The sequence below is a fragment of the Camarhynchus parvulus genome, chromosome 12, assembly GCF_901933205.1.
Source record: "Camarhynchus parvulus chromosome 12, STF_HiC, whole genome shotgun sequence".
NCBI lineage: Eukaryota > Metazoa > Chordata > Aves > Passeriformes > Thraupidae > Camarhynchus > Camarhynchus parvulus.
This window is the reverse complement of record NC_044582.1, coordinates 13,300,491-13,443,572: the sequence shown is the minus strand read 5'-3', so window position 1 is coordinate 13,443,572 and position 143,082 is coordinate 13,300,491. Positions and strand designations below refer to the sequence as shown.

Here is a 143,082-nt window from a genome sequence, read left to right as displayed (position 1 = left end):
TAGAAACATGCCAGCACCTAAGTCTGTCCCTCTGGTAAAGAATATTACAGAGAAATAAGAGTTTTGTACACAAGAGAAGCAATAGAAATGCATGGCAAAGGAATATATTCTAGATCAAATTACAGTAATACAATCTTGAAAATAAATTACTGCCCTGGAAAATCAAGTTGCCCTAGTGCAAGGTGGCAGCAAGAAAGTGACATCACCAGGCCAATCAAAGAAAAAAGTAACATCAGTTCATTGCGAACACAACCTCAGTGGAACACCCAAAATACTTGCTCCTATTTTTTCAGTATTTATACCTCTAACCTCTTGAACATTAGATTTGTACCAAAAAAAGAAAACCAAATGGAATTCATATACCAGGCAGTATTTAACCTGCCTTATAAGCAAGACTCCAGAAGTTTTTTGTGTCATTTTTGCAGGGCACACATGATGGTCACTGTTCCATCCCTGCCTAGAAAGCTCTGCTCTGTCATGCTGCTTACCTGCATCGACTCTAAATGTACCTGTATAAAAACCTATGTACAAAAATTCAGAATCTCAACAACCACACTATTTTAAAAAGCTGTTCCCTGGATTTATGATTTTCCTTGATTCTATCTAAGCTGAAAAAATATTATATGCCTAAGTGGTCCATCCCAGGGCCCTTGTCGTGTGGATACAAAAACAGAAGGAGAAAGAGAGTTGCTGAAGCGATAAACTGACATTTTCAGTGCCAGGACTTGTTTTTCTGTCCTGTCCAAAGGAGAGCAGCAGAGGGAGAGTGGAACATTGGACAGAATTGGCAGCTTGGGCAGGATTTGTTAAGACAGATTTAGCATGCTTCATGAAGGGATGGAAGAAGGAGGAGAAATAATGTCACCATGACACACTGTCAAATGATGGGATATCTCTGAAACCATGTTAATTTGAAGAAAGTTGCTGCCAGCAAAGAAAATTGCAAAAAAAAAAAAACCCAAAGATTTATGAGCTAGAAATTATGAGTTATTTGAGATACTTGTAAGTTTTTCAGACGTCACAGCTGGCTTGTACCATGCTTTCCCTCCTTCACTCAAGGCTCAGGTGGGTTTCCTTTTCACCTGAGTTTAAAAAACTAAGAAAAAAAATTCAGAAATGCAAGCAAGTACTGTTAGTTCTGCTCTGGCAACCTGTGTGGCTTTTTCTTTCTCGACTAGCTGCATTACGGACACATCCAGTGTATGAACCAGTTTATAGATCTATATGCAACTGACCCTGGCGAAAGCAAGTTAGCAACAGAGAAGTGCTCCACCTTTTGTGCTTCACCCCAATTGTCAAACGTGTTCTTGGGTTACCTCAGCCTCCACTTCCCAAGTCTGTTTTAATAGAGGTTGTTAGCACTGTTGCAGAATTCCCTCCACTCAGCCCAGGGCTACAAGACACAGGGCTGTGTGTTGCTGGGCATCGTGCAGATTGATGAAAGGCTGTTCCTGTGTGCTGGGCAGTGCCACAGCAGCCACGAGGCAAAGCCACGTTTGGCTTTGGCTTGTGTCCGCCCTGGCCTCGTGTGATTCACCTGCCTGCTGGCAGCAGGAAAGTATCCAGCAGGAGCTGGCATGGCACGGCATGGCAGTGTGAGCTGTTCAGTGATGTGCCAGAGGCACTTGGGGAATGAGACACCAGGACATTCCAGCCTGCTCAGCATCCTTGTCCCAAGGATATTCAAGAGTAATCCTAAAGCCAGGGATGCAGTGTGATGTGGGCTCTGCCTGGGCTAGCAGGGTCCTGAAGGGAAGGATGAGGGACTTACACCTCTGTGCCAGGTGAAACGATGGAGGGCTTGTTCAATGGAAAGAGCAGCTCGGGACCCGTCCTGGCCAGAGGCTGCGCTGGTTGTGTTGGGCAGCCATTGCTAGCTGAGTGGCAGGGGCTGGACTTAATCAAAGAACCCACGAGGCAGGAACTTGGGGACAGACTCGTTTTTCCGCACTTGTTACATTTGTGTCTGTGTGGCTTTTGTGAGGGCCACGAACCGCGCGGCTCGCGTGAACGGCTGGCGCCGGTGCCGAGGAGGCGCTGCGGGGCGGGGCCGGCAGGGGGCAGCAGAGGCCGGGCTGGCCGGGCACGGCGCCTCCCGGATCCGCACACCCATCCCTGCACCCATCCATCCGTGTATCTCACCTGCCCGCTCCCGGATCCGCACACCCATCCCTGCATCCATCCATCCGTGCATCTCACCTGCCCGCTCCCGGGATCCGCGCATCCATCCCTGCATCCATCCATCCGTGCATCTCACCGGCCCGCTCCCGGGATCCGCACACCCATCCCTGCATCCATCCATCCGTGCATCTCACCTGCCCGCTCCCAGGATCCGCACACCCATCCCTGCATCCATCCATCCGTGCATCTCACCTGCCCGCTCCCGGGATCCGCACACCCATCCCTGCATCCATCCATCCGTGCATCTCACCTGCCCTCCCGGGATCCGCACACCATCCCTGCATCCATCCATCCGTGCATCTCACCTGCCGGCCATTCACCCATCCTGCATCCCATCCGTGCATCTCACCGCCCGCTCCGGGATCCGCACACCACCACACTCACTACCGACGCACACATGCATAAAACTGAACCCCGCTCGGGATCACCCATCCCTGCATCCATCCATCCGTGCATCTCACCTGCCCGCTCCCGGGATCCGCACACCATCCCTGCATCCATCCATCCGTGCATCTCACCGCCGCTCGGGCGCACACCCCATACACTGCATCATACACTCACCACATCGTCATCTCACGCCCCCCGGATCCGCGCACACCATCCCTGCATCATCCATCCAAATCCCATCTGTGCATCCCATCCCACCGGCCCTCCCAGGATCCGCACACCCATCCCCATCCATCCATCCCTCTGTGCATCTCACCTGCCCGCTCCCGGGATCTGCGCATCCATCCGTCCATCCCATCCGCATCCCATCCCACCGGCCCGCTCCCGGGATTCGTGCATCCCATCCCATCCCACTGGTCCTTTCCCAGGATTTGCGCATCCCATCCCATCAGCGCATTCCTGGGATCCGCGCATCCATCCATGCATCCCACCCATGCATCCCATCAGCCCATTCCCAGGATCTGTGCATCCCACTGGCCCTGTTCCCAGTGCTTCCCAGCCTTGTGAGCCCTTTTCAGACATTTCCTTTTTCATTTTGCTACCGTTTCCCATGCACAGCCAGTCCTGTCACTGTCTGGAGGGGTTTAAACTCTGGAGAATCATGGAATATCCTGAGTTGGAGGGACCCACAATGTTCATGGAGCCCAAGTCCTGGGCCTGCACAGCCCCAAGAGGGTTTTCCCTGCTCATTCCCACACTTCATTTTCACTGTCTTGCCTGAACTACCCTGATTCTCAAAGCCTCTCTCTAAAGTGCCCGAGAACACATAAAACACTGCCAAGGAGCAGAAGGTGCAATCCCAAAACCTCTGCTCTTTGGGATGCCACATGATGCAACACAAGCGTACCCAATACTTCATTTTCCTGCTGATTATGACAGATCCCAAACCCTCCACGCTGCCTCCCCCATGCAAGGGCTGGAGAAGCAGTCTGACAGTGTTTGCAGCAGGAACAGAACACCCTTTGGCATGCAAGATTCTGCTGCCTCCAACACATCCAGCCCCATCATCCTGAAACCAGGGCAAGAGTTGTTTCAGGATCATTACATACTGGTTTGGTCTGAATTTGCATCATCATAGCGAGAAACTTGGCAAAAGTTTGCTAAAAGCATTATAGTGCATGAGAGTGCCTAAAATATTTAACAGCAAAGACATGTGTTTTTAAATTGCTTTCACAATAAAGGGAAAATAAAAGGTAAACTACCTAAACAACCTTTTTTTTTCATGTTTTGTCAGTTTGCTGACAATGAAAAGTCACCATCAAGAGAATTTAAAATTATTATTTATCTCCAAGGAGGAAAGAATTTGGTTCTTCTCAACACAAAAGTTTCATCAGAAGTGCATGCTGGAAATAACAGTGTGTGCTGCATGTAACAAATAGGCCCCACTAGGACCCCATTTGGAATAAAACCAAAATATATAATTTATGATATGGCAGGGCAAGCTGACTGTAGACACCTTCCTAAAGACTTACATAAAATATTACAATACTTAAATCTCATATGAGCCTAAATGAAATTCACATTTACATTTCCTGCACCAAAATCCTGTCCATGAGCTCCTATTTCAAACTATGTATCTTCCCAAAAGTGCTTTATTTTTGCTAAGATCTCCCAAACAACCCTAAGTTTCAAAGCTGAAAACAGAAGCCTCTGGTAGATTACCAAGCATAAGACACAAATTTAGACACAAGACATGGAAACAACCACCACTGCCCAGTGCAGCTTCTCCCAGTTACATTAAGCAAATGTAGAGGAAATTCAGAGGTGAGGATGTTTTAACTTATATAAGAGAAAATATGGGGGAAAAATATTGGTTTTTTTTCTTAGTGCCTACTGATATCAGTATCTTCTGGCTCACTCTGCACAAATTCACAGAGAGCTTTCAGATCAATTCTCTTTTGCTCTGTTATTGTGGCTGCAAGAGATGGGAAGGGTCATGGAGCACTGGGGCCACCACACCCTGTTATCAGTGTCCCCTGTGCCCAGCAAGGTGCAAAACTACAGTGGGGACATCTCCTGCAGTGGGAGCATCCAGTACCTGCCACATACCCACGAATGCCCTGGGGTCAGACACTGGTTATTCTGGGGCTTTTCCCTCGCTGGCTGACACGTGCTGGTTATTTTTCAAAGCTTGTGAGATTTAAGCCCTTCTGACATAGGGGCATGTCATGCTATTGAGGTGACTTGAGGAGTGATTGGAGGCAAACTGGTGGTTTTGATGACAGAAACCTTCCCTGGGAGACCTGTGCCTCAGTCAGATAAAATGTGAGCAGCAATACTATTTGCTGGTGTGTAACAGCAGCAGGATTCACCGGAGGAATGAGAGAACGTCTGCACCTTGGCACTCAGCTTGTCAGGGACACAAATCCATTCAATTTCTTATATAGAAAAACAGGTTCTTTGCAGCACTTCAGCCAGCCTTTCCCAGCCCACAGCACTCAGCAAAGTGAAGGAAAGCTTTTTCCTGTGTGGGCTCTGGCAATGCTCATGGGTGCCTTTGGTTGTGTGCATGGGCACAGGGAGGCAGTGAGGGGGCACAGGAACTGTGCTGCCCACATGGGCACTGCTCTGCAAGACCTGTCTGAGCAGAACAGCAGTGCTGAGGAGCTGGAGGAGCAGAGAGGCACATTTGGGATGTGTTTGAGTTTGACTTACCACTACTACACATTCAGGATGATGGTGTAAGAGTCAGCAAATCCCTCTCTGAATAGACAGCTTGTATTTGTATTTAGCTTGTGATGGTTTCTCTCCCTTTCTCTTCTTTACTGCCTAACCCACCAAACCCGCCAGCTGCTGCACTAAGCACACCAAGAGATGGCGAAGGATCTCAGGGCACGTGGGGAAAACCCTTGTGTAAACTTGTTCCAATAAAATAAATGTCCAGCATATTTACCGAATGTGGAGAGGTAAAAAGAAGATTTGTGCTCCACTGCATCATCCCTCAAAATGCAGGTAGAGACATTCCCTAAACTTGATAGGACTAAACCCAGACCCTAACCCTACAAGACCATCAGCTAACACTGTGCCATCCTACAGCAAATCAATGACAGAAAACTGTTCACCTCTATCTGAGGCCTCTCACATGATGCTAATTTGCTAGATATGATATAAGTGCTGCAGCCATCACCAAACAAGCAAGCTTTAGGGAGGAAATCACACAGCTCCTGCAGTCTTGGTAAGGGGCTGTGCAGAAAATGGTGCAAGGAAGTTGCAAAACTATTCAGATTAAAAAAAAAAAAGTAAGAAAGAACAAAAACATCACAACATAGTTAGAGACCAAAATCCCGAGGGAAGCAGCAGGGTTGTTTGTCAGGACAGTATTTCCCTGCAGTTTGGGAGCAAGGCTGCATTGTGCAAGCCCAGCCTTGGTGGCACAGCCAGCGACTGCAGGCTCTGCCCAGGGCTGCCTGCTCCCACAGGCCCAGGCCTTGCCAGTGTTTGCTTGGCCTGTGGATCCTTCTATATCCAATGTCACAGGCTTTTCAAGTGTGCCAGTTGCTGCTGCAGCCTGGTGCCAGCTGATAGGTGGTTTATGCCACTAACAGCGCCTGAGGAGGAGAATTGCTAAAAAGCAGTGGGAATATTTACTTTCTCCTGCTAATGCAAGTGGCAAGCAGAGGATTTCAGAACCCTTGTAACCTGCATGTAGTCAGCTGCAGACCAAGCCTGGCTGGGGGCAAGCAGAAACCACGGGATACAGCGCCATAGGGACAAGCAGCTAGAACACAACAAATGCTCAGGGCAGAGTGCTCAAAGACTGGCTGCAGCATCAAACCACCGTGCTGCCTGCAGGGAGTGACCATGGGAGGGATGTCAGCAGCAGGCTTATTGTCTTGGAAGAGCAGAAAGGAAGCAAAAAGAAAGGAAAAGTAAAGCCAATTAACTGTGAGCTGATTGTCCATTCCTTGTTCCCTCTCCAGGACAAGACCTGTAGCCTCTCTGTGTGCATACACGAGGGCATATGTGAACATTTCCAAACACACACATCCCCTGCCCCTGGAAACCTTGCAGATTGCTGGGTACACTGTGCAAAGCACATCTGAAAGCTTAAATTGATTAAATCAACACACATCTCAGTGACTCCCATTTTCTCTGACAGTAGCTCACAGCCTCACACCCATCACTACCACAACTTCTCAATCCAGCCAGCCCAGAGTCCCCTCTGCTGCCTCCACTCCCACGCTCCCACCAACAATAGAAACACAGAGCCACTGTGGAGGAGTAAATACTTGGTACTATTTGTCTTGACACTTGGGGAAGCACTGGAAAGTTCAGCTACCTTGCTATTTCACATTGCCCTGTTACCACCCATTGTCAAACTTCCTCCTCCTGTTTGCTTTGCAATTGCTCATCCCTTGGGGGAGCAGCAGGAAGGAGTCTGGGCACATGGAGCAGAGAGCTGCAATTTCACTGAGAAATAATAGCACCCGAGCAAAATGTACTGATTGCATGGATGCATCAGCGCAAATGAGACAAGAAACATTCCCAGTTGTGTTATTTCCAAATTGCTCCCTGCCAGTCTCGGTGCCTGTGATTAACCACGTCAGACTCAGCAGGCTGGGTTCAGCACCCCGTCCTTCTCCTGCTCATTAATTCCAGCAGCCGTCCCCAGGGCGTGAAATGGCAGCAGGTTTTGTTTGTTTGCTAAAAAGCTGTAAAGCTCCGTGGATGGTGTGCTCAAGCCAGCAAGACACTGAGTCACACTGAGCTGTCTGTTCCTGGGGCTCCACAGCAGCCCCTGGTGTGCTCTCCAGCTCCCACCCTCGCTGTGTGGATGCTGCACGTCCTCACATCCCCTCCTGCACCTGCTCCTCTTTGCCTTCCCTTAGCTCACATGGAAAAGTAAGGTACCTAAACTGGCCATATAGGATCATGCAATTATTTCAGCTGAAAAGACTTTTTGGAGGTCTCTAATCCCACCTCCTGCCCAGGGTAGAGCCAGCTTCATGTTTAGGTGAGGTTGCTCTAAGCCTGAACCTGGGTATTTGAGTGTCCCCAGGGATGAAGGTCCCACTGCCTCTATGGGTCCTGTTTCCAATATTCAACCATTGGGAAATTTTTTAACCCCAAAGTTAGAATACTTGTCTGCTACTGCTCATTTAGACAAAGCATTGAACAGGTTAAAAAAGGTCCCTATTGATTGTGCTCTGGTTTTCCTTGTGGCAAAATAGGAGATGAAGAGTTAGAGCTGCACATAAGACACGACCTGAGCTCTCAGGCAGTGTTATCATCTCCCTGCCATCGGTGCAGCCACCCCAGCTTTTCAGCAGCCACGGGGAGAGATCAATCACAGGATTTATCATGTCAGATTCTACCCTCAGATCAGACTGCATGGCTGAGAACCTCACCCTGATGCTTTTCCTTCTGGAAGCAGTTTTGCCGGCAGAGTCACCTGCTGAGCGCTCACACAGTGCACTGCACCAGCAAGGCACACTCCCCCCACTAGCAGAGACACAGAGGATGAATGTATCCTTTCCAACAATATTTTATTTGAAAATCTTGAAGAAAAATAATTACTTCCCATCAGAAAGGCAAAAAATTAGAGTGGTGAATGATATTGTAGCAGTGCCTGTAATTAAGGAACTGGCAGCATTTTAATTACAAACTAATATCTTCAGTGGCTGACAATCCAGCTGTTCAGCAGACCCAATAAAAGTGAGATTGCCAGTTCCAGAGTTACAGACCAGCAATTAAAGTTTTAGGGAGGTTTTCTGTACTTCTTGCTTATTAAGATGCATTTCTTGCTTGTTAAGTGCTTTGGGGAAATTTCAGTACAGTCCTTATGTGAATGAGTAGTGAGCTTTCCTTTCACTTTCAATAATTCCTCTGTCACAGCATTGGGTGGGGACATCCTGAGGCCAGCAAGTGTCTCACCAGGCTTTCCTCCATCACACTAAAGCCAGCTCAGTGCTGCTTTAACATTTTCCACCTTCAAATCATTGGTCCAGCTATTGCCCAGTATGACCAAGCAGCTTGGCTGAACCCTTTTTAGAGGGTACCTCAAGCACCAGTGGGGATTTATTTAGTTATTACATAAAATTTAGAACTACATTTTAAGTGCTGAAACATCATTAAGCAGAACAAGGCTAAGAACTCGGCAGTTTGCAATATTAAAAATACTAAAAACAGGATGAAGCTTCATCATTTCCCCAGCTTCTGCTTCTGACTCACTGCAGAATGAAACTGTGGTTCACTGTATGTTTTTCTTCATTCAGGAATTTAGAGAAAGTGTTTAGATGTGTGGACATGGAGTCCCTCTGGGCTGTCCCTACAAGGATTCCCACTCTCCAAGGAGCCACCAGCAATGGCCCAGAGGCCACCAGTGATGGGCCCTGAGTGTGCAGGTACCAGGCACCAGATGTGGCCGGCTGCTCTCAGGACACAGAGGTCACAGCAGGAACTGCTCATGGCAGCTGATTTACCTGCCTGCAATGCAGGAGTGTGCAGCCCCTCCATCTCCTGACACCCAGCACTGTGGGCTGTGCTGGGTGCCTTACACAGTCAGCCCTGCCCAGCCAGGGCATGCCTGCTCCTCATCTCCCTGCCTTTTCCAGCACAGGTCTCCAGTGAGGCTCAGCACACAGCTTTTCCCTCACCCCTTGCCTGGGGGCACCCAGGGATGCTCTCACTTCCCACAGGGATGTTCAGTGCATGGAAAATCCCCCGCTGGTGTGCACTTCTGAGAACACATTTCCACCCTGCAGGCCTGGCTCAAGGGAGGGGTCCCCACAGAGCTCAGCAGAGACAACCCCTGGGAATAAAAACCTGCTGAATGAGACCTGCTGTGTCTTAATTACACAGAATCAGTATTCCCAGCACCACCAACACGAGGATGGGAAAATAAAGATGTGAAGCCTGTCAGGCAGGGAGTTTATCACAATGCACCCAGTGCAGGGGTCCCTCAGATGGACGAGGCTCCTGCTGTCACCCACAGCCTCTGCTGTGGGGCATCACACCCCCAGGGACCCCCACATCTGGCAAGAGAAGAGCTGTGGTTAGCAGGCAGGGCCAAGGCATCAAGCTCAGCTACAAGAGCTGCTGGGCAGAAAGTTCATTGATCCAGCTCCTCCCCACTCCTCCAGACCCTGCAACTCTGCTTCCTCCAGAGCTGCTGCCTTCCTGCCTGGGTGTGCCTGCCCTCTCCAGGCACTGTACCCCCTTCCCCTCTGGCAGCTCCTTCAGAAAGCAGCAGGAACAATGCTCTGCTGTTGCAGCAGTGCCTCAGCCTTCACAGGCACACGAGAAGGTGTTTTCCACAGGTGTCTGTGGTTTCCAAAGGGAAATGTAACCAAGATTCCTTAAAGAGTGGTAACCACGTTGGTGGAACTACCTTTACAAAGAGAGGATAAAATACATACATTCTAGGCAAAAAGAAGATGCCACAGAAATTGTTCCTGTATCAACAGTAAATGCTTTGTTCCTGCATACAAACTCTAGGTAGCTCTGTCACATGCATGAAAAGAAGGATGCTGCAAGTTCTATGGACAGAATCCCCACATTTCTTAGTGTAGTACAGTCTGAAGACATTAAGCCCAAGCCCAAGACATTAAATAGCAATAAAATCCCAGCCTTCAGCCTTGGCTGTGAGTCTGTTCTCTACTAGCATTGGACATCTCTGCAGCAAAGCTTGAAGAAAGATCTACACTGTAAAACTTCATTATAAGGTCTCAATAATATGAAAACAAAAATCCATGGCAAATGTTAGGGCTGACTGGTGTTCTGAGATGTAGTTATGCAAAATCTGCTGCCAGTTCAAATTAACATATCTCCTAACTAGCCCTGGAAAAAGAAGTGATCAGCTGAGTGATGAACAAGTCCCAGTTTCTGTCCTTGCTCATGACCTGCCTCAAGGCTAATCCTCCCTCCTTCACCACAGCTCCAAAGCTTGTGAAAAGGTGTCAAATCATGGTTCAGAAGGTTTCAGCAGGAAACAAAAGTATTTTTTTTTATTATAGCTTAAATGTCACTAGTGCCTGCTAGAAGCTCACATTTGAAGCGCATTTGGTGCCTGCATTTTCTGTGGAAGGTGGGCAGACTCTGTCTCACCCAGAAGAGCCCAGCTCTGGGCCCTGGGTTATCTTTGTCTGAGCAGCAGGTAACCTCACCTGTCCCTGCTGTCCCTGTGCAGGGCTCAATGCTGACAGCACAGGCTCCTTTGTGTCTGGAGGATTTGGGAGGTGCTGGGTGGTATAACAGAGCCCTGCACATTTGGTGTTAGGGCTCTCCAGCATAGAAAATCAGGCTTTACAACCTGAGGTTTAGAAAAATACTTTGAAATACTTCAAAAACTGATACTTTTTCTTCTAACTGGATAAAACCTGTTGGACCCTAAAGTTGCATCTTAAAAAGACTGATGGCAAACCCTGAAACCCTTCATTTGTTCTGTACATACACCTCTTTAGGCATCACAAGGTTCTTACCTATTTACTTCCTCTCTTTGTTCAGGCTCCTTATCTCATATTTTTAAAATAAAAATAACCAAGAATGAACCCTGTGAAAGGACTTGTTTTCCTCTCTGCTTGTGCCTGTGCTGTCTGCACAGGGCTGCCCTGCAACTTGCCCTGCCCTTGGCCGCCTTCTCTCCACTCACATCTCAGCAGCACTGGGAGCAGAGCTCTTCTGGCACTGCTGCCCAGGAGCAGCAGAGATCCTCAGCTGCCAGGGATCCACCTGCTGCAGCCTGGCAGGTTCCTGCACTTGCTGAGTGATGCCTCACAGTCCTGAGTGTAAAAGAGCAGCAAAAACAGGAGAAAGATTGCTGCTCTTTGCTCATGCTGATTATAGATGGCACTTTCAAACACAGGCTCAGTGTTAATGAGAGGAAAGCACATTGCTGTCCTGTATCTTCCCTTACTTATTCAGCACTCTTCTTAGGGTATAGGAGAGAGCAACTCCTACATGCAATTTATATATATCTGTAGATATGTGTGAGAAATTTTTAATAAAAAGAGGATGACAGTTGCCACGGGAAATGAGGAATACATGAATATATACATTCACTCAAATATGCACCCTGAGCCTTTGAGACCTTTCAATCTCTTCAAGGAAATACTATTTAAAGAAGTGTGATGCCCTTCTGTTAGATCTCACTGCAACCAAGAGTTCAGCAGCAGAAAATGGGGTGAACCTGAGTCTTCCTCAAGAGTCCTGATATAAGAGAATATGTAGAAAAAAAAAACCATGTAAAGAGAACATTTATGTGAAAAAGTTGTCTCCAAGTCAGCCATAGCACAGCTGCTCTAATAAATATGCATTTACCCTCCAATCACTGCAAGGTGGGACACGTGGAGGGATAACTATTTCTGTGACAGCTGTGTGCATCAGCTGTCCTCTACAGGAAAGGAGAGTTGGTTTCACATCTTCCTCACTTTCAGTGCAGCTAACAAAGGTATGAGGCAGCTCCATCTGAGAAATTACATTGAAAACCTTGGGCTTTCATGTTCTTCTAAAACTCCTATAATTGCTACATTAAAAATCAGTTTGGTGTAGGATGGTTCAATCAATCTGGCCCTGGGAAAACACAAAACAATAACATGTAAAAGCTGCAGAGCAGAGTCCTTATTAAAAAACTACATCAAAACCTGTGTCCAGTCCAGTCTATTCACATCACTGCTCTTGTTTTAACCATGCTCATAGACCACAGAGTCCTGGTGGATTGGAGCTGCAGGAGGCAGAGCAGCAGATTGAAGAGGTTAGATGTATTTCTTTGTAAATGGGCCTGATGCTGTTCAAAGCCCCCATAAAAATTCAGCATGAAGATCTTCCTAAGCTCAGGGCCCTCATGAACATTCAGCCTTTAAGCAGATACAAAGAAAATTTTTCTCTGCCTCTCTCTGAATATATCCATCTCCTCAGAAGCAAGGGAAAGACTTTTATGGAGAACTTGATAAAATTCCTGAGACAGCTCATTAATTCCAGTCACTTCAGCAATGACTTCCCTGCCACTTGTGGCACTCAAAGAAGTTATAGATTGCCTTAGTAATAACAAATCCTATTCATTAGCCATGTCTCTGCACTTGCATATTAATATTGTCTGGCCTTGTTAAATATAGAAGCCTATTCTCTTCAATTTGTTTTTAACAGGCATTTTCCCCCTAAGGTTAGCCATGAAATAATTGATAATGATAGTCATCCCACCTCCAAAACTCTTGTGAAATTCCTTAAATGGCCTCTTATTGCTGCTGGGGAGCTGGGGCAGGCCAGCTACATCTGTAGGTTTTACATCTGCAATCCTACCCCTATTTTGATGGGAAATTTTTACACTGTACACTCTCTTCTCCACTCTACAGAGACACAATTTAATCAGCAGAACTTTTATCTCTATCAGATGTGTGCATCTAAACAGGATCCAGTGGCGAGAGCAGGAAATAATCACAAACAGTGCAAGCAGAGGGTGTGAAGGACTTTGCACAACTCCTCAACCTCTCAAGAGCTCCACTTCACACAGCACAACCTGAGCAAGCACCATTCATCAGACAATTACAGGATGGTCTGGGTGGAAAAGGATCCTAAAACTCACCCAGTTTCAACCTCCCTGCCTTAGGCAGGCACACCTTTTACTAAACCAGGCTGCTCAAAGTCCCATCCAGCCTGATCATGAACAATTCCAGGGATGAGGCAGCCACGAGTAACTCAAGATACCCTCAAGTAACTCAAAAGCAGAAAGGCCTGCCAGCAGTAGCAGGTAAGTTGAGATCAAAGTCTCTTCTACAGGGAAAAGAGAGTTGTGTTCACTTATTTGTCTAAAATGAGAGCTGGTTGAAACCTCTCAGCTGTGTTCTATTGAGCAAGGCTTTTCATGTAGAAGTTTCGAAGGACCTTGGAAAGAGGAGGTGTGTTGAAGGAAATATTGCTTTCTTAACAACAAAAGACTTAAAGCTTTGGAAGTCTCTGTGAAAATTATGCCTCTTGTGCTGTTAGTGTTAGATCATGAAATAGAAAATGGGATTTTTCATCTCTTTTATCAGTTTCCAAGATTAGTAGCTTTACAAGAATCTGGCAATTTCAGAAATCCATCAAAAATATTTCCCTCCTGCACCTTAGATTAGATATAAAGAGAAAAGTTTTTTTACTTTGAGGGTTGTGACACACTAGAACAGGTTACCCAGAGAAGCTGTGGATGCCAACATAGCAAAATTTTTAGGCAAAGGGGACACACAAAACCTTTGCCCTATTTTGAGTTAATGTGGCCATTCTGACAAGACTGCAGGAAAAGAACTGAAGACAGAAGTATTACAGGGGAGCTCTCAATTATCAGCTGGCAGCCAAATCCTCCCCGTTCCTGGCAGTGCACCATAAACCAGGAGCAGCTCAAACCCATGATTGTTGGTGTGGCAGTGCTTTCAATATTTATTATACTGAGGAGTTCCTGATGAACTCTTGCTGCTGTTTATAGCACAAGCCCAGGTATAGCTCATTTTCCAAGAATAACTTTGGCAAGATATCAGTATCTGTTGCAGCCTTTTGACAACTTATAAACATGGTTGAAAGTGCAGTCGAGCAGTTTCAGACAGCAGAGCAAGTAATTTCCCAGAGTTATCCGCTAGGGCAGAACCCTCCCCATCTGAGCACCCATGGAGAAGGGAGCATTCCCACTGCTCAAGTTCCTGCAGGGTATTTGCATGAGGAAAAAAACGCACTTTTTTCCCTTGAGAAAAAAAAATAAAATTCAGTTTTCTCTCCTCTACAGCCTTTAGTGATTTTCTGCATGCTAAAAATACACCAAAAATCCCAGTGCTCCTACACAGCACAATTGTGACTGTCAAGCTGAGTCCCCAGGAGCCCACAGCTGTGAGCTGGAGCACTGATGGTGAGCATTGCACTCCAGCCTCTAATTCTGTGTTAGTGACTCACCTTTTGTCATCTGACTCAACACAGCCATGACAAAAGTCCCTCTCCTGCTCTTTTGGGAGTCTGCCCACCCTCAGTACCTGTACCTGATGCTTGATTCACTCCATTCAGACTCTGTTAACAATTAATCAGGTCCTCTGTGTTTTCTGGAGCTGGCCCCTCGTGGGGCTGCACAGACAGCTCTGGGACAGCAGAGTGAGACACAGCATCATTTAAATAATTTTAATAATTTAAACCGTCTAAATCAGTGCTGACTTCAGTGCCAGAACAGCTGAACCTGCAGCCAGCAAATTTCACCACTAGGTTGATGCAAGACTGACATAAATGCAGTCACAAGTGTGATTCATCACTTTTAGAAGCCTCTTTGCTGTGTTTTTCAAGAATCATGACACTCAGACATATTTTACCAAGAAATCAATTACCTGCTAACTATTACAGGTATCAGAGCAGGTTTCCAGGGATGTAAATGAGCATCACCTTGCTGGAGCCATGGCAAGCACCAAGCCCACCCCCACTAGCCAGGCAGGCAGCCTGTCTCCTATGAGGATGGATGGCAAAATAAGAGCCTTGTACAGCTGACAGACATTTATGGAGGGTAATTATGGAGACTGCAAGTGTATCAGTTACTCTGACAGGTTAATGGTTTCTTTTTGATTACATGCACAGGCACAGGGGTGACTGCAGATAATTTGCTGGTGTCTTTACCAGGACAGGTCCCCAGATGTACCTCATTCTGTGCCAGAGAGCAGTCCATCAAGTATCTTAAGCAAAATAAAGGCTGGGAACACCATCTGTGAAGTAAAACTTAGCCCAAGTGCCTTGTTTGCAAAAAACTCCCTGGTTTATGGTGGAGTCCAGCCTGACCCAAGCCCACACATGGCTGGAAGCAAGGTGGATAATGTACAAAGCAGTTGGTGCTGCAGGGTTTGGGTACATGGCTGCAGCAGGGAAATGAGGAGAGATACCTGGGGAAGGGGGGTGGCTTTGAGCAGGAGATTGATTATTGCCCCGAATACACTATTTTCAGAGTTTAAAAAACCCCGAACATAAATGCTCTTTTGATTTTGACCTCAGATATGAATACCTCATAGAATTACCTTGTCATTATATGGAATATATTTTTGAGAAGCACCTAGAACTGGAGGTCTGGTTTGCTTTATCAAGCTTTCAAGGTCACTGAGGAGTGAATTTATGAGGATGCAACTGAAGCTGCAGGCGTCAATGTACATGAAATGATGGTATCTGTAATGAGACATGAGGTCTTTCCACACAGGAATATTTTTAATGTTAACTCCTTTTTTAAAAATCCCATTTTGCAGGCCCATCTGATTTTCCTATCCTTCACACCCATCAGCTGCATTTCACCAAAAATTCAATCAATTTCCAAGAAAGCTGGCCAAAGGAGCAGCTTCCACTCAGACACTACAGCTGTGTTCCTGTGACCAGTCATCATCCCCAAGCTCCACATCCCCAGGAATTTCTTCTTTGCTGTCTGCAATGAATGCTACTGAGGAAAAGACAGCAGTGAGTTTTTAATTGGTGTTTAATCCCTTGTTTCTAGGGGTAGGATGCAAAGCTGGCTGCATTTCCAGAATGGTTGCTGACTCAATGAGTTTTTCCAGTGTCCTGTAACAATCCCACTGGCAAACATCATTCCCTACACAGGCACCATGAGAGCCTGGACACGTGGGAGTGCAAAACCTACATGGCTTCAGCTTCTCTTTTTTAACCTAAATGAGGATAAGGAAGCATAGCATGGAGAATCCCAGTTTTGCTGGGATTTAAGGCAAGAAAATCCCCCTTCATCTCCTGTTGCCTCCAGCAGTCTCAACAAGAAATTGAGGTAATTTGTTTAGTGTCAGCTGTCCTCGCTCAGAAAGAAAATATTCTTTCAAGGCATACAATTACTACACATGGCACTCATAAACAATGCCATGTTTAGCAATTTGTAGCATTGAGCAGTGAAAGGAATTTTATCTGATGGAGTTTGACAATTTTGTCCAAAAAAAAAACCATTTCTGTAAGCTGCAAATAGTCTTTAATGGAAACAGATTTAAATACAAACTATAGTTCCTTCACACTGTGCTGTAAATCACAAGGGAGACATAATTCATTTGCAGCAGTTTTCAACAAGAAAACTTGGCAGTCTTTCAGCAAGTTTCATAATTGCTCTATTTTAAACTTCATCCTGAAAAGGCTCAAGATAGCTTTTAGTTTTATTGAAAGGTTAATTTCACACCTACAGAAAAATACCAGCTTTCCATTAGATCTAACAGAGTGTTAAATGCAAAAATTACAGTCCCTTCCCTATGAATGTACAAAGTTTGTTCAATTTTTTACCCACCCTGATCTTCCATTCTTTCCTGGGGGAGCCAAGGCACAAGAGGCACGGGGCTGCCTGGAGCACCAACACCAAGAGCACCCAATCCCAAATCAGCCCTGGGTCAGAGCTGCAGGAATTCGGGTGCCAGCTGTGCAGGGTGGGGGGCTGTGGTAGCCCACACCTGAAGAACACCCAGCACAGAAGGCAAAAGGGGACATTTCCCTGGGAGAAGGCTTGAACAACGCTAATCCCTCACAGATTTGTGCCTAGCTGTCTCAAAAAGCACCACAGCATCTCTGGGCTCACCTTATTGCTGGGAAAGTACACACAAGAAGAAAAGAAGAAATTTGCTCATTCCCCATCCCATCAGCTGTGTGTTCTGTTGGAATGAAACATGCCATTGGGAACCAGCCTGCTCCCATGCTCATCTCCCACTGAAGGGCTGAGATTAGGGCACAAACAATGAAATAATTCTGGTATCCTGTGCGCTTGGTGCAGCATCCCCTGCCACCAGGCACACCGAGGCCATCACTCATTCAGGGTGGGGCACTGTTCCCCTGGAGCCAATCCTGAAGAGCCAGAGGAGTCCCGAGAGGACACTGCTCAGCATTATACCTTGTTGTAATCATTTTGTGACCCAGCCTGAACTTCAGCCTCCCATGACCTGAGAAAGTCCCCGCAAATGCGATGCTTTTGTGGTTTTGTGTCTGCTAACCTGCACTTCCCCCAAACCAGCACTTCCCCCTCTGCTTCTCAGCAACTAAACACAGAGAGCACTTGTAGCAGTAGTTTCAGCTACCCCTGATGGAGACAGACACCTCCTGGCTCCCAGAACCATCATTCCTCCATGCAACAAGTGCATGTGTGAGCGTGAGCGAGCACAGTGCTGGAGGGGGCGGATGCAGGCAGAGAGGAGAGAGTTTGTGCAGCCCTGTGCACAAGGGAAGCCATTAGGGAAAATAATAGTTTTTGCCTCCAGGAAAACCATGATTCAGTCATTACCTTATGGGGGGGAAAAAGTCACACTGAATTTCATTTAGGTATTTTAAGTTCAGTCACACCAGAAACGACTTGTCAGGGGAAGAGGAAGAGGATTAATTTATCCCAATGAATCCTGGTACCATGGCTCTGTGCAAGGTGTGTTTGTCATTACACACTGCTCCCTGTCATTGCTAGGGGCTCCTCCTGAGGAACAAGGGGCAGAGGAACTGTTCCCAGGGCTCAGGGCACCTGCAGAGCTGACTGAGGTGCAGCACAGGGCCACTGACACACCCAGCTGGGATCAGTGCGTGGGCTGTTCCCTGGAGACAAAGGATTAATGCGACAGAAGAAACAGGTTTATTGGCTGTGAGTTACACCCTGCCTGCGCTTCTCTGTGGCAGGGCAGGGAGGTGCAGGGGAGGCAGTGTGGGGCACAGCTCAGGCACCAGCATTGGAGCACCTTCTCCTCCAAAGCACCTTCTCCAAGTCCAGCTTGTTCAGAAACAGCTCTTGGGTTTGTGGCAGTTTGGGGAAATTTCATTGCAAGCCTTAGATCCATAGGCCCAAAGAAACAACTGAGGGCATGCAATGCTCCTCCCTGCAACAGCAAAGCCAACCTCAGTGTGGCAGAGAAAGCCAGGCCTGCAAACAGCTCAGTCTGAATTCATCACCAGCAAGGGGATATAGAAAACAGCTTGGAGAAGCAGCCTTCAGCCAGGTGTGGAGGCTGGGAGCGGCCAGCTCTTCCCAAGCTGTGCTCTGGGAGAGCTGGGACCTTGCCTTTGTAAAGGCTGGGAAGTGAGGCACAGCACTGATAAGGAGCTGCCAGGCAAGAGAGTGATAACTGGATTTCTTTAGCTGCTTGCATTCTTTTTAAAAAAGGGCTATAATTTCTCTCCACAATTATGAGAATGAATAAATTCAATGTCTTGGATTCTGTTGTCTAGAAACAGCAAGAGAAATATAGCTTAAGGAAGAAGTACTTTCAAAAGTAAGGCTTCCTTTTAACATTTGCAAGTTATCAGCATTGCCAGGATCCTGGTAGCAGCAGGTGAGCCATCCTGCAGGAGATGGATGGGTAATTGCTGAACAAAGGCTCCTGCAGTTTGGCTGAGTTAGCGAAAAGTTGATGGAAAATAAAAGGTTCAGTCAATACTGAGAGCATCTCTGAAAGTCCCAGGTAAGCAGCATCCCTCATCCCAGAGGCAGATAACCTTTATATTCCTCTCTGGTATTCATTCTCCAGCCTTTAGAATTGCTGCTCTTCCAATCTTCCTCGTGTAAATCATCACACTTCCCCTTTTTATGATATTCTAATTAAGAAAACTGTGATAACAGTAACTAATTATGTCCATAACACATTTTGAAGTGCTCTCTCCGCCTGTCAACACTCAGAATGGGAGTCTAAACTTTGGCAAGTGTCCCAGAGCCAAAAAAGGGTCTCGAGCAAGATGCCACTAACCTCCTGTCATTAATCTCAGATAAAGAAGTTCCTATGAACAACCAGCAACTCCTTTGCCATCAGACTCGGGGATCCTTGTTCAGCTTTTCTGCTACAGCTCAGTTACCTTCTCCTAATCACTCACTCTGAGGCAGGCAGTCACATTTTTACTATCTGGTTTTCCTGAGCAAATGATAGCTGTGTGGAAGGATTGTGAATTAGGATGGACTGCAAAGCAGGATTTATTTTCTTTTGGGAGATTCTGAACTGTGCCAATCCTTTAAACAACAAACTACAGAGCAGGGGAATGGAAGAGCTTCCCCAAATATACACAAATGAGTCATGTTTTGTTACTTCAATGTTTTAGATGCAACATCTGTCTGAGAGCTGCTCAGGGCAGCACATCTGCACCAGAGGAAGCAGAGTCTGGGGAGCCCCTCTTGCTGTGGCCAGAAAGGAGAGCTTCCCAGAGCCCCAGGAGAAGTTAAGACAAGGATTTTCAGGGTTTAGGGAATACAACTTCATTTTAGGATCATGCAACAGCAAAGTTATTGAGCCCATTTAACAGCTTGAGAAAATGAACACACACACACGTCTAAATTTCAGAAGTTCCAGCAATGAGCAGGGACTCTCACGCCTGCTTTGCTGGCCTTTACCAGAGAGGTGATGGTTACAACACCTTGTGGGAGGCACCTCGAGGTGTTGCCATCATGGAGCAGCTCCTCTACCTGCAATTCCTCCACGTCTTCCTCCACCAGCAACATGCTGGAGCTGTGACTTCAGCCCCCCTGATCAGTCCAAACTGGGACATCAGTCCCTGCTCCCAGTGCCTCCCTACCCCACCACAAAGCACTGCTGGCAGCTGGAGCCCTGCAGCATCTCTGCCTCCACAGGGGACCTTTGTGTTTAAAACGATGGCAAACAGATTCCTGTGTGTCAAATAGGGGGTTCAAGTTCCCCTATTGCATCTCTGGCTAAAGATGTTTATACCATTTCCCCCCGTGGTTAAAGTCCTGAGAAAAATAATTTAACACACTGGATTTCATATTGCTAAAAGAGATGTTTGAACTATTTGAATGCCACAGCTCTGGGCTGTACCTGCAACATCAAAGAAAACCCATTTTGACAGCTAAAGGGTGGAATCTGCAGGTGTCTGGCTGTCTAGATGGTGGGCAGTGCCTCATGAGGGAGTTTTAATATTTTGGCCATGTCAGTCCTGCAAATTGCAGCTTTTTGCAGTGAGCAAATTGATTATGTGGATTCCTGTGGTCTATAGGAGCCATGATGTGCACAGAAGGTGACAAAAATACACATTGCAGTGCCAACAGCTTGTTTTATTTCAACGCCTGACAGGTTACAACTGACATTGAAGGGAACACTGATGAGCAGCCACTTTGTGAGCCCTCCCTGTAAAAGGCAATTGCATCCAACAGTGGGGCTGGTGGGACAGACCTCCAAAGGTCCCAGCTAATCTGCTGTGTGGGGGACTGGAGCAGCTCTGCACTATGGATTCAGAGGGTAGTTGGTAATATCCTTTGTACTCTCCTGTGCTCACTGCAATTAGGGATGAGTTATTGGTCATTTCTTTTGGATAAACTTGTCTGTGCACATGGCAGAGTCCTAATTCCCATTTAGAGAACACAATGTATTAAAAGGACCAGGACTGGATGATGAGCCTATCAACCATGGTAATTTCATTTGTGTTATCAGGGTTAAAACCCACACAGTTATTGCCAAGCCCATGAGTGCAATTCAGTGTCTGAGAAACAGCAAGTGTGAACTCAAAGAGCAGCCCTGGGGCTGATCAGGGCAGCCCAGCCAGGGGCTGCAGGTGCTCCCCACATCTTCCACAGCACTTGCAGAACAACCCCTGCCCTCCCATGACATACAAGGCACCATGAAAGCTGCAGCCTCAGAGCCCAGAACAGCCTGGTTGGCCACGCTTGGATGGGGCCAACCCAGACATCTCAACCATCCCACTACACTGAATTCTGTTCTGTGTCTGCACACTGGCACCCCTGCCCATGGGCTGCAGCATTTGTGTCTAAAATGAAGACAATACTGGGATGGAGACTGACCAACACAGGCTTGCAAAGCAACAGTGCAAATATACCAGCCATTGCAAAAACCATAGAGTAATTCAGGGTGAAAAAACCTCCTAAGATCATCAAGTCCAACTGTTAACTCAGCACTGCCGAGCTCACCACTGAACCATGTCCCTGAGTGCCATGTCTATGTGTCTTTTAGATTCCTCCAGGGATGGAAACTCCATCACTTCCCTGGGGAGCCTGTTCCCACACTCCAACCCTTTTGGTGAAGAAACATTTCCTAATACTCAACCTAAACCCCCCTGGTACAACTTGAGGCCATTTCCTCTTGACCAGTCACTTTTCACCCAAGACAAGAGGCTGACCCCCATCTGTCCACAACCTCCTTTCAGAGAGTTTTGGAGAGAATAAAGTTTCCCCTGAGCCTCCTTTTCTCCAGGCTGAACAAGGAACAGATATTTCCTGTTTGACTTCATACACACAATCATCCATCATGGGAGGTTTTTTATTCCTTTTATTCTATTCGATGGAGAAGCAAAAATAAAAATATTGCCAAGCTAGAACAGCAGCCCTGTGCCCCCTGTGAGCACAGCAGGTTACACCCTGCTCAAGGGGCTTACAGCAGCACTGGTGGAGCTGGGCTTCCCCTGGGAGGATGGCAGTTTTTGGGGGTTAAACCATGGCTGGGCTCACAGGGACAGCTTGGTACAGCCAGCACACTGCAAAGGTTGATTTGTTTCTACACAACACACCTGGAGGGGTTTCACCTTCTGATCCCAGCAACAAGAACAGGAAAGACTCTGCAGAGTCTCTCTTAGAGTAATTTTACACTAGAATGCAAGTATTTCCTAAAATAATGTTTTTGGGGGGTATAGTGGCCTGACTGGGAAAAGTGAAGGAAAAATTAAAAGAAAAAAAATCTAGGCTTCAAAAGAAATGTACTTAATGATTAAAAGAACCTAAAGTAAGAAAGAATTGTTTTCTCCTGCTGAAAAAAACAAACCAACTAACCAACCAAAACATGCTTCAGAACTTTTTCATTTCACTGACAGAAATTATTGTCTTACTTCTAGTGCTCTCTGCTTCTTCTCAGGAGCTGAAATTTTGCAGAATGAGACAACTCTGTGAATTCTCAGTTAATAGAAAAGCAAAATGTTTGGGGATAATTATTTTCTGGGAATTTTAACCATACAATGGGATGCAACACAGCATCTGCTCCTTTGGCAAACTATTTTCTCACATTTGTTTTGGTATATCAACAGCTTTATTCATTATTAAGGATTATTCACATGCCAAGGAGAGATTGGCATTTCTGAGAAATGCTCACAAAATTTCCATGAGTTTTAGCACATGCCACCTTATTCAGTTTACACCAGAAATATGGCACCCACCATCCTCTTGTCCTCAAAAATATTTCTCTCATTCATCAGCGCATGGTTTAGATCAAAACCAGAAGGCAGGAACAATTCCAGTCAATGATCTGTGAGCAGTCCCTTGTCTGAAGCAGACACATCCAGAAGTGATGAGTTGTTGATCACTTGGATAAAAAAAAAAACAACAACAAAACCAAACCAAACAACGCTGAAAACACTTTGTAAATTAACTGCTTATTGAGAAAGATCTAATTTGCAGCTCATCACCTGACTGGGTCAGCTCAGCACCGATTGCTGCTCCCACCTTGCTGGTGTTTGGCACTTCTCCCTGAGGCTGGTGTGATGTGATGATCCTGTGTCTGCACATCCCTGCCCAGGGTGTGCACACTGGAGGTGTTTCCCCCAGCTTTGTGCACAGAGAGTTACAGAACGGGCAGAAAGATGATCAAACCATGGATAAAACCAGCCCTGTCCCTACTTTGCAATGAACTGCCTTGAAATATGGCCTGGAACTTTCCTGTCACAGCCAGAGGACAGCCCAGCTCCTCTGTACACAAACCTCTGCCTGCTGGTCCTTCAGGGCTGGGCAGGGACAGAGAGGTTTTGCCCAACCACCATCCCTATGCTGGCCAAAAGACAAGACAACACCACTTTCTGTAGGAAAACCTGGCCAAAAACACAGAGCAGGGATAAGTGGCTGAGCTCCATAAAAGCCAGAACTGATTCAGAAAAGGCAATGAGAGCCCCTCCATGAGCAAAGCACAGGGCTGACCCCTTTCACACAAGGCCCCAGGAAGTGTTAACTGCCATAATCCTCTCCCAAGAATCCTTTTTAAGCCACAATTTCACAGATCTTTAAAAACCATATACCTGAATATTTTCATGCATATAAGTGTCTGCTTCACTACCCTTGTAGGATAAGCCCAGTAACCAATAATCCCCACATGAGAAGTGTATCTGCTGGCTGCAGCATTCCCATTCCCATGGATGCTGTGCTATCTCAGGCATCTATTGAGTGGCCACAGCTCCAAGCTCAGCAAATTGAGCCAAGCTGCATCAGCTGTGCAATAATGTGCTCATCTGCCCAGTGCAGCAGCCCAGCAGCTGCTGTGCAGCCAATTGAGATGTCTCTGCCTCTGGCAGAGGAAAAAAGAAACCCTACAAAGGCACTGCTTGTGAGTTACAGCCCAAGCACACAATTATGTCAGGCTCTAAGTTAAATCACTGCAGGCAAGGGTAATCTTCTCCCCCTGCACATACATTGCCATATCCTCTCCCTCTACTTGCAGGATGCTCTGTTTGCATCCCTCAGCCCCAGGATGCACCTTTTGCTGGGTGTCACCATTTAGCAAGCATAGCACACACACTCTCCCTTTCATTGGATCAAGCACAGGAATTAACATTTATAAGCTTTCTCAGCCCTGGACACCTGAAGTATCTCTCCATGACTGTATAGGAATCAAAGCCTTCTCCAATTTGGATCACAGCCAGCTGCAGCATGGTGTTTTTTTCATCAGACAGGCTTAAAGTCTGCAGTGAACCCTGCAGGCAGGGCTGCCTAGAGCTGATAGCCAGGGCAGAGCAGGAAAGATGCACATGCTGTTAGGGCTGTAGGGGAAATCCCCGTGTTGATGACCACTTTCACTGCTTTGCCTAGCAGTTGTTTACATAAAGGGACATTTACTCAGAGAGGGCTCCTTTTTGGAGCAATATTTGCTACAATATTTGCACACGTGCTTTATGTTATAAGCTGCTTTCAGCATTTTCTAGAAGACATTTTACCCGAGCTGCTTGAGGATACAATATAGCAAAGCCAAGGTTATTCATATTTATATCAGGAATCATTTGCCCTTCAGAGGAAAATGTGCCAAAGAGTCAAGGGAAAAAGTCATGTATAAGGTGGGGGCAGAATCTGCTGTGTATGAGACAGATTTCTGCAATGATTTGCCTGCAATGATTTAATTTACTGAAATATGTTGTACTCGAGTGTTTAAATTAGAAACCTGCTCTGAGCTGAGGAACTCTGATTAGACAAAGAGAACAGTAATCGCTTGGAACACTGCATGCAAGGGGCAAGCAGCCACTTAGAATCCCTAATTTGTAACTTATTTATGCACTGCAGAGCCCACACACCTTAATGGTTTAGATATTCTGCTTCATGCCAAATGACTAAACGCTCCTCATGTGAGCAGACTGCCACTCGCAGTCAGGTCATTTATCTTTCAAAAAAGCAACAGAGCAGTCTTGTCCTCTCTGCTTGGAGGTCTCTTGAGACACAGGCATTTCAAGGTGGCTCCATTTCAATATGAATCATTTGAGAACCTGCTGTGGGCAAGTTCAACCAGGCAGAAAGTTGTAAAGGTGTTTTTCCATATGCAAACCACGATTGTTATTTTATGCTGTGAAAGAACCAACACATCACTGAGCACAGTGACCATGTGAGAGCTGCTTCTGGAAACACTGTAGGAACCCAACAACAGACCCCTGTTTCTATCATAGAATGGCTTGGGTTGGAAAGGATACTAAAGATCATCTAGTTCCAGCCCTCCTGCCATGGGCAGGGACACTTTCCACTAAATCACATTGCTCCAAGCCCCATCCAACCTGGTCTTGAACATTTTCAGGAGTGGGGCATCCACATCTCTGGGCAGCCTGTGCCAGCCCCTCATCACCCTCACAGGAAAGAACTTCTTCCTAATATTCTAAACCTACTCTTTCAGTTTAAAGCCATTACCCCTTGTCCTATCACTACATGCCCTTTAAATAGGTTTTGTAAAATTATATAGGGTATGTGTGGAAAGCCTGAGCCAGTGAGCTGCCTGCTCAAATACATCAGGAACAAGGCAGTGTCTCCCCTTTGGACACTTTAACCTGGAGTTTCAGAATAACAGGAGCTAGACTTGTCTTCAGATCCAGATCTCTCTGGGGCTGAATTGCAGATGTTGCAGCTGAGAGCTTCTTTCCTCAGGCTCCAGCACTGGGCAATCAAAGCTGATGCTGGGAGGATGCACATGGGCAGCCAGTGTAGGAGAATCACAGCCTGCAGCAGGCTCCAGGATGGAGCTCATCCTCCACAGCTTTAAAAGAAACCCTCAGGAAGGGATGTGTGAGTGTCACCATTCACAGTGTGGGCACCTCTGTCCAGTGCACTCGAGAGCAGAGTCCCAGCATCCTGCACTTCCTTCTCAAAGATAACTGCCCAAGTCTCATCCAGGAGGGAGAGGAGAAGTGGAAAGCTACAAACACCTTCCTGTGAGGCTGCACACATCCTGCTGTTATCTTTATGGCAGTTTTTAGTGGCATCAGCACATACCATGCTCAGCAGCACAGCTGAAATCAGTCATGTCTGGGATCAGCAGACAGATCTTTGCCTGCTGTCTTTGCTGGTACATTAGCACTTCTCACATTAATTCATCAAATTAAGAGCCCTGCAGTAAAGCAAAGAAAACTTGCTGAGGAAAAAAAAAAAAGCTTGTTAAATATTCCCCACAATTTTGTTTTGGATACTTCAGCCAATAGCATCCCTACCCTGTGGTGCTGCAGTCACTCAACAGTCTCTGGGACAAAGTCTGTGTGTGGGGAGTTATGGAATATTTTAGGTTGGAAGAGATCTCTACCCTCATTGAATCCAACCTCTAACCCAACACTGCCATGTTCACCATAAAAATCATATCCCTAAGTGCCACATACACGTATATTTTGGACACTGTCAGGAGTGGAAACTCCACCACTGCCCTGGGCAGCCTGTTCCAATGCCTGACCATCCTTCTAGTGAGGAAACATTTCCCAATAATCAGCCTAAACTTCCTCTGGAGCAGCTTCAGGCTGTTTCCTCTTATTCTGTCCCTTGCTACCTGGGAGAAGGGACTGACCCCCACCTGTCTGAGCCTCCTTTCAGGGAGTTGTAGAGAGCCAAAAGATCCCCCCTGAGCCTCCTTTTGTCCAGCTGAGCCCCCCCAGCTTCTCCTCATCAAATTTATGCTCCAGACCCTTCCCCAGCTCCATCCCTTCTCTGGACATTCTCCAGCCCCACAATGTCCTTCTTGTAGTGAGGGGCCCAAAACTGAGCCAGGATTTGAGGTGTGCCCTCACCAGTGCCCAGGACAAGGGGACAACTCTCTAACTTTATAGATTCCTTCACCAGGTCACCTCATTGAAATCAGGGTCACATGACGCCTCTCCAGGACATCTGTTCTTGCCAAGATGAACCCTTTGTATCTTTGAACTCTATTTCCAGACAGACTCCTCACAGTCCCAGCCTTCCTTACCTCCCCAGGGCACCATGAGCTAATGAATAATTGAAACTCACGGGTTTGGAGCAGTGTCTCAGAGCTAACACCACGTGAGCTTTTGGCTGCTGCCTCCTGCAGCTGGGGAGGTGTGGGTGTGTGTCTGGAGAAGGAGCTGATGACTTTGCCACGGTAATTACCTTCAGCAAGAGGCAGGCAGAGCACAGCAGTGCATCCCAGGCAAAATGGCAAAGCAGCAAGGCTCTGCTATCATCATGGCCCCCCTCCCTCCAAACTAATGGGCTGGATTACAGTGGAGGAGCTTGTGATGGAGGAAAAAAAAAAAAAAGGAAAAAGGATATTAAAAAGAAAAAAAAAGAAAAAAAGTGGCATGTGCCAGGAAAGTCCCAAACCCTCATGAAATATTTGGCACCCATTGGGTTCTAACTAGCAGGAAAGGAGAGAATAGAAATATTAAGTTATGAATAAGACTGGCTTTGTACTCTTCACACTCTCCCTGGCAGTAAAGTAGTCCTCAGCTCACAGATCTTAAAAAAAGGAAAAAACCCTATTTTTCAAGGATCTTCCACTAGAGATCCCAGTCACAGCTGCCTGTGGTGGGTAACAACCCTGCTCTCATTAGCATCAATACCAGAGACAAGAGAAATGACAATTGTGAGATGAGGTTTAAGAGAGAGCTTACTAAAGGTTAGGAGACCAGTGCCTGCAAGCTGGGGAAAAGCTTTGTCAGGAGCAGCAGCAGCAGCAGGGAGGGCCCAGGATGTCTCCTGGCAGAGGAAGGCACTGTCACACCAGAAAATGATTGCCTACTCCATTTAGCAGCGTTTTAATGCCAAAGGGCTTTTAACAAAGCCCCTCTCCAAGGCACTTAAAGCTGCTAGGATGTCACAGGATGAGAAGGAGGATCTTTTAATGCATTAATAAATAGAGGGATAAAAAACCCAAACCCCACAAGGCTAGGAATAAGCCCCAGTTTTTCAACAGAAAAGGAACGTATCAAGTGATTTTTTCTTCTCACTGCAGTCATAAGTGGCCTAGAAAGTCATTCAGAAGCAAAATGAAGTTTTTAGGTGAGAGGAGTCAGAATAGTGAAAACTGGAAGAGATTTCATATGTTTATATGCACATAGAGATATTTTAAGAGGTTTCATACGTTTATATGCACAGAGAGATATTTTATGCACAGCATAGAATATTTTAGTGGTTATACTAAGTGTATAGTGTGTCTTAATGGTTATATATTCTACATAGTACATATATATTACAGCTTGTGTATAGATAAGTAAAAATGTATCATATATATTTTAAATCAATATATTTTATAGACATACACAGGTCTACATAAACTAATACCCCACCCCATTTTGTGCCACCTTTCCCTGGGCTCCGGGGCAGATGTGCAGGGAGGCAGCACAGCAGCTTGTGGGGCTCCGTAGGAGAACATCAGCAGGAGCATCTTAGCAACAAGTGAAATACATTCCTTCAGAGCAAACCAAGGGCCTGGGAAGCCAAACCCTCCTATTCTTCCCCGGGGCAGCACCAGCACGCAGGGACAGCCACCACAGCTCCCAGGGGGACCCCGAGGGCAGCATTCACTCTTGAGTGGTTACAGACACCCGGGGGGCTGCAGCAATCAGGACACAACTGTTTCAATACATTCTCTTATTAGCTACAGTTCAAGCTCTCCCCGTTACATTGACAAACTGACTGCGAGCTCCAATCGATGTCAGGGCACCTCTTGGCCCCTGTTAGCTCCTGGTACCCACCAGGATGCACACATCTGGCCAGGAATCTTGTTATGAAACAATTGTCAACAGCAAGATGCTCCCAGGTTGCAGCACAGCACACAGACAGATCAAGTGGTCTCCAGCTCAAGGAGACAGTCCTGCCTTTCCTAAGCTCTTACTGCTTTTTTCTTTTCTTTTTCCAAATTAAAAACATCTTACCAGATGTGGCTTTATCAAATGCTGTGATAGTACCAGGCAACATACACACCAAAAAAAACAAAAACCAAACCAAACCAAAACAAAACACCACAAACCAAAAAACCAAGATCTCCCTAGGCCTTTCCTAAGTCTAGCAGGATGAAGTTCTGTGCTCAAGACAGATACACAACTGCACTAGGTCATGGACACCAACAACCTCCCATGTCCACTTAATACCAGCATTTATTTTATGTTCCATTAACAGATGTCAAGCGCAAGGAGGTGTTTCACATACCTGTGAGGCAGGACAAAACAGCTCTCCATCTGCTCAGCCTGGGAAGGCCACCACCCTGGCCTCTCTCCCAAGAGCTCTGTAAAAAAAGGGTGTTTTCCTTTTATCAGAACTCCTGAATTGATTTGAAATATGTAGCAGCTGAGAGCTGCCAGTTAAACACCCGAGGGAGAGCTGCTAAACATTTCTCAGGGCTAAAATAAAAAAAGGTGAGAATCAGAGCCAACATGTTGTCCTGGGAAGGCTCTGGCTCTGACAGGTGGGGTGGGGGCAGCAGGTGTGTCCAGAGCGTGGCTGCCACCCATGAAAGCCACAAGCCAGTTTCCTCAGGAGTCCTTTGCCAATGTGTTAGATTTATGCATCCAACAACATAAGGAAAATGGTCAATTGAGATTTGAAAAGTCTCTGGTCCCTCGTAGCCTTTTTTCAAGTCCAGAGATCACTGTCCTGTCGCCTCAGTGTTCTCCTCACTCCCATCCCAGACCCTGCAACAGGCAGCACAAACCTGCCCCTCTGCTGCAACCCAGGGCACCAGCAGACCCCAAACGCCCACCCCAACACCCCCAGCCCCACTTTGCACCCACACACTGCCCAGGCTGGGGGGCAGCCCAGAGCACCACTGCTGCTCCAGCATCCTGGATGCAACACAAGCCTGGGAGCTTCCGGATGAATTCAGCTCCCTGAGGAAGAGCTTTCCTTTTGACCTTTGTTATCCTCTAACAGGGATAAGAAATCTGCAATTCTTCTGCAGTCTCAAGGGCTGGAATAGGCATTAGAGAAGAATTAAGCATTTCTCTTTAATTTGCTGTGCTTACCCACTCTTTCCTTCACATGTACTTGAGCACTCCCAGCATTGCTTGGCCTCAGGCTGCATTCAGCAGAAGGCTTTAGGTGCTCATTAATTAATGCTTAATTTGTGTGGGCCTCTGCTTACAATTCTTACGCAAATCCTTATCAAATTGTGTTCTGGTTTCAGCTGAGCTGGATCCAAGCCCTAAAGAGCTAAAAGAGGAACGACAAATTGAGGAGTAAATGTGCAGGTAATAAAGCCTTTCCTGCCCTCAGAGGCTTTGCAGTAACCTTGGGTCATGTGTACTACAAGTATAAAATTAGAGGAGAAATAAAGAGTGCCTTAATGTTTGAGTTTTGCAGAATGTGCAAGAGCTGTTGTTGAAAGCAACTACCAATAAACACTTACTGATGTGTTGATTATTAATGTGACATTTTTATAGAAATGCTTCTTCCCCTAGAAAGAGGATAGGTTTTTACCAGAAGAGAAAAAATGAGTTTTTCTGTATAATTTAATCATTGTGTATGTTGCCTGGTACTAACACAGCATTTGATAAAGACATCTAGTAAGATCTGGTTTTAATTTGTGTTCTTTATTACAGTTTGTTGTAGCTGCCTAATTAAAATTTGTCAGGGAAGTAATCAGCCTTATTTCTGCAGTGAGATCAGTTTAATAAGAAAGCAATTTTGCAATTTGGTTTCATTAATTAATTAGGCAAAACACTATACAATCCACATAGTGGTGTATAAACCCAGGGATGCTATGATACCAGCCCCAGTGTCCCAAGAAAAAAGGGAATTTACCTGTGGATATTCCATGCCCAGTGTGGTTTTTGCCCCTGCCAGCTTCAGAGAAAAAAGCTGTCATTTAATGCTTAACCTGAATGTGTCTGCTAGTGCAGGTTTTCTTCAAACAAACCTCAAAAGAGCATTATGTGGGGATGGTGGCAGAACAACTGGATCAAGAAAAATTCACCAGCAAATGGATCAGCATCAGTACACAGACTTCCTCCAACAGTCCCAGGTGCCAAAGTAAACAAATCTCATACTCCTGGGAAAACAAATCAAAGAAATAGTGGGAAGGCTGTCTGGGCAACCATTGGAAGAGGAGGAAGGGTCTCAGGGTTGGGTTGTAGGTCTTTCTGCTTGTCCCTGCTGTAAGAATACTTGGACTGCCCAGCTTCATTTTCCAAACTCAAGCAGAGACCTGGCATCCATCAGTTTGGATGCCAAATCCCAAGGGCACAAATCCCAACACAACCCCAAGCACACAGAGGTCAGGTCCTCACTGGCTGCTCTTCACGCCACTTTCACTTCTGGGGTATCAGACACTGCCATGATGCTCCCACTTGCTGAGGCGGAGGAACCTGCAGATCTCATCAGCTCAGCTGCTGCTCAGCTCCTTGGCCCTTGCTGGGCTCTGCTGTGAGAAATCACTGCTGAACTCTCTTTGCTCCCAACAGGAGTAAGCGAGGAACAAAATAAAGCACAACAGCAGCCTTTTGAGCAAGCCTACAGCCTGCTCCCTGAGGATGCAGCCAGACATGCTGCCTGCACCAGATCAGCTTCAAAGCCAGCAGCTGAGAGTGCTCAGGGCACAAACACTCTGAGTTAATAAAAGAGCATCTTCCACAGTCACGGTGCAGATTTCTGCCTGCTCGTAACTGGAGGAAGATGCTGAGGCTGCTCCAAGCATTTCCTTCTGCTTTTGAGCACCAGGTGGGACTTTCAAGGACTGATGCAGATTGAGCCCCATTCACCTTGTTCAGAAACTCTTTCAGAAACTGTCCCAGTGTCTCGGCCTCAGTGTGAGGAGCCCAGTGCAGGCTGGAATCCAGCCCTGCTACCTCTGCTCACTTGCTTTTCCTGTGCCTCTGATTCCTTCCCTACCATTTGAATATCTTTGCCAGTGAGTTGTTCAGGAATTGCTTCTTACTTTGAATTTTCGCTGTGCTTAGCACAAGGGGCTTTTGATCCTAGCCAGGGACTCAGGATGTTGCTCACAACACACCAAATTGGGATAAAAAGGGTTTGCACATGATGAGATGACAGAGAGAATAAGGCTGATAAAAGGCTCTTAAGTCATTAATTCAAGTTATGCAAGATCTAGAAACATTTCAGCAACAACAAAAACTCTGTTAGAGCCTTAGCAATTTCAAAGAACAAAGAACTTTTTCTTAATTGGCTTCACAATATCTTTTTTTTTTTTTTTTTTTTGTGGCAGAGGGATATTAGCAAATTTATGCTTCCAGCATCACCAGTGGCTCCCAAGCAATCTTTTCAGGGCTGTGCTGTGTATTCTTTGCCTGAGTAATGGGAAACCTGCCCAGAGACTCACATTCAGTCCAGCTTCCTACCCCAGAAAAGGAGTATCAGCTGATATTTTAGGCTTTCACAAATCTACCTGGCCAAAAAAACAAGGGGGCAGGGAAGGTGACTGAGCAACACCAGGGACGCAGAATCAGTGTTAAACTGGGATAGCAAGGTGGGTGATCCCACCCCTGGGAGGCTGGATGGGCACCCATGGGAGCAGTCACGCTCCCAGCACGGGGACAGCAGTCCCTCAGCACGGGGATGCTCCCTGAGCAGCCAGACAGACAGACAGAACAGACAGAAACACTGCACACTGGCTTTGTCACTTCTTGCCACAGGCTGGATGCTGCTTGTTCTTGCAGCCACCATCACAGCAGGGGCTTTGCTAATCAGAGGTTTTATCTGTAGTAGGACCAGTTGTGAATGTTTGGCCTCCAGACCAGGCCTGTCCTGGCTGAGGTCCAAACCAGCGCCTTACCTGCTGAGCTTCATTTCAAAACCCACCACATGCATTTGCATTTCTTCTTTCAGCTCCATCCCACACTGCACAGAGACATTCCTTCTCCAAACAATTGACTGCTGGTCTTTCATTCACTTCAAAATCCATCACAAAACATCATCTTAGCCCCTGAAAACACTAAGAGCCTTTTTATGTCAGAGTTAAATCTCATTACTCAGCAGGCATTAATTTCCCTCTTTTAACACTAGAGGGTTTGATCCCTTCCTGTTAAAAATTTACCCACCAAAGCCAAATCATTCTTGTCTTCCTCTTTCTAGCCAAGGAAGAAGAAAAAATTTAAAAGGCTCCAACATTTTGCGGGCTCATTCATCTTGGTAGATTCTTATTAAATCCTTACAGGGGCTGTTCTGTTCCTGGGGTATGAGACTGCTTTTTGTGTCCTAAAGGGATGTCACAGTGGGATAAATATTGGCTCTGAGCCAGGACTTTGTAGGTAGGAATCAAACCAAATATTAGGATGACGAGCATTTAATACTGAGGCTCTGGCCCTGACCAATATCACTCAGTTCCAAAACAAACAATTTATTGGCCACCCTTTTTTCTCACCATCCCTGGTCTGGATCACCTCTTATCTGGTTTCTGCTTTAACATTTTCATGGAACAGCAGACTCAGCTGGCTGGCATGTTTGGGTCACTCCCCTGGTCATCCAAGCACAGCACTGCCAGAGATGCCCTGCAAATGCTGGACTTGAAATTCCTCCCATTGTGATGTGCAAACCAAGAAAGCAGCCGGAGGAGGAAACGGAAGTAAACAAATGCTCCCTTCAGCAGGGTTAATGCTGGGGTGGAAACCACACAGGCTAAAATCAATCTTTACCTAATACAGGAACAGCTTTTGTGGTCATTGCCCATTGTGAAACCCATCACTGGTAACCCCTGCCCAGGGCTGGAGCCCCCTGGGCTGGCTGGGAGAGCCCAGGGAGCTGGGCAGCCCTGACTCCAGGGAACCTGGACATTTTGGCAGCTGTGTCTCCATCATGTCCCACACCACCATAGGGAGAGGATGGAGAGGTCTGAGAGAGCCTGGGCTGCCTTTCCCTGGCATTGAACTGGGCTGGGGGCTGCCCCCAGCTGTTACCTGCCCTTGCCCCCAGCAGGAGCCAGCCACTCACCCTGCCAAAGCACAAATGGAGAGGACACAAATCCCTGAGCACCAGCTCCATGGAGTGTTTCAGAGAGGAGTAAGTTCAGCCAGGTTTGGACACAACTTTATTCCATTGCAAAGGGACCAGCACAGGGTATCCAGGCACTCTGTGTGTACCTCACTCATGCTTTCCTCATATGGTGCCAGGCCATTTCTTCTTTAAAATCACAGATCATTTTGTGGTTTTCACATTTTTGATCTCCTGCAGCAGGTCAGACATTAGAGTGAGACTGACTAACAAGATCATGAAGTCTTCAAAATTAATTTTGTTCTCTGATTCCTCATCCAAGGAAGAAATTATTTCCTGGTATTTTGGTTTGTTTTCTTGGCCCTATGGAGGATTTTAAAAAAAAAAAGAAGCATGAAGTTCCTTTTTTATTGCTTCACTAGAAAAAAAGAAAGACATCTACTTATGTAAATATTAATGTATTTTTTATTTTCCCATTCAGTTGTTATGTCAACATTCATATTAGTTTTTCAAGAGGTATCCAAAGAAATTCAAACAGAAATATTATTGCAGTCAGAAAGGAGAACAACCAGTCCTCAAAGTTTCCATCAGAATCCAGAATATATCTTTATGTCTAAAAGACACCTAATTATGACTGAAAATCTGACAATGATGATACAGCTGGTAACTGTTAAATAAAAAAGGGAATCTTGTGTCCTGATAAAACTGGGAGGAAGAACCAACCAACCAATCCTCTTAAATTTAATATTCAAATATTTACAAATACATATTGTGAAGGTCTCAGAAACTGTTGATTTTACAGGCATAACTTTAATACTGCTACTCTTGGTCCTCTTGGGCATTCCTGTTGGAATGGATTATTAAAATTCCGTAACATATCTATTATTTATATTTCCTAACGAAAAAGCTTTGCTAGAGGTTAGTTTTTTAGCTTAATAATTTCCAAACCATCTCAGGATCCCAAGCTTAATTGCTTCCAGTAATATTTTCAATTCTTTTTCAATGAGGTGCCTAGTTTCTAATTTGGTGCCAATTTCCTCTCCCCAGCCAGTAATGTGAATTTGTTATTTTTGGAAGTAAAGGCATTACCTCTCTCATTTACTTACTTGAGCTCTTTTTTATTAGTCCTATATAGCTTTTCCTACCACTTGATAATTTTTTGTTCTTTTTTTTTTTTTGTTTTGTTTTTTTTTTTTTTACAGAGGGGAAATAAACCCCTGTGGTAAGTTGACAGCCACAAGTGCTGCTGTGATGGTTTTTCACCACACCTTCCTCCCCTTGTCTCCCAGGAACCCACCAGTGACAGCAGTGGACACTGCTCTGCAGCTCAGGGCTGGCCCCAGTGCTCTGGCAAACCACCAAACACCTCATCAAACACCATGAGTTTCTTCTCTTCATAAAACCAGCCTTTTGCTATCATCCAAGGGTTTTAATTTGGTTGGTTGGTTGGGGTTTCTTTTACAATTACCCAGTTTTCTTTAAACAAATTCAAGCAGGAATCAGCTGTGGTTTGTTGCTGTGCCCGTCCTTTGGCCCTGTGTTAGACACAGGCTCAACTTAAAGCAACTCAGTCACAGAATGTTGGTACCAAACCCCTCAAGCCTCACTTGGGATTACCCCATGGACTGACTGATGCTTGCCAAGCTGCAGGAGAGAGCCTGAGCTGCCATTCCTGCACCCAGAGTGCCCAGGACTGTCCAGGGCTGTCCCAGCGCCACCCACCCAGCAGACCCCCTCACCTGGATGAAATGCCAGAACTGGGATTGCAGTAAGCTCTTGGTTTCAGATTTGCTGAGCTTGCTCTCAGGGTCAGCATGGTTGTTATACACCAAAGCTGCTGTAGCAAAAGCCTTTTCAAGGTCTGAGCCTTTTCTTAGAGCTGGAGGGAGGAAAAGTTTATCCAAAAAAAAAAAAAAAAAACCAAACCCAAAAAACTTTTGAGATATAATTGAAAGGAATCTGTTAAAACCATCCTGGGTGGGTGGAAATCTGTGTAGTTTCATTAAAGTTAATGAGACCGAAACTGTTTATACCCACAGAGGATCTGGCCCAGATTTTATTTGGAATGGGCCAGCAACATGCCTCATATCCCATGCAATCACAGCCTGAAGGGAGCTTTCCCTCAGAGCCAGGGCTGTGACACAGCATGGGGCTTGAGACCCACCTGGCCTATGCTGACCCTGGGCATCCAGCAAGGACCTGCCACACCACGGGGACAGGCCACGGTGACCATCTCCTGGATGCATTTGGAGTCCCAGAGACCTGCACCAGGGCAAACATGGCCCCTTTGGAGGCATCTGTGTCTGAGCACCAGTTCTGCACTTCAGCATTATGGCAAACTTGGGATCTGGGCTGCATTCATCCCCCCGTGTGCACAACTCTGAAATACTGATGCTCACAAGCTCTGCTAGCAGGGGTTACACAGATGATTTATGCTGTGATTTTTAATGAAAAGGCAAGCACAGGAAATGTGACAACACAGGAGAACATGGCACAGGAACACGAGACCCTCCTGACTTGCACCAGCTGAGGATCTGCACGGCCTTTGCAAGCCCTGTGACATTGCCAGAACTTTCTGCATGTGGGCTGTGAAGGACCTGAACCCCAAAGGGGCAATGAAGGGCTCCCCTTACCTTTAATTGATGCCAGCTGCTTGGCAATGGGTACACTGGTGGTGAGAAAGCAGAGAGGCACAGTTATCACTTGGTAAATTGTGTTGGGTATTGAATTTCTCCATTAATGAGCTTGCTCATTTCTGTTTTATTTAATCACCCAGGAACTCAGGGCTTCCCAAGGGACAGTGTCTTTCCTTCACAGTGGAAAGGAAAATGGCCTCTACAAGAAGCACAAGGACATCACACAGCTTCTAATCCCTCACCTGAGTGAGTAGCCTGGAGTTGTTATTAAAGCTGATTATTAATTTTAAGTGAGGGACATTGCAACACACTTCATGTAATTTCTCCGTGAACATGAAAGAGGCCCCAGAGGTTTCTCAGTTTTATACCTATAACCAGGAAAGTGGAGAGGGGTCTGCCATCCCCTCCTCGCCAAAGCTCTCAGTTTGGAGCAGGCACATAGCTTTTATTTCCAGCAGGACTCGCATTTGTGAGAATCACCCCCCTGCTTTCAATCAAAACCTAAAGCCGGCTTACCTTGTGCTGAATTGCTAGAAACGAATTACAGAGCATGTGATGGAGACAAACACACCCAGGTAATGAGTTTCAACACAAATGGCAGATCACCCAGATGCCACGACAAAGAGATGACTTACCCCTTGGGCATGCCTGCAGCAGCTGGAGGGCCTTTTTTGGTGGAAGCAGGAGCTGGCTGACTGACTGAGTACTGCTTCATACTGGGAACACTTGTTCTGCAGCCACACATCTCCAGGCCAGGCTGTTTGTGATCTCCAAGCAACGGGGTAATAGCAAGCAGGTGGATGGAAGCTCTGCCCCGTGGAAGCAGCCTGCTTGTAGCCATGCCTATCAATAATGTAAACACTACCTGGGAATCCTGGAGCCAGTGAAATACACCGGTCTGCAGCAGGAAGGCACTGCTGGGCTGGTAAGCAGTGGGGTTTGAATTTTACAGGGGAATTTGACAGAAACAAACCCAACTCATAATGGAACCTGGATCCTCTCAGACCTGTGGGGATGTGACTTTGCATCGGGAATAACTTCGACACTGCATCCATTCATCTATACAAATTATAATTTTAATGAGAAACATTCCTGGTGTGGGATAACGTAACTTGCCCCAAGCTATAAATTGAGTTATTCCTGCAGCCAGAGCTGGAATCCAAGCATTTCCTACTTCCTGATCCAGCATTTTTCCTGGGTGAGCACACTCCTGCTCTAATATTTATCCTATTTCCCCGTCACAGTGCAAAGAGCCCTGCTCTGCCTCCAAACCACTTCCAAAGCAGCCCCCAGCAGGGAGCCTGGGCTGTGCTTCCCACCCGAGCAGGGAGTGCTGCTTCCCAAGCAGCTCGGAGCCATATGGCAGAGCAGGCGCACATTAGAGGAACTGGAAGGGCTCCAGTGAACTTTGTTATTTATTGGCATGGATATTGCTATTAGAAAACACAGCTTGTCACACTGCCTAGCTCCATGCACGGGCTCCTCTCTGCGGATCCCTTGCCTAGAGGTGTCTAGACAGGATAACTTCAAGTGAAAAGACAAAGCAGCCACTTTTATTCCAGGGTGGTCTGTTAATAGGTGGTGACTTCAACTACCTCATCCAGCTCATCGTTCCTGGTGAAAGGATACAATACTGATGTTAAAACTGTCCATGATGAGACTTTATGTAACGGGACACACAAAGGAGACTGCAACAGATGGCCTAGAGAATTAAAATGTTTTCCTCATTTAGTAGAAGCTAAATTACTGAGGGCTAATGAATAAGGATGTTCACCACCTTACCGTTCCTGGATTTTAATTATCTTAAAAAGCATGGGAAAAGAGAACCTTTAATTTTCCATCTAAGAGTGTCATTACTCAAACAATTCAGAGCCTTTTTCTGAGAGGTTTAAGCTGTCTTAGATCTCTAGTGCATTCTTTAGGACTGGCTCATGAATAAAACAGAGCCTGTAATTGCAATGACGAAGCCAAAACACATATAATCAATGCTCATTATTCCATCAATTAACACACTAAAATTAAACAAGAATTCAGGCTTAGTAATCTGCCATCAGCTTAAAAAAAAAAAAAAAAAAAGAGAGAGTCTTGATATCATGTTGAAGTGATAATTCCCTTTCACATCTGTTGAACCATACAAGGAGGCATGAAAAGCATTACATCCTGGTTAATATGTGGAATGGAGATGCTTGGTCTTAGCAAGGTAAAAAATGAGAGTGAGAAACAGACTCAGTTTCCTGTTTATCAGTGGCAGGCAGTACTGTGAGCGGGCTGGCAAACCCAGCCCTCTGTGTTTTGGGATCTTTCCACTGTAGATCAGATTTCAGCTCACAGTTGTTTTAATCTCACCGACTTTGAGAGCCTGAGCTCTAGAACAGGTGATTTGCTTTGCTGGGGTAGTAGCAAGTTCAGACAAACCCGGGTTCATTATCCCTCTAGGATACACTAATTAATGTGTGCAGGAGCGTTTGTGCCTGACAGATAAGGGGTAGCATGAGGATAACCCTTGCCTTTGCAGATGATCAGCTTTGAAGATTGAGATTTTGGCTGTGTGTGTTGCTCGAGTATTCTGGTCAGCAAGGTGTGTGTGGAGCCAGGCCATCTGCTCTGTAGCTATTTTGGTACTCACTATTTATGTTTGAAATATCCAGGTGCCTTTATTGGTCAATTTTTAGCATGTTTCACACGTTAACAATCCTGTCTGTGCAAAATACGCAACCTGCCACTTCAAACTGCAAAATCCTTACAGGCAGTTCACTTAAAATAATTGCCACTGCAAAAAGCCACAGCCTCTGCTTCACTTTTGGTATTTTCCTGAAGTCTTCCTCCTCCTTTTTTAAGGAAATGCTTTTTGCATTTCAGAAGGCTGATATTGTGAAACGTGTGTGTGACAGAGCCCTGACTCCCTTAGAGATGACCTGGGTGGGGCAGGATCCCAGGGACATAGGCAGGAGGGAATACCTGAAACAGGAGACACACTCACACCTCCCGGCCTCTCAGCTTTCATTTCACCAGCAAACCCTCCAGGAGCTGCAGGAGAAGAGCTGCTAACTTGCACCCAGGCAGGTAACAGCTTGAATTCTTCACCCAGAGCAGCTGTGACTGTCCCATCCCTGGCAGTGTCCAAGGCCAGGTTGGACAGGGCTTGGAGCAGCTTGGGATAGTGGAAGGTGTCCCTGCCCATGGCAGGGAGGATGGAACCAGATGATCTTTAATCCTGAAAATACTACTGCCAAGTAATTTTCCCTCTGAGAATGTTTTATTATAGGATATTTAGATTTCAGAAAGGCAGCTATATTCTTAAAAAAACTAAAATCTCATTAATGGGGGACACAACAATAAAAATGCAACAACAGGAACTAAATGCAACAAACAGGATGCCTCCCCACTGAACTATTAAAATTTCATGTCAAAGTGCTAAGGTCTTCATAATAAGGATAGATGTCATTGACAAATGAGGGGATAATCAGCACCAGATATATTAATAGCAAAATACAAATTATTGCTGATGTTAGAGAATTCCAAAAGGAAAAGCTCTTGGGTTTAGCAGAAGTAGGGAATAAAAAGAAATCCTAAAAAAGAATATTGAAGTTAGAGGACAGCATGAGCTAAGTAGACCATCTATTCACACATAAGGAATTTTGACTCAAATCTATATTAAAACTAGTGGACAAGGGACTAAATGCTTGTGACATGATCTGGCATAATGAGAAGAACTTTTTCTGAAAAGGATTAAATAATACAGTGGCAGTTTTTAATCAGTAGCTCTTGATCTGTCTGTCATATTAACTGTGAAACTCTGGAGATATTGTCAGGAGCAGACTAGAGGGAGGTGCAATGCGTGTTGATGCCACTGCCTCTTATATCAGCACATCACAGTTTCAGCCAAGATTGATTCAGGGCTACAGCCTGGATTGCTCTTTCAGTTTGAGAGCATATAAAGATTTGAAATAATTAACCTAATCAGGTCAGGCAATTGCAACATGAATTCATGCAACAAGAGCACAAACTTTCTCCAAGTCTTAGCCATCACTGGGGTTCTGTTACGTGCAGATCAATGGCCACAATGAAGGAGATTTGGTCATCAGGAAAAATATCACACACAAAAACCCCAACCCCATCCAGCCAGGGCAGAGCCCTGTGGGCTGTGTTTGCATTTGAACTCACCCTTGTCTCCTTGATGTGCTGGGCAGGAAGGATGTACAGAGCCAGTGGTACCCAGGGCTGGGGATGCACTTTGCAGAGCTGGAGCATTGATGCTCCAGGAGCAATGGGGGAAACCCAAACCAGCAGGTGAACATCCCCCTTCTGAGGGGGGGACCTGAGGCACCTGGAGAGAAAGCCCTGTGCTCCCCCTCCCCACCACACTCACCAGATGCACCTGCCTCTCCCCCATAGCTTCACACTTGATAATGCAAATATGCTCCTAACTTGGGTAGCTGAGAAATGGGCTATAAAGAGAAACACATGGGAAAACAGGAGGGACAGCACAAAGATCAAGGAACATGTTTTTTCTCTCCCAGGCTGACCTAGTTATTCAACTAGCTGGCAGAGATATTCTAATGATGAAGCAGGGAAGCAAGGAGGCTGCCAGCAGCAGTTTCACAAAGGATGCTCGAGTTTACTTTGCTATTTGTCTTAAATCCAGGTAACATCAAATACAGTCTTTTTCATAAGTTGCTCAACCCTTGGCTATGCAGTCACCATCCCCAGCTGAAATAAACTTTCAATTTTTCAGCAACTGCAAAAGGATGTGATAAGACTCAAATCTAGAGGAAGACAGAGGAAACATTCAAATACATTTTCTTACATAACACAGACAGGTGCATGCATCATTTTTGTTTTCACTTTTGCTGCTGCCATACTTTATTAATCTGAGAAGCTATAGATAGAGATTTTTATTCCCTCCTAATTCAGAGTGAAGATTACAGTCCCCAAAGGGTAACAACTGGCTCAACTGTTCTGTACAGCAGCAAGGAGCTGAGGTACCTGTAAAGATCTGGCCAGCAGGGTAAAGCAAGGGCAAGTCTTCCATTAAAATATGTGCCTCTTACACAACTTTTGTTAACTCTTCCGCCAGTTCTGCCCTTCATGAGAAAACCTTAGACCTGGAGTTACACAAATAGTACCCAAAATATGACATAAACTTAATTCTGTTCTAAGCCTTGTATCAAAAACTGCCCTTTCTCCAGGGGTGTGAACTCCAGAAAGCTGCAGTCCTGGGCTGACATGCTTACACAAGAATTCCATCCGGTTTGAAATGCAGGAATAAACCAAAGCAAAACCCATTTCCATCCCTCAGCTTTGGATAGAAAAGAAAGCTAGTTGACACAAGAACTATTTCTAGTGGAGAACCTTAGATATGGGAGCTCAGTTTGGGATATTCCTCATCAGCTAACAGAAAGGGAATTTAAAATAACAACAATAACAACAAAAAAAACCCAACAAACAAACAAACAAAAACCCCAAACCCCCCAAAACAACAAAAAACCAACAAAAAAACACAAAAAACCAACAACAACAACAAAAAAAACTACAAAAAACCCACACATCCCATCACACCCCTTACTACACACACAGATTTCACATTCTCCTGACTTGCCAATGTCTAACATTTTTCCAAACTTAAAAGAAGAAAACCAATGAACCAACCAAAAACCCCCAAACAACCCCAAAACCAAAAAAAATCACATAAATCAAAAAACTCCAAACACATTAACCAAAAGCCAAAATAACATTTTTGTTAACCCAGAAAATTGTATTTTGCCCTTATTTGGAATAGGAGAACATTTAGATAGTCCAGTTTGTTTCCTCTACAACTCACACATAGCTTTCCAGCAATCCTCAGAACTGGGATGGGTAGCACAGTACTGGGCTAGTCCTACTGACAGTGGAGAGAGAGGTAAAGAGGCAGGCAGGTATTAAACTGCACACTTTTAATTTTTTTAAAAACTTGTGATACTGACCTTTAATGACAGGTGTCTGCAGAAGTGTCCTATTCCACTGTACATTAACACAATCCCCATAAAAGTGTTGGAAAACAGTAAGAATATGACCAATAAGGTCAGGCATAGGAATAGTTATTTTTCTTTAATAGTTATCTTCGTTATTTGGCAGTGACATTTCAATATTAACATACTCTGAAAACATGCATTGTATGCAATAACTTTATTAGGATCAAATAGATATCACAATATAGATTCATCCACTGAGTAGCCATAAATTGGTTACAACAATCATAGAAGAGACTAAGCTGTTTTAAGCTAAGATGCTTTCAACATTACAGCTCATACAATAAGATTATATACTGATACACTTTGATCTAGAAATGCAGATGATCAGTTTTGATTAGTACATTGTGCTTCAGGCTTTCATTTGTGTCAATGCATCCCATATGCTGTAGTGAGGGAGGGCTGAATTTCCCAGGGAGGAATCCAAACAGGCTACAAGGCTGGCTCTGGCTCTTTCAGGACGAGTTCCTCTGAGCCTGGGTTATTTGGTCAATCCAGTTACATTCTCCATTAGCACCAAGCTAGCGCTCAGAGCAGCAATCTAACAGAGGGATATCTAACAATCTTGAAACAGCACGGACAGAAAGGTTTTCTTCTCATCAAAGGGCATAAAGGAATATTTATGCTTTGTAAGGTCACAACAATACGTGCGGTTTTCATGTTGCCGTATCAAGCAACAGGGCGTTTCCACATGATTTTGTGTACTGATATCTGCACCTCTGTTATCTTAGTTAAATAAATACCTTTGTAAACATATAACACAGTTACTTGGTCCTTATTCTCCACAGCTCACGTTAAAAGATTCACAAAACATCCATAGAAATAGTGATTTATAGAAGGAATACTTAGCTGAGTTAAATGGAATAAACATTGGTCAGGTACCATAGATACTACTGAATGCCATTTCAAGGAAAAACAGTTTAGTTACAAAGCATTCAGAACTTGGGTAAGCCATATATTCAACTCTGCAAAATATATAAAAGATGCATACTTCTTTTAAACAGACATTTAACAAAATGTAGTGGCAGAAGTCGAGAAGTTCCATTTACACAGTCCAGACATTTGGTAGTATGAAACTGCTTATCCATGCACTAAATTACAGATGGATGACTCAGTTAACTGAAATAATAGTAAAATCTTCTGAAACAAAAAGATATAACCAAAACAAACTCTCTGAAGAGTCACAGACAGGCAGTTCTGAAAATTTAGGTGCAATGTTACATGCATGGATATACAGAATAATCTGTAGAAATCATAGTAAAACACTTCCGTTTTTCACCAAAATGCAGAAGGAAATTCAATTATATTATGCATATTAAATACTACAGACTTGAGGCTACAAAAAGCTTCTACCATCTTAACACATACAAAACTACCATAAAGTTATCTCTACAGTACCTACTACAACAGCAACTCCAGGTCACCGGCGAGGAGCACATCCACTGTGTCTGGCTAGTCAGGGAAAGAAAGGCCAACTCCAGCCCCCTGGCCACCTCCCATGTGCCAAAAGAGGTGGGCTTAGACCTTCAATGGACATTAAACACTGTGTTGTAGTATGAATTTATGTAGAACCCTTAAAAATCTGGTGCCACTGAAACTGAGACCTGTTAAACTCTCTACTTGCAAGGGATGCAAGAGCTTGCGCTGCGTGAACCCTAAATTTGATTAGAGAAGGAGGTTGGCCCACTCTGCCCATAGCTCTGGGACTGGCCATATTCACCCACCTGGCCATAGGAGCCTGGCTGGTTGTAGCCACCAGCTGGCCCATAGCTGTCTTGGTTGTAGCCACCTTGGTTGTAGCCCCCGGGCTGCTTCTCCATGGTGTCCGCCGGGTGCCGCTGGCCCGAGGAATGCCAGCCCGTCTCCTTAAACACAAACCAAATATTGCCTGCCCAGAGGATAAAGTTCAAGTAGCCAAAAACCTGGGTGGGAAGAAGAGGAGCTTGTCACCAGCAGCCACAGACTCACAGCTCAACCTAATGTTATGGTCCCCACCATAACATTAGGTCCCAGGGGAAGGCAAAGCTGCTCCCAACCCCTCCTTCCCAAAGACAAGAGGAAATGGCCTCAAGCTGTGCAAGAGGAGGCTCAGATTGGTTATTAGGAAAAATCTCTTCACTGAAACTATTGTCAAGCACTGGAACAGGCTGCCCAGGGAAGTGGTGGGGTCACCGTCTGTGGGGTAAGTGTAGATGTGGCATGTGGAATATGGTTTAGTGCTGGACTTGGTAGTGCTGGCTTAGTAGTTGGACTCCATAATCTTAGAGATCTTTTGTAACCTAAATGATTCTCTGATTCTTCCAATACCCACTGGAAAATTTTCTCAGCTTTGGAGCAAATTCCCAAATTCATCTCCCTTAGCTGTAGCTCACAAGGTGTCTGCTTTGCTTTTTGTTTTCAAAATAAAGGTCAAGTTTTTAGAGCAAAATTTTTTTTTTTGCTTGAAAACATAATCTAGTTTAAAGAAATTGTGGAAAGATAAAATTGAAAGAAACTAATTAAAAAGAGAGCTCTTGATTGGTCTGGTGGCCTAGGGGATTTTTGTGTTTGTTTTTCTTTTTTTAACATGCTGAAGTCCAATTTTATGTTAGTTTTTCTGAGGATTTTTAGAAGAATCTGTAAGGCATAAACATTTCCTTCTAAAGTAGCACACAGATGACTTTGCAGAAGAGTTGCAGTGAGTAAGTTAAAAGCAGAGGGGCAACCAATGCACTTGGACAGCCACTCTGCCTTTTCCCCATCCCAACCCTGCACACTCACCCTGCTGCTGCTCCATGGCAGAGCTGCTGTGAGTCACAGCCTGCCTTTCCCTGCAGCAAGACTGCACTTCCAATTAAATCATGTCAGCTAACTGGTTTACACCAGTCAATTTAGGTCAATACACGGCTAAAAGATGAAAATACACTGCAAGGTAAGGGTGAACAGCAGCAATAAAAGTCACTTACAACCGAAGTGTTGAGGCTTGACATAACAGGGCTGCGAACAGGCAAGCATTTGTTGGACTGCTGTTTGCAGGCAGACATCAGCAGCAGCACTTCATCAGGGTCAGTTGCAACCTTTACATCTGACAGTCCTTTAGCCCAAGCAGATGAGCTCACTAGCCACAAGAATGAGAAGACCACTGTCACAATGAAATCCTAAAAGACAAATTAGTTAGAAGCATTATACTGGTGTGTCCATTGGAAAGGAAAAAAATATTAAAAATCACCAGAAAACTGAAAGCTTGTGTCAGAGGAGGGAAATACCAAGAGCTTGTTACTCAGTGGAAGGTTATGTTACTGTCATCATCCACAGAGCTAATTTTCAGAAGTGCTTGACACGCCTAATGGAGCAGAGCCCCTGGGCTGACATTTGCACCTTTGGCCTTGAGGCAAGATTCCCACAAACATGTGGCTGGTACCAAGGATAATGAGCTGCCTTGAAAATGTGGCTGTTCACAGGCTGATGTGTTGGGATGAATTACAAAATAAACATGCCTGTGAAGAAGCTGGGCCCTCCTTAGAGCTGGGTCTTGCCCTGGGTACTCCTACAGACAGTCAGGGTGGGTTTCCAATAGGAAGTGTTTCTGTCTTAGGGAAAACCTGAAATTGGCTAATCCTCAGGTACCAGATGAGGAGTTTTCTCACCAGCCACAGGTAAGGCCAAATGTCCCTGCTGCATAAGCCATGCAGCCACTAATTACCATGAGTGAGCAAGTAAACAGCAAGACTTGCCAAGCAGAGACTCCTCCTTGGCCTGGTAAAGCACTGGTTCTTAATTCCCCATGAAAATAGGGGAGAAGGTGGGGTGGTCCCTCCAGGTTCCAGCAGCTCGGCTCTGATCCACTCTGCTCACTTTCCCCTTGAAAGACTCTCGGGAGCACGCACAGGCATAAACTTCTCCTTGTCTTAGCCAGAACAAGTGGCCAAGTGACACTGTTGTGTGTGGGTTTGGGGGGAAAGGAGGGAGGAGGTGTGATTTTTCAAGCTTTCTTGTGTCTTGCTAAAACAGAAGAGCCTTTCTGCTGTCATATTTCATCCCATCTGTCAGCCCACAACAGATGGCAGAGGTGCCAAAGTCTAACATACCACTAACTGCATCGCTGCATCTTGATATCCCACCTCCCATGGGGCTGCTTCCCCTTCCCCCTTGCAAAATAAAGGTGTGCATGGAAGGAAGGGAAAACACTCATTAAGAACCCAGCATTTCAGGTTGCTTCTCAAAGCAGTAAGCAATCCCTAGGAAACACCGTTCTCATGTACAAGCACAGCTGGCATTTGGGGAAGGAGCTCTCCGCGGCACCCCAGGGGTGCAGGGCGCAAGCCCCGCCACGACGGACGAGGCACCAGTCAATAAAGGGAGCCTTGAACAAAACATGTCTCCACTGACACAGATGGGATTAAATTAACTGTGCTTGGATGCTTTCCCAAAGGATACATCCTCTTTTAACAATTTGTTTTCTGCAGGCCTGTGTCTGCCACCGAGCTCTGAGTTCCTCTGACCTCCTTCGCGCTGCCCAACTGGGCTCTCTTGAAGAGCGCGAAGCCCAGGAGCTGACAACTCCCTTAACACCCAAAGAGACTCCGTGTGGGCAGATGCATGTAGCCCAGAGTAATTCTTCTTCTCAGGGAGATTTCCAGCAAAAGAAATTACTGTATCTCATATGTCTTAGCAGTGAATGAGAAAGAGATTCCTAGAGGCAACGGTTCAATTGCAAACTTTCCCTAAAAATTCCAGCTGGTAGAAACACGAGATGTCTGCTGAGCTGTGGATGATGATGGGAGATGCTCTTTATTTGCTGTGAGGTTTGACATGCTATCAACCCAGATGCCAACAAGGCCCCATGCAGTTTTGGACTGACACAAGAGATGGGGACACAGCAGAGTTTTGGGGAATGTATTTTCCAAATGCCAAGCAACCCTCTCCCAAAGCCACCACATTTGAAGCAAACTAAACCCAGCTCTGTAATCAGTGCACTGGCAGTGTCAATTAAAGAAATGCATAACAGCAGGTAGAAATTTGATGCAAACAGAGACAAACTGACTAAAACTAATGCAACACAGGAGATCAAACTTGCTAAAAAGAGAGAAATTTTAAAAGCAAGCAAAGTTCTTGAAGCAGGTGACAGCAGCAGGGGTACAGACCTGCTGTTGAGCTTACAGGCCCTGACCCCATGTTGGAGAGGCTCATTGCACAAATTACTGCATCTGCATGATGCACTCTGACTGCTGGTATGTCCTGGGCTGTAAGTCCTTCCAGATCATCCCATGGCACTGTGCAGCTGAGGGGATGGCCCTAAAGGCATTAAGTATTTCATGTAATTTCTCAGGTCTTGTCTTTCCCATCACACACCACGTTCCCAGCCTTCTCCTGACTTCCTCTGCTCCCCTGGGCCAGGGTGTTCACAAAGTCTAAAACCCTGCCCTCTGTGCTACAAACTCCCCTATTTCAGGGCAGGTCAGAGCCTTGGGGTTCTTGCTCCTGGGATGTCAGGATCAGTTCTTGTATAGAGGAGCTCCCAAAAACTGTAAAGTCTGGCTGGGTATAAGAAACACACCGAACCAGAAGTGAAAGATGGCACAGTGGGACTCAAAGAGGAAACCATGCAGCCTGGCCAACAGCTGGCAACAGCTGGCCAAGGAGGCAGGACAGCTAATGGAACACTGGGATTTTTTCAGTAGGTGCTCTCATCAGGGCTACATGGCTTTTTCTGCCTCCTTTGTACAATGCAAGGACCAAAATGGATGATTCTATGCCTAGAGTGAACTTGCATCTTCCTATTTGTGTTGAATCTTTGAGAACCTTCAGCTTTGGCTGGAACCTGAACCTCTCTTGTTTTCAAGTGGGTTTGCATTCCTGGCTGAACATTTTCACAGCTCTGGGTGGAACAGAGTTACAAGATAATGACATGCTGAAAATAAAAGTGAATTTCAAGCTAAGCTGTTCTGTGGCTTAATGTCTATCTGGGGAATTTCTCCTTGGTAATTAAGGCCAGAGTGCCTGCATACTAAAACATACTAAAACAAATCTTGCATTTCAATGTTTAATATCCCTATACCATGGGTGAGTCTTTTTTTCCTTTAGAACAAAATATTTTTTCTGTAGTTGCTCTCTTAAAATGATGTCCAGATCTCTTGAGTGTGTATTGTTGTATGATACACTACACTCCTAATTACCAAGTTTCTCTCTCAGATCTCAGCTGAGATACTTTCTCTGCCTACAGATGCCTTTGGGAAAGAAGGAAAACACGAACATGTAAAGAAAGGCAAAAACTGAAATTTAAAATACTCCGAATACACAAGGAGGGACTTTTTAAGATCCTGAAGTATGTGCAAAAAGAAAAAAAAAATCTTGCTGCCTTTTTCAAGTTGAAACTTGTTATTACTGAGTTTGCCAAAAATGCCTACTTGGAACAATTTTATATATTACACATTTTAGAATAGAACTGTGAATGCCTTTTCTTTTTATAACAATTGAAATATTCCTCCTTGCTATCAAGCTACTCACTTTGCAAAATGCCCCTCTTTGAAAGGGGCAGTCACTTACAGTCACTTAAGTCTCCTGAGCACAGTTTTGGATTGCCCAGTGCCTGGCACTACCTCACCCAGCCAAGAGTCTCACTCAGAAAGGGGACATGTTTCATCTGCTCCAAGCTGGTCAGTGGCTTTGTCAGCCCCTGAAGGCTGTGACACACATGTCCCTGCGTGCACTCTGTGCCCTGCTCTCCCTCCCAGCCAAGTCTGCCAGCATGGGCTTGGGCTGTCATGGCTGGAAACAGGCAAAGCCTCAGCTCCGGCCTGGCCAGAGCCCTCCTGGCATCCCTCCTGCCTCACAGAGCTGCAGCTGCTGCCTTGTAACTGACTTCCATGCAGGGCTCATGCTACAAAACCTTCCATTTGTGAAAACCCTGTCACACATTCACAGCCTCCAAGGGAGCAGCTCCTCAAACGCTGAGGTCCACGAACCCTCCCTAGTCAGAGCCTGTCTAGCACTGCCAACAGGCTTCATGGCCAGCCACGCAGCAACAGAGGGAGATTTCTTTACCCAGCAGAGGCAAACCACTCAGAGGATTTGCTTTCACAGTCACAACCACCCTGAAATTGAAGAAGCACCCCAGCAAGAGGCAGAGCCCTGGTCCCGGCCGGGCAAGCGGCCAGCAGCAGATTGCCGCAGGCAGCAAACGCCTTCCCACGGTGGCATTTTAGCTCTTTTTTGGTTTGAACCAGGTCCCACCCCAGATTTTCTGCCGAATGAAGCTTTGAAAGAATTACATGCTTCTTGCAATAGCGTAAGGCCTTGCAAGCTTGCTTCACAGGGAAGTGCAGAGCCTTTTGGGAGGCACCAGCATGTACAGCAAGGTCACCCTGGCTCGTGCTTTAAAAGGAGATGACAAGAGCAGGCCTGAAACAGCTCTTTGAAATGCAAAGAAATACTCAGGTTCTTCCTAATTTTATTTTTCAACTGTAAAGGATTCAGTCTTTGTTTTTATAGATGGCTCTTTATTCCTTTCCTGTCTATTTTTTAGACAACTGGACACTGGTGAGGAAGCACAACATGTTTAACCAAAGAGGTGTCCAAAGAGCAGACCTGGGTGTACTTAACTCACTCTATCTGCAACATATGTAAGGAACCAAATGCCTTTCTGCATAATGTGATTATTCATGGGACTCCAGATGCAAAGGAAAGATCTCATCTTCTTAAGATATAAGCATCTTTATGCACCATAAGAATGAGATTAGCAAGTAATCACCATAAAAATGAAATATCTCTTTTCAGGGCTATGTCAGTCACCTTTCTTGGTTGAATAATTTTATGCTTTTATATTAATTGACTGGAATATTAATTGATTTACATTTATACATGAATGCATGTGGTTCCTCATGGCCAAGCTATAACTTCCCAGAGACAAACCTGAAGGCACACAGGGTTGTCAGCATGTGGATTTTAAATGGAACACATATGGGGTAAAGAAACCATAGGAAAAGTAAGAAACCTGAGTGATGGGGACTGATACACATTGACTGTGACTATTCTTTCTTTTCTGAGAGACATATGGAAGCATCCTATGCCTGATCCCCTACAATTTCAGCACAGCTGGGTTGGTTACTCTTTGCTTGCGAGAAGCTCCAAATGCACAGACCTGAAGCAGAGCATCAACACAGGGGCTGGGCTGGCAGCCCCAGGGTGCAGCTCATCTCTGCTCTCACCACAAACCAGCAGTGCCTCCCCAGGTATGTGGTGTCACACAAGTGGGAACCAGCTTAGGCTGGTTGGTCTGAGAGATGGGGATGTACTGAAAACTGGTGGCGTTTTGTACATGGCATTCTTTAAGTCACCACCTCCAATTAATTTCTTTTAAAAGTTTCTGTCTCTTGAGCAGTAATCAGTCACTTGAGAAGCAGCCTTGCCCTCATTGTACCCACCAAGGTGAGACCCCAGCTCCTCACTGCACACATGCACCATGTGGGAGTTCACAGTGGAATGAAAATCACAGCTGTGGTTTGCAGAGCTCAGAAACACACAGCATGTTTCTGTGAGGAAATGAATCCCTGGTAACCTCTCCTGTTCCTTCAGAAACTGGGAATCCAAGGTCCTCCCTTAGGTTCATCTATCTGTATGAACCCCTCAGAGGATCCCTCAGGGAGCCAGCAAGGGAAGCAGAGGCTGCAGAGTGCAAGGACACATCATTCCCTGTGGGAAAGAATGAGAAACAAAACCAGGGCCCTGTATGACCAAAAGGAAGACTTTTATCCCCAAAACCTGACAGGCAACATTAGCAACAGAAATGGTTTACTGCATAGTGAATAAACACACCCCTCCCATCCAAACAGAGAGAGAGCAGTTATCTGCTTCTCCCACTGGAAATATTTCCTTGCTATCATGCCTCACTCCACACTGAATGCTAAAATATTTTTCCACAGTTAAAGTGATGCTTTGCTGAGATCTCAGCACATGCAGTTAATTTCCCCGTATCTGTATAAACAAAGTAAACTTGAAACATTTGTGACTGAAATTTTCCCTGCAAGTTTCTTGTGACTTAATGGTCATTAAATTCCTTATAATCATATCTTCTGCACCCAGTCAGGCTTCTGCAATTTGGTAATGCATTGATGGCGACTGTCTGTGCAGGGGCCTTTTGAAAAATATTATAAAATTTCAAGTGAAAGGGGTTTTTTCCTCTCTTGACTTCTCCTGTCATACTCATTTTTCAAATCCTGAAAATTTGTCGGGAGAAAAAGGCAGCTCTGCAAGAGTGCTGTTTAAAGGCAGATGTCATCCCAGACTGAGAAAATATGAAGCCAAGAGGAAGTACAAGGCTTAAAACAGGAATGGTTTTAACCATGAAATTGTGATCAGGCACTGCAGGATTGATCAAACTATCACCTTGAAACTCTTCACAAAGAGAGAAAAACTGGTATTCTGGACAAGGTGCCTGATGCACTGATCCTGCCTGGTGAGAAACAGAACGAGGGCTGCTCTGCCTCCTGCACCAATGTGTGCTGCACCACAGATTTCTGCAGCACTTTTCTTTGGAAGGAACAATCTCAGGGATGAGACATACTCACACATCTGATCTGATATACATCAGCTCGGAGCAGCATCTGCCTGGAGCTGGAGGATACATTGCCTGACTCCTTCACAGAGCATGTGACATCCCTTAGGTGAGCACTGCAGCCCTGAGAAGCTGCTTTTCACTCCAAGTTTTCTTTTTCCTTGACCACTGAATTCCTCCAGGCTACAGCTGCCAGCCTTTTCTCTGGCTGGGCTCTGCATTTTCCCTACAACTCCACTGCACAGAGGGACCCCCACCTGTCCTCAGCCAGGCTGTGGTGCTGCAATCATTGCACTGGACAATGTCCAGGGACGCCAGCAAGGATGTGCTCCAGGCAAAAAAGGTTCTTTTTTTTCTAAAAATGCCAAATAAAATGGAGCTTGCAGTGCACAGGATTTGCAGAGCATTTGGCTGGGGAAGATGGGACTCTCCTCCTGTCAGGCATAACCTGACCACAACCCTCAGCCACTCCCAGAACCACTCACCAGCAGGAGCTGCTTTTGCTGTACAACAAACTCAAAAGGATCTTTATATTCTGAAAAAATAAGGTCATATAGCCTTGGTTTAAATACTGTGAAATTGCAAACAGAGGCTTTGGTGACAGACACTGGTTACATTTAATGTGTAGATTCAATTACAATCCATTACACAGAACAAATTAAGCCAATGTGATGTTGATGCTGTAGCAAATTGTGCCATGCATCCTGTGACAGACACAACTGCAGCAGCTGTTTCAGGAAAGTCCTGGACAAAGGCAAGTGGCCACATCATGATGTGACATATTAATACCATTGTTTCTCTTTCCTTTTTCCGTTACTACAGAGGATAATGTGGTTGGTCAAAAGTAAGAATTATTTTCCGCAAGAAAATTAAGATGGAAGAATTCTGTAACAAATCCTTTGATGAGACAGTTTGAAATGAGATCTCACTAGATACCAAGAAGAAGCAAGACACTATTTATTTACTTCTTCTGCAGGGACCCCTTTATTTTGCCTGTTCTTTGTCTCCTCTGTGAGGATTTCCTTACATTTCCACAACATTTTCTAGGATAGGAAAGGTCCCAGTGTGTTGGTTTGGCACAGCCTGGTTTTTGGTAGCAGGAGAGGACCACAGGAGTGGCTTCTGTGAGAAGCTGCTGGAAGCTTCCACCCTGTCCAACAGAGCCAATCTGTGATGATCTTCTCTTTCCTTTCTTCCCTACCAATGAAGTTCTACTATCACAGGGCTGAGATCCCAATCCTGCGATTACTCAGCTACATGTTCGTTATTTGTGTGATCATCACCACTGTGGGAATTGGGAGAGAAGCACAGAATTTCACAAGTACATACAGGACTAAACTCTTCCTGCACAGAGCCTGCATTACCTTTGATGTTAAAACATTACATCACCATTAAGACAAAAAAGCAGGTGAATGCAGAGATGCTTTGGGCAGGACACCTGAATCTCCCAGACCATGCCAAAACCTCAACAACCAAGAAAGCAAGAGGTGAAGACTACACCTGAAAACACTGAAAAGGCTGCAAACACTTACAATTAAAGGCCCTCTGTTGTTCTCACGGTACTTGTTCTGGAAGAAGATGTAAACCACAGTGGCAGCCAGCGAGTAGAGGAAGGCGAAGACCGCGATGGTGACGAAGAACTCCGCCGAGGAGGAGAAGTCCCCAATCAAGGCGAGCGTTTCCCGGCGCTTGCCTTCACAAGTGGGAGCCTCAAAATTCACTTGATGCAACCTGGAAAACATCCATCCCATAGAGCAGCAGGTGAAGCACAGAAAATGGGAACTGTTATCTGATTAAAGGTGAATACATTTGCTCTGTCTCGTTCCTGACGCACATTGATCCCTGGGAATAACGGGCAGCTGTGGGCCGAGCCCTGCGAGTGCCAAGGTGAGACTGAGCACATGAATACATCTTTTGAGCAATCCCAGAGAAAAGTTTATGTTCCAGTGGTTTGGTACAACCTTCCCCGTCCTCTCTGGGGTTTTGCCATGGCAACAACTGAAAAAGGATAACATGAGAAACAATTTGATTCTCAGATTCTTACAGGCCAGGCAGCAGAAAACAGTCTCATCCTCAGTACTAAGCCCATGGGATACCTGTGTTTGGATGTTCAGAAATTCCTTGCGTCAAATTGTCTGGTGCAGAGCTACCTGTGGCTGTTAGCCCATAGGGCTGCAAGCCACACAGTGCTTCTACATTAAAGGCTTTTAAAATCAAGCGGCAGGAGAAATACACAACTTTGATCAAAGAAAAAGTCTGCATGCCCTGGTTTGAGCAACCTAAGCCCTAACTTTATACTCATGACTGTTTATCAGTGACTGAGCTAATAGATTTATAGTTCTGTCTGGAAGCTCCTGTGACAGACATTCTTCTGCAATAACTTTAATTTCTAATTCAGAAAAAGAAAGAGAATCCATGGAGGGGTCTTTTGGCAGGTCCTGTTGCATGGCTCAGATTCACACTGGGGACGTGGAGCCCAATGAGGGATCACGTTGTTCTGCCCTGCACAGGCTGAGTGAAGGGGACGAAGCCAGCAGCAATTAAAGACCTGATGATCTGGTGCTGAGAAAGGATTAGGCCTTCTGGGAGACATTCCTCTGCTCGAGGGCAATTAATGTGTGCAACAGCAAGCCAATGGTTGCAGCAGCCATAACTATATTTGGCTAAATAAAAAGTTAATTCCCCAGATGGAAACAAAGTACCCGCAGCAGAAATCACAAGATGGATTAATGGTCATTGGAGGATTGGATGACTTTTTGCTTTTGCTGGTCCTGATTAAATGTACCCAAACATGTAGGCAGAACCTTTTCTTCAGTGGTTGATGAATAACACCAGTTATTTGCCTCAGAGGTTTTATTCCCTGTCATTGTAGTAGTGGTGGGATGAAAACAAAAACCAAGTCTGCCCAGATTGCAGAGATGAGTAGTGGCTGAATCTCCTTTCCAGTGTAAAGCCAGCAAAGCCTGATGAAATCTGAACACATGAGAGAGATCCTAATGCCAATGATCCTGACTTCACTGGCTTTATAGCAGGGCTTTCTTCCCCTCCCCAGGAGCCCTGAAACACAGACTGGACAACATGTGGTGCTGAAAGTAGCAGCTCAAAGTCCTGTGCATACCAAAGAGGAAATAACTTAGGGAATATTTCTATCAACCACCCCTGCCCCTCTGACTGTCCACTGTCAACACAGCCCAGTCTCATCATCAACAACCACCAGCCTTTACAAAACATGGTAAAGCAACTGGGACCATTTTCATTTTCTAGTCTCTGTTTTCCTGACTGCACCTTAGTTCTGAATCATAAGCCAGAAAAAAATGTTCATATATTAACACCCCATTTGTACCTTCCCAGCAGTGCTTTTGTGGCCAGGCACCTGTCAGGGATACGAGATCACAGAAACCTTCCTCCATCAAGTTATTTTTATTCACTTGCTTTTCCTTTTAGATTTCCTTGGTCTCTAAGAGGATGTGCAGTAATTGGTGCCTCTTGTGGCCACCTCACCTCTGTCAAAACAGCCGAAATCTCTGTTGTGCAAAGGCCCCCAAAATAGACCATGATTCAGACCTGGGAAGAGAAGCTGTGACAGGAAAGAGAAGTGAGGGAGCCAAGCCCTGCGGTGCTTAGGGTGGATGCTGACTGTACATGATACATCTGAAAAGTTTAAGGCAGGGGAGGATCACTGACAGAAAATCCAGTTTCACTAATCAAAGCCTTTTTGATCTGGAATGGCATCTCCAAGAGAAAGCTCTGATTTTTCCCCAGTGATGTTGCTGAGTCAGCCTTTCTGGGGGCAGGATGGCTTGGTGATGACTCACAAAACATTAATTGCCTCCACCTCTCACTTTTGATACAATTCTACCTGTTCTGTCTCTTACTTCCTCTGACTTCTTCTTCTTTCATCTTCTCTTTTCTTTACACCCCACCTTTTCCTTCAAGTCACCCTTGGCCAGTGTCCTCCTTCTGAGGCTTTTCCAATTTCCAGCACCACGCCTCCATTCCACCTTTGACTCTCTATTTGCTAAACAAAATCAGGAGCCCCAAGAGTGACCCTTTGCAATCACACCCTTTGCACTTTGTTAACATTTGTTAGGCTGCATTAACAGGAACGATTTTCACTGATTGATGGGCAATGCAAATAAGGAACACAACAGTAATGAATTTACTTAATTAGGGAAAACTTTCTCCCTGTAAGTTCCTCCAGGGGTTTTTTCTAGGCTTTTTTTTTTGGTTTTTTTTTTTTGTCTTGTACTGCACTGAGTATTGCTATTAATTCAGAAATAAAGCTCCTGACTTTGGAATGTGACCTTGCATCCCAACACTCAGCAGAGCTGCACTAAGGTCATCCCCGCTGCCCATTGTTACCAGCACCATCCTTTTGTTAACAGCAACTGCCATGGCCAAGCCATCCAGGCCCAAATTCCCCCAGATTCACTTCAGCCTGAAGTCCACCAAAGGCAGTCAAGTTTCCCTGATGAAGTCACAGTAATTAAGGGCTTCTGAGGCTTCTTCCACCACTTGGCAAACTTTCCATTGCCGTGGGAAATATGATGACAAGACAGCTGTATTGTCTAGCTTGACAAGATCAAAGGAGGGCAGGAATGTTTTACAGTGAAAAAGGGGATTTTTACATTGTTCCACAGCAGCGAAGTGCAGTTACATTTTCAGATGCTAATTACCCCTGCTCTGAAAAGAATACATGAAGCCAGACACATTGAACAAAGCTACAGCTGGTACATGTACGTGGGGGAGCAAAAGTTGTGCTCTCTCCATGTGAACATGAAGTTCCCTTTTCTTCCTGAGCTTCCTCAGTACAATATTGAAGCCACAGCTTTCTTTTAATCATGGCCCTCTGGTTTTTTTTGAGCAGCTTAATTCCCCTGATGAGCCTTGAGCATGAAAATTATCAGAGCCAACTTCCCCAAGACCTGTCTCACTCCACCAGCAGAAGGGTGAGTGATCTAATATTGTCTGATTCACCCCCTTCAACAATGCACACGGGGATTAGACTTGAAGCCAAGAGAACACACAATTAACACAAGAATGTGCTCAAATGTTATTGATGAACCAGCATAGATTTCCTCTCATGGGCTCTGATTAGTGTGTGGATTAATAAATAGCAGATAAAGTTCTGCCTCCAAAAATTCTCAATGAGGGTTAGTGTTTCTCCATTCCTTTAGCACAATCTAGTGAAAAACAGGCAAAAAAAAAAAAAAGCTCTCTTTTGGCAGGTTGTCCTATTTTCTGAAAATAGCATCTTGTAATCCACCCTCCAACTTGTCTACAACATGCTGGAATAAAATCTGCAACACCCACACACGTGCTTGCAAGAACCCAGAGATCCATTATCTTTTCATTGGGCTGTATTTCCCCCCAACTTCTTTCTGGAACTCTAACTGTCAATTGTCTTTATTGTCTGCAAATCCCTGAGAGAAATAAATCACTAGAAATGAGTTATTGCAGTAGTGCTTGTGGAGGGGTTTCTTGGGAAATGTTTATCTTGGCTGATAATCTCCAAAATGAGGGGAAAATGAAATTTCAAAATACAGTAGCGAAATGCTGACATGCACAGAGCCCCTCCGCAAGTCAAACTGCTCTGCTGAGGCACAAAAACGTGACAAGGGTTTACATCTTCCTTTCTCTGGGGTACAGAGTAAAGGCATTTCTTTTAGTTAGCCCTGGAAACACTGGAGTTCCCTCATTTCAGAGGACTGTGCTGGCGTGCTTTGACACCAGTGCTCCAGCCAGCCAGTCCCTGGGCAGATGTACCTTTTTGAGGCACCAAATATGGATTTTTTTGTAGGCTTAGTGGAAGAATACAAATAGATGGAAGCCTTTCTTCACACAACAGAGCTCACCATTCCTGTAAAACTTCTCTAGAGATATTACCTACATTTAGAAAAGTCATCTCTAATAGTTAGGTTAAAGCAGAAATCTGTCTGCAAATGAAAAGTCTTTTCTTTAAGGTAACTGGGGTCCACTGACTCTTCCAACACTCTTCCCAGCCTACTCTTCTCACTGCAAAGAACACTTTCCCCAGTGCTGGGCATTCCAGAATGTTTGGCATTAAATCCTGGCTATCTGCAAAGCTGCTCACCCAGCAGGGAACAGACTTCCTTCCAGGCTTCAGGAGGATGGATGGAGTGAGCTCTGCATTCTCATCCTCCTCCTCCTCCCAGATCTGCTCTGCAAGGACAAACTCCTGAGGGGGGGGACCCTGCAGCATCAAAACCATGACCCAGCAATTCCCATAGGATCTGAACCTTTGCACCCAGGAGCTGCTGAAGTTAGTCTCAGGCAGAGAGCCTATTTGAACACCTTGAACAATTGAACACCTTGAAGCCATTAATGCTGAAGTTCTCTCCAGCCCTTCAAAGTCAAATAGCTGAGATGTTATTCAAGCCCTGGACAACTGTGGGAATGAGATGGGGTTTGCCGCTCAGCAGGACAGCAGCTACCACGGAGGTGACTGCTCCCTGGCTCCTTTGCACCTTGTGCTATTCTGGCAAAATCAGAGGTTTTTACCCTTTTGCCAACAATGATAAGACTGTTTCTCACCTCAAGCTGCTCTCCAACAGCTCTTTTCCTCATGAAGAAATTACCTTACTCAAGTATTCCCATCCTTACCTTTACATTGCCCATCTGCCATGACACACATCTCAGTGCTGCCTGCACATACCACAGCCTTTCAAAACTGAGATGTTTATCCATCCATCCTTCCTAACTACCCCAGCAGTTTTCCATACCTCATTCTACCAGCTGCCCCAAAAAACAACACCCTTCCAGACTCCTCAGCACCCAAAGGTGCCCTCAGTACCCTCCTCCCCTACACAGCAGCAGCACATTCGTTTCCACCACATACCTGCCCCTAAAAAAATCTGTTCATTTTATCTGGAGACAGAAAGCAAAATTAAAATTCGCCATCTGACTCAGCAATCCAAGCCTTGTCTTTTGTTTCTTTCTTTTCTGGAAGAAGAAGGAATAGAGTTGGCTGATCAAAGAGTATTTGAAAATATTTCACTTTGAACTTCTGTCTGCTCAATAAATCCTCTCCATTTATTACCAAAAAATGAATTCCAAAGCCCACATCACTCTAGAATTATTCAACACCACCAGTCATTTCACACAAATACATGTATCATCTTGCAAACATTTATTCCTAGCTCCTATCCTGGACATTTGAACATCCTAAAGATCTCCCCTTTGTCACAGCTGATTTTAGTGGCTTATACCCATCCAAATCCATGTCCAGAGCAGCAGGATCAAAAAAAAAAACCCAGAAGTTGCTGCTGGGAAGCTACACCAGGAAAGCTGTAGCAACCAACCCTCTTTCCTGGTTTATGTCCAGTCAAAATAATAAAAAATATTTCCCTCCTAATACTTTCAATTTCCTAGCTTGCCAGGTTGCCAGCCCTCTCTAGCACAGAGCTGTGCTGCAGATGTTTGGCCAGCACTATTTCCCTACAGTTCTGGTTTATCAGGACAAACTTGAGGCACAGCTGCTGTCCCAGCACACCACACTGTGTGCTGCCCTGGGACAGGGGCAATTCCCCCAGTGCAGGCAGCTCAGAGCAGGTTCACTACAACCCCTACCCAGAGATGGGCACCTCATGGGTCCCTCTACCCCACATTTAATTTCTCCTGCTAGGACAGTGAGTCTGGGACCCTCTGAGGTGCTCAGGCCCCCAGGAAGAGAAGCCACACAACCCCTTTGAGGGTGAGTTCTGAGGGCACTGGAACAGGGACAGCACTGGTGGTGGGCAGAAGGCAGCAGTGCCATACCCCAGCTTGAGATCCCCTGCAGGACCCACTCCCAGTGACTGTGTGCACAAAGCTCTTTGGAAACAGCCTGCACAACATTCCTGGGGGAAGGAACATCTGGAGTGGTGCCAGTCCTGGGAAGGAGCCTCCCCAGTCTGTGCAGGAGTAGCAGGAGTGCAAACCCTACTACTCCATCGTAGCACCAAAAAGCCAACAAAAAGGCTCATTATAGAACACATGCTGCTGGGAGTGCTTGCTAAGCTGAGTGGGTGATCCCAACCCCACTTCCAAGCCTTTATCCAAGACCCAGATTTATCTCCCAAGATAATTTCACAGCTCTTCTCAGGAACACATGCTGTGCAAGCAGAGCACAGTGCTCAAAGACACGCTCCACCAGTCTGTACAGCCCAGATACCTTCCCAGATTGGGCACTTGCATTCCTTGTGGTACAGACTGGTGGCAATATACTCTGATTTCCCTTCACTGAGTTATTTTCTTGGGACAAAGTGCTTTCTAGCCTCTGGGAAACTTTGCTACTATCTCTGAAGGAAGGTAACCCTTAATTATCTTTAAAAAAGACCATCATGTTCATGGAACAAGGCAAATTATAGGACCTGGAGATGCCCCTGGCATACATTTACATCATCACATAAATAACTATCCAGTGCTATTTGGTCCCATCATGATGTCCTAGCTGAACCCATGGCTCTCATGTCCCTCCTGCTGCCCTCTCCTCTGGACAGACACAGGAAACAGCTTCCAAACTAAGAAGCCAAACAAAAGCTCCCTTTTGGAGAAAGATCTACAGAAATCTAAACATCTACAGATGAAACACGAGGAGTAGAAATCATAAAAGAAAAGCCATTGAATATAATAAGACCATTCCTGAGAAGTGGATGTATCAAATCCCTGGGCAGTGTTTCTGCATGGAGCAGTGTGGGACCGCTGATCTGCCTTCCCTGCACCCCAACACATCCTGCAGCTGCTCACATCACCTCCAGTTCACATTCCCTTCCACCATCCAATAGGCTATGAACTCTATGGAAAAGTATTCCAAATTCTTGGGCATCACCTGGTGTTCAGCCAGACCCACCTGAAAGCACAAATGCTTCACCCGGTGACAAGCAGTGTTCACCCTGAAAGCAGCAATTTCACCCTCCAGACCAAGTGAATAAATACAAGAGCAATTACAGAAGATGCAGCAACATTTACTCTTTTGTGCTGTATTTCAATATTACTTTGTATTTAACTACAATATTTTTTCAAGTATATTGTCCTAATGTACCTAAAGCAATCAAATTAAGTTCTCTGGAGAGTTTTATGGGATGACTCCAATGAAACTCACAGTCACAGTATGTACCTTTGGAAGGATATGACAAATCCTTTCCTCAGGGAGCTGGTGGGCTGCAGCACAGGCTGAGCAGACTTTTGGGTCTGCTGATGGACCTGCAGCCAAACTTCCAGCACCTTCACACCCTGAATAGCCCGGGAGGTGTGAAACCACAGAGGACAGCACTGAGTGGGGCTGTGCTGCATGGGCTTGGATGCACATCCTCTCCAGATTCTACTGAATGAAAAACATTGCATTTATCTCCTGGCAAATAAATTAATGTAGAATCCAGGTGTGAGAGGAGAACAAAGACATCCCATGCATCCCATCCCCTACTGTCCTGGGGAAATCTTCAGGGCCCCTGCACAGCAAATGAACATTTTGGAGAAGGGAGAAGGGGAAGGGCACGTGTTTGATTGTCCCCCAGCTGGGTCACCATGTGCCATACAGGGATCAAATACCAAACAAAGCAAAGCCAAAGGGTGGCTACTTTGGTTGCTTCTGTACTGACAGCATGAAAATGTGCAAAAATAAATTTGCAAGGGAAGTTGCCTAAATTCTGACTTTTAGGAAAAGCCTTTGTGGTAGGCACAGATAAAACATCATCACTGCACAATACTGCAGAGACTACTCATGAATATATATTAAAAATTCAAATGGTGAAAAAGCTGCAACAAATCCAAAATCAACTTCCACTTAGAGAACAAATTTGGCCTAAAGAATTAATGAAGAATTTTTCTGGCACTAAAACCGTGTTTAACATAAAATATAGACTCTATGAAGAAAAATCAGCCAGTATGGACCATCCAAATTGAGGAAAAATCCAATTATCAAGTGCCAAAAGAAAAGCTCTACAATTCACAAAGTTTTAAGAAAGTGTTCTCCCTTATCTGCAGCAGACACCATCTCCAGAAATTTCCTACCACTTTCCTTCCCCCTCCAGCTGTGTGCCCATGAGCTCTGTGTTCTTGCAAAGTTTGCACATGGACACCAAGACAAGAACTGACCAGTCTGAAGAGCTGTGAGCCAAGACAAACCTCCTCTATGGCCCCAGTTCAGCATTCAAGGATGTGTTTGCTTCAAGTTTTAATGGATTAAAAGCTACAGAGTAGAAGCAGAACACTGATGACAGCAGCCACTGAGATGACCTCAACATCTGGAGAAGTCATCTTGTCTGCAGAGCTGCTGCCCCATCACAGAAATACCGCCTGGACCCATCAGCTTGTCCTTGGTTAACAGCTGTCCTTGCAATTAACTGGAGACTTTGTGGTTTTACAAATCTTCCTCCCCTGACCTCCTCAAGCACTGAGTCCCTGCTGACAGCCCTGAATGAGCAGAGGCTTTGCCACCCTTGGGCTGCAGCTTCTTGGCTATTTACAAATAGTTTGACCCAGAAGCCATCCAGACCAGCCATGAAATTCTGGGGGTGGTGGGTGGACTCTTGCTCCAACAGCACAGTTGTGATGAGGACCACATGCACAGGGTCTGCCCCAAAGAGAAGCTGAAGATGTGGTTTTATCAGGTTTCTGGTAAATGTGATTTTATCAGATTTCGATAGATCTCATGCAGGAACAAAGGGTGACTCGAAGCATCTCTGGTTCCTCACTTGTGAGGAAAGGACACTTGCCTTTATCCACAGTTCCAAAAGTGCAAACTGGCAGTAATGACCATTCTTTGCTAGTCTTGAAGATTTCTACAAAGTGGCTTTTGAAGACTATTACTGGGGTCAGGAGGAGGCTCTCAAAACTAGAAAAGTCATGAAGTCATCCATATTTTTATCTGTTTTAATCAAACCAGAAGTAGTTCCATCAAACACTGACAATAGGAATTACACTGTACATTGTACTCATGGACAGCTGTTACTGCAGACCCCAGCTGCCCAAGTAAAAAAGCCAATTTTCTCCCATTTTCTCTTTTTCTAAAGACAGTATTTCACAGTCAGTGAGGTCCTTGAAGACTTGTGGAAATTGGAGAACACTGATTTGCAGTTTTCAATTACTTCAGTAGTCTGTAGCCATGCACAAGCAAGCAAAAATCACATCAGGGCTCTGAACTATGGGATGCACTCTTTAATCACTAGAGTCAGTTATAAAAATGTGAAATATTCTTTCCTATTACAAACTATGCTCATTCAAAGCTGAAAAGAAAAGTACTTATTCTGCAGACCTGGATCACCTTTTCCCCAGCCCAGGAGACAATCTAAGACCAAACAGCTCTAACTAAACCAACAGCTCATTGATCAGTGCTCAGTCTGGCTTTGCAAGCTCCATGTTCAGGCTGCTTCCAGACTTGCTCCAGTACAGAGACTTGACCAAGGTCTCTGATGCCTTCACTGCCAGGGAAGTGCTGGGGCCATACTTTAAATAGCTCACAAAGTTCTTGCATTCACATCAGAACGGCATAAAATCTTTTACCTGGCTTTCCATTGGGAGATTTTGGAAAATTGAGCTGCAGTTTTCTGGATAGCCGTATAAATTTACCAGAATGTAAAAATCGCAACTGAGAAAAAAGGTCTATTTCCTGGTTAAAAATATATCTTAATACTTCAGTTTGTATTGTTAAGTCATATTAAATATGAAGATACTTTGTGAAGGTGTCACAATCATAGATATTTGTAACCTGAAGGATTTGCTGAATTTTACCCAGCAGGATGCAACATTATCTTCCTCATTCACACAATTTCCTCTTTCCACTAACAGTAGAAGTTCTGGTTAGGCAAATTATTCATTAAGAGGTCAAAATTAGGTATAAAAAGCACTGCTGAGGTCAGAGTTTGAAACAGTTGTGAAAAGAATTAAAGCTACGACTGAGCCCTCAGTGCCCATCCTGCACAGCCAGTTTATATAACAGGGATATTGGTGAAAATCTCCAGCTTAGCTGACGTATTACTGAACAGTTTTCCTCATCGATTCAGCTGTTAACCCCGGATCTGCAGTGCCAGATGAGGCAGTCACAGTTTGGCAAGAAAAGGGACTGAACTAATGCAGCTTTCACTATTGCAGGTCCAGAGGGGACCACTGTGGCACAGCTCATGGTCCTCTGAACTCCATCCAATCATCCCTGCAACTCCTGCTTGTGCAAAATCTGCTTCTCAGAAGCACCAAGTTTTGTTCTAAGAAGTTCCAGGGTGGAGATTTCTGCCTTCATTAAGCTGGAATGGGTCATGCAAAGTTTAACCAGCACCTCTCACCTTCCCAGGAGCTCTGCCAGACCTGCCTGGGAACTGGGGCATCTGCATGTCGGCACAGCTCACACCTGAAGCCAGTGCACAGCTCCTGCTGCCTTGCTTTTGCTCCTGTCCATGCACAGGAGGTTTATGAGACCACAGTTTGGTTTTTTGGTTACAGAAGGGGAATTTTCTGTAAGGTGAAGACATCCAAAATAAAACACAAACCTTAAGGAGTTCAGCTGACTCTGTGACTTTATTCTTTCCTATGTCCAACCTCCCAAGAAGTCTGGGAGCAGAGCCCACCACAGCTGCCTGAAAGTCAGCACTGCAGGCAACTACTTAGTGGAAAGAATTTCTATTTATCAGCAGCTCTCAGTCTCCCAGCCATTACAGACATTCATAAGCTTTCAGCCAGAATGTTTTTCACTGAATTCTGAAGCAAGATTTACAAATGGATGACAAAAAATAGAAGGACAGTACAAACTGGCAGAGAAATATGCTAACATTAGCAGAGGCCTTTTCCAAAGAAAGATAGATGCAAAGCTCAAAAAGTTAGATGTTTTATCCTTAATTATCATTTGTAGCTTCTAAGCAGGCAATTTAGATCTGGCTGTCATATTTCAAATGGAAGACTAGGGTGCCCATAGCATGCAGATGAGGTGAACACTTTCAAGGGTGCTCAATGGGAATGTCTTTATTCAAATGAGATGCTTAAAGTGAATGAAAAGCTCCCATAAAACATAATTTCCTCTTCCTTCAGAAGGAAGGACCACTTGAAGAGACAGCTTTACTAGCACACTGAAAAGATACTAATAGGTGATTTAGAATAAAATGGAAAACATTTGTTTTGCTCACTGCTGTGGTACAAAGATGTGCAAAGACATTTTCACCAGGGCCTCACGTTAGCACCACCAGGAAATCCTACTCTGTTCTTCTGGTAACTGTGGCTCAGTGCTCCTAACACCTCTGCACCTCTTCACCTAAGAAAGTGGCTAGGGTGAGAGTGTTTAAAATTTAACAATGTCACTCTCTAGGTCAATATTTTCCAAGTAGTTTTCAGGATGAATGCCTCAAGAAAAGACAAGAGATGCTCCAAATTATTTCCCATGCAGCATTTCACTTGGGGATAGACTCTGTACGCAGGCTTGGCTTAAAGCATCCCCAAAAGCTACAGGCAAAGAAGTTTTAGTCCAGGGTCTGCCTCAAGACTTAACTTAGGGGCTTGTATTGAGATGGTTTTTCCCTTCCCATTTCCCTGCAGGTCCAACCAGCACAACAGCTCTGCTCATGGGACTCCCACAAGCCACAGACCCCACCAGCATCACCCAGAGCCAGGCTCTGGCCCAGCATTCCTCCCTGGAATGGACAGGGCATAACCACAAAGAGCAGGTGATGGCCTCAGCACAGAGCACCTCTCCCAGCACATCATCCTTAGAGCATTTCTGAGGTGCAAAGGTTCATTTAAATCAGTAGTTGAAGAAGCCCAAATATTTCAGTGCAACTCTTCCAGTTGCAAGTAAAACATCAAGTTTGTGATAGGAATAATTAACTAGCAAAAAGTCTTCAGTACAGACTTGGTAAGTGAAGCAAACAAAAATACTTGCTTTTAGGAGGACTCGTGAAAAAGCATCTCAAAATAGTGAATATCAGTAACAAGAATGTACCCAGTAGGTGTACTGTTCTACCACTTATTATCAAAGTAAGCCCAAGGAAAAACCAAGTACATGATGAAAATATTTCTGGGATCACAGAAAATGATAAACAAATAGGACCTTCACTAGGACTCTTATTTCAGACAAAACATATTGCTTCAGGGCACTTGGATAAGTGACAAATCCAATCTGAAAGGGTGATGGACTGTGAGAGTAACAAATAATCCCAAGATACTGAATTTTTTTTCCACCCCCTCAAAGAATCATTGCCTGGGTGAGGGTCAAGTTAATGAACATCCTAATGTGTGCCAAATTTGCAATAGACTCTGTATCAAGCACAGATCCTAATGCTAGAGAAAAACTGCTACTGTAGGGCAGAGAAATTGATTCCATATTTGAACTTGTAAAATTTCCAAAATGCATATACAGGTATCCAGAATGACTGATTTGTGCTTTAAAACATGAGGGAGGAAGAAATGTTCTGTGATAAAACTAGAATCAGGCTGAAATGAGAAAAAAAAAACCTCAGGTGAATATTTAAAACATCTTTATAAATATCAGATTAGGCATGGAAGAGTCTGGCAAGCTCTGTAGCAGAGTGTGGCAGAGCTCCAGGACACACTGTAGGAGGATATTAGGGTTTAGACTTCAGGTTAATTTCTGCACTGCAGGGTGACTACAGGGTCATGGATGTGGGCTGCGCGAAGCTGAAATGAATCAGAGTAATTGTGGATGGAAAAGCATCCATCTCATCTCCTGTTCCAGGAGAGATGATGGAGCCAGATTTGGGGTCAATTACATCAGTATTGGGGGGACTCTTCAGTGGTTACTGCACCCCAGCAGCAGGAGCTCAGAGCAGAAGCTCAGGTGGGAATGGCTCAGCCTCCTCATGCTCCTGACGCAGCCACCCTGCACAGGCAGGGCTTTTCTCCCAGGGATCCTGTCTCCCAGCAGTGCAAAAGCACCACTGCACCAGGTCACTCTGGTAGTGGCTAGTGATTAGCACACTTTTATGCTTTTCCTCACTTCCCCCTTTTCAAAGGGTAAATTAAGGTCAAAGGTCCTTCAAACTAACTAACTAACTAAGAAAGTGATTCCAGCAGAAATGAGAAGCAGCCACCTTGTGAGAAAGGTTTCTTTGGGTTTTCCTTTTGGCGCTCCACAATCTCCTGCTACCAGAGTTACAACAGCAGTAAGACAACACAGGAGCCAAGCATAACTTCCATAAAGCCATAACTTTAAATAAAACCAAGAAAGAATTAATATTAGTTTAAAGGTATGTTTCAAAACTTCCTATCTAATTGTACTAATCTCTTGGACTCATCTTTATTTTTCGCTGGACACTTTCACAATTTGTAGGTTGGGGCTGAGAAAAATCTCAATAAGCAGGTGTGAAGATGCTCATTTGTTTTGGGAGCATCTGGAGCTACCTGCTGTGGAGTGCAGTGCTGCTTCTGTGCATTCAAGACTGGCCTGGGGCCACACAAATCACCCCCACAGCACACCAGCCCTGGTTTTGCCCTCCTGCACCCTTTTCTTTAGCTCAGGTGATTGGCCCCAGAAGCATGAGGTCACAAGTGCAATGTCCATCCTTTCAGCCTGGAAAACTCCATCCCCATTCTGATCTTGCTTTAATAAGAATATTTTCAGGTTCCCTCAATCTCATTTCCAAAACACCCAAGCCCTCCTGCTTTGCCCAGCTGTCCTGTTCAGCCTTACCACTTTGTTTACCAGCTTTAAGCTCCTGACACTTGCCATCTATAGGCCAAGGTCTAGCAGTTCATTTTTTTGGGAGAATAAAATAAAGCCTCAAAATCCCAGCAAGAGAAATGAAAGCAGCTGGTAGCACGACTCTCTTTGTTTCAAGTCATGCTGGAAGGTGCAGCTCATAAAAAAGCAGCACTCAGGTATTTTGACTGCTTCAGTGTCACTGCTGACAGCCCCAACAGCAGTGGGGTGTCAGATGCTCAGCAGCTTCTCTCCTTCCACCTACACCTCCCCCAGCTGACAGCCAATAATCAGGACTGTGAAGGCATTTGAAAGGAAAATGCCATGGGAAGATGGACCTGAATGCAAGACAACTAGTGGGAAATTCATCCTACCTAACAATGCCTACAAGCCCTGTGCAGGGAGATGAGCCTCAGCCTGAGGAGCACAGTCTTGATTAGAGAGCCTGAACTTTTCTGAGCTGCTTTTTCCAAGCTTATTCACTGCTCTGAGATGTTACCTTTCCCAGCTAATCTCACTTCTGTTTTTAGAGCACCCCATCTCCATTCTGTGGAGAAAAACAAAAATAGCAAACACATGAGAAAGTCACAGGAATATTTAGATAAAACACTGAGATGACACCAAGTTCCAAAGTAGCAGATTTTCCAGGCACACATCTGCTGCCCCGTATCATCTCCACATCTCTGGACACTTCTTGCATATGCCTCAGGTTTGCAAACAAAATCTCAAATTGCACAAAATCTGAGTGTATTCATGCTTCTCCTAAAACAGCAGCTAAGTGTCATGTCCCCTCTCACCTGCACATTCCAGGTGTATTTGTACCACGTTGCCAGCCACCCCGCTGTACCTACATCCCATCTGTGCACGCTGAGTTCAAGGGCCAGCTACAGCCTCAGCTGGGTCCCTCCTGCAATTAAACCCTGTTCTGCATCATCTCTGCAACATGCTGGAATGTTACATTGCCCATCAATTACTTCCAGTTTTCTAATAAGCAAAACTGTGGGAAATTGCAGATCCAGCCACTTCCTTCTAGAAACAATGGTTGATGTGCCTGGTGGAACACCAGGAGACACTTCAGGGCTCCTTCTCTCTGTTTTATTAACTTTTAAAATAAAATACTATTTTATAATCATGCAAACTAAAAGCACTTCACTACAGGGTGTATTTGTAATGAATGCTGGAGAAATGACCTATTTGGAAGTGAATCAAATTACAAACTCACATAACTCAATTTTCAGGATCTCTCCTACGCATACTAAGCAGAAATGAAAGAAAATGTGGACATATTCAAGCCAAAAAATAAACATTTGCAATACCAGGAAATGTGAATTTTTAGAGTAATAAATGTATGGCAAGCAAGAACAACATTTCAAGGAATCAAATTCAGTTCCCACTGTTTGGAATTTGCTGTATCTTAGAACATGTTAAAGAAATAGATGCTTTCAAGTCTGGTCTGTGCATAGCAATCATAAGCAAAACAGCATGTGATTTCCCAAGGAAGAAAACTGATTTTAGAGTCATAGTGTACTAGACTTGAGATTGAATTATGCATTCTTTTCTTAATCATCTCAATTCCTTGAAGAAATCACTTATACAAAACCGAGTGGTTTTTGCAGTGGACTTGACATATCTAAAAAAAAGACTGTAGATGCTCTTTTGAAGCAGGATCTTAAATGGCAAGAATATTATATATATAAGTATATATTATTATACATATATGTATAACTACAGTTTTCAGATGTACTTAAAAACCATAAAAAACCCTATAAAAACTGTTTTCCTAAATCACTAGGTTTTAAAGCATTCAGACACCAAGAGATGCAACCAGGCAATTAACAAAATTTTCAAAAAACATTTAAAAATTATGGTTCAAGCTCATTTTCGCTTTTTGCTTCCCCATCCCTTGGAGCAGCTATTTCATATCCTTGCTACTGCAGTGGATGGGAAACCTCTTTCATTTCCAGCTTAAGTTAGTGGGTACACTGCAGTTTTTCATCTTGGGATGATTCCCTTGGAGCAGCTATCTCATATCCTTGCTACTGCAATGGATGGGAAACCTCTCTCATTTCCAGCTTAAGTTAATGGCTACACTACAGTTTTTCATCTTGGGATGATTGTGTTGTTCTATTTTTCCTTGCCTCCCATTTCCCGCTCCCCCAGCTTTTCTGACCTCCACAGGGCTCTGGAATCTGACAGTCATGAATTCTCCTCCGCTGAGCTCCCATTCCCAAATGGCCCACTCCCAGTTCCATGGACCCATCCACACCACGCAGATAGCCAAATGAGTAGCCAAACTCATTCCTCCTGCACACCAGAGGAAAATTCTGGAGCCCCAGACTGGTCCTTGACTGAAACATGCTGCAGGTGAAGGAGCCCCCGTGCTGCTGGGCCAGCCCAGCCCCAAGAGTCGAAGAGCACGCGGCCGGGGCTACCCAAAGGGGTAGGCAAAGGCTATGTCGATGCTGAGGTCACTGTCAGACTCACCTGAAGGGGTAGGCAAAGGCTATGTCGATGCTGAGGTCACTCTCGGACTTGTTTGCACAGTCCACACTGAGGCGCAGCTCTCCAGAGTACCCGCCGCATGTTGCAAATGCAAAGATTGCAAAAAGCTGTCAAAAACAAACAACATTTTTATTTCATTTTGTTTCAGCGACCGCCACAAGCAGATCCATGTGGTAGCTCTAGCTGCAGCACCACCCCCCTCAGGTCAGGTTATCCATCACTCCTTGCATTTAAAGCATTGCCATACATTATTCCTTACCCTTCCCAAAAGCACAGAGCCATGACACATGAAGCTCCGTTGCCACACAGACAGACCCATCACCATTTGTCCATGCCAGCCATCTCAGCCCTTCCCTCCTGTCTTGAACCCTATTTGGGATTCACAACCCAAGCAGTTATTTCAATCACCCCACTGACAGGTGAGATTGGGCAAGAAGAGAGGGATGGATATTGACTGAACATAATGAGTAATTCTTAACCCAAACAAAACACTGGCAGAAGCATTTCAAAGGTGCAACCAGAAGTAGCAACAGCAGACCCAGACAGTTCACACAGCCACCATTGTATTATGTGGCAAAACACAGACCTGACCTGCCCCTCTCCCAGTTAATTTATGACTTGGAAAAAACCACATTGTTTGTTTTAATTACTTTTCCTAAATTACTACCATAATCTAAAGTGGACATAGAGGTGAAGTAAACTGGCTGCAAAGCAGAAAGCAATTCCAGACTTTGGCTGGAGTCAGGCAAACTGGAAAGGAAAAAAGAGCTTGGGTTGTTCTGATGCAAACCTATAACATGTGTTAATCTTCCAGGAGAATAATAATGAAGGAGGCAGTATGCAGGGCAGAGATACATCAGCTTTTATATCAAGGGTTCAAAGAAAGGAATTGGAAGCAGGCAGAAGTATCTTCAAACATCAGTAATGTAGGCTTCCTTGGAAGACCCCAAGTAGCAGTGGGTACAGTTTATTTATGCTGCTGTAATTTAAATTAAAGGACAGGTTAGATTTTGTTGATTGCAGCACTATAGCCCTGAAGTACCCCATTAGTTTTAACAGAGTTACCTTGAGATCTACAGAAGGGCAGATCAGGGAAATGGCAAGCAAATGCGCAATCCCAGCCACAATTAAATAAGCTAAAATCAGGAACCCAGAGGAAACAAAGAGTGCTCACATCTGGTAAAGAAACCATGTTTTTGGACACTGAAAAATAATGCAGCAAGCAGATGTAATGGCAAAATAACAGACTGAAAATATAATAAACAGAAAAACTAGATCTTTTCTTGCTGCACAAGGCTTTGTAAAACATGCCATTAATCTTAGCTCTCCCAATTTGCAGCATAAACAAAGCCCCAAGTTTCACCAGCCTCCTTGGAATTCAGCTTTGCATGTTCACCTTTTCCCCAGAGAGTGACAGATTATAGGGGTGACACCTGAGCAGTGGGGCAGGGAGACCCTTCCTGGGTGCAGTGTGATGTGCTGAGCAGGATGGAGCACAGGGAGTAACAGGAGAATGATGCTAGTTTCCACCCTGCCACTCACTTTCAATGTGATCAGGGCATTTCATACATGGAGGATAGATTTGCAAAGGTATTTAGGTACCTAATGACAAGAAAAGTTAATAAAAACTTTGATTGAATCAATTCTTCTTGCTGAGCTCACTGCAAAGAAGAAAGCTCAACTTCACTATGAGTTGACTTGTTAAATATATGCTACAAAATAAATGTTTTCACTGCAACTTAAACAGTGCTCCTTCATCCTAAATGAGACACTTCCTCTGTACACACAAGAAGTTTCTGCCCTCACATGTAGCACAGCACTGAAAATCAGCATTAATCACCTCCGGTCAATTTTTGAAAACAAATATATTAAGGAGAACAGGAGAGAATGCTGACCTGCTTTCTGGCCTAATTAACAGAGTTGCAAATGCAAATGGCTTGCAGGTACATAGGCACAAAGATTAACAGTGATAAATAAAGAGGGAACTTGAAAGCCTGCAGTGTGAGACCTGCCATAAAGGAAGAGCCATCACCTCCCAGCTAACACTCTCAGCGAGGGGACAAGCAGAGGAAAGGGGTGCAACTGAAGTGCATCTCCTTTAATCATGCATTAGAAATCACCATAATGGGTGTCATCATGTTTTTTCACCAAGGGCACAGAGCCATGCCCAAAAACACAATTCAGGGTATTCCTTCCTCCTGGAAGTATCTCCTCCAGAATTCCCAGTTTTTCCTCTCCCCTATTGAGAGCATCCAGCCCTTACTTTAGCCCCACAACCAGCTGTCAACCAGAAGCTTTTCAGCAAACCCCTCCAGGCACAACCCCCAGCTCCCAGCCTTACCCAGCACATGCTCTGCTCCAAGCACCAGGCAGCACCCACAGGGCAGGTGGGAAGGGAAAAAGGACCACGCTGCAGACTTTTCTACCAAACTTCAGCTGTGCCTCAGCCAGCTCAAGCCTGGCTCCCTGCTGTGGCTGGGATCACCCAGCTGCCAGCCATGCCCAGCCAGTCCCCACAGCTGCATGCTGAGGACACCAAGCATCTTTAGGAAGCATATTTATAATTTACATCAAGGGAATGCAGAGTGAGGGCTGTAAGTCAATGGTATTTCCCTGGGGTATCATGGCCAAGCAGCAGCATAACTCTTCTCCTCCTACCTCTGCATTTCCCCTTCTCCCCCACCCCAGTTGTGCTGCTTTATGTTGTCAGAGGAGTGCCCAGAGCAATAAGCCAAGAATTACTAGCTGGTTTTTTGTGCACACAGTAATTCTGTGGCCATTTCAGGAATACTGTAAACACCACTGTATTTTATTAGAGCAGGATTTGTGTAAAAGGCAGTTGTAAACCCCATAATGGGAGCTTTATGGGCCAGACTCAATAAAACCTCCATCTGCAAGATAATTTTATTGAATCGGGCTGCTCTGAAATTGAAAAGTTTATGGAGAAAGGGAAAGTGTTTCCCCATGTTCCTATTTACTCTTTGCCTATAAATCCACACTCAGCACCAGGCCTATCTGCAAGTGTGCACACATCCAGCTTCTCCCCTTGCCATGAGATAAATCTCCCCATGCAGTTACCTCTGGTTATCCCATGGCTGCTGCCTGCCCAGGCTCAGGCCTGACAGCCAGTCCTGCAGCAGGAATGGGAGGAATGTGATGCCACTGAGGCAACAAATCCTTGCTGCCCTGGCTGTGCCAGGCTGCTCCTGCCCACAGGAGTGGGAGCAGGGCAAACCCTGCTTTCTCCTGTGCTCCCATCCCTCCTGCAGCTGCAGCTATTGCCTGGCCATTGTTATACACTGGGGAGGCTGGTGCCTGGACCCTTGCAGGGAAATGGAAAATGCCTGTCCCCAGCCTGGATCAGTGCTCCACATTCCATGTGGGATAACACACCAAGCATCCCCCAAATTCAGTGTGTGCTGTGGAAGCAGTTACCAACCCACCCAGTGAGGCACAGACCAAAGGAGGGAGAGCAAGGAACATTATTTGTGCTTCTCAGCACAGACTGGAGCAATGCACATCTCACATGTCCAGGCTAGCCTGGCTGGAAGATCATCCTTCTTCCTCATGGTCTCAGACACAATGCTGCCAAGGCAATGAGTTTCTGTAAAGTGATTAACACCATTCCCAGATCCTGTTATGGTGATATTCCCTCTTTGACCTCCAGCCTTGGCCTGGACTAGAGGTATATTTTTGAAAAGAAGTAGAATTCCACAATATAAATTAACCAACAGAAATTATGTTTATTATGGTATTGTGCAACAATAAACCAGCCTTCCCTCTCAAATCAGATAAGCATGTTTTAAAGACCAGTTGGTTCCTTAGAAAAAATAGCAATGTAATACCCAGCAGAGCACAACACTGCTTCTCACACCAGCTCAGGGCAGGGAAAGGTCCATCATATGATTTATGGGACCACCTCCCTTCTTCGGATGCCAGGTTTCAATGCCATGGCAGTGAATCCTGTCATTCAGCATTCAGGTGCTGTCATTTATCCAGGCTCAAGGCTGGTTCCTTCCTTTCCCAACCCAGCAGCCAGGGACTTGTGTGATGCCTTGAGGGAGCCCAAGTCCCAGCTGTGAATTAAACAGTTGGTAGTGCCTCAGCATGTGACCCTGGGCATCACTCATCCCACTGTGGAAGGGAAAAACAGGATGATTTCATATCCCTTCTCCCTGTTTGGCTTTGTGACAATTCCCCTCAATGCCTGCTGAGCAACAGGCTCGTGCTGCACACCAGGGGAAGGCAGAACAGCTCCTGACAAGGCGAGTTGAAAGGCTTATGTGGAGCGTGTTACAGCTGAAACATACTGGTAGGAAGACAACGCTGTCATTTAAAATTGATTAAACTTCCATATAAACCACTTGCTTTTTGTGGGAGCACATCTGCCCTGTGCAGCAGCCTGTGGCAACTTGCTGGCTGACAGGATGGAGCCATGCTGGGGATGCACCCCAAAACTATCCTGTTGCAAAGAAGAGGGCCTGCTCTGCCCGAGGGCTCCTTGGTGGGTCCTGCAGGAGGGCAAGATCTTAAAAAGAAAGTGTTGGTCTTGCCTGGAGCTGTGGCGGCCAAAAACAGGCTGTGAGGGATGCAGTGCACTGTGTAGGTTGGTCTCCAATGCTTTCTCTTGGCACTAAGGAAGGGAAATGGGAATGAACCTGCTGGATGCTTTCCCAAAGAGGCCCCCCCAGTCCCCTACTCCTGCCCTAATGCTGGAGAGCCAAGGGGAACTCCTGACACTCTGAAAGAACAACCTGAAATATTCAAAATGCCTGCACTACTATTAGTCATTTTACGTGTTCAGAGTATTTTAAAAGCAGATCTATTTTTCTGGCATCATTTCTGGATCTGAGACCTCCCTCTCTCCATACCACCATAACAGAGACACTGCAAAACCCCTGCCAAATGTTCCATTGCCTTACACGTCGCACAGTGGCCAGGAGTGTGTGTGGAGAGAGGAGGGAGCTCATTGCTCTGGAGACGTCCCCCCGCAGCCGGCACCGCTCACCCAGCAGAGTGTCTCGTTAAACTGAGATTATTTATTTATAGGGCACAACCAATAATTGAACATTATTATTAAGGCTGTAAAGGGAAGGGTTGGAGGCACTAAAGGACTGTACTGGAAACATTTACTGCAGAAGTGATGGCCCAAAATATGTCACCAGTGAAGGATTAGGAAGCACTCTCTCCTCTGGGTCTCTGCCTGTTTCTTTTTTAAAATCTGGCATTTCTCCTGCACGAATCTGAGCCGCAGACTTCCTGGAATCACTTCTCCTACATACAAGCCTTTGTGCACTGGAGATTATCAGATTATTGACTTTGGGATTCCTAATTATATCAACTTGACTGGTTGATGAATTGGAGGTGGATAGCTTTGCAACCAACGCAGTTCTTGGGGGGGGGTGACAACTAGTTGGAGTCATTTTCCTTCAGCAACTACACAGGGAGAAAGCTGAAATATATTCTGCTCCTGCTGAGGAACAAACCCTAAAGACACAGTTCACTGATTGCTGGGATTTAGTGTCCCCACCTTATAAACAAACAGCAGCATTGCTAAGAAGGCTCCTGTGCCAGCCCAGCCCTGGTCTGTGTGGAGTGAAAACCCCAGGGATGAGGGAGCAGCTCGAAGTTCAGGCATGAAGAACCACATATGCCACTGTCCTCCACCTGGAGAAGACCAATCTGCTCCACGACTTCCCTACAGGGCTGTGGGGTCTTCATGAGGCCATCTGCAGCAGAAAACCTCTGTCTGGCATTTTAGGGCTCTCACAAAAACCATCCCTTGATGCCACCAGCTGGATGGAAAGACCTCACCCCATAGCAGGCAGGAACACCACAGCATCCTCTGTTTGAAGCACAACACTTCATTTAATGCTTAGATTTTTTTTTTAATTGAAAAAATCCAAAAACCAACAACTTGATTTGATTCTTAATGGAAAGATTTATGGAAATGAAATTGGGGTATTTTTAGTGAGTAAAGATAATTTTATAATAACTTGGTTATACAATACTTTAATCCCAAGGAGACAATTTTCTCTCTTTTGCTTTGAAGAAAACCTTTATCTTTTCCATTCATCTTCCATTGATTATTCTAAAAATCCCATTTAGCTCCACCAAATAATGGTATGGTAGTCATTTCTCATTACATTTTAATAGAATAAAGCCCAACTGTATATGAGAGGATTAGATAGCCATTCATTGGGGTAAAGAACACTGTTCCTCCAGATGGCCAGACAGAATCTGTGTAATGCCTTTCCTATTTATTAAGTCCAAAATGTAATGCAAGCTGTTTCACCCAGTATTTAATGGGTCAGCCACAAAGTTGAAAGCTAATGCTAAGGTTGGCAGCATGCATGGAAGAGTTAACAGGCAGAAAACAGAAGCACATACAGAGCATCTCTTCTTGGACTCAGTGAAAAGCCTTGAAGTACAGAGGTACTTACACAAGTAACCTACACAAGCACCTCTAACCATGAGTCAAAGGTTTGAGGTAAGCATTTACTAGGTCCCAAGGGTTTTTTAAATTCGTTGTATAAATTGCTTTCGGCACATGGTCATTGACACACTGGTGATGTGTCTTCCATGGAACAAAAGACACCAACAGGTGCTGCAAAGAGGCTTAGGGGTACCTGGGCTAATTACTGGGTGAACATGGCTTTATTTGGGATGTATCACAGACATACCTGCAGCCCTTTCCCCTCTGGCTGTAGAACAGCCTGGAAATTCTGGCTCTTCCTCTGCAGCCTCCACAGCTTCCCCTTCGTGCCCTTTTCATTTAAGGACACGGGAGCACAAGTTGGACAGACATGTTTGGATCTGTACATATAATCCCTGAATGACTCATGCTGTGACATATGTCACTGCAGCAGAGACGTGCTCCCTTTTGGGCCCGAGAGCTTTTCTAGTCCTAGACTTCCAGCAAAAATAAAAAACAAACAACCGTGGCAGTCTCTACCAGGATCCACACTGTGACAGTGCCCAGAGTCCTGGAGAGCAGCCACTCCCACTCTGTGTCCCCTTCCTCTTGTCTCATGAGCTGCTTTGGCACCAACCACATGTGACCACCACGGGCAAAACCATGGAAAGCCACGGTGAGGTACAAGAGAGGTTTTCTAATAGGTCAAGTCAATTCTCATTTTACTAACAGGCAATGTGCAACAACCCACCAAACACTCAGGTTAATGCCTAAATATAATTCTGTTTCTGCTCCCTCCGGAAAACAACAGGTTTTGTGCAGACTTTACAGGCTGATTATATGTGATTTATTGTGTAACAAGTGTAAACAATATAAAATAAAAAAGGTTATATGGCTGCTCATTTCTTCTTTTGCTTGGTGGGTTCAAAAGCACCTGGGCTTAAAATGCCCCATAATGTAATATAAATGCACACAGAGCAGGATCCAAGTTATTACTGAGCAGGATTTACTCCCTCTAATAACCACAGGGATTTACATTACGGCTGAGTGACATGCCCACATGGGAAGCACTCTGTGAAGGGAAAGTGCTCCTGAACTTAATGTCTTTAAAGCCTGGCTGGCCACTACAGGCACAGGGACTCAACCACAGCCAAGGCTGCACCACACTGCAGCACTGGATGGCAGGGACCACACACCCAGCTCTCAAAGGCAGCGCTGTACTCAGTGTGCACAACATCCGCCCGGGGCTGGGGCTGGGACAAGGCACCTCTCCCAGCCAGGGAGTCCAGCCCCATTCCCAGCTCTCCCAGCATCCCCACCAGGCACCACTGTCCCTTGGCAACATTCCCTGATGGCTCCTGGAACTGCTCCCTCACCTAATTTGTGCCTTTGTACTTCCCATTAGCTTCAGCTCCTTTCCCAGCACTACTCCTGGGCCTGGGCTCCTGAGGAGAATTTTCCTGCTCTGGTGACAGATGCACACAGCAGAACTGAGAGGTTGGAGCACTCCTCTGACCAGAAAATGCTCTGCACCCTGCAGCGTGGCACAGTCAGGGGGCTGCAACCAAACCCTCCCTGGGTCAGCCCTGACGGAAAATGATCATTACAGGAAGGGCTCTTGTCCTTCAATCACGCTCTATTATTTATGACCTAATGATTGCCCATTGACTAGCAGGGATTATACATTCCTGAAGATGTTTCTGGGTGAATGAAAGGGCATTAACCTCATTATTATCACGTCCATGCTCATCAGAGGCCATTAGTAGCTTCCTCTCAGTTCCCTGGGCTCCAGTGCAACTCTCTGGTGTCCTCTGCTGCCTGTCACCTGCTGTCCTACACGCCTGCCCTGGCTCTGTCTCCAAACATGGGGCCCATTGCCTCATCTCAAACCAGTTCTGGATGGAAAAATCTACTGGAGCTGGTTTTGACCTCAACACCCACCTCTGTGTAAAAGGCTGGAATAAGAATTTGCTCCTGGCTAAATATCAGCCCACATGGTAAAAATAATTTATTTTTTAATAATTAAGATGATGGGCTATAAATGAACGTTTGCTTTGCTGAGCTCTGGGAATTCACAGGGAACATTCTGAGCAAGAAAAATTTTTAAAATTAAAACCTCCCTCTCCTCTTCTTTTCTGCCACTCCTCTTCTACTCTGTCCCCAGAGATGGTATTGCTCTCCTTCCCACACTTAAATCATAAAAAGCAACACCTAAACACAACATATTTAGGAAATGCTAACAACATTGTCCTTATCTCACTAGCTCTGAAACACTTCATCTGGACAGGTTAAGTTGTCCTGTTCCCCTGCATCTCCTGTTCCTGTGCTGCTTCACACCTCTTGCCTGTCTTCTTTTTATTCACACCCCTCAATTCATGTTCCATTAAATCTGTACCTATTCCTGCTTCCAAACACAAAGAGAAAAAACTTTTCAAAAATCATGTTCTTGCCTGAATGTCCTCCATTTCCTTCATGGTTCAAAATATTTAATTCTGAGACAACCAGTCATCCTTCCCTTTCTCTCAGCTGCCAGCAGCTGCTGCAAATCTTCTGTGCCACTTCCCAATGTACTTCAAATCCTCCCAGACCCCAGAAAAGAAACAGACACTTGTACAAAACCAATAATGCATCAATATGTTTTTGGCTGTTGCAATCTTTACATCTGCACTGCTGGAGATGAATATCCAGCTTTTTTTTAATCGATAGACTCTGGCCTGTGGAATAAAGCCAGGACCACTAAAATAAGGAAGCAGAGAAAACACAAGCAGAATGGAAAAAGCAATTGAACATGCTATAAACTTAGAATCAGGTGAAAGCTAATTATGGCCATGCTCACTGAAAAGATAAGGACACAGTGAGGGAGATAGACTTATTAATTATTTGTGTTATGGTAGCACTTAGAAGCCCCAATCCTTTATCTGGGACTAGCTGTACTATACACTGCAAACACTTGGATGTATCTTTGGGTAGTGGTACAGAGTTTTAATGAAAATGTGCAAATGTTCTCTTCCTTCACCTTCAGCAGCTTCTGGTTTGTTAATGCTTTTAAAGGAACCCAAGTCCACCATCAGACTCATTCTGAGCAGCTCACAGCATGGTCTAATTGGTCAAATAACAAATAATTCAGCATGAAGGCAGCCTGCACTCCAGGCTGAACTGGGCAAACCCCAGGAAACCCCCCAAAGTGGGCATGAGCTGCATCCACTGCCATCCACATCTCCTGGCATGGGGGACAGGACGCTCACTGCTGCCAACAGAGACGTTTCATCCTCATTGACTCTGTGCAACTTTGATTGCTTTTCTAATTAAGATACATTTTATGGTAATCTACCAAGCCCCTTAGACTAAATCACTCACTTAATCTGTTGTTAGTGCCCATATGTTTACAGCTTTCCAGCCTGCTGCAGCATATTTGCTTTGCCACGGCGCCGGGGAGCTTCGGTGACAGATGAGGCACTGCACAGCCCTTCAGGTGGCACAGGGCTCTGCCACCCACCCAGCCTGTGCACAGACAGATGGACAGACAGCCCTGACACACACACAGCAGTCTGGAAAAGAGAGGAGAGGGAAGGCACAGCACTGCAGATACCCCATGCTGATCACCTGTCTCTGTCTCTACAGATGAGCTTAGCACATCTTTCTCGTTTTCTTTTCTTTCCTCGCCTTTTTTCTTTTCCCCTCCAAAATAAGAGATGGCACACGACAGGGGAGGACTGCTGAAGAGTTTCACAGTCCTGTCACGTCTCTGGCCTCAGAGCTCAGTTACCAAAGAATGTCACTGCAGGTGCAAGGACTCTTTGGAACCTTCTGGTCACATCTGCAAACTAAGGCCAGGCAGAGCCAGATCCTCCATCTGCACTGGACACTGAAGGAAATAAAGGCTGAGTGAGCTCCACAGTCCCACAGGGGTTTGTGTCCCCAGCATCACCTGCAGCCCAGACACACCCATGGGCCCTTCCAGCTTCCTCAGGGCTGGCACAGAGAGGAGGTCATGTCCCCTGGGCTCTCCAGCCATCCTGCCTCCTGTGTGACACGGCTGCAGTGCTGGCAGGCAGCAGCTCCATCTCTTATCTCACAGCAGGCTCCTGCTCTGGCTCTGCATGAGGGAGCAGGGATGCACTGAGCAGAAACGTGGCCCTTCCCTGCTCCCAGTCCAGCTCCCAGATTCCTGCATCCCACAGTGGTACCTCAAGCTCAGGAGGGACACAGAGATCCCAGCTCTGCTCGGACCAGCTGGGCTGAGTCTCCAGCCCACCATGCAAAAACAAGCCAAATTCACAATGTTTGAAACTACTTGTGCTCAGCTTGCTGAGGGAAAGAGACCCCACAAGCAAAATCAGGAAAAATCAAACTCCAGGTTAGGTTGTCATCAACCATCTGATGTTCATGGAAAAATTCCCTGGAAAAAAATGGTCATATAGTTCTACAGGAACTCTTAATCAAGAGTAACATGAAGAATAAAGTACCACCTGCAATCACCAGCACTGACAGGCAGCTGCCACCCAATATCAATACAAATACCTTTCCCCCTGCAGAGTTTCTATTGATCTGAACAGGATCAACAGAGGAGAGGAAAGGAAACTCATTACATCCAAGGACTTGGCTAAAAAAAGAGTATCAGACATTCAGAAGGAGTCAGATATTTAAGAAACCAATTTTTTAAAGGGTTTATGGAATTTCTCTCGGAATTGTTTGAGCTGCTAGAGGAGCAGCCAGAAGGACAGGTCTCAAAGGAAATGAAGCTCCTGGGATCCAAACACCCCTAAAATAATGTTTCAAGCCCTGACACAGCTCCTAGCAGGGGACAGTGATGTCTCCATCCCACTGGCACAAATCTCAAATTTTCAGTGCCAAGGCTTGCAAAGCACCATGCTGTGAACCTGTCCCTGCAGTTGCACCAAGCCTAGTTTGCACATCAGCCTGAAGTCATCTTGCAGAGAGGGTATCACACTCCTGTGGAGGTGATGGAGGCTGCTCCAAGGTCTGAGAGCTGAGGGGGGCTTGGTGGTACTGGGCTGGAGAGCAGCTGCCCCCAGACCTGCTACCACCAAGTAGGTGGAGATGAAAGATCACTGCACGTTGCAGCATGAGGATGGGCAAAAGGACCGAGACAAAACCCCATGGACACAGAGGATTTCTGTATGTATGACAGGATGAGCAGGGCAAGCTCTCCTGTCCCCCTGAGTTTGTGTCAGCCATACCCTGTAGAGACGTAGGGCTGATGGGATCATTTCTGCCCAGCCAAAAGCTCCTCTGCCATGAGAAAGACTTGAAGCAAAATACTTAACCACATTTTCACTTTGTGCCTTAAGTCCCTTGGCTGCTGGCAACCTGCCCTCAGGGACAGGGATGAGACTTGCCCCTGCCTGCAGTCCAACCAGCCATTTCAAGCCACTTTTCCTGCTTCAAAGCTATTAGGATGAGATCAACTGCCTTCCTTAATAAACCACAACCTGGCTTCAGGACAGTCTGGCACCCCTGCTATGATGAGTTATATGGCACAGAAAAAACAGGCCTTTAGTTTTGCAGGGTAGGAGCAGGAGCTGTGCTTTTCAGTCCCCTCCCCTCCTGGGTCACCCAAACACGTTCCCTGCTCACCTCAAGGGCTGCACTGAGCCAGATACCAGGGCTGAGCAAAGTTAGAAACGCCCAACACTGTCCTCAGGCAGGCAGGATCATGCTTAGAAAGTGTGTGAAATGTGCATTGCTCAGACACCCATACCCTCCACACCTGAGGAGCTAAAGGACAGTGAAAAAGACAATTATTGTTATGTGCCTTGTTCTCTGACATGGTGGCACACGGCACATTTCATGTACCACGTTTTCAGTGCCAGGCACACACATTCAAGCTATGCAGCTGCTCTGAATATAATTATGGTCCTTATGAAACAGCAATCACAAAAACACCAGAAAGCCTCTGAACTGAGTGCCCATTAACTCAATTTTCAGGAACAAAGCACATGGGTTCTCCTGTGGAGTGCCCTGGCTGCCTGTGGGATGCTGGGCAGCAGCATCAGCTCAGCCAGGGCACAGACCCAGCAGAGCCCAGGAGCCACTGCTGAGGGGCACATCACCAAATATTCCCATCAGCTGCTCTTCAAGCAGGTGAGAAGGCACATGAACTATTACATTACAAAAAAAAAAGGAGGGATGCATAATTAAAGCTGTCCAAAAGCAGTTTAAAATGACTAAGCAGTTATTGCTAATCTGAAATTTCTCTCTGATTTTAGAAGAGTTTAGCTTGGGCTTACACAACATCCTTACCTTCTCCTGTGGGTTTAATAAACTCAGTTACAGCCTTCTAACATCTTACTAAAGTACACTTCATACATCTATTAGCATACCCTGGTATCATGAGAGTAGCAGACTATTCTAGGTTTAATCTGTTGATTTTCTGAGCAGATACATACTCAAACATGTTCTCATAGCAGCTCCAACTTGTGCTACAGCTGGAGTTCTTAAAGACTTCTGGAGCACCAAAGCTATTGATTCCCATGGATACGGCTCAAGTATGAGAGAACTGAAGTGTCAATAAATTAATCAGTACAATGCTGCAAACTCAAGTATTAGGTAGTCTGAAAGTATTAAAGCTGTACATCTTGTTTTCCTCAGCCTATTACAGTCCCTGACTTGTGCTGCCTGGAAGGCTCACCAGGAACTGTGATGGGAAGAGAGAAATAACTGCACCTCGCTGTTATTCACAGGTAACAAGGAGGTCTCCAAGTTAACCAAGAGGGCTGAGGAATGAGGCTGCTGAGCTGTAAAAGCCAAGGCAGGGAGAAGAAAATCAGAGCAACAGTCTATTGACCTGTACTAATGATGTTACACTCTGAAAAGCAAGCTATTTTCTTAATTAAAGATTTTCTTTATTTCATTAACATATTTTGATGAGGAACATGTTGCTGCCAAGCTGTCATGCTTTAGATTGATCTAAGGTAATAGGCAGTCAGATTTCATACTTCAGCTTGATCAATATTAAATAGCTCTTACTGATTTTTTTTCTATCAAATATTGCAGCATTATTTTGGAGGCACCTTTGATTTAAAATGCCAGAAGGAACACAATAAATAAGAATTCCTTTCCCCTTTAATCATAATTTTTCATGTTTCTGCAGTAAAATGAAGTGCAAAACAAGTTTTCAAAGCAGGCATCCCTCTCTGCAAAGCCAAATACAAACTGAAAATATTGCAACGTATCTGAAAATCACAGAACAATTTGGCTCAGCATGAGACCACAAAGAAGCCAAGCCTAAACACAATTTTGTGGGCTTCACAATTCCTGAAACACCCCACTTCTCCCCCAGCCAGTACAGTTACACAAATAAATAGAGATGCATATAACTTACCGGAGCAAATATCACCATACACATTTACAAAAGGATTTATAATCCAACTTGCGTCTCCTGAAATAAAGCAAGGTTTGTCTCATACTAAAAATAAAGGCTCCCAAAAGCTTCTCACAGGAGAGAGAGAGAGAGAGAGAGAGAGGGAGGGAGGGAGGGAGCAAGCGAGCATCAGCTCCTTGCCTCGCTTTTTATGAAGCAAATAAGGAGAGCAAGAAAATCAATGCTGAGAGAAAGTGAGATGATATACCAATCAGGCAGCAGCCTCAGACTTGTTTGCTGAGGGATGGCAAAATGCTCATATTATTAGACACTGACTACACACAGCCTGAGTGGAGAAACCGTTTCCCCTCAGTGAGGGGCTGATTGCTTTGTGCTGGTGCAGGTACCACCGTGGTGGGCTGGGAGATGCAGCCCCTTCCCACCCACTGCTGGTGCAGCATCACTTTGGCACTCCTGTGTGCTCCACAGAAAAGAACCAGCCCACAGTTTTGGGCTAAAGTTGAAAAAAGCTCGGAGATCCTCCAAAATGTCATTGGAGCAGTGCCTCTTCATTGTGGGGTTTGGGGGCTGATTGGACTCTTACATTTGCAGAGTTTGCTCTCTGCACCTCAGACAGCTGCCCTGCAGCTGCAGCAAGGAGCCCATGCAGAAAGCGGAAAAGACTTCTCAAGTCTCCCAGACCTTCATGTGTGCTGAGCTCACCCTGTGCTTGCACAGGACCAGACCTCCACAGCGTCCTCCTGGCATCTGAGCTTTTGTCCCTTTTGTGTATCAGAGAAAACCAGTGGGAAACCCATGGGTTGGCCTGCACCAAGAGGGAAAATTTTTGTGCTCTTAATCCACCCAAACAAAACCTTTGCCACACCACATGTGTGTTGGGACGAGGAGGAGGATGTATCCGGGCATGAGCTCAGGCACCTGTTTGTGATGTATCAGTGGCAGCCAAACACCACTTCTTTGGGAAGGTGCCACATTTGCTCCCCCCAGCAGCTACACAGACACAAACCCCACACCTTGTCACAGCAAACTTCCTCATAAGAGGGGCTTCAGGCCAGTCCCACATCTCCCTGCTCTGTGTTCAGGACATCAGCATGTCAAGAGCAGGAAGGGATCCATGGATCCCTCTTGGAAAGGTGTCAGCTCTGCACTTACCTCTGCCCCAACACCACTCAGGGTAACCAAGACTAAACCACACTGTGCTGTTTATTGATCAGTGCTGAGCTGATCACTGTTTTACTCTCTTTTCTACCCACAGCATCAAACATTTGCAAATACAAGTGACATAAGGCAGATTTCCCTTTTATTAGGAGACAGAAGTTACATGCTGGTATACAGGTACACCTGTGGGGTGACAGCAGTTCTCTGCGCTGCAAAATTGGAGCACGATTGCTTTTCCCCAGGGGCTTGTGATTTACAGCAAATGCTGGGATTCACAGGGAAAATCCTGGGAAGACAAAAGCAAAGAGGCTGAATTCATCTGATAATAGAGTTTATCTGTGGGGGGCTGGCACTTGTAGCACAATCCAGGTGCAGAGGAGGCTCTGACAACTCTTTATGAGCCTTTCCCACAAGCAGGAGCTGCACAGCCAGGCTGACAGATGTCACTGCTGTGGATGTGGCCCTGTGCTTCCAGCAGACACAGCCTGGTGCTGGTGGATGCTGTAACGAGGAGATGCTGTGATGCTCAGAGTTCTTCAGGCTGAAGCACTGCTCTGCTGCGTGGTGCATTTTAACACACACAAAAACGTTCACCAGCTGCCTGCACACTGCCTGAGCCCCAGCCACGAAGATTAAACACCACAATGACTCTGGTCTGCAGAGCTGGGCAGCATTTGCCTCCCCCTGCACTGGGAGCAGCCCTTTGATGCCTCACCTATGCAGGAGCTGCACGCTGCAGTCACGTTCACGCTCCACGCGTCAAAGGTGACCAAGGACCACACCAAACTCACCACCCACTGCATCAGCACAGTGATGCTGGCTCTCCCACAGCCCTGGGAGCTCTTCTCCAGCCTGTGGGTGCACACGGGTGGAGGATGGCAGGAGGATACCCAGCTTGCCTCAGCTCCCCAGCTGCTGCAGCTCACTGCTCCTGGCCTTCTTCACTGCATTCAGCTCTCCAGCTGGCACTCAAATGTGCTGTATCTCGTGGTGAGCAGCCTCTTGCTGCAAGGTGTGAGAGTAAGTGAAATGCAAACACCTCTCATTTCCTTTTCCAGTGAGAAAATTTATTTTCCCTTCCCACAGCTAACAACTGCTTACTGAAATTCACTAAAGTCATCTGAAAACTTTGAAAAACATACATCAAGAGAGTTTTGCTGAGCTGAGAGCGGCCATATCTCAGCCCTCTAAAATACATGTGCACCTGGGCACCTGTGTGGGATGTAGGGATGCAGCTTTAGCACAATGGGTGGCAGCAGAGGAGGACCTGTCCTGGCACACACCTCCTCCAAACAACACTGGGACACTGACTCCACAGGATACAGAAACCAAGGGCTGCTTTTTTTCCCTAACTGGTAACACACCACGAGTGCTGTGGATCAGTTCTAACACTGCTGAAAGTGAACGTGCTGGTGTTTGCTGACAAGGCAAAACACTTGTCAGGCTGCAGCAGACCCTGCAGCACTGCAGCCTGATCCTTTCTCCAGCTTTATCAGATTTCTTTTCAAAAATTCATCTGAAACACTGGATGGGGCGCTCAGCATCACCAAGCACAAGAAGAGCTGCTGCCAACACCAGCACTGCTATGCCATGTCTCTGTGCTGTAATTTTTACTTCTTTTACTTTTTTACTTCAGAGCTTTTTACTTCTGATTTTTGAGCTAGGAGTTTCAAAGCAAACTAAAAAAACTTCCTGGGATTTAAGCCCCAAACTACTTTAGGTACCACTGAAAAGCAGTGTACATCTAACAGATTTGCATCACCTTCGTGCAAGGTTCATGGCCAGTGTTGCTGAAAGGGAGGCAGTGACACCAGCAGCAGGACAGGCAGCAGCCTGGGGAGAGACTTGTCCCTGGATACAGCAGGACTCAGGGGAGGCATCTGCATGAGGACAGCTCAGGATTACAGAAGCTGGAAAAGATCTCTGAGATCACTGAGCCCAATTAATGCAGCACTGCCAAGCCCACCACTAAACCACATCCCTAAGCAGCACACACACATTGTTTGAACACTTCTAGGGACAGAGGCTCCACCACCTCTCTGGGCAGCCTATTCCAATTTCAGTGAAGAAACTTTTCCTAATATCTGGCTCCCCACCACTCATTGCTGTCTGTTCCCACCATGCCCCAACCCACCACGGAGTATCCAACACTCACACAGGCACTAACTGCCCCTAGAGCCTCTCATTGCTCCATTGCTTTATTCTTAACATGCTTGGTCACATTATCCCTGTTCATGCCTGCTCCTGTGTGTGTGTGCAGAGTTACAGACACCTCTAAAATCACACACTGCACTGTGGGAATGGAGTTTCATCAGTCTAATCATGGAGCACCTGAGCTGGAGCTTTTCCACATCAGGGTTCTCAGCTCTGCCCAAGGATGGATTGCACCCTCTGCCCAGGTAAATCCAGGAACAGGCAGCACCACCAAAGGCCCTTTGGACCATGCTACTGCTTTGGTGGCCACTCCACATTTGGAAAAGTTAATTAATAATATTAAAGTGTCCATCCCACCTGTGCTGCAGAGAAAGCATCCATCAAGGCAGCAGTGGTGTCCAAGAAGGCTGGAGCCTGACAGAGGGGCTGGAGCCCCAGCTGGGAGAGGACAGTCAGCCCACCTGGAGCTGCTGCTGTGAACCACCCACCAGCACAGGGAATATTAAGATAGGCTGCCCATTTGCCAACAGAGATTTTCACATTTCCCTCTCAATCTTTATTTAAATTTGGGAAGACAGAAAATTAACAAAGTCGGAGATCTATAACTGGAAACCATTTGTTTTTCTTGTGGAAATGGAACATTTCCTAATGAACTTCCCCTCCCCCTGTGCCACTCAGATCCGGATGCAAATATTGCTGCGAGTTTATCAATCTGGGCTTGTTTCACGCCGTTTGCAATGCTAATGAGTAAACCAATTTTGACATATTATGTAAGCCAGTTTCTGAAACAGAGATTCTTGGCAGGCCAAATGTAAACACAGACACCCTCTTGCATCCAATTTAAATGAGCATGTTGCTGAAAGCACTAAGGGCTTGATTCTGTTGACTTATTCCTGATTTACTCCAGTGGAAAAAAAAAAAAAGGTGGGGGGGAGAAGAGAAAGAAAACTAACAAAAATACCCCTTCAATTCAATTCCTAGTGCAGCAGCAATTTGCAAAATGGATCTAATTTTGTAGCAAGGAAAAGTGCTGGAATAAGCTAATACAGGGTGGTGACTCGGGCACTGTGTGAGCATCAGCACAGCACACGCCTGGGAGCACACATGCCATTCCAGATGGAACTGAGGGGGGAGATGACAGCTCTCCTCTCCCTCATCCCCCCAAGCCAAAATTAGGCCCAGGTAGTGGCCCACGGGTTGGACCAGCCCCAGAAGGTGACTCCTTCCAGCCTCCTGCTCTTCCACCACAGCACTGCAGAAGGATAATGCCTATGGGGGGAGCAGACACAGTCCAAGAGCAGCACCAGCTGTTTTGAGCTGCCTCTGTACCCCACACAAAGGCCAGCAGGAACCCAGAACACGCAGGAATATTTGTTTTAGCAGACACTGCAAGTCTGAACTTCACCAGCACACGTCCAGGTGTCAAGACCCCACACACTACTCACTTGTACACCTGGCTCAACCTGGCAACAGGCCACAACAGAAAGTCAGACACTGATTAATGGATTATATCCACCTTTTAAAGAATAGCACCAGAAAAACATGCTGGAAGGTACCCACTTTGGATAGCAACCAGCAGAACAACTCCCAGTGACATGGGGATGAGCTGAAAGTCACAGGCTCAGAGGCAGGGGTAGAAAATAAAAAAGACAGGGGATGCATTTTTAAAAGCCCCTTAAAAAAGCCTCTACAGGAGAGATGAACATGATTTTATTAAAGTGAGGAAGGGCTGAAATAAAATCTTTCATTTGCACTTTTCCCAGCACCATCTGGAGCCCTTGCATCTGCCAAAAGCACGGCGCGTTTCTCCGACCAGGAGAACCAAAGGGCTTAGAGGCAAACCTGGAGGTGGCCTTTGCCCTGCTATCAGCTCTGGGCACCTGCACAGTGCCTTAAAACTGAAACACATGTGTGAATTTGAACTGTGATGCTCCTGCCATGGCAGAGTAAAAGCAATAAAATCAGAGACACGCTGTGCTGTGAGATCGGGTGTGCTGCCACAGAATGTATTTATTGAGAGTCAGAGATCCCACCAGGCGCCAGAGCTGCAAAACACCACCTCACATTAAATTCCCTGCACAACATCACAACCAGGATACCATTTATCATTCCTGGATCTTTTACATGACAAGGTAAAGGAGAGGAAAAGAAAGAATACTTTTAATCTCCAAGCAAATATCCCATCCTGAGCTTTCAGTGGTGGAAGCAAACCTGAGAGTTCCCCCCTTTGTGCTGTGCTGCACTTTCAAGCTATGATCATAAGCAGCCAAATGCCACACATTTGTTGGCTCATTAAGTTTCACCCTGCAAGTTTAACAACTGTGTATTTCTAAAGTAATTCACGTTTTTATGCCATAAGAGAAAACTTACTGCTGTCTAGACACAGAGGGAAAAAAAAAAAAGGACAGTGCTTGAAAGGAGGGCAGCAGACAAGGAAGCATCACTTGGGATGTGAACAACAGGGACATGAGATGCCTGTACAGCCCCAGCACTGCAGGGCACAAATCCCAGCACTGCAGGGCTGTGGAAGAGCAGCAAAGACTGGGAAGAGAAGATGCCCTGCAGATCCGAGGGCGCTCACAGATTTTTGTGCAAGTCCAGCTCTTTGCCAGCCAACAAACACCCCCACTAACCACTCTGCCATCCCAGCACAGAGCCCAAGGTGGGAGAAAAGCCCAGAATCACATCACAGCATGGGCTCCCATCCCAGCGGGGAGACAAAGGCTGCAAGCAACCAGTGCAGACTGATGTGCCATAGCACCTCCCTCCATCCCTCCTGCTTATCTACACCTGGCACACTAGAGTAACAGACAGGTAAATGGGGATTTAATTCCTAACATCTCATTTTTTACTGTAATTTTAAATGATTTGGAATAACTCCTGTGGTTAGAAGTCCAACTGTTATTCAGAGTTAGTCAATTTGGAAAGCTCTCACTGTCCACTCAAGCATCCCCTGGATTCCTCATGCTCAGAAGAGTGTTACTGCCATTCCCTCATTCCTAGTGCTTTCTGCATTTTTAAAGCATTTTCCCATTTCTGCATGCTTTAAATACCAGATACTAAAACCATATGAAGAACAATAAGACGGCCAAATGGATACCGACTGGATGATGAAAACAGTACGAAATAAAAGAGAATCAGATTATTTTCTGTTGTAATTTTTATAGCTATTTAACAGGAAGAATGAAAAAATCTAATTACTGTCAACTGTAAGTTCTCAGCTACCCAGCCAGCAGTGCGCTGTTATTAAACTACTGTATAATTGCCTCTTTTACTCTGCTTCCCACAGAAGTTGTGTTATTTCACTCATAGTTAAACTCATAATATTGGCTTCATAACTAATCCTGTCAATCGAAATCCCCGGGGGCTGGTGCAAGGATAAAAATAGCAAGGAGTTGTTTCTTCCCTCAGCTTTTTTCAAAGGCCATTTCTGCAGGCACTGGGGCTGCAGCTGCCAAGGTGCCACCACTGCCCTGTGAATGCTGCTCCTACAACTCAAGGGAACACAGAGGGGAGGGACAGGTCCTTCCAGCAGGAGATTCAGTCCCTTGTGCTGTGTGCACCCCAGGAGAGGCCAGTCCTGCCCATCTCTCCCTCCTGACCCAGGCAGCTCAACTGAGGTATTTGATGTTGCATAGTTGAATCTCACCTCCAAGCCCAGCTGTGACTGCCTACCCTGGGACTCCCTCCCGGCCCTGAGGTTGAGGTGACACTCACAAAGCCTAAAAACACAGGTTTGCTCCTTCCCCAAACACTGGGACAGAGTCTCACATAAAAAACCCCACCAAGACAGCCAGCTACCTGTGCAAGCATCAAAGAGACACACTAAAATGTCTGTTGGACTTCAGGATCTTAAAGGTCTTTTCCAGACTAAATGATTCTGTGCTTCTCTAAGACGAGTACAATTTGTCTATGCACTTATAGGAAACTGCAAAAAGCACCAGATTTTCAGCCATCCAAATAGTTGAGCTCTGTCTGAAGCTTTACTTGTTTCCTGTACATCCTGGATTGATGTCCCTTGTTAATTCATGGCATGGTCCTTTCCTGGAGACGGCACTGGGTTTGCTGTAGAAGACACAGCCAGGGTCTCCTGCTCTCTCCTCCAGCATGTCCTTCCTTCCCTGTGGAATACTCCTCTTGCCCAGGACATAGAGGGCCTAAACTCACTGTCCAGCTCAGGTTTGGGATGAGGTGGTAGGGCTGGAAGGGGTGAGGGAAGGCAGATTTGGCCTCACACTCATCCCTACAATCTGTCTCTCTAGAGACAACAACCCTGTGCTGGGGTTGCTCCCTTGTGGGCACGCACAGAAACTGCTGAGAGCTGGCATGGAAAAGCTGGGAAACAACACATTTCCCAAAGTGGTGTCCCAGAGGAAGGTGCCCATGCCAGGAGGGACCCAGTGCCAGGGCTCTGTGTGCACCTGGACCAGCTCCAGAGTCATCTCTCTTGCCTGGAGGAGCCTCTCCCTGTGCTGGGGCTGACACACACAGACAAGAGCCCAGAGCACATCAGCACACTCACTGCACCACCATGTCCTTGTGGGAATCAAGGGAGACTGGCTCATCTGAGGGGTTTTTCCTCCTGGGAGAACCACCACCCCACCACTGCAGCCAGAGACAGGGTACAGCATCCCAACCTTCACTGGCCTGCTCCTGGAGCCGTCCTTGGGATGGACAGCAGCAGTGTCCATCAACACAGGAGTGAGAGAAACAGAGCACCAGTTTAAAAATGTGTAAAATAAAAATTGCTAACCCTTTCTCTTACCCTACAGCAAGGATAGACCAGCCCCAGCATAATGCTCTGAAGCCACACAGGAAACTAATGCTTCCCATGCAAGCCTGAGACACCCTGACACGAAGCCCAGAGGGGCCCCAGGGTTAAAAATCCCTTGTGTGCACTGTCAGAGCCCTCAGGGAAGCCAGCTCTTCCCTGAGCTGCATTGCTCTATTCTCCCCCCACTTCTAAACTTGCTTCACTTTAAGATAAGAAGATGGAAAAATCATTTTTGCCATTGCTTGGGCAGCCAAGCAGTACCACGGCGCTCCCAGGCAAACCAGGAGAGCTCCCACCACGTCCAGCCTGGAGAGCCCTGGTGCTCCCAGGGGTTGGGGACTGCCTTGGCTGACAGAGCTCTCTGACAGAGAGTAGAGATTTAAAATAAACATGGCCCAACACGGTGTTGGATTTCTCACCCATGGTGTTTGTGCAAATGAACCCTCAGGCTGACAGACCTCCTTACTCTGAAAGCTGCAAAGACACAGAGAAACTGTGTTATGGCCAAAGCCACCCTAACGGTGGCACTGTCAGTGAGCTGCCACCTCCCTGGCAGCAAGCAGAGCCCACAGCCTCAGCTGTGCCAGGCAAGGCAAGGACAGAGGAGGGAAGCACCAACACACCAGGGCTGAAGCAAACCCACCAGTGTGACTGAGAACTATCCCTGTGTCCAAGTACAGGAGGAGAATCAAAGATAAACAAGGAGAACTGAGGTTGCCAAGCACAGGAGCAGCAAAATCTCCTATTGTTCCTACAAGTGGCAGTGATGGCACAGCACACAGAGGAGCTCATAGTGACAAAACAGATCTGGTGGCATGAGCCAGCCTGCCTCAGTGGAGGTGACAATGTGTATGTGCCCTCTCTGGATGCTCAGCCAGGTCCTCGAAGAGAACATGGCAAAGCAACCACTCTTATAAGCACCTTAATATCAAGATCAACGTTCTTGGGGTCTGATTCTTCAAAGATTCAAAACCTGCCAGAGCTCCCAATCTTCCTCCATCTCCTTTTGACTTTACTGCTTGTGGTGTGTCCGTTTAAAATTTTCAACTCTTCATCCTCAAAGAAGAGGAATGAGGGTCCCTGGCTGTCCTGTGATCCTCATGAGGTGACACTGTGTTTTGATGAATTCCTATCAAACAGCAGTAGATTCTTCAGGATGAATCTGGAAGAGGAGAGCACATGCTGTGTAAACAGTGGGTAAATCAAGGCCAGCCCCACTTTCCCATTTGCACAGTGACCCAAGCATGCAAGGAAACGTGTGCAGGGTCTCTGTATCCCCCAAATTAAAGTACTATGGATAAAAGGATGAAAATGTGTTTCAATCGACTCATTGGTCGTGAAAAAAAGAAGTACATTACTGCTTCCATAAGTTCTAATTATCAGTGGATTTTAGATACAGGAGGAAAGCATTCAGCTTGCTACCTATTTTTCATTAAACATAGTTCAATCAAAGAAGCCATCAGCTTTCCTAGATGGAAGTAATTAAGGAGAGCACGGGTTGTTGTGTTTGCAGTGGAGACAGGAGCCTTCCCCTTGGCAAATCGTATGCTCCCAGATGCATCCAACCCACCAAAAGCTTTCAGCCAGCTGTTAGCCCAAGGCTTGTTCCCAGATGTGGGACACTCTGCTGCTCCAGCAATCAACCCACCCACTGCTCCAGCTCCATGGGATGTGCAAATCCCTCTCCCCTACAGAACTGCATCCCCTACACAACTGCTTCTGAGAAGGGCACACCACAGAGCTGCCCCTGTGCCAGTGTACAGGGGAGAGGAGACATCTGTGTTTGCCCATCTCATGCTGCAGCACCTCAGGTGCCCATCTCAAGCATCCTACACTTGCACTCAGCTCTGTAATGGATGAACTTCTAGTCACACCTAAAGAAGTAGGTGGTCCCTTGTAACACAACCAGGGAGCTCTGAAGAAACTCCACATGGAGAACAAAGCTGAAGGAAAGCAAGGGTTGGGCCATGTGGTGAAAGGTTAAACCTCTCTAATCAATGTCCCCAAAAGTGCAAGTGTGGGATGCTGTGCTGGGGACATCTTCAGTTCTGTCTGAGACACGTTGACTACTGCATGTCATCAGGGCGTCTTGCATTGTCCCGATGCTCAGAAAAATCAGTCATGCCCATAACAGAAAGCAACTCAGCCAATGCAAACACCAGGCAATGTCTTACCTGAATCACCATCAGCAAGGCTCTTCCAAACTCCAGCTTCAGGAAGGTCAGGGGCTGAGGTACTGTATTTCCCCTGTGAACGAAGGTGAGTGGTGCATTTTTTAAGTCTCATGTAGGCAGCCACACAAGTGCTTTAGGCTGCCCTTCCCTGTGGCTCGCAGAAGACTGTCCTTGTCCAACCAGCAGAGGCTTTCTGTGCAAAACAGCTCACTCTCCTTGGGCTTTTGCACATTTTGTGTGTGTGAGATTCAAATATTGGTTATTATTTCTTGAAATGAGAACCCCCCGGAAGCAGCACTTGGTTTACATGGAAGACAACATTCTCCAGTAATTTCCATTAAAGCATTCCACAAAAGTCTGGGTGTTTAGTACATGCTTGTTGGCAATTTATGCAAATCTAGTCTACAAATAATCTTGACAAATAATGCTGAGTGAATTTGAGCTGAGGCTGTCTGAGATCACAGGTGTTAGTTAGGTTATCAGACACAGTGGGTGGCATGTTAATGTGTTCACGTCCTAACTAGTGGGTATAAGTGAGAGGCTTGATCTACAACTGAAAGAAAAAACTGAAAGAAAAATTGAATATAGAGCACAACAGATATTGCTGAACAGATTCGCATGTGGGCACTTGATTTATCACAATGCCTACATAAATATGTATGGAGCAACTGTTTCAGAGAGGCCCCATGCATGGACAAGCCTGTAAAATAAGTTTTCTGATCTAAATATTAAAATTGCCCTTTGGCAACTAATATAAATAATAGTCTCTTACAAAATCACTGTTTCAATTAATTTTACTGGCATCACCTTTATCTGTGCAAGAAGGAGAGAGAAGCATCAAACAGGCCTGAAAGCCAGCAAAATAAATTCAGAGTTAATTTCAAGAGGTCTGCTTGTCTCACAGTTCAGAAAATGCACCATGAGATGGAAAAACAGGTTTAAGTCCCATCTCTGCCAGGGTCTAATTTCTCTCTGTAGAAAAGTAGGATGTATTTCTTGCAGCAAACACAAAGCATTTTCTCTAACTTCAACGAACAATCATTTTTTCTGAGCAGTTACATCAAACAACTTACATTTTTTTGCACACTCCAGTAGCTTTGTTTCACTGCAATTGTCATTGTTAAAAAAACCCTCCAACAAAATAAAAAAAACTACCTTCCCCCTTCCTTAAACCTATTAGAAATGTCATTCACATTACCCTGTGGAAGTGAATTGAACTATTCCCAACAGCCACTCAAAAAATACATAATCACCATAATTACTGGTGGCATCTAATTAACATTCAGCTTCCTCTCTACAGCAGCTACAGCTGGACACTCAATTTATTTCAACCTAAAACTAATGCTCTCCTAATTATTTTCCATCTCACTGAGCATCCCACCTGTGCCCGTTTCCACCGACGGCTCCGTCTGGCACAGCCTGGGGAGCTCAGCCTGGAACAGCCTTGCTAACAACTGCCCCATGCAAACACAGGGACCTGCTCCCACTAATTACACAGCTCCTGGCTCTGCTAGCCTGCTTCACCAGGATTCACAAAAAAACAGGAAAAAAAAGGAAAAAAAAAAAAGTCCAAGCAGCTGCAAAAGGCTGCCGCCGTCCCAAGGGATGTTGTGCTTTGGGTTTGATAGGATGGAGTGGAGGATAAATGAGCCCATAAAATGCACATTCCTCTGGTTTGATGCTGTGTGCTGTCTTCCAGAAGGGCATGGGGTCAGGGTGGGCACACCAGTGGTCCAAAAGCCTGGCACATCCTGGTGCTGGTCTCCAGGCTGGGGAAAACCCTCTGCTGCCACCTTTGTTCTCCTTCCTTGGCCACTCTGTTGCAGCAAGAGGAACAAAACTGCTCAACCCAAATACTATTTTAAAAATAAAGACAGCTAGGGATTACACAGATATAGCAGCCTGCTTTTATGAACTGCCTGGCATCAGTCACTCTGAATAAAATGAAGTACATGCAAATCTCATGATACCTTAGTTGTTTCAGTCTACTCCTAGCCCTTTCCACCCCCATATCACTCATCAGGCAACTTTTTAATTCACTTTCATTTTTCAGACATGCATCACCTCTTGTTAGGAAAAATAATGTCTTCTGTTGCCATCTAGATGAGCTCCAACTCATTAGCTCTGTTTCTTTCCAGAACTCACCTAAAACTTACTTTCTTTTTTGCTCAGTCCTCTCTCTCTTTGCTATTAGGTTTCTACTTGTATTTTTTCAGTCTGTAACAATTGTAGCACTCCTAGGAATGATGATCTGCCAAATGATCTTGTAATTGCATTCATATTTGAGCTTTCATCATTACAACTAAATACATAAAGGGGAATGAGAAGGAAGCTGACAGTTACTGGGGGAAGCTCTTGGCTGAACTTCTCCTGAACTCAGGAATTACTAACGCCTCTTTCTTTCCCTTCGCCCCCACATTAATTTGTCAGCTCCAGGGTGAATCTCTGAAGGCACCAAGAGGCCTCTGCTCAGCATGGCCAGCTGGGCTCACAAAACCCACAGTGACACAGTGTTTGCCCCCAGTCCAAGTGGGTAAGACAAGTTAATGATGTTCAAAATCAGTGGGGAGAAGGGAGAAGCTCAGACAGCACAATCTTGTAGACTTCTCTTGCTTCAGAGACCAAGGAGAAAAATACTGCAGGTCAAGAGGGGTCTTAAGAGTTGTCAGAGATGGCCTGAGTGTCAAGGGGAAAAATAAATCAGTGCATGCATATTGGAAGGTTATTTATGCAATAGTCAGGTGGTTACGGTTTTGATACCAAGGAAAGAACTCCAAGCATCAGTTAGGGTCAGAAATTCAGTATCTTCAGGCTGTGCACACAAATTTCTCCCCTCTTTGTCACCTGCTGACCAGTAAAGTGCCTTCAAGTAGAATTGTCCAGACTTCCCCAAACAAATTTTCAATTCCACAAAAGATAACCTAATCTTGGCAGCTGACCTGTAAAGCTTTTGAGATATGGCTATAGGGAGAGGACCAAATTTTATGAAAATGCCCTAGTTCTTATCAGTGCAAACCAAGATAAGATGGATCAGAGAATTAAGTCCCAGCATTTGCTAAACTCAAGAGCTGCCCATGTGCTTCCCCACTTGTCCAGGAGCACTCAAGTTTGAAGGACTAACTGCAAACCAGTGTATTTTTCTTTTCCACATCTCCAGCCAGCAGAACATTGCTAAGATTCCCTAGGTGAACATCTTACATCTCATTTACCTTCCTGGTGAAGCCCAGGTTTGCAGACACCTGGTTTTTGGGCAGCTGGGTTCCCCACACCAGCCAGGCTCACACCTCCTGCTGCACATTATCTCTCCTGGAAAGGGCACTCAAAGCACCAGCAAGGAAAGAGCCCTTGCAAACCCCAGAGGTTCTCAACTGGCCCAGCAGAGGAGGAGGGATAGGTGGATTCTCTGGTGTCTGGTTGTACATACACCATTTCTGCAAGTACTCTCAGCAGGGGCAGTGTGGGACTTGGGAGATTCCATTTATTTTTTTTTCCATTTATTTTTTTATTTACTTTTACAAAACTTCCAGAAATGCAGATTCTTTGAAACCCCACTATCCTACCCCATCAAGCTGAGGCTGTCCAGCAGGTTCACAATGTATTTGTACCCCTTGTCATGTTGCAGGGTGCCAGCCACAACCAAATTATTTCATCTGATGCTTGAAGACAGGACTTACAGATGATAAAACAAACATCTCCTTCAAACTAATAGCCCTCTGCAAAAGCCAAGCAGGTAGCAACTTATCACTTCCAACCTCAGCTAGCACTCACTTGCACTCCTAATTGCTTTTAGCCTCTTCTTGAGACAATTAACTCCATACCCACCCCCTGACACCTTCTCACTCCAAAAAGCAGTTCCCAGTTCACTGCCACAGGGCTCTGCATTTGGATCTCAGGCTTCTGCCTTTATTCCCTTTCCTCTGCAGGGCTCTGCATGTGTTTGTGTCTGGGCATGTGTTTTCTCACCCTGATGAATTCATTATTTATGGGGCTGAAAGAGCAAAGCTGCTGAAATCATTTAGCTCTTCTGCATGTCTCCCAAAGGCATAACAAACATAATGGGAAAGCAAATATCAGGCTAAGCTGGGTTCTTTGGGGGAGAGCACAGAAATGAACGTGGGGGTGCTGTGCAGCAGGGATGCCAATAGATGCCATGCTTTCCTGCCTGGCATGGGGCTAAATCCCTCCTGTCCTGTTCCAGCTGCTCGTGGGGATGCCCAGAGCAGCCTGGACCAGCACAGGTCAGCGTGCTCCAAGGGATGCCCTGTGCTCCCTGGCTCACTGATGTGCTCAGCTTTACCAGATCTGGCAAATGGCACTAGAGGGCAGAGCAGTTTACCCTCAGCATATCTGAGACAAGGGAAAAAACTCAAGATTTTCAGGCAGCTTCTGAATTCTCCACAGTCCTGTCCAACACCAAAAGCCCGTTAATACACAAAACCCACCAAATACATTTGCACTCAGAGTGACAAGCACAGGCATTAATGAGCCAACTGAGAGCCTGCAGTTCCTGCTCTGTCTTTACTAAGCCTGAAGACCTGGAGGTGTGTGACAGCCTCTTGCCAAGGCAGCAGCAGCTCTGCCTGGGCCTGCCCTGGCTCTCTGCATTCCAGGGTGCACAGGGCAAGACAAATAACGCAGGTCCCTCGACAGCAGTGGGGGGTAAAAAAGCCTGATCTCTTCCCATCACTGATGCAGATGAAAAGGCTTTACTCATCAGGAAGCTTTGATCAGAGACCAGAAATTATGGACCATGCTGCCACTCTGCTGCCCAGGCTTGCTGTTAAGCATCTCAACAGATGGAAAGTGCTTCCAAGCAGGTGAAACCTTCAAGGTTGTAGCTTTTGTTCTGAGCAGATGACCAGAGGCTGAGAGAACCCCTGTAAGAGGGTAAACAGAACTGCTTCAATGCACATCTACCCCATGAATCACAGGATGTACATTCCAGAGGGCACCTCCAACAGCCACCACTACATCTCTTGGACCTCAGCTCACTGCACTTGGCTCAGGAGGGGTGGGAGGGACTGTAATTCCCAAAACTGACACTCTTGTGCTGTTACATGCAAAGGTTTTTGGATGGTGTACATTTGCTAACCTCAATAGACTTTTCCACAGTGTCCTGGTACTGAGAGCTGCCTTGGATGAGGATTATGGCCTCAAGAACCCCACTCCAAACCACTCACAAATCCTTTTCTTATTATTTCCCCAGTGCACAGAGTGTGTTTTTCTTTATTATTATCAAGATCAGTCATCCTGCAGGCCTGTTGAGTAAGGAAGCAAAGGAGTCTTGCCCCAAAAAGTCACTGCTCCTTCCAGAGCCTAAGGAACCTGTTCATGAAGTACCACACTGCATCCTGCTGCCAGTGAGGGTACTTCATAACTAAATCTCTCGAGAGGGCAAGGAAAATACCTGCAAAATATAACTCAGAGCACAGTGCATTAATGGCTTGGGCCACAGCTTAGAATAATGTTGGCTATCTTAATAGCGTGAAAAAAGGTCTATTAATATTTAAAGAGAAGGAAGGAAATAATACGGGTTTCAGGTCTCAGTCACATTTTGTCCCTTGCCACAATCACTTTATTCCACATCTTTTCCTCCTGGGCACACCCTGCATCTTCGTCTTTGCAGAGGAAAGGCAGTGCATTGTCTTATTTTTGTGCAGAATTTGATTTCAAAGTAAGTCATCATTGCAAAGAGGCTTGAAAGGACCCTCGGAGCAGAGACCAGGCAGCTCTATCTATTCTGGCAGAGGTTTATCTAACTTCTGACTCCCAGTGACTGCAACTCCACAACTTCCTGGGGCAAAACTACCCCAGTGCTTCTCCATCTGCTTCTTAAAATTGCGTATTTCTTAATAGCATGTCTTCTTCTCCCCACCAGCACAGACAAGAAAACTGCCCATTTCAGGTGACAATCACCTTGTATCTGCATATCCAGATAATTAACAAACTGATTTTCTTCTATCATGAAAGTAATTTTAAGGAATACAAGCTTTAATAAACAGCACATTCTATATGAAAGAAAAATAAGTTGCTTTATTTGTAATCTAACTAATTAATTATTTTCTTAAACTATTTGCATAGTTTTGTTTAATTTTGTAGGAACCTAAAATTGAGACTGAGATCAAAGAGACTGATTTCACCAGATACAATAGGTTTTCTAGAGCTCTGCAAAGCTCTACCATTGCCTGAAGGGGTTTTAATTCAGGAAAGACCTTTACATTTCCAGCCTGCCGCTTTCAGTTAAGACTAATAATTACACTTGTAAGTGGAGTGCTGGCTCTTACCTGGACTGTGATTTAACACCCAGTTTGGAGGTCACACCTTGTTGTTCACACTGGACAACTCTGGGCTAGGGTTAGAGATGTTTTATGAGCCAAGTCACTTCCAGTATGTCATGGTTTGATACTGGCCAAACACCAGGCACCCATGAAAGCTGTTTGCTCACCATTTCTTGCTCTCAGCTGGGCAAAGGAAAGGGAAAAAAATTAGCAAAGTACTCATGAGTTGAGATGAGGACTGGGAAAAAAACACTCTAAGGACAAAACATGTTCAAATTTAAAGACATAAAGTAAATTTATTATTAACAGAGTCAGAGGAGGATAATGAGAAGTAAAATAAGTCCTTAAAACACCTTTTTTTCTCCCAGCCCCTTCCCTCCTTCCTACCCAGTTACCTCTCTAACTGGACCAGCAGCATGTCCATCTTCAGAGCCATCAGAGATGGGCTCTGTTGGACATGGTGGAAGGTTCTAGCAGCTTCTCACAGAAGCCACCACTGTGGCCCTCTCCTGCTACCAAAAACCAGGCTGTGCCACATCAACACACAATAGATGACACCACAGCTCATGTTCTGGAGTAACTCAAAGTGCAAATAACAAACAGTGCCCAGAGAAGGAAAGAGTGAGAAATAAGGGGGGAAAAAACCCCCATGTTTGTATGTTTAATTCAGCTAATCACATAGTGTTAGTATAGTATTTTATTAAAATTTGTTTCCATTGTTTTTAACTAGAGTTTTATGGCTTCTCCATACAGGGACTCTCAGTGACCAAATTCAGTAATATTCTACAGTACATGATTTCAAACATACACAGGTTTAAACAAGGCTCTGTAGACAGTGACACTGAGGGGTGCCAAAATGATTGCTTTCACTCAGCTGATTTATGACCAAAACCAATTGCATTGAAAGCAAATGGAAGTCAGACTCTGCCCACAATTTTACATGCATTAAGTGCTGGGAGGTGATGGGGAAAATGGACCATTAGCACACGATTTCTGAAATAACCACAGCACTGCAAAATTAGATGATTCTGACCCTGTGGTGAGCAACAGTTTCCTCCAGAGCCTTTTTTTTTGCTCATCAGTTGCCTCTTCTGCAGATCAACCTTGTTCTCCCCAGGCTTTTCATTAACACTGGTCCCAGTTTGGGGCTTGTGGAGATGGAGCCAGCCTGAGCTTCCCACAGGAGGGTCAGGGTGGATGTGTCAGCTGGGGCACATGTTTTGGAGCAGGTGGAATAAAAAAAAAAAAAAAGAGCAAAGGCTGACACTTCCACAGAGCTTACAGCACAAATAACACAACAGTTATTTAGCAATCTTGTCATTGCAGGCAAAGTTACAGCTGAGTCCCGATGGTGCTTTGATTTTAAAGCTCAATCTTTGTAAACACATTGGCTGAATTTAGGATAAAGGCAGTGGGAGGCTTTTCCCCTGAAAAGAGCAGAAAACAGTTTGTCTTGAAAAAATTAATCACAAAAAACATGCCTCTATTTAAACAATTATTTCCAAAATTTTGGAAGGGATTTCATCTCCCCTGGAACTCAACATTACATTTAGGTTAACAAGCACCAGAAGTAAAACCAATTAAAATTTTACAGTCAGTGAGGACAGAACCAACAGGGTATAACAGCCTTCCAGATTTTCATTGATATGGTGATGAAACACAAATATTTATGAGCTGAACACTGCGTCCAATATCATTCAGAAAGAGTTCTTTTAGTGCTGCAACTAACCTTCCAGAATTACAATAGAGGAGACTCACAACAGATAAACTCTTCACCCCAGATCACCCTGAAAGTACTTTATCACCACGTGTATCTCTTTTTTATCACTGTTAGACAAAGAAGAATAAAAATGTGAGACAGGATAATGCTGCTCATGAAAAAAAACAAGAATGAAAAATCTGGAGATAATTAGAAGTGATGGATCAAACTAATGCCATGCTGATTTTTGCCTTTTTACTTTATATATTGTCTGTATTCTTTACACATAGATTTGTGGCCTATTATTGTATTACTGGCTAGTTTTCCCAGCAGTTTTTCATGCTCTTTCCTTAGGCAAAAAGACAAAACATGTTCCAAGGGCCCCTATCCTGTCTTGGCTCTCCCTGGCTACCAAGGTTGAGAACAGCTCTTCAAGACCCTTTTTCATGAACAAAGTACAACCATTACCAAGGTGGGGGCTCCAGAAACGGGCTGAACCAGAAGGGGGAATTATCTCATCACCTGTGCTTCTAATTGGGAATTCTTGTCAATTATGCTAATTTGCTAAATTTATAGAAATTGTGTTCACCCTGTGTGGGTGGGTTTTTGTGGACATTTTCCATATCTGCCCCTGGAGGCCTCCAGCCTTTATACTACCTTCTATATTATTATCTTGAAAGTGTGTGTTAATTTATAGGTTCCTAAGGCGTCAAACTACTGCACAGAATTATGCAAAAGAAAGCTTTATTTACATCATAGCATTGGGGCTGGTGCATTATTAAAAGGAACAGCCTTGAGCTCCTGATAGAAAAACAAAAGATCTCCTCATTCACAACCAAGGCACAAGAAGGAGCTGCTTGCCAGCATCTCACAAATTCTGTGACCCAGCCAAGAACTGAGCCCAGATTTCTCTGTGGCAGTCCAGCACCATGAACACATCCTCCCTATCAAAGGAAGGCTGGAAGAAATGCCCTGACAGTGCAAATCCATACAAGAAAATTAAATCTACCTCATCAAGAAAACACTCCTCCGTGTCTGTGAAATGTATAATTCCACAGCAGGAGGAATTTGTCTCATCTCATAAATGTCACACACATGCCTCACGCTGCTCTGCACTACCTCAGCAGTGTGCTGGAACCTGGAGAGAAATGTGACAATCATGGCACAGCACAAAGCACTCACCCAAGGGCACCTTCCACTGGGCAAATGGGGTCTGCCCAAGGTTCCACCTCAGTGATGGAATGATCTCCATCTCCTCCCTCTCAGAGACAACGTGTGCCAGGTGACACTTATGGAAAGGGGAGGAGAGAGTGAGAAGCCAGGACTGTTCAATATACAAATGCAGGAAAAATCCTGAAATAGGTAAAAGTGCTGCATTCTTGTCTGAGATGATGCAGGACTTGGCTTTCTTTCCCCAGGTCATTTCCTTCTCCATACAGAAGAAGAAGGTAGGTGCTGCAACCTCTAGAAAATACAAGCAAGAAACTCCATCTTAAACTAAGGGAAGGAGATTGCAGCTTGACCCAAAGGGAAGAACTGAATGTTACTTGTGATGCTGAGCAAAAAAAAATCCTTTACAATCACTGTACTGCTTTGTCCATTCATCAGGCTGCAGTTTTGTTCTACTGTCATAAATCAGAATTTGTTATCAAGCACATTATTTTGTGTATCTATCTGGGTGGCACATGAATTGAAGACTGAAGTGTGTCACAAAGCCACACCTCACCTCTGGGGTGGCTGCTCAGGTTAACACCTCCTCAGCCCATATCAACCCACAGGTGCCAGACAGCAACAGCAGGATTCACAGGCAAGGTAAGGAGTGCAGCACTTGGGAGAGGAAAAGGAGTTTTCTGATCATCAGCAGTGAGAAGAAAACTCATTTGATGCGCTCCAGGAGAGAAGGGAGTGCACCTGAAAAGCCAGGGAGTTTGTCACAGTTGCTTAAACAAACATGGAACAGAAAACATGCTTTGCTCAAAATTCCACTGAAAGCGACCACCACTTGTGCGCTCCCTGAGAAAACAGAATAAAATGCTTTTAATAACTATGAAGACTGAAATGAAACTGTACAGAACAATGTCAAAACACAGGTAACAAGGAAAAAAATATTTTCAATTATAATTCCCTTAACCTGAATAGATATAGAATATCCAGGGGCAAGTTTCCCAAGGTGTGAGTGTGGGATCACACACAGGACTTCTGCAGCTCAGTCTGACTTCAGGGAGCATCTCCCCAGGTGCTGCTTTGCCAGTACAGCCATGAAAAGCTGGCAATGCAGAGGCACCTACCATGAAAAGCCCAGAAGATGAAACAGTGGCAGAGAGTTTTGCAGAGCAAACCTGTGGTAGTTGGCATGCAGATGGTGTCATGCTACCTGCCACACCAGGGGCACGCTGCACCATCCCTGCTGCACCCCCCTTTTACCTGCTGGGAAAAGGAGCCCCAAATGAGGGACACCAGAATGATGCTTTCCTTGTGATGGACTCCAGATGGGGCTTCTAAAGTACCTTCTTTAACACACTTCTGACTTTTCTGACTCTCACAATGTGCACAGCATGAGGTGCTTCTGGCACACATAGAGATAGCTTGGTGTGGGATAATTTGCTGTGCCCAGAAATGTCACTGTTCACCTCTTGACAGCAGCTGATTTTGCATTGTTCCCCTGGCCCTGAAGACAACGGGGTAACAGAATAGCTTGGAACACCAAGGAGCACAGAAGGAATGTCTATTAAAAGCAAGGGAAGTCCCCTAAGTGAGTTACAAAGCTGCAGCCACTACAGAGCCCATGAAGGACAGACAGTGAAGTTCATTAAAGAGCTCTCAGCAAACATTCCCTGTGTCAATTCCACTCAAGAGTTATCCTCCAGCTTCCACCTATGCTGCCTGTACACCTGGTTCTTCTATTCAATTTCATCACAAGTAAGTTTTTATATGCTAAATTTATGCAAGCAAAAGCTATTTTGGCAAATTCTTTTGTCAGCATTTTTATGACAACAGGTACATACAGAATATAATGATTCTGGCTCACTGAAGAAAAAAGCCAGCACTTCTGAGAAAATCAGATTTAGGAAAGAATATTGAGGTCTGGAATAACTGTCAGTATTTTCATAAAATTATTCATTGTTTCCTTCACTGGTGAAATTTATTGCAAATAAACACAAACAAAACAGAATTAAGGAGAAGCAGATAAGTTTCTCATTAGGGTGGCAAGGCAGTTTGTTGCCCAGATAAGGCCAGATATCTGATTTTTCAATTTGTTTGCTTTGGTTCTTTCTCCAAATGTGCCATAATATGTTGATCTGTGTAATGCAGATTACAGACTCTGCTGACACATAAAAATAGCTACTTGCTTGGTTAAAAAATTCAGAATTAAGGTTATCCAGGTTACAGACAAAAATACAACATCTTTCCTTAAAAATATTTTAAAAATACTTAAAATACTGACTTTCATCAGCCTGGTGATGCTGCATGAGCTGTTCAAGCTGAGAGATGCTTTATGAAAAATACATCTTGTATTTGGAGTCTTCCATCCACGTAGCATAATCACATGACCTGGAAAAGTCTCTGCAATTATGATCCCATCACTGTTCCCTCTAATATGTAAGGAAAAAGAACTAACACTTTTTACTTTGCTTTTGTCAAGATTTTATGGGATCCAAAATGAATACAGCTACCTGGGCAAAATCAGGAAACTCCCATTCAAAATGAGATGAATTGCCAAGGTGACCCAGCTGCAGCAATGCACAGTGAAACACAAACCAGAGAAGGAAATAACAGTTCTCCCTCTGCTCCATCTTCCTGACATTGTGTGCCTGAAAGGCCATCTTCCAAACCAAAATTGGGACAAACTGCCAATTAAACATGGGCTTTTAGATCTTCATATTCCATCTGAATAATACTGTATAGAAACAAGTTGCAGTGCTAACAAGTTTCAGTGCTTAGTATTTTCACCTTTATTGAGATGAAGCATTAAAAAGAAATCTCTATTACAGATTCAAAACAGTTCCAAAAGATTTACAGCAATTCCAACAATGACCCATGGATTTCAGCAGATACACTTTGCCAGTGTATCATTCAAAAAGTCACCTAGAGAGGAAAATGTTACTGTCCAGAAGCCAGATGAGCTCAAAAAGATATCTCTAAGTGTTTAGATCAGGAATGCTTTTTATTGACTCTTTCTGGCAGGTATACACACACTTGACCCTGACTGGAACCAGTGGTCATCTTCATCCATGCACAGGCTGAGCTGCTCACACACTATTATAAATGTGTATATATGTAAAAAAAAAAAAAAAAAAGCATATACCTTATGTTTTTTATAGATAGATAGATATGTAAATAATACTCTGGACTTCCCCAAATAAGCTTATACCAGGTCATGCCTCCCCATTGGCCTCAACACCACTAAACTACACAAGAAGTTGTGCATTTAATAAACATGGTTTCACTGCCGTACAGAAAACAGCAATACACACAAAAATGGACACACATCTATTTTCAGCCCACCAGAATAAACAAAAAGATATGTAAAGAGCTGGGAAACAGGGAGATAATGAGCTGTCACAGCGAGTAACAGTTTGGCACCAGTGGTGCAGCTCTGAACAGTCACAGTTACCAAATAATAATGTTTACTTCAGCATTTCTGTCAAGATCAACTTGATGCCTCAGGCAGTTTGGGAAAGAATCACTTAGTCAACAAGAAAAATCCAAATTTGATTGGAGGAAACTAATTAAACTGAGCATGAAATTCTTCCAAAATATTAAACTATGTCTGAAAAGACACCTTAGCACAACTGAATTGACAGGATTTTGGAAAAGTCTCCACTTCTATGATTTTTAAAACACTGGGATCTTAGGCTGTCCAAGAAATGTGTTTTATAGTTTGTCTCTTGCAAAAAAGTCATCACTGGGGAAGGATAGCAGTAATATTACCTTCCTGAGAACCCTTTCATGTCGTTCCTCTGATATAATGTCCGAGTGTGCAAGGGTGTGCCTGGGTGTGCCCAGGTGTGCAAGAGTGTGCCCAAGTGTGCATGGGTGTGCAAGAGTGTGCCTGAGTGTGCAAGAATGTGCAAGTGTGTGCCCAGGATTTTTCTCCTGGGAAGCTGAGAAGCCTCAGAGAAAAGGAAAACAATTTTATCTCATTTGCTTCTCCTGTGTTGTGCTCATGGAATGTGTTTGGGGATTGTTCACCCACAGGTGATTGTTTCATTGGATTTGGTGTGAGTTGTTTTGACTCTCTGGCCAATCAGGGTCAAGATGTGTCAAGACTCTGGAAACCAGAGTCACAAGTTTTCATTATTTTTTTTTAGCATTCAGTAAGTATCCTTTCTGTATTTTTTAGTATAATATAATATAGTATTCTTTAATATCATATATTATTATAAAGGAATAAATTAGCCTTCTGAGAACACAGAGTCAGATTCACCATTCCTGCCTTCGTCAGGGATCCCTGCAAATACAATAGTTTTTTTCCAAGTTAGACTCTGGCAAGTACAGCAGGTATGGATTAATGCAAGCATGCTATTATATGATTTTTAATTGGTTCCCTGTGTAAGATGGTCCACATACTCACCAGTGATACAAAACCTAAGAATTCTGATATGTAGAAATGGCATTTATTTTCTCCAAAGTATACCAGATAGAAGCCAGTTGCCCTTGAGCTCTGTTACAGTCTGCTCTTCCCAAAATTTCTCATCCTTTACAAATAACACACTCCAGGTGACATGAGAGGGGAGGATCTGCAGAATTCAAGCAGCAAGGCAAAGGCACAGAGGGTGTCAGGGACAGGATCCTGCCTGTGCAGGAGCCCTGTCAGAGTCAGGATGCCCCTGCCTCTGCACACAACTGCCTCTAACGGGTTTTATCCCTGCAAAACCTCGGAAAACACGTGAGCATTCTGCCCTTGGCAGAAAACAGCGTTAATTCTGCAGCAGCCCCTTCAAAGGGCAGCGACAGAATCTGGGTCAGGCGGAGCCCGGGTTTGGCCAGCGCCCGCCACCAGGTGTCACCAACTTCTTGATCAACGCAGATCGGATCCCAAAATGCGGCTCTGCCAGCCTGTTTATCACTCACGGGGACCACTGTCACATGTGCCACCCAGAGAACCAGAAAAGACCGGCACTTTCCCCTCCAAAACCGCACACTGTTTGTCTCTGTTCCCGTTCAAGTGTCTCTGGTTAACTCCCCTGGGTTTGCAGTCACTCTCTTTTCTGTCACCTTACAGAAAAAGAGAACCCAACCCAACTGTGAAGTTTAAGCCCCGTTCCCATGAAGGATGTGGGGGCTTGAGGGTGCCATGTGCTGTCTCTGAAGAAGGAGACCCAAGCCTGCCCCAACCCACAGGGAAACCTACTATTCCACCATTTGCTTTACTATCAAAAAAACAACCCACTGAGCAGTTATGGTCTTGATTTCCAGAGGGAAATGGTTTGGGTCAACCTCACAATTTCAGCTGAAGAGCAGGTAGCTCCCAGATGTGTAAAACAAGGTATAAGACATGAAAGTTAAAGAGTATCTTGGAAAAAAGGTAAGTGACAACCATAAAAAGCACCATTACTTATCCTGACGTCCAAGCAAATGGTGCTGCCCAGAAAGTGGGAGCAACAGAAATAAAACCTACTCAGATGGGGAATATCATCTTTCCAGTCTGATATCTTTATGTGCATGCATGACATTTAACAATCAATATAAGAACTAGAGAGAAAGCATGAGTTACTAATACTTCTGCATCAGTTGCAGAACTTTTGAAAAAAAAATAATGTTATCATGGGAAACAATCTATCCCAGGCTCCCAGTGAAATGTCATGCATGGAGCAGGGATACACAAAACCAGCACCCAGCACCAGCACTGGGATTGCTGCCACTATACTCAGTGCCTACAGACATTGCCACACTTTGAAGATGATCAACGAGGAAATATTCTTGCAGCATCTGGACACTGCCTCAGCATATGAAAGGCACTCCCGGAGGGACTCCAAACTCTCTGTTTATTCTGATTTGAGCTGCCATGCTGCAAATGTCTAACTGGGAACAGACCTTCTTTACTGGTTGATAAGCCCCAGGTCCTTCCATGAAGCAAGCAAAGCCCTGCTGAGTGAAAAAAATTTAGTGGCCTTGAAGCCTTCAGAATCATATGAAAATCAGGACTTTCTGTTCCTCTTCTCTATCCCCGCCTTGTCAAACACCTCAGAACTCACAGCATCCATCTGGCAGGACCTCATGTCATCATATTCTTTCAGATTGTCACTATAATGTCAACTGAAGGCACCATCACAGCACACACCATCCATTAGGGTCAAAGTGGATGTTCTCCTTATCTTCATATAAATTAATCCATTAATCCCTGGAATCTAATTTTTCTTCTTTTTTTTTTTTTTTTTTTTTTTTTTTTTCAGATTAGGCCTTGCAGACACTGAACTCAAAAGACAGACACAAAACCAGAATGTTCTACTCTGCTTTCAAGGCATCACTTTACATGACATCCATATCAGGAATGTTTTCACTTTGGATAGCCACCAAAGCCCCATATCAAGTTTAGTTAAAATCATCATACCAAAGCTGCAAGAAATGCGTCAAGATTTCCAATTGCATTTAAAAATCTGAAAAATTTTAAATTCAAAGGAAAGCAGTAAGTAAGAGTGCCTCCAATCTGTATTGATTTCAATGATGTTATGTAAAATTTGCAGACCAACCTTGCCTAATAGCAATGAAAAATCTCCAGAGTATTGTACAAAATGTCAAAAAAACCTTGTAATCTGGGACAGTGGAGATTTTCACAGTCTGAAAAGCAGAGGTGCTACCTGTGGTTTTAGGACAGGCATATGAGCTGAACTGTTCTAGTGAGATCTTCAATAATAAGTGACCTTGGTGTGTTTAGTTCATTTATCACCAGGAGTCACAAATCTCTCCCCTCTCTCTGGTTCTCTGCAGAGTCACACAGATGCTGTATTCTGCACAAGGATTCTGCTGTGAAAAATGTAAAACACGCCAGAAATGCGCAGTGAGTGAGGCAGAAATGCCCCAGGTTTGGTCCTGCTCCCACCATGGACCAGGGCAGCAGTTTCTGCACAAAGCCAGGATCAGCCCTTTGCACAGGGAGCCTCAGAAAGGGCTGAGCCATTTTCCCCAGAAGGCATCTCCTCCTCTGACAGTGCCTGCCTCAAACAAGCAAAGAGGGCTTGTGCTCTGCCTTGATTTTGCATCTCATTATCCCACTCTTCATAGTGAGCAGATGTGAGGGAGCTTTTCACTTTTTGGAACATTGCTGCATCCAGACCAGATAGAAAATACTGCACAACAGCAGAGAACTGCCCAAATACATCAAAGTGCTATATGCTCTTACCCCTTAACCTACTGGTTTAACCTAGAAGGAATTCCAGACCTCCTCCTCAGGAGCCCTGGATTAAATTCCCAGCTCAGACACCCATTCCTTGCATAAGCAAACAGCAGCCTTTCCTGCTCCTTGCTTTCATGCACGAAACAGAGGTGGTGAGTGTTTCTACAAAGCAGGGAGGATGCTTGGCAGCCCTTACAACAAGCCACATTTCAATACAGCAAAGGGTGAAGTGAAGCTAGTGCCTAACACACACTGAAGGGTTTTAATTGTGTTTTTATCAATGGTGAGGCACTGCAAGTCAAGAGCTGTGACAATATACCTAAATCATACAGGATTACCACATTGTGTCAAACAAACATATAATTAAGCAGCTTTAATATGTTAACAGTTTAGAATCAGATTAGTGTTGTATTAGGCTAATAGAGCTGGTCCCCATTAATCCAGATGAATTGCTCAACTCTGTTTACTTGGATTTTTTTTTCCAGAAATTTAAAGACATAAATCTAATTCTCAGCAGAACGTGCACATGCTGTAGGGTGGGATGAATTCATCAAGATATCTGGGCACGTGGAAACACCAAGTGCAGCTTATCTGGTTCAATCACACAATGAAGAACTAAAAACTCTAATCCCTTGTGATGAGATTTTGTACCACAAGAAAAGACAAGGTATCTGGTGCTGAGGCACCTCTCCTCATTTGCAAATGGCCCTGAGTGCTGTGTGGCTCCACACAGCCCCAGGACCAGTGTTGGAGTCCATGTTGCAGAAACAGTCCACAGAGGTAATGCTGCTTTTGTACACAAAATGCAGGGATGCAAGGCACAGATGCATGTAAAAGCTGCTGCCCAGCTTCCCTGGGCTCCCCAAGCTTTAAATACAGAACTTAAGGGATCACACACATCATGGCAGCAATGTTGGGATGCCTGAACGTGTCCATGATGCATGATCCCAGATGAAGGGCTCACTCTACGGCCAGGTCAGAAAGGGTCTTGATGATTCCCATTCAAAGCTTATTCTTAAGGATGCAAGGAAGCATCCAGGCAAAAAGAAACGTGAATAGTGGGGCATGGAGGGCAGCCAAGGCCAGCCCACATTGCTCATGGCCTGTACTGATGAGATTTAATCCAGCCTCATCTAATGCAGCCTACTATTGGCACATCCACACAGCAGTAGCAGAGTGAAATCTGGTGACATTAAGGTTTGGTTCAAATGTCAAACTCAGAGGTGACACTTCAATGCCAGACGCTTCAAAGTCACTCCTACACGTGTTCTCTGCTTAATTTCTGTATGTGTGCATGCACCTCTATGAGTAAACACATACATCTTCTCCCTACATATGCATAAAAAATACATTATGGATCACAGAATGGCTTGAGTTGAAAGGCACTTTAAAGATTTTCTAGTTCCAACCCCCCTTCCACGGGCAGGGATGTCAGCCACTGGATCTATTTATAGATGTATCCTATACTGCAGCAGGACAATGGCAAGATTTCACTCCTTAACTTGATATGGCTAAGGCAAACACACACATTAAAGATGCAATTTATTTTCAGCCAACCCTGTATTGCTTTATAACCTCAAAACATGGACTAGATTTACACAAAATCAATGTCTACTTGTCTTAAACTGATCAATTGTCACATTTTTCCATATCCATGCAAACAATTCATTTTAACAGTCAATTTATGCTAATAAACAAGGCAGTTTCTAAGAAGACAAATTCTGGTACTGTCTACATTCAAGGTACCACTCAGCCAGCAAGAGAGATTTGATTTACATTGCATGAGTATTAGGGAGTCACCCAAGCACCCATAAAACAACGACACACATAGAGGCTGAGTTCCAAACAATTAATTAATCATGCTCATTTCAAGACAAATCCCATGGTGCAGAGGGCAGGATGCTGTAGTCACATGATATGTGGACATCAAGCTTTTATTCAAAATGTTATTCTCAGTAGAGAGTACCAGGCCTTGATTTACAACACATAAATCCTAATTCAGAGTGTTTATGCTACTGGGGACAAAACGTTTCCTTAGAAATATTGCTGGGAAAATGTCAAGCAATGAGTTATCTGTGATAGAATGACATGGAGACGACAGGTTTTTGCTGAGAGTAAATGGCAAAATACAGAATGCAAAAAGGTTTGGACAGCACTGCTTCTTCTGAAGTCTGAAGCTCAGCACACAACACTAAAATGAAAACCCACTTGCATCTGTTCCATTTACCATGAAGTCATAAGCAGCAGTCAGATATTTTTTGTTTGCCATCAATCAGTTATTGATGTGTAGCTCAATAAAATGAAAATATTTTATAGCAGAGATTTCATCAAGCATCCTCATACTACCAGAGCACAACATTGTGCCAGAGCAACATGGTTTAACACTTCTCTTCACGTTTATTGGTATTTACAACATGCAGCAGTAAATGACACAAAAACCCATGACCACCAACACTTGTCTTCAAGGGCAGCTTCAGAAACATTTGCAGCTCTGCCCCTCCTCCCCACACACTCTGACCACGTTCTGATGGCCAGGCTTGCTCTCCCATTGATAGTAGCTACAACACGAGTACGGAACACAGGGCTGCACATGGACATGTCCCCCCAAGGGACAAGAGGCTCCTCTCCATTTGGGAGCACACCTTTGGTAGGGTGCACTCACTCCTGTCCCCTCTGCCCTGTAGCTCATACACAGGTGCCTCTTGCTTCTGGAGGAAAGCAGCAGCACCCATGAGGAGGCTCTGTGCAAACCTGCACTCCCCAAGACCTGGCATTTCTTCCAAGATCACCTTGTGAGTCCTATTTCATCCCAAGAGCTGCCAGCCTGACCTGTGCCCCTTCCTTACCTTTCCAGCTGCAATGAGGAGCCTGCACAGAGCCAAGGCTGCAGAGCTGCTGCCTCCTCAGTTCTGTCTTTGCATTCAAACGCATCTACATTTCTTCACTCTTCAGCAGATAAAGCCACATGTCCCACTGGGACTGTGACATCAGCCACATCATTCTGAAGGCTCCTGTCAGTGGGGTTAGTGGTGGGAGGTGCTCCTGAGAATTCCCCGAAATGCTGTTGGGACAGTAGAAGGTCCATCTTCCCCTCCCACCAACAAGAGACCAGCTGCCTGAGCCCCAAGAGGAATTGCCATTGATTCCCAAAATACACTGGTCATTACCAACCTTTTCCTTTTCTATTAAAATTGAAATAAGGTATTAAATGATGCAGCTGGAAAGTGCCAATGAACTATTGCGCATGTGTGTTTTTCCCTTAAAGCTTTGATTTGTCCCACATAATTGTAGACAGGAAGGATGACATGTTCTCTACAGAAATTTATTACATTGTCAAAATCCTTGCTTTGAGTTTTCAAAATGAACAGTTTTGCTTGAAAAATACTGTGTTACAAAATTTATACACACATGAGAAAGACAGCGTAACGCATCAAAATCAAAGCACTTCAGTTGACCAGATCTGAGTTTTGGGGTGTTGGTATCTTTTTCAAGGCAAACAGACTTTCAAGATTTAAACATTCCTTCCTGACTCAAAACAGACAAAATTTTGGCAGTCTTGCCTTTTTTCAGTGAGACGTGAAGGCTGTTTCACACGTGGCTCTGCCAAGCATCACTGAGGCAGAAATTACACTCATGTGCGAGGAGAGGGCAGATTTTTCTCCTCCCATGGCACACACTCTGAGAGAGCCCCCTGAGAACATGGTGGTGGCCACACAAGGAAATGCCCAGCTGTGGCAATCAGGGCCCCATCCCATCCCATCCCATCCCATCCCATCCCATCCCATCCCATCCCATCCCATCCCATCCCATCCCATCCCATCCCATCCCATCCCATCCCATCCCCCTGTGTCCTCCTGGCTCTTAGAGGAAGCACCTTCCTCCTGGAAGCACCACGAGGGTCACTGAGGACTCATGCTGCAGAGGAAGCATAGCACCAGCACCTCTCATAAATTCCCTCCTTTTCTCACAAAATTGCCTTTGCTTCTCTTCTCTCTTCCATGTTGAGAGAAGCTTTGTGCTCCCAAAGGCTGCAGTTCTCTGAGGGTGCCTGCAGCCACACCAAGTTGCCTCATTAGCTTAAACAGCTGTTTTCCCCTTCATGCATCTAAACAGCAGAGTTATTTTTAAGTGTGCCCATTACACCTGAAAAACCTCTTTTGTCTCCCTCTTGTACAGCAGATTTCATTACACCAGAACTTTTCTGTACCTTTCCCTGCTATGAGAAAATTTAAAATTCAACACCAGGCAGGACAGTTCTCCTTGGCCATCTCTTTTGCTGTTTTTGCAAGGTGTGGCTCAACTATAAACGTGTATTTTCACAAATAGTGCTTAACCTCTACAAATGCAGAATATTTCAGCCTTTTCAGTGTGGCTGCTAACAGATTTATCACTTTTATCTATTATCTGGCCCATGACACTTCAGATTAATGCAGTTTGTTGTACATTGAGAAGCAGGCCATGCTGAAGATGGGTTTTCCCCAGAAATCATCCTTCTAGCAGCATACAGGAGAAAGGAAATACAAGGACACCTGACAACCACCCTGCTATCTCCAGAGAGCCAGGCGTGGGTGTCCACCACATTCCAGCATCCAAATGGCTCAATTCCCAAGGGGATACCAAAAGCCCTTACAAAACCTACCACAAACTTCACAGTCTTCATGCTCAACTGGGAAAAATGGGTTTGCTTTCCTCATAAGCTTTTCCTTCTGCACTTGAAACATTTCAGAAATACAGTGGTGCCTCTGGAGCCAGGATGCTCCTCGCACCAGGATCATGAAACCCACAGCCAAACATTTTATCCCACAAAGAGGCAGAGGTTGTGGCCACCATCCCCTGCCCAACCTCCCCTCTTTGGTACGATTGTTTGAGTATAATGAGACTTTAAATAAGTGCTTTTAAGGCTCCCACTTTCAAAAAAATCAGATGGCATCTTGGTTTGGTTCTGTATTCTGGGAAGAAGGAGGGAAGCTCTGATGTTGCCAAAATTAAAAAAAAATCAACCACATAAAACCCCCCATATTTGCTCATCAATATCAGTAGCTTGAGCCAGCATTTTATTTGTGTTTGTATACAATGACAACATTCAGGTGAGACCAATAATAAAGTACTAAGTGTCACAGGTTAAGAAGTAATGCTTTCTAGGTAAAAAGCATTTATGAAGAAAAATCAGCATCACAATTCCATTCATACTCAAATGTGAGGAAATGAGTTGGCACAACCGACAGCTCCATCTTTTTGACATATTTGTACTTTGCTTTTAAAAAGTAATGCAAACACAAAGCAAAAATGTTTAACACAGAGGATAAAGAAACACACGATCAATGTCTCCCACTCCCCACAGCTGGAGGTGACACATTCCCTCAAACATGGTATTTATCTTGGCATTTCTAAATTATTCACTGTTATTACTAATTTTTTTTCCCCTAAATACATGCCAAAGTATTACTTCCCAAATTACCAGCCTCTATTGTTAGTTACCAGCAATTTTTCATCTCCTGTTCAAGTCAGGGCAGTCACAAGAAACTAAAGGCTGAAGCGTGAGGGAGTTTGCCCATGAAACCCATGGCCTTGAGGGTGCCACAGCTCCAGGACTTCTCCAAAAACACACTGTGAGAGCTGCTGCCCAAACAAAAGGAGCTGAGATCAAAGGGAGAGGAAGGGAAACCAAGTCATGGGGCTGCTGCTTCCCAGGGACTGTCCAGAAGAGGTGGGTGAGCTGCTCTGGCCCCCGAATGACCAATTCCCACTTTCTCCCACCATCCCAAAAACAGGTTTTATGAGGAATTCACCACCTTGCACATGGCTACAGCCTCTGCAGAACATGTTGTTTAAACAAGGGACAATTGTTTGGCATTTGTAAGAAATGTGGCCAAGCCCCTTAAGAAAATGCTGCTTGGAATCATGTTGTTGCATCATCCTCTTGCCACAGTATTTTTAGAGATGTCTGTGACTACGTTTCCAGGGTAGGAAAAAAATCCCACTTTGGCCACCATGGGCACATGTCAAGGGAAAGCAACCACACAGGCACCATAATATGATGAATATGCAGCAAGTGCTGGTTCCCTTTTTCTGTAAAACAGAGGGAGCAGACACACAGAGCATTTGGATCCAGATCATCTTCCTCCAGGTACTGACTTTAAACACTTCGCAACAGCTAAAGCAGCACAAGGATTCCACATTCAGTTCTGAACTTCTCCCTAACCTTTGTGGTGGCATTAGCATAAGGCAAGGAGACATATTTTGACTCCCATCTGTGCAAATCCTCCCCGTGCTGCAGAATCAACATTCTGTCAACCAATTATTTTATGCTGTATCACAGCACCGGGGTGTGGGGGGGAGAGATGAGGGGGAATCATCACACCTACAATCAAAAGAGCAAGGTTTTGCAACATAGCATGTACTAAAGATGTCTGTCTTAAGTCAAACTAGCAGCCATATTTTATTCAAGAAGCATGTAAACAAATCTGGCACATTCATTATAAAAAAATTGTGTACCTAGCATGTTCATCACATTTCAGATATTCCATTCCTCCCTCCCCACTGAGCTCCATGGAGACAAGTCAATCAGAGTTAACCATCTGGTAATCCTTAGCCCAGGCTGTGCAGCTGCTACCTACCATTTTTAATCAGGGCTATGTCTTCCATTCATGCTAAATAGGAGGCATGAACAGCTGCTTGGCCAACACTTTCAAGCAAGCTCTCTCTCTCTCTCTCTCTTTAGTATTCCTGGCTTCTCTTCCTTTCAGCTTTACATTTTGCCCATGTTTTATGAGTATTCGCTTAAAAAAAAAAGTAATTATGAAACAAGAGGAAAATGCTTCTGGTCATTAAATCTTTAGAGAGTGTATCTGCTGTAAACAAGTTCCTGGGGGATACAGAGTCCATCACAGTCTCTGATTTGAGAAAATAAAAATTATTGTGTCCATGGAAATACCTTTTTTGTTTTTTCTTTTTAACCTACAGATCCCTACATGTTTTTAACCTACCATCCCTGGAGAATGGTTCTCCAGTGCACATTTCAGGTAGAGAAGCTTTAAGCATGCGAGAGGTAAGATAAATTTAAATGAAGACTATATGGATTAATTTTTAAAATGGGCACAGTAATTCCCTAGCTTAGGGAAGGTGTCCTGCAGGCTTTCCTGTATCCCAGCACCCAAGCAGAAGCCTCCCTGACTCCAGGAGATGCAGGGGAAGGGCACATGCCAAAATCACCCCTAAATCAGGCTGTCTCACGTCCTTTGCTCAGTTCCACAGGAGATGCTTCCCTGTGAGCCATGCCTTAAGCTTCTCCCACCATCTAAAACGCTTTGGGAATTATTTTTGTAGGAAATCCAACTGAATGACAACCAAATCTTTTCCAGAGATCAAAATACTCCGGCACAGCAGTATCTCAGCTGCAACTGCTCCAAAAAGCAGCATGTATCCTGGCCAGGTGATGGGTACCAGCCCAGCTCCATGCTGGGCACACACACTCATCCCTCATTCTCTGCCTTGGATGCATCCAGAGCCATGACTGTAAATCTCTTACCACAGAAACAGGAGAAAAATAAACTCCTATCCACTGCCAGTGGCAGATTTGCTGCAAAGTCAGGGAGATGGGTCATGACCATGGTGATGCCACCTAGTAGGAATGACTCAGAGAGAACTGGTACCTGGCCCAGCAAGATTCCCACCTGGATTTTGTGGGTGCAGACCCCAAGGTGTTGGCCTAGCCTGTCGGTTTAGGCCAACTCCTCCAGCATAGGTGCTTCTGGAGAAAATGTTTTTACATGGTTTTTCCTGAAATCCTCCTTCAGCCACGAGATGTTTTACATATATACTGGTCTTCCAGAAAAGCAGAATCTTGGGAACATGGAAATCACCCATTGCCTCCATACTCTGTGCAGCAATAGTCACAATTTATACCCCAGCAGTGTTAGAGAATGTTTTAACCCTGCAGAACACCGTTACTTGCTCCACCTACCAACAGACAAAACCAACATGAAGTTCATACTGAAAATAATAATAATAAATAAAAGAACCCCACAACTATATAGATGTTAGAAAACATTGCCTTTATTAATGACATGTCACTGGGGATGTAAAATCTTGCATGGCTTAATCAATTAGTTTGCCTGAACAGAAAACAAACAGAGGACATTTTCAGTGTACAAGAGTGCATAAGGGTTAATGCAATCATGCATTCCTCCAAGCCCACCATGAATTCAGCATTTAACTTCCATGAATTTGCCACAAGTAAAAAACCAAAGAAATAAGTTATATGACAGGATGGTGTTTCATCTTCTGGAGGGAAAATTCCTCCAAAACACAAACATGTCAGAGCAAATTTTAAGAGAAAAATAGTCTAGAATTATGGTGGAAGGACCCTGTGAAAAAATAGCTCTAGGATAATGAGTGCCATCAAATCGATAAGGTCCGCTTCTCCTTATGGCCTTTATGCACATATACACAGAAAATTACCGCAAACATTCTGCTTTAATGGCATTTTAGTTTTTCATCAGAGATAAAAACAGTCTTTGCTGTATCTAAATGTGCAGATTCACTTCAACTCTTGCAGCAATCAGAGTGAATTGGAAGAATAAAATATTCTATGTTAGTCCTTCTGGGAAGACTTATTTCAACCAAAAAAATCCTCCTCATGAACGATGGACCAATGCATGTACATCTCTAGGCAATGATCAGGCTGAGGGCAGTGAAAATGGGACAAGAGAGGTGTGGAAAAAGACAGACAGAAAAGCACAAGGGCAGATAATTTCTTGACTGGAAAAATGATGCATAAAAGAGTGGAACAGTACTCTGCCACAAACCAACCCAATTAAAGTGAAACCATGGGCTGTACATATTAAACTGGCCTTTGCTGTCTTCTGCTTGTAGGTCAATATTCCCAGCCTGCAAATCCTGTGTATGTTCTCTGATAACCTTTGATGCACCCTCCCCCTTGTGCATCCTTTCATGCTACAGAAGTGAATACAATTTAAATTTAGGATACAAAGCACAGTAAAAGCCAATCACAAATTCACATACACTAACCAAAGGTGGCACCAAACTAGAGGAGTATTAAAAACCATGAGAGACATCTCATTTTATGGCACTTGCTCTGATTGTGCCAGCTGCTCTACGGGCAACACTGAGAACAGCAATGCACTTCCAGAGGTCATGATGTGGCAGAAACTCAGGCTCAGCAACTCTTACACAAAGTATCACACACCAAAACAGTGCAGAAAACACCCTCTGTGACTGAAGTGAAGCTCGAGAGATGTCCTCAGTCACTGTAATGCTACAAAGCTGTAGAAAGCCAAGCTTTGCAGCCAAAATACTCTTATGAATTACCCTAAGCAGCAATGCCCATGCTGTAGCCAGTGGTTGCTACTTCCGGCAGAAAAGCTGATGCTCCGATGACTGCTACACTAAAAATGGACATCTTTTCTGATACAGAACCATTTCCTCCTCCAAGCCCTTGATTTAACTGCTACAAAATGAGGCAAGGGATGAAGTACCCCTTCACCCAGCCAGGGATGTCTCCTGCAATTGGGAAAAGCTCATGGCACTTAAACCCCTTGACAGGCAAGTGAAATCAGTGAAGTAACATTAATCCTCACAGCAATTAATTCAGTATGGAGCAAGCCCTGGACAGACACACATCCACCACTGCAAAGATTCAGAATGGCTCTGTGCTTTCACACTTGCACACAATGTGCACCCCTACCCCAGATTTTAAAAAGTCCAGTGTGCTAATACAGGATGTGCAATGAAGGGTTTAGTTGTGGAAGGGTTTGGATTTAATAATCCAACAGATTTTTGGCACAAAGTAACACCTTCTATTTGAGAAAAATTCAATTTTTACAGAATGTGGCCACAATAAAGATTGCATTACTCCTCTAGACTTACTCCCAAAAACCCCAGCCAATTCACAACCTGCCAGATGTGAGCTATAATAATGGTGGTGGTGATGATTTTGTTTTCTCCCCTCCCCACCAAGTATACTACTTATGAAACAGACTGAAAGACTGAAAGGGAATTTCAGCATCTTTAATTCAGAAAACAGAATGAACTAGAAATCTGGAAAAATAACTTGTGACTAATATGCAGATTTTATCAGCTTGTAGATCGGAAGCCACAGTTTGCTGGAAGTTGTCTCCTTCTCTGCTAATTTGCCTCAGATGAAAAAGGCACTTGTGTTCTCTCTCTAAGTGAATACTTCACCTCAATGCCTTTTGCAGCATATGCTCAAGCTTGCAGTTACTATTGATAGAATGGGAAAGAATGACAATTCTCAAGATTTCATAAAAATTCTTCTTAACCCAAATAGCTGCAGAATTTAATTTATAATTCAGATATTTACACTCAAAAATCAGTCCTGAAACCTTCTCTTGTAACACTCCAACCACAGATGGAATTTAATTTTAATAAAGGCTGCAATGGTGTGTGTTCAGACTGTGGCCTCACCAGAGTCTATAATGAAAACTGGTGATGACCATAAAACAATAGAAGTGTTCAGACTGTTTTAGGCCAAATGTCCAGTGGGATATCTGAAAACTGCTAATTTGGAAGAGGATAGACACATGATTTAGAGTGGGAAGAGTGCTCTGTGGTCATTAGCTGATATCCTGGGAATATCCACGTGATGAGCAGAGGAAGCTGCTTTAGCTGGAGGGCAGACACTGGGGGAGCAAAGCCTCACAAGGGAAGAACAACCATGCTCCTTGTATCCAGCATTTTTTGAACCCACCAGCCCCAGTACTAAGACATCATAAGGTGAAGTCATCAATCATAATCTGTAAAAGGGGCAAAAACCTCCATCATACAGATTATTCCTGCAGGATCAGACTCTCAACCACAGGTTTGTGCAGCAGTCGAATCCTTGGTTTTCTCCATCCTAAAAACCACACATGTCAGAGGGTCTGCGACAGGAGGGACATGCCCTGACAGACCACTACCCCCACCTCAGTGTCAGTGCAGCACTGGGAGTTTGGAGGAGAAACCAAAGGAGATGGTGCATCTGGAACCTGTTCTGTTCCTGCCCTCTGACCCCGCAGCCACACCACAAGAGATGAGAAATACAACAGGGAAAGAACAGATGGGGCATTGCACTGCACATTTCTCTGTGTTTCTACTGCTCTGATTGGAGAATTTGTGAGGGCATTTCTATTAGAACATGGTAACTATGTCAAGCTTTGATCCATCAGTGTACAACAGAATACAACTCTGATTTTCATGCTCTTAGGCATGCAATAAACTAAAGGCACCACAACTAGGAGGTACATGCAGATAGCTATAGGAATGCCCTTGGTACAGTTCAGGACTACAACTATGAATTACACCTGGAAACAAAATGTCCATTTCCTAGGTTCTTTCCTAAACCACCATGGTATGGATAGAGGCAGGTACAGGAGCTCACACAATCTCTTAGACAAAGTCACTAAAGCTAACAAAATATGTGCCTGGGTAAGAAACATGATACTGTCAGTCAGTTAACAGCACCACAATTGAGAATCTAACACTGAAAAGATACCCCTGAGGAGTGTGAAGATACATTAACTCCTTGATGCTCTTCACAATCCATTATCAGCTACATAATGGCAGGCCATAATATCCAAATCCTCAGCACCAAAGTCGCAATATACAGCCATAATCAATTTTCATTATAACAATCACCCTGTAAACAGGTCAGGAGCTAATTGGATCAATAACTGAATTTCCAACAAGTGAAACAAGCTGCACATTCAGCAGCCTATGGCTACAGAAAGAGTTTGTTCTCAGCATTATTGACAAGATCACTTTTAAATCGGCTGGGGCTGCAGATCAGAGTGCTGCCAGCCCTCTGCATCCCAAAGGCTCACTGCAAAGGGCAAGTCTTTCAGAGTGGCTGCACAGCTTTGCACCCACCACAGAGGTCTTCATTATAATCGATATTTGAAGCATAAAACATTCAACAGCAGGATATTTTAACTCCTAAAACCAGTCAATTATGTTTGCTGAATTAGCCTGTGTGATTGAGTTGGTGAATGCAACGAAGGAATAAGAGTGAAACAAAAGCCCTGTTTAAAATAGGTCGCTCCTTTAGAAAATTTTGTAATTACACACTGCAAATACATTTGCATATTCAATGAGTAGTACATGTTTCTTGTGATGAGAAAGCCTGGAAGAGCTTAATCAAAGTCTAGCTTATCAGCAAAGGCTAATTGGCTTCCATAGCACATCATCCATCAGAATCTAGCATTAGTGCAAGCTTCGCCAACCATTAGTTGGCAGAAAATCCCAATTTATTTTGATAACAGAGGTCTTACCTCCGGGGGTTTCCATGACCACATAATCAGGTGGTGCATCAGTGGCCCATCCCATGCCCTCCAGTCAGCATCACCCAGTTAATCAACTCAACAGCCAGGGAAGATGGGAACCGACCATGATGCAGAGTAATTTGAGAAGAATGAAAGGTGCAAGGGTGATACATAATGAGTTGGAATCTTTTTCTTTTAAGAAAGAGTGCGAAATAGAAACTAATTAATAAACTGCCATGAGTTAAGCAACCCAAATAGGCAAAATAATGATGGACTGAAGCTTTCCCTACAGCAAGCTGTCATCTCAGTTTGTGAGCTGTAAGGCTGATTTCCCCAGTGTTATGCAAAGAAATGGCCCTTTTTTCTTGTATTTAGACTTCATATTTCAGCTACTGAGTCTTCTTTACACTAAGTTGGGTTTGCAGGCGAGGAATAAACCCAAGCCTTCTATTCCTGGGCATGATCTGCCTATGCAAAAATCTGGAATTATTTTAGGGAAGCACATCTTAGTACTTCCAGACTTGTACTTCCACCACCACAACACATGACTACAAATGACAAAATCTAAAGAAAGTCAGACCTTAAGCAGGGCAGAGGCTGAAGATTTATTTATTAATGTAACACTTCATCTGAAATCATCACACATCTGTGTCACAGCTTGAAATTCTTATAATCAACCTAGTAGAAAGTATCACAAGATGCTATTGGCTTTGTGCAAGACAACAGCAAGGAGATAGGACCAGAATTTACTGCCATACCAAACCTTCTATGCAGGAAACATTATTGCCATTTCAATCCAGTGACGAATTCAAGGGTGAAGAATCAGGTCCTGCCAGGATCACCTGTAATCATCTTGTGGCTGCAGCCAAATGCTGCCTGATTTGGAGTCTCGCATAGCAATCAAAAAGGCAATGGGACAGCTCTGTAAGTATTCCAGATTCATCAGCACAGCACTTATTACTGAGAACCTGAGCTAATTAGCACTGCCTCACTGGCAGCACACTTTGGGATCCAAGCCATCCCCTCCACATGGCAGTGCCTGGTGCTGGGCTGGTCCCTGCAGCTCACCCAGAGCTGGCCAAGCCCTGCTGGGGTGACACGAGGCACATGCCCCAAATTGCGCTCATCATTCAAATCACCCAGCTACAAAACTCAACTACAACGGTTAAACACAAGCAAAACAACCTAATTTTGTGCTTCAGAAGCCAACTAAGAGTCCTCTCACCATCTATAAATCCAAGAGCAAGACCTGGGCGATTAGGACCGTGTGTTTCCTAGGTGATAAGCCTTTCATTTTTCTGAAAGACATTTGAAATAGAGCATAGGAAGATTAATCCTCCCCAGAGAAGGGAGAGTTCACGGACTAATTTCTCTTGCATTTAGATGTAATAATTAGGCCTATTGATTTTTTTGCTTTGTTCTTTACCATTATAATGAAATAATTAAGACAACTTCAAGGAAGTACTTGAAAGCTCACTTCACTTTGTCTTCTCAAACATGGGCCACCTAACACTTACGTTGACACTCAAAGGGAAAAGCAAAGGTGGACTCTTGCCTTATTTATCTCCACAATTCATCAGGCATCAACTTCAGGCAGCAAAGTGCTGCCTCAGGCTGCACTCCATTTGCTGCCTATCATGACTATGAACAGCAACACAAATGAGATCCATCTACTGCAACCAGGACACACATTGCTCTGCTAAGCTCTCACAGCAGCTTGTTATCAAGGGGGACTGGAGAGAGGCTGACCCCCTCCAAGAGTTATGAAGAAAAAGAAAGCAATACTTGTAATTCCCCCTGAAGAGCCTCATGGTAGTGTTCTTACAAAATATTACGCAAATGTTATTTTCAGTTCAATTTTTTTTTTAAGATTCTTGGAAGATAATGGTGAAGTGTCTACACTGAAGAGCACTCATGATCTCTCCAATCTCTCAGAGAGCAGCACAAGCAGGTTTTTCAAGTACAAGTACGACACTATCCATGAAGGACTCAATCTTTGCATCCACAGGAGGAAAACATTACACAAATGGTTTGGGGGCTTCCTGGTGGTCCTCAGGGATGCAAAGCTTGGCTGAATGGATCAGGCCTGAACAGTGTGCATTGTGCACATCTGCATGGATACTCAGGGAGTGCTGAAACTGGAACAATTATGAGAAGGATGAATGAAGATATTAAACATGCAAAAAAGTTCTGAGAAAAGCCACTTAAATTGAAAAGGATTTTCTCATTTCTAATTCAACATTACTAATTCAGCTGATAAGAGTTCTCTGATCTCTCCAGCATGCCTCAGATTTAAACAATTTTAGGCATTTTTGTATTAAATAGCCTTTCAAATATTAATCTTGTAAAAACAGAGGGAAATGCACATGCATTTTAAAACATGCTTGCTTCACAAACACCACTAAAACAAGCTGATACAAAACCATGGTCTTGCAGCCCTTGAGGGGCAAAGGCAGTGACTGAAAAGAGAGAGATCACTCCCCCAAAATAGAGATATGCTGCCCTGGAATATGACACCCCATGTGTTGGACGTGGATGAGTGTTTAGGTCCAAACTGAGCACAGAACTTTCCAGAAGTGAGGCATTCACTGCAGACTGGGATTGAGCACTGGAGTATCTTGGCCCAGAATTGACATTGCAGCCCTCTCCACATTTTGCTCTTCATGCAAAGCTCACCCAGACCCTTGTGGCTGATGTAGCTCTGGCACAGTGTGAGCTGGTAATGTTTAATAGGCGTCTCCTGTACCCAGTGGTCACTGTGACAGCAGGGAACCAATGTTTATGATTCAACACTTCAAACAGAAATCTTAGATGTGGCTACCTCTCAACAGGAGGAAACATCTGAAGAATGTGTTTTTCTGATATTTTTATTTCCTGAGAAATGAAGGGTGCTTTCTGTATGACTCACATCCATGTTTTTCACTTGCGATATTTTTAAACTCTGAGATCCAGCACTGATTGGAATGCAAAAAGTGTGACTTTTCTCCCGTCCTACCCCAAAGGGCCTTTCAGCCAGGGACAGGTGACAGCAGGAACTGGGAGTAGGTCATCTCCAGGTTTACAATGGGGGTAGAAAGCTTAAAAGAAACAGCTTTAGAATTGATGAATGTCAGCCATATGTGAAAGCTAAAAGGTTTGATGAAAAAGAAGTACACAGACTTCTTTCCTATAAGAACATAATGTGTATTTGAAAACAAACAGAAAAACTCATTCAGAATAAGGGCTCCTTTCTCTCCTCTCCAGCCAAAAATATCTTTACAGTGTAGATGAGAGATAATTTTTTAAAAAAATGCAGTTAATTAAATACATAATTCATAGAGATATCCTCATGACAAGTGATCCAATGCAGATTGTTTACGTGAATTTCCTCTCACTGCACATTCCTTCCCAAATTCTGCATGATTATATTAGGGCATCATGGAGAAACCCAGACCTGTCCTAGCTGCACCCAGACTGTGCAGATCTAAATTGTCCAGTCCTCAAAGAATCAAAAGATGCAAAAAACAAACACAACAGACAGTGATAAAAGAGTTTCAATGCTTTGAAACTGCTCCCCAGAGTCCAGCTTCTCTTTCAGCTTGGGAAAGGCTGAAGGGATCCTTTCTGGACCAAGGCTCACCATAAAACCTCGTTGGCCGGGCTAAAATGTCTTTAGCATCAGGCCAATGTAAATGCTGCCCTTCTTTAAGTACAGTTTAGTTCCTTTAAAACTCCATTCAAGGGACCTAAATGCCAGCCTCAAGCTCAGACACAAGTAAGCATTCAAAGGAAATTCACAGGCAAGGTTTTGCTCTGGGCAGAAAGATTTTGCTAATGGTTTCACAAAAATTTTTTTGCCTCCACAGGAGCAAAAAAGCAGAAGAAAGTTGAGGCAGAACCATACAAGCAGTCAGAACAGCAATAAAACCTGGAAATTCAAAGGTAAGAAAGGGGTTTCTGCCCATTCAGGGGGAAGGTGGCTGCAGGAGCACACCAGGCTCCTCTGTACTGCCAGTGTGAATACACAAGAGTGAATCACCAAATCATCTGAAGCAACTCCTTTTAAAAGGAATAACCTACAAAGGACTGAAAACCTGACTAATGATTAAGATCAAAAGGGGTAACATCAACACAGAAACCTATTCAGTCTATACAAAAATGTCTCCAGCTCTTCATGTGACAGGGAACACACTGTTTGCTTAGCAGCAACACAGAGCTGTACAAAATACAGAGTTTAAATACATTTCCATTCAGATAAGTTATCTCTTCCCCTCCCCACCAGCAGCTTTAAAAAGATTCATCTTAAACGTACAGCACTGGAGGGTTTTTTCTTCTCAGATTTTTAATTCACTGGCATCACAAAGACCTTCAGCAATTGACAGTGTGAAGAGCACTTTCTCCTCAGATTGCCCTGCTTTGAGTCGGTTTGTACACTGTGGTTACCTCGTTACTTACATTGCATTACACAGGGGCAAATGCGGCAGGCACTGCTCTCTGCAGCAGATGTGCCCCAGGGCCAGCACCAGCCAGATGTTTCCCAGGGCCCCACATCAGGAGCAGGGGCTGGGCTGCTTTACCTCAACTGCCCTCTTACCTTCCTTCTAGCCTGAAAGTGGGGTAAATCAGAGAAACTGCAGAGGACACAGCCACACCAGCTGGCTACACTAATCAAAGTGTTGCAATTAGCAAAATAATAAAAACAAAAAACAACAAACCAAACAGAAAAAAACAACAACAAACCACCAAGCCAACAAAGCAAAAACCCCAAACCTATGGGAGACACCCAAATTCTGTTGAATTGCAGAAGGAACACTAGGAGAACCAGAATATATATTTCCTGCCTGTTGTTATGATGATCTCAGCTGTTTGTCCTCCTGTAAGTCAGAGGGATGCAAGCAGACTCCTCAAACTCTCATGCCACGCTCCCTCCATGTAGTTTTGGTGATAGTTGCATCAGGGGTAGAGCAAAAAATTACAGGTTTAGCAACTGTGACCAACTAATGCACAAAGTTTTCACCCTGCCACTCATTTACTGACAACAAAATGGCACCTGGGCCAGAAAATCCCATGGGTTTTCTTTAGACATGTCCAAAGCAGAGCATTCCCACATCTTGTTGCCTGATTGCTGCTTCTGTGAGATGTCTCTTTTTCACAAGCACTTCCCATCTCTAGATGCTGTATGTTGGCTTTAAATATCACAGATAAATACAGGTGGTAAAAATCAGAATAGACTGCAAGAATCTCACCTTCCTCTTTGAAGGCACCTGCGCTTTCTTGGTGGGGTAGTGAGCTGCTGCAATGCCAGGAGGCCAGTCCATAGGAATACGTGACCACTATATGTGGCATGTAGAATCTGATTTTTCTGCATACCACCATATGGAACAGAATCTCAGCGGCATCAAACGTTTACCTAAACTCCATTAATGTCTTCTGCAAGCCAATATTTATAGCATACACACCAGTAGCTGCTGTCAGAGTGTGTATAAATGTTAAACTGAACTGTTAAAGAAACATAATGACAGATGTAGAGATGCTGAAGAGTGCAATCTATTCTAATTTATGATAATTTATTTCCATCATCTGGAGCCCTATTCAGAAGAGAAAGCTGAATGCATCCCAAAGCGCATCATGGGGTGGAGTGTAAAAATCCCCAGAAAAAAAAAAATTCTCTTTTAAACGAAGCAAGAATACTCTTGTCCTAAAACCCAGGACATGCTTAGCAATCTCTCTGTGCAGAAGCAATACAGATGTGGGGTACTCAAGCCCTGCCTCTTGGCAGCCCAGTGACACACGGGTTTCAGTGCAATTTGGGAATAGCTGGGAACTGTTTGTCCCATGAGAGATGTCTGATCACTGCTGAGTCACTACTTTTGGGGGAGTGAGCTGCACAATGAACATTTATGAGCTCTGTCAGAGCCCCTCCAGCTGCACGAACAAACAAAGCTGCACCCATGGGTGGCCAGCACTAACGAGCACACAAATTTGAAGAGGGAAAGCCATTTTTAGAAATGACTGAACTATGCCATGGTGAGCTACACAGCAGAAAGAGCTTTTCTATTTGATTTCTCAGCAACACAAGCTGGGCTGGATCAGTTCTGCCACGAGACCCGAACCCCATCTCCTGTTGCTGTCATTCTGCTGTGAAAGCCATGGTGGAGAGGATGAAAAAAAGAGAAGGGGGGAAAAAAAAAAGCAGTGACAGCACTTGGTCCCTGCAGTGGGGACCACCGCTGGGCCGTGGAGCACCACGGGCAAGGAGCTGATTTTCATGGCATCATCCCTGCCTGGGAAGCAGCAGTGGCAGGAGGCTCATACCCCGTGGCACAGCCAGCATCCCCTGCATATGTCAGCCCACTGTGGAGCCAGCTCCTGCTGCCTGCCAGGGCCTCACAATCTGGACAGGCACAGATTTTGTGCTGGAACAGGCGCCCTCTCACAGAGCTGCCTGCCACGAGTGACAGGCTGCCACAGCAGCCCCGGGACCACGCAGCAAAACACGGGGGCTCAGGAATGCTGATGCTCTGCTGAGTGGTTGGTGCTGCCCCTGGACAGCTCTGAAAAACTCCACAGTCAGCCAGAAAAAGGGTTAGGCACACAATACATGCATAGACTACAGCACCAGCATGCACTCTTGGACTTACATGTCAGATGACAATTTTCAACCAAAACAATTTTCTGCATTTTAGACTCACTTGTCTGTTCCCAAAAGAGTTGCCATCTCTCAAAAAAAAATTTTTGATTTTTCTAAGTGCCAGTGCTAAGGGCTTGCAACATCTACCCTGGGAACACCATTGCTGTGCCTTCAGTGAGTTTGGGTTGGCCCCTCACCCTGTGCCTGCTCTGGAAATCAGGTGCCACAGCCAGACTAAACCATTCCGATGGGCAAAAGGGTCTCATCACTGACTCCTCCAGGACTGAGCCTGGGCCACCTCAGTGAGGTGTACAGAGGATGAGAATACAACCATTTCTGTAGAGAATATCTCTTTACAGAAACATTTTGTGTTGAAATATTGTAGTTTCTGTCACAAACATTCCTCCATTCATGATCTCACCAAAGTGCTAGTTTTGAAAGGAAATTGAGATTAAGAATTATTTTTCCCTCCAGTAAATGAGATTTCTTTTCCCAAAGCAGCTCTACAAATGACTCCTTTTGATGTAGCAATGACAGCTTCTTCCCTGACATTTTAGGTACAACCCAAATCACAAAGGACAAATACTCCAGATGATCCTTAATCACCTGCCCCAGCCTATAATCCACAAGGAAACTCCTTCCAATACCTTTCCTGCTGCTCTGTGCCTGGCTGCAAGGAAAGCCAGCTGCCTGCCAAATGCTCCCAAACTGGGTACTTGGCTGGGATTAATCGATGGATGTGCCCAATGTACAACACACAGCATTGCTTCTGCTCTCTGACTGAAGAATCAAAGTTTATTAATTATTCCACCTGAAATTAAATTCCTTTCACAATAAAATCTTCATTCTTGGCATCAACTCTCTCAATGGGTAATTCCATCAAGGAAATTCTTCTTGCAGGACCGTTCAAAGAAGATTAAAAAAAGGGAGCGAATATGTTTAGAGAGAAACTCTGCTGAGCCACACTTGTGAGGAATCCTTCTGTCCACATGCCCATGGGTCACCAGTTGGAAAATGCAGCTTGCAATGCACTCAGCACTTGGCAGTGAGCAGCTTTTGCACTTTTATCCACCCTCAAATGCATCCTTGCATCTGCGTGAAAGATTAGAACAAAATGCTGCGACGACACAACAGCACACACCATGTGCATCAGCTCACCAAGATCAAAGGCACACAGCAGAGAAGAATTTAATTAAAATGTTAAAATTAAACAGGAAGGCATCCATTGTTTAATTTTTTGGCAGGCATCTTCTTTCAAACCAAGTCCTAATTCCATTCCAGCACGCTGACTGCCCTTGGAGATGGCAATCCGGAGAGCCCTGCCGGATTTATCAGCCGCTGGATTTGGCAGTGGGGGAATCCCACACTTTCTTTGGCTTTCAAGCACAGTCCCTAAAAAGCACTAAGTGAAACTGAAACTCATCTTCAAAGGATAATTATTGCTATATACATATTCTGCAGTAATAAGCTAATTTTCAGTATCAAACCTAAGCCCCCTGCGCTGGGCACAAGATACATCCAAGAGCATCATTCCCACTTACAGTCCCAACAGGGAGGTGTGACCTTGCCACGTTGAACCACTTCCCTCCATACAAAGGCTGTTTGAAATGGGGTAAAAAATTGATGCAAAGAAGGGGTGTTTTGTGTGCAACATGACCTCTGTGTGGGGAGGAGCAGGGGTACACAACGATGTGGTTTTAGACTTGCATGCAGCTGGGGGCCTTGTCTTGTTTGGTTTTGCCTTGAGCGTACCTCCAGCACACAGCCAGGGAGAAGATTATTCTGAAAACAGTTCAAGCAATTCTCAAGTTTGCTTGTTCAATAACTGTAAGATATTTCCTGGCTTCCTGGGGTATTTTGGGCTGAATGCTTAAGGCAGACATAGACCATACAGCCCACCCCAGGGAGGCTGAACCAAGAAGCCAGTTGTCTCCTTGGATTTTGGGAACCTAGAAAGGAAGATTTTGCTACTTCTTTAATACTACTTGGGATGCCACAGAGGCTTTTCACCTAATATGAAGATTGTCAGATGCAGTGTCAAACATGAGGCCCCAATACAAGCACCCAACATGTGTGTGACAAAGGATTTAAACTGAGGCATATCACTTCAAGCCAAAGATACTTTGGATTTGCATCACCTGAGAAATGACACAGGAGGGCAGAGCATCAACATCAGGAAAAGAGAAGACTGAGGTCAAACACAGTAAACTTCTCTTTGAAATTCAAAGAGCTACTGTAGAGCTGTTACTAGAAATTACTTCCTGATATATCAATGATCTTGCCAATATTGGTTAGCAATTCATTTTGAAATCTTCTGGGCAGAATTTCACCCTCAATACTTCAGAGTTTTGAGTACTTCTAGTGAATATTCAGTCAGGCTGTTCACAGCAAGCTCTGGTACTTCTCATAGAATAAAGATCAAGTTGACAGGTTGGGACTTTTGCAAGAGTCAAATCAGATTTATTTCTGACAGCAGGTTTGGGACTGTACACCTCTCCTCTGAAAATGGATAAAACTTCAATGAAATCTTCCTGCTTCAGTTTTTCTCCTGCTTCCTTAACCCTACCTCCCTCCTGCACATTTTAGTGACTAGGATGGGGTCTCTCTTATCAAAGTGGTTTCTCCAATCCAGCAAAAGCTCCCTGTGCTCCCTGTGTCATGGTGTGATCACTGAAAACATCCTCACTAGCTTCTGCCTTGCAATGGCCCTGCCAAACTGGGCTGAACACCTGCACCAGCACTTATCCAGGCCCTGGAGCCCCCAGAGCTCCCCACAGTGTTTATCCCAAGCCTCAGGCTGCAGCACTCTCTGCTCCCCACAGTATTTGCTCAGCAGCTCCCACAGGCTCTGCCTCTAACACAGCCTTCTCCCAGATGCTAAGGCATTCTGGAAAAGGCACAGACAGAACAGCTTGCTCAGAGAAACACAATTATCCATCCATTAGAATATTGGAAAAAAAAAAAAAGGTAAAACAATAAAGGGCAATGAGCACATTACTTCAGCCTTTCCTGAGCCTTTTTCCCAGGTCATGCCCCTACCCCTCTGCTTTAGGGGCCAAAGCTGACATTCACCTTGTGAGACCTTTCTTCTTTGCTCTCAACACTGAGGTCCATAACATTTGCTTCATGCCACAGATGGCTGCTCATCTGGAAAACCCTCTCTCCTTAGGGGCCACACCAGTCTAATCCTCTGCTGATCCTCCTCCCCTGGCAGCATTATGAAAATACTTCACCACAGCAGAACCCAGGCTGTCCAACACAAGACTCTGCTCCCTCCCACCACAACCAACCTCTGAGCCTGACCCACAGGAGTTCTCCCCACACCATCCATTCCAGCTTAGGTTTGAGTGCAAATGCCCCATCCAAAAATCTGGAGTATGCACTCAGGGATGTGCCTGCATCCATAGGCTGCTAATGACACAACATCTAATATTTTTGTTTATATAAAATATTCTTAGAGAATACTTCCTTACTTAAGTAAATGTTCTATATCAAAGCCTTTCAATGACATAAATTATATCTACAATTATAATAATTGGGATCACCTCATTTTAGGTGATTTAAGATTTTCTTTAAGAGTGGGAAGCACTATTAGCTTTTTCAACTGAGTGAAATATTCAGAATGGGAAAACAATGCTTTCAAACACAAACCTGAGAAGTCTTTATCATGGCCAGAAGATAAAACACTGCAAATTAAAGCAAAAGCTTACAGTTTGCCTATATTCAGTATTCTTTTGCTTTTGCCAAAAAGCAAGCAAGCTGTCACCTTAGCAACAATGTCACACTTTGCAGCACATATGCCACTTTGAACAAACACCTTAAACACAGCATCTCCACACTGTATATTCCTTTCTATAATGTTCTAAACAGCACTCTGTAGACTCCCCTGGGAGTAAAATCCATGAAGACCCCTCTGGCAGTTGCTGGGCCGGACAGACAGACAGCTAAGTGCTGTTTTCCACACTGCACCCCAGACCCATACTAAGAAGCATTTTTACTCAGTGCCCAAGGGGAAAGCTGGGCTTGCAGAGGTGCAGCTTTGTCTTCACAAAGACAAGCCCTGTGCAGAGCCCAGTGTCACCTCTGTCTGCCTCTCTTCCCCTGCTCAGGGCAAGGTCCTGTCCCCTGGAGCAGAGCAGAGAACTTCACCAAGCAACATCTCCTGCCCCTTGGGACCACACACAGTGCTGTGAATGCAGGTTAAACTAGAGACCTGACCATCCAAATGATAAAAAGGGTTTTATCAGAAGCATCTCCAAGCCTGTCCTCTCCCAACTGCAACATCTGAATCCAGAAATGTCAACATGCAGGGCTTTTACCCGGAGCTCCAATTATGCAGATGCTGATTTACAGGAGTGATGACTGAAACATCGCCATCATAAAAATTGTCAAGGAGACTTTAACTGTGTTTGTCTAATAGCAGAACCCTCTATCTGCACACATCTTATTGCTAGTTTGAAAGTCAGATCATTTTGTTCTTCTTTTCATAGAAACCTGGTTTGCATATATAATCAAATTTAGCATTAATGAGTCTCTTTTCTCATCTTCTATTCCTAATGCTTCAAACAGCCACACTTGGATAAGAGCAGCCATTGAAATGGCTTGCCATGAGATTTTACCAGTTTCTCCCAGGAACTTCCACAGCAGCAGCATGAAACTCCAAAAAGTTCTGCTCCTGGAGCCCTGTCTCTTGACCATATGTGCTAATCCTACATAATTATTTTATACCAGGTCACACTCTGGGCTGCTTGAGAAACATCAAGATTTAAATGAACTATTAGCTGACCTTTTAAAATCAGCTCTTCCGTGATCACAACAGGGTCCTAAAATGGAAAATGGCAGGCATTTTCCAGATGAAAGATGTCATTTATTTGCAATGTGGTCGGCCACTGCTGACCTTTTCTCTTCCCCTGTATCAGCATTTGTACCATTTTAACAGCAACTTGCTGATAAGCACAGTTCTCAGTTTCCAACCAGATATGCATGCAGATAATGATGGATGTGAACAGCAAAGCAGTCAGCTCTCTGCAGACTGCATAAAACATGGGACCACAAAGCAGATTTCCTTTTCTTTCAGTTGTGTTCTGGATTTTCGGTCTTGAGACCTCCCATCTTTTTCTGCCACCTTGATCTAAAACTGTATCTTTTATCAAAGCCAGAGGTCTCAGAATCATGAGACTCCCAGCAGCTGAGACTTTAGGACCACAAGGTAGAACACCAAGCAGGCACTGCTAGTGCTTGTGCTGCCTTGATGCCAGTCCCACTGGCAGAGTGACATTTGGCTTCCACATCTGCCTTCAGTGAGACTACAAAAACTTCTCAGATCCTTCCTATTGCACACCTGATGTCTAACAGCAAAATCCACTTCCTGGGCTCTTCCTAATAAAAATAACTTGTCTGACAGAGTTCCCTGCCTGCAGATTACCCAATAAGTGCTCAGAAGTTGCAGGCTCAAAGCCAAGGACAAATGAAGCCTGTTCCCAGGGCTCAGGTATCCTGGATGCTCACATCTTGTTGGTTCATCGTGGCAATTTTTGCCTGCCCAGAGCTGCAGTGTATTTTGCATGCATTATGCTAAGCTGCCTATAAGAAATCATCCAATTAATGACAGCTTACAGAGAAGGGCTAGTTACACGGTAATTACCTTTCTAATATTAAAATACCATAGAAATGGATTTACATTTTTTGATTTTGTGGCACATGTTTTACTGACCTGACACTACACATACAAGACCATTGAGGCAGCAACTGGGACCCAGTTTACAAGAGCAGCTAAGTACTTACATCCCCAGGCAGGCATCAAAAGACTTGGCAATACATTTTTAACACGTGTATGTGCTTCTTACATATCAAGGTGGATGGGCCCAGCACTAAATGCAGCATCTGATCCTGGCATTGTACAAGCAACATCACCAGGCAATAAGAAATATTACCTTCTTTTTTTTTTTAAGGCTTTTCTTTCAATATGTGGGTAGAGAAGATCAAACACTCAACTCCTCCACCCTGCATCCATGAGAAGCATTAAGCTTCAGCAAGATAAACCTGCTCCACCAACTAAGGATCTGCCCATACCAGAGTAGCCAGCAGCCTTCTGGTTAAACAAAAACCAAACACATATATGCAAATGTGATGAAGAGTCTCAAGCAACTATAAAACATCTCAAGCCAATAATACATTAGACAGAGCAAACTACTAATCACACATGCTTCATGCAAGCATTACTTTCTTATTTCTTTCCCATTTATTTTCAGCATCTCAAGATATCTGGGCTTTTCTAGGGCACACTTGAAAGCACGCAGCTACTTATGTCCATTCATATGCATGCAAATATAATCCAACAAAAGCACTCCACGGCCAGATGAGCAATCAGCACTAGGACAAAAGACAAGACTTATTATCAGTCTTTCAAGATTCAGCTTCCCTCTGCCTTCTGAACACACATCTGTGTGCAAGGCAAGAGGTGCTAACCCTTTCAGAATCTATACCATCAAAGCAAGCTTGACTCTTGCCAGGCAGGCAACAGCCTGGACTTTCTCCTGGCTCACCAGCCAAGTGATCACAGCGTGGAGGCAAGGAGGCAAAGCAAGGTTAGCTCAGTCCATGTGCACCACACACAGATTTTTCAAACAATCTTCATCCAATTCCCCCCAGAGATTTGTTGTCCAATGCTTTGGAACTCTTTGGAACATCCCATGGAGAAGCTCATGAGCAGTGATGAAAGCCAGTCATGCAAGGCCTGCAATGTATTTTTTCTTTGCATAAAGACAAGAAATAAAACTCAGACACATTTGAGTCAATTGAACATCCTAACATTCACTTCCAAGTTGTCCTATTAAGAAAAGCCATAGCATTCATAAGATCTGTACTGCAACATAAATGATTCACAAGTGCCCGGATAAAAGCTGCACTGGCTTACACAAAGTTGCAGCGTGGCCTTTGTGCCAAAAATACCCCCTGCCCATAGCAACCCAGACACAGCTGCAAGCTGGTGGAGATGGGGGCTCACTGCAAGGTATTTTAAAACACCAACCTATGGATAACCATCAAGGCAATCACAGCATCTCCTGACTGGCACAACGGTGGAGTTTCTGCATCCCTGCTATTTATGGAGGAATACAGGGAAAGACATTATGGACAGCACTGCAGGTCTTGTTTCTTTATAGGAAACTGACAAGTATCAGGTTGCTTTGGGTTTGCAGAAGGAAAGTTGTTTGTTGCAATTCACATTGTAATTAAACATACACACCCACACACCCCACCACTACCCATGCCCCCTCAGCCCCCCACAGCCTCGGGATACAAAGTTCCCATTTTCACAAAAATATTTTCCCAGTTACAGCCTGAGTACAGCGGGTAGCTCCTATACCCATCACATTGCATGGGGAGAGCCTTGCTTTTCATTAAATTTCCTCTTCTAGGGCTCCAGAGAGGCAGCAAGTGCAAAACAAATAGACCAAAAGTGACAAACTTGCGTGTCTTGCTCACTTTTTGCCGACCCAAATAAAAGCAGTCTAAACACATCCAGAGAGTCACAGGACAGAAAATAATCCAGGGAGATGAATGAACATATTTCTTCTCTTTCTTCCTTCCTTATTCATTATTGTCAGGTGCACGTATAAGAGAGTTATTTTTCAAATGAAGCTGTAAGAGTGTTTGTGACATTGCTACTGGTTGTAGTGCCACAGTGGATTATCTGAGAAATAAGCTTCAGAAGGGCATTCTTCTCATGCAAAGATCTGCGGAGTAACAGCCAAGGGACTAAAGATGAGCAAGAACAAATACAGCTTTTATACAGTTCTTCCCTGCCCCCAGCACATGCCATGAGTTGACTCAAAGCTGGAAACACCCAGGCCTCACCCAGTGCAGCTGTGGGCATTTTTCCAAGTTCACATTCGTGATCCACACGCTTTATTGCCACGGTAGAGTTCAAAAAATGCAACTCTTGCATAATTGCTACAAGTTGATTTCTTTGTTTCTTTTCTTTCTCTTAACCTTTCCCAGGCCTGAGCCAATGTTGTTTCTTAATGGCTTCTAAATGCAATTTCTTGTCTGAAAATAAGATTACAGCGTACATGGGAAATACAAATGAAAACACTACAGTGCTATGAATATTCAGAAGAATCAGCCTTATCTCAGCAGCTTCTCCCTGGGTGTTAGGTGACCACCAAAGTAGGAAATTGAGAAGGTCAGATAAGGTCCCTGCTCCTCAAGACAGAAGTCCATGTCTGAGCCAGATTACAGGTAAACTGGAATCTGCACACCTAAAGATTAATTCTGCAACAGTTACAGTTTCACATCTGAGGGACCCACAGCCACTTCAGTTCCCTCCAGACCCACAAATGCGTGCACCCACAAACACAGGAATTTCAGCAGCAGAGGTTCAGGAATAAGGATGTGCTCACCCCAGAGTCACTGTGAGCCGCTCCAAACCTCCCAAACAACGAGAGTGAGAATTCAAGGCTGGACTGCATGGACAAGCTGAGGACATTTTCAGCCTGCACCACCTCCACCCTCCCAGCCTTTCTGAGGAACTCCCACAGCTCTGCCATCTGTGCTGCAACACCACAGAGCCTCCCCCCAGGCACGAGAGCCACCCAACGCCCAGCACCACTGCGTCACCAGCTGGGCTATGAACTTTGTTCCCTTGCAGATGCAATCTAGGACTCAAGTGGGAGGTGTTAAGGGGTGTAATTTAACTGTTCTGATCAAGTGCAACAAGGTCTGTGAGGCTGCTGGGGGACATGGAAGAGGACACAGAACTGACTGGAGCATTTGGTCTTTTAAGGTTTATAATTATGGCTAGGCTGATAAAAGGAGTCTGAGGGAGACGTGGACAATTAGTTGGGACTGGAAATGGTAGAGAGAGGTGGACAACAGTTTGGAGGCATGGTGAGAAGAGAAGGAAGATGAGAGAGTAAGATTAATTGAATAGAGATGGAATTCCAGTAATCCAAAAAGCCTTTCATGTATATTAAAAAAATAAGGACTTCCACACTCTGAAATACCATAAATTCAACAGTGCTTAATTCTACTTATACATACATATCAAATCGAGAGAAAATAATTTCTCCGATCAGCTTGAATGTTACCACACTCTGCACCCTTTTCCTGTGCTCCCTTTCTGCCAAGGGCTGTCCCACTGGCCGCGTGTGCTCTTGTGTACACACACAGGCAACGTGCACTTGCAGCAGCCAGAAGAGCTCCACTTGTGCCTTCCAACCGTGACAAAGGCAGCTTTTATATTTGGCTGTTGGAAGAAGTTACAGACCCAGGAAAGCGCCAAGAGAAGAGTTCCCACTCGCTGTCCCAAGGATGCCAACACACTGGCTGGGGCGGGAACAATTTTCTCGATGGCAGAGCCCATGCCCATCAGCCCAGAGTCCTTCCCAGCAGGGCTCGCTTCCCAAGCTCCATCAGACATAGCCTCATCAGGCAGACAGCCAAAAGACCACGCTCCCAGCAGCTATTTGCCATAGAACAGCTTTGCTCCCCGTTCTTCTGCCCCGCAGTGAGCACTGCAGAGTGGCTGAAGCACCCTCAGACCAGCACCTGGGGCTCAGCCCTGGATGTCCTGACTTCTTGAGGCAGGAGCAGCAGTGCTGGGTGGGTTTGTAGAGCTCTGGGCTAAGAACACAAGGGACCTTGTCCATCCACTGCCACGTGCAGGTGACCCCACTCTGGGGCCACCCTGTCCCAGGCCATGGCCCCACCACATCACCACTGCCCAACTCCACAGGACCTGATGCTTCAAGGTGCCCAGCGGGGAAGAGGAGCTGCTTCTGGTGAGCAGGGACAGAGTCTGGGGTGAGCAGCTGCCCCCAGCACACCAAAACACCCCCTCGGAGGCACCCTGGTCCGGGCTGCACGTTGCAGGTGCCAACATGTGGATAAACACACTCGTACAGGGATGCGCCCCCCAAAATACACGCCTTACATAATTCCCCAGCCAGTCGGCGTTAGGGGAATGTGATTAATCCTCCATGACATGTTCTGAACTTTCCGTTCAGAGAGGCTCTCTGCTCCCGCAGACCTACCGGCGATGGATGTCATTTGACCTGCAGACTTCACTACGAATGAGCATCAGAGCAGCACACAGTGACATTGCTCCGCACACCAATTATCTGCCCCCTTCCCCGCTCGGCCCAGAGACAAGTTTGCTAAATGCATAACGAGGATTTTATTTTCCTCGGTTTTTTTTTTTTTTAATTCGTTTACAGCCAGCACACGGATAGAGGGGGGTCACCCACAAACCCGGAACTGTAGGACGCGAGTCCCCGGCCCCTCGCCCCGTGTCCCCGTCCCTCAGCCCGGCCCAGCTCCCACCTGTTCCGCCGTGCGCGCACTTCGGCCACAGCCCCCCCGCAACCCCTCCGAGCCCGGCACTCACCCACTCGAGCACCCTGAGGAAGGCCAGCGGCTCCTTCACCACGCGGAAAGTGCCGGCGGAGGCGAGCTGCGGGCACAGACAGAGAGAGAGAGGGGTCAGCCCCGCGCCCGCTCCGCGCTCCCCGCGGCGCCGCCAGCCCGCCCCCCGCCCGCGGCGCCCCGCGTACCTGGTCCACCGCCTCCATGGCGCCGCAGCCCCGCGGAGCGGAGCGGAGCCGAGCGGAGCCTCCCGCCCGCCGCCAGCCGGGATGCGCGGCGCTGCCCCTGCGCAGGCCGGGCGGAGCAGCCGGGCGGGGCCCGCGCCCCCGCGCCGCCCCGCGGAGCCGCCCCGGCCCCCGCCCGCTGCCCCCGCCGGGCCGCCCCGGCCGCCGCCGCTCCCGCACTTTTTATAGCGGCGTTGGCCTCCTGGGAATTTGTGTTAATTTTTTTTGTTGTTGTTGTTTTGTTTTTTAATTTTTTATTTCTGGCAGGAAGGAGGAGGAAGGCAAAATTAAGAAAAAAAAGAGAGAAACACAAACTGCGTCCTCAGCGCGCGCACATGAACTATTAATATTTTAAGGGATGGCCCCCGCTGCCCTGCGCGCTTCCGTCCCCTCGGCCCCTCCCGGGACGAGCTCGCTCGTCTCCCCCGCGGCCGCAGGGCTGCGGCTCGGTGCTCTCAGCCCTCGCTCCCTCCTGCTTTTTCGAGCATTTCCTTGACAGCAGAACAGCGTTTTCTGCCTTGCTGTTGTCCTGGCCTCATTTCCCAGCAGAGCCTTAACAATTCTAATGCATCCCGGGTGGCACAGCCCGGCAGGAGCGGAGAATCCCTGCGTCCATCCACGCTCACCGACAGCATTTCCAGCTCCCTGTGACATTTAGACGGCACTGCGAGGATTTTGCGATGGAGCAAATTCCTGCCCCAGTAAGGGCTCGGGACACAAATCCATCAAACCGTTTAAGAGCACAACAGCCTCTAGATTGAGACCCCGAATCGACAAATATTTGCATATCCAACTTCTCTGGCACCCTGATAACCAGTTGTGCCACCAGAAGGACACCAGTGCTCAAATAGGATTTCGGCCATAAGTAGGTCAGAGATGTGCCTAAAAAATACCTGAAGCTTTTATTCCCTGGAAGGAATCAGCCATCTGCAAAAGTTAAATAAGTCAATTAGTTTTGCTCAAACTACATGTCTGTTATAAAAACCCCAAGCGATAATCTAAATGCACTCTTGGAGTAAACAAGATGGGGAGGAGGGGGGGTGGGATGGGAGTCAGAAAAAGATGAATTTATGAAGTTTTTACTGGAACTTGAGGCAGACGATTTTGTGTCAAAATCACAGATCTGGAAAAAATTCAGCTGAAGTCTGGCAGCAGTGGGACTGGGTCCAGATTTTTTAAAATTTAAATAATTTTTTTTTAAACACACCAAAACAGCTTTCAGGTCAGAATTACATCTATTTTTTTTTTCAATTAAAAATCCTGGTATTTTCTGTGCTCCTTTGTACCCCAGGAGAAAAAAAAAGGAAAGGACAATGGATCATTTGCCTTACAAAATTTTATCAAATATGCTTTTATTTATTTATTTATATAACATCCTCTAGGAAATATGAAACACTTCTCAGCAATTCTAGGAACTGCCTGCTGGTGGCCCAGTGCTGTGGGAGGCAGAGTCCCCTCACGGAGGCAGAAGGACAGAGCATCCACAAATCTCCAAGATGCACAAGCAGGCAGGGATGCACAATCATCCTTCTGACTTTCAGCCAGAACTTCTCCCACTGGTACAGAGATGCAGAGCCAGGTCACTGCAAGCCACCTGCCTCCAGTTCTTATGCCTGAAGAAGAAATTATCATGGAATATCCTGTGTTGGAAGCGACCCACAAGGATCATTGAGTGTGAATTAGCCTGGTCCCCAAGAGTAGCAGGGTAACCATTCTCCCTCCTGCAGAGATTTTCAGCTCTGGTGTCTGGTATTCCCACCAAAAAAACCCTTGGCTGTGGGAAGTTTCATCACTTGCTGTTTACTGTGATTCTCATGTGCTGTTTCCTTTAATAGGTTTCTTTCATGGAGAGACTTACAGCTGTGGATGTATTGAAGCAGTTCAAAACCCTCCTGAGAGATTGAAAAAAAATGCTGAAACATGTAGTAAAGGCATTACTTAGCAGTAGACTGGGGAAGATGTTAAGAATATTTTTTCTTTAATTTTATCAGTAGTGTATTGGGAAAAAAAATCTACCCCATCTCCACTGACTGCCACAGAGAACTGGAAGCCTAATTCACTAACCCTTTATTAATTACCTCCAATTATAAGCCTGAGATTTTAGTAGCACTTGAACTTCAGTTTTCAAAAATTGTCAAAGAAAGGAAAACAAAAGTAAATGCTCCTAAAACCTTTACTACTGGGATGATTTCCTAGGTCAGCACACTTGGGGTTTCAGTAGATACAGGAGCTCCCTCATGCTGTTTTGGGGGGATTTTTCTCATTCCCTCTCCACCATCCCAGCTGTGTTTCACCTTTCTGCTCCTCAGTGCTTGGCCATGCCCACCTCAGCTCCCCCTCTGGCTGGAAATCCTTGCAGAACCATGGCAGGAGCCTGGGTTTATAGCCAGGGCTCAGTGCCTCTTCTTGCCATTATGAACTCTTCCAGATGGCTGTTAGCATTTGTTCTTGGGAATGGCAGAGTGTCTCTGGCTTTCACAGATGCTGTCTCTAAATACTATCCCAGTCAGCTCAGAAGTAAGAGCACCTCCTCCCCAGTTCTTGAGCATCCTAGTACAAACCTTGCTCTGAAAATGACATTAAAGCTCCACACTTCTTGATCCTACCTAATAAAATACACTCTGAAATGCATGTTCAGGTTAGCAGCCATGGTAAGTCTGCAATTACTGCTGGTACACCACAAAGCTGTACCCCAGGACACCACATTATATTCACCCTTCTCACACCTGGATGGCTGGGCTTGGCATGCATGAATCAATAAAAGCCAGAGAGGTGCAGGTACAAATCTCCATGCTGAATGAAAAACAGGCTGGAAAGACTCTGACTATTTCACAGGCACAGGATCTCACACACAGGAGGCTCCTGCCCTTTCCTTTCCTTGGAAAGGCTCCAGCTGTGCTCTAAGGGGAAGCAGCCATGCCAGTCCTGCTGGGGGCCAAAGTTTTCCGTGGGACACTGGTGGAGCTTTAGTGCTCATCAAAAAAATTAATTTAATTGGCCCAAGTCCTAACAGGGCAAGTTTAAAAGCTAAAGTCCTAATTTCAGGATTAGCATTTTGTCCAGCTACAGGCGGTGATTTCTTTCTTGTTTCTAAGCACATACCTTGATTTT

General features: G+C 45.1%; 2 protein-coding genes across 4 annotated transcripts; both read right to left on the bottom strand.

The window, feature by feature from the left end:
* Positions 1-34,048: 34,048 nt before the first annotated feature.
* SNTN (sentan, cilia apical structure protein) lies at positions 34,049-37,225 on the bottom strand. The gene is made up of 4 exons (XM_030957004.1): positions 37,116-37,225; positions 36,478-36,512; positions 35,584-35,723; positions 34,049-34,207 (listed from the first exon to the last, which is right to left on the bottom strand). The coding sequence occupies exons 1-4, from the start codon at positions 37,223-37,225 to the stop codon at positions 34,049-34,051; spliced, it is 444 nt and encodes a 147-aa protein (XP_030812864.1).
* A 5,403-nt stretch (positions 37,226-42,628) lies between these two features.
* SYNPR (synaptoporin) lies at positions 42,629-140,023 on the bottom strand. 3 transcript variants are annotated; one of them, XM_030956867.1, is made up of 6 exons: positions 139,936-140,023; positions 139,770-139,835; positions 70,142-70,266; positions 53,553-53,751; positions 45,434-45,625; positions 42,629-44,410 (listed from the first exon to the last, which is right to left on the bottom strand). In XM_030956867.1, exons 1-6 carry the CDS (start codon positions 139,951-139,953, stop codon positions 44,144-44,146), a joined length of 867 nt encoding a protein of 288 aa, XP_030812727.1. In that variant the 5' UTR covers positions 139,954-140,023; the 3' UTR covers positions 42,629-44,143. The 3 variants fall into 3 exon arrangements, with proteins under 3 accessions (XP_030812727.1, XP_030812728.1, XP_030812729.1); XM_030956868.1 differs by lacking the exons at positions 139,770-139,835; positions 139,936-140,023 and adding an exon at positions 127,998-128,461; XM_030956869.1 differs by lacking the exons at positions 139,770-139,835; positions 139,936-140,023 and adding an exon at positions 83,920-84,021.
* Between the last annotated feature and the right edge of the window lie 3,059 nt (positions 140,024-143,082).

Bases quoted from the DNA above. Each gene is read 5' to 3' on its own strand.
- SYNPR (XM_030956867.1), bottom strand. The intron at 53,752-70,141 runs GTGAGTCTGACA...GATGTTTTCCAG, and splicing joins GCCTTTGCCTACCCCTTCAG to GTTGCATCAAGTGAATTTTG. The intron at 44,411-45,433 runs GTAAGTGACTTT...CTTCCCACCCAG, and splicing joins CAAGCCTCAACACTTCGGTT to GTTTTTGGCTACTTGAACTT.
- SNTN (XM_030957004.1), bottom strand. From the start codon at position 37,225: ATGTGTGGCTGCAGAACAAGTGTTCCCAGTATGAAGCAGTACTCAGTC. The intron at 35,724-36,477 runs GTAAGGGGAGCC...TCCTCCCTCCAG, and splicing joins GCAGCTGGCATCAATTAAAG to CTCTAAGAAAAGGCTCAGAC. The intron at 34,208-35,583 runs GTGAGGGGGTCT...AATCCTCCATAG, and splicing joins AGTTCTGGCATTTCATCCAG to GGCCAAGAAAACAAACCAAA.